General features: G+C 34.1%; 11 protein-coding genes across 14 annotated transcripts in view; 7 read left to right on the top strand and 4 right to left on the bottom strand.

Annotated features, from left to right (window-relative positions):
• LOC107189735 (uridine phosphorylase 1) overlaps positions 1 to 12426 on the top strand; it is a 17407-nt gene extending 4981 nt beyond the window's left edge. For both annotated transcript variants that reach the window (XM_015578342.1, XM_015578343.1), the window contains exons 2-6: positions 5203 to 5326; positions 8196 to 8357; positions 10099 to 10284; positions 11397 to 11729; positions 12054 to 12426. In XM_015578342.1, coding sequence (XP_015433828.1) covers positions 5249 to 5326; positions 8196 to 8357; positions 10099 to 10284; positions 11397 to 11729; positions 12054 to 12236 — 942 coding nt within the window. In that variant the 5' untranslated portion in view covers positions 5203 to 5248 and the 3' untranslated portion in view covers positions 12237 to 12426. The remainder of the gene's footprint in view (positions 1 to 5202; positions 5327 to 8195; positions 8358 to 10098; positions 10285 to 11396; positions 11730 to 12053) is intronic.
• Positions 12427 to 24101: 11675 nt separating this feature from the next.
• On the bottom strand, positions 24102 to 42757 carry LOC107189731. 2 transcript variants are annotated; one of them, XM_015578336.1, is made up of 6 exons: positions 41876 to 42757; positions 28055 to 28257; positions 26776 to 27024; positions 25622 to 25835; positions 25216 to 25350; positions 24102 to 24565 (listed from the first exon to the last, which is right to left on the bottom strand). In XM_015578336.1, exons 1-6 carry the CDS (start codon positions 41935 to 41937, stop codon positions 24367 to 24369), a joined length of 1062 nt encoding a protein of 353 aa, XP_015433822.1. In that variant the 5' UTR covers positions 41938 to 42757; the 3' UTR covers positions 24102 to 24366. The 2 variants fall into 2 exon arrangements, with proteins under 2 accessions (XP_015433822.1, XP_015433823.1); XM_015578337.1 differs by having other exon boundaries at positions 25216 to 25347.
• Positions 42758 to 44545: 1788 nt separating this feature from the next.
• Positions 44546 to 46493, top strand: LOC107189763 (mediator of RNA polymerase II transcription subunit 8). The gene is made up of 6 exons (XM_015578377.1): positions 44546 to 44624; positions 44710 to 44881; positions 44954 to 45199; positions 45948 to 46118; positions 46201 to 46318; positions 46417 to 46493. The coding sequence occupies exons 2-6, from the start codon at positions 44717 to 44719 to the stop codon at positions 46491 to 46493; spliced, it is 777 nt and encodes a 258-aa protein (XP_015433863.1). The 5' UTR covers positions 44546 to 44624; positions 44710 to 44716.
• Positions 46494 to 47581: 1088 nt separating this feature from the next.
• Positions 47582 to 49349, bottom strand: LOC107189652 (methyltransferase-like protein 25). The gene is made up of 5 exons (XM_015578236.1): positions 49143 to 49349; positions 48852 to 49070; positions 48184 to 48766; positions 47967 to 48101; positions 47582 to 47830 (listed from the first exon to the last, which is right to left on the bottom strand). Exons 1-5 carry the CDS (start codon positions 49347 to 49349, stop codon positions 47583 to 47585), a joined length of 1392 nt encoding a protein of 463 aa, XP_015433722.1. The 3' UTR covers position 47582.
• A 437-nt stretch (positions 49350 to 49786) lies between these two features.
• On the bottom strand, positions 49787 to 54486 carry LOC107189740 (presequence protease, mitochondrial). 2 transcript variants are annotated; one of them, XM_015578352.1, is made up of 2 exons: positions 54472 to 54486; positions 49787 to 52915 (listed from the first exon to the last, which is right to left on the bottom strand). In XM_015578352.1, the coding sequence occupies exon 2, from the start codon at positions 52895 to 52897 to the stop codon at positions 49787 to 49789; it is 3111 nt and encodes a 1036-aa protein (XP_015433838.1). In that variant the 5' UTR covers positions 52898 to 52915; positions 54472 to 54486. The 2 variants fall into 2 exon arrangements, with proteins under 2 accessions (XP_015433838.1, XP_015433837.1); XM_015578351.1 differs by lacking the exon at positions 54472 to 54486 and adding an exon at positions 53032 to 53056.
• Positions 54487 to 55689: 1203 nt separating this feature from the next.
• Positions 55690 to 63648, top strand: LOC107189719 (DNA-binding protein RFX7). The gene is made up of 6 exons (XM_015578317.1): positions 55690 to 56264; positions 59282 to 59536; positions 59648 to 59840; positions 60082 to 60295; positions 60367 to 60509; positions 61081 to 63648. Exons 1-6 carry the CDS (start codon positions 55924 to 55926, stop codon positions 63646 to 63648), a joined length of 3714 nt encoding a protein of 1237 aa, XP_015433803.1. The 5' UTR covers positions 55690 to 55923.
• Positions 63649 to 69599: 5951 nt separating this feature from the next.
• Positions 69600 to 71560, top strand: LOC107189651 (probable queuine tRNA-ribosyltransferase). The gene is made up of 7 exons (XM_015578235.1): positions 69600 to 69758; positions 69818 to 69907; positions 70057 to 70210; positions 70521 to 70653; positions 70733 to 70894; positions 70954 to 71122; positions 71216 to 71560. Exons 1-7 carry the CDS (start codon positions 69600 to 69602, stop codon positions 71558 to 71560), a joined length of 1212 nt encoding a protein of 403 aa, XP_015433721.1.
• A 77-nt stretch (positions 71561 to 71637) lies between these two features.
• On the bottom strand, positions 71638 to 72856 carry LOC107189758 (coiled-coil domain-containing protein 25). The gene is made up of 5 exons (XM_015578370.1): positions 72768 to 72856; positions 72596 to 72643; positions 72428 to 72519; positions 71869 to 72251; positions 71638 to 71786 (listed from the first exon to the last, which is right to left on the bottom strand). The coding sequence occupies exons 1-5, from the start codon at positions 72790 to 72792 to the stop codon at positions 71705 to 71707; spliced, it is 630 nt and encodes a 209-aa protein (XP_015433856.1). The 5' UTR covers positions 72793 to 72856; the 3' UTR covers positions 71638 to 71704.
• Positions 72857 to 76618: 3762 nt separating this feature from the next.
• On the top strand, positions 76619 to 78785 carry LOC107189650. Its single transcript, XM_015578234.1, has 3 exons — positions 76619 to 76630; positions 77066 to 77437; positions 78429 to 78785. Exons 1-3 carry the CDS (start codon positions 76619 to 76621, stop codon positions 78783 to 78785), a joined length of 741 nt encoding a protein of 246 aa, XP_015433720.1.
• Positions 78786 to 84827: 6042 nt separating this feature from the next.
• Positions 84828 to 91937, top strand: LOC107189711 (endocuticle structural glycoprotein SgAbd-1-like). The gene is made up of 3 exons (XM_015578306.1): positions 84828 to 84836; positions 89033 to 89169; positions 91670 to 91937. The coding sequence occupies exons 1-3, from the start codon at positions 84828 to 84830 to the stop codon at positions 91935 to 91937; spliced, it is 414 nt and encodes a 137-aa protein (XP_015433792.1).
• A 2253-nt stretch (positions 91938 to 94190) lies between these two features.
• Positions 94191 to 102447, top strand: LOC107189649 (endocuticle structural glycoprotein SgAbd-2-like). Its single transcript, XM_015578233.1, has 4 exons — positions 94191 to 94307; positions 100770 to 100909; positions 101173 to 101317; positions 102229 to 102447. Exons 1-4 carry the CDS (start codon positions 94191 to 94193, stop codon positions 102445 to 102447), a joined length of 621 nt encoding a protein of 206 aa, XP_015433719.1.
• Positions 102448 to 113681: the final 11234 nt, after the last annotated feature.

Below are 113681 nucleotides of genomic sequence, written 5' to 3'. Positions count from 1 at the left end.
GAAGTTATTAATCATATGAAAAAAGTATCACTGTACGTACATCTCTGATTTATTTTTGTACGAAGTGTTCTTGTCTGTTATTAAATGTTAGATAATGCCTAATATTACGCAACGGAAAAATATAGTAGTATCGTAATTTTAAGCGAACTCGGAGTTAGTTTTAAAAGAACGTAGCTGTACGAACAGGAAGAGGGTAATAATACAAAAACGGGGGTTGTCGAAGACGAAAGGTGACGCAAAGTTGTAGTAGGTATAAAGGAGAGCGACGCAGGGATTTTTCCTTAAAATAGGAATCGTTGGGGGATAGATCGTTGTTGCCATACTAGTCATTTATTGGTAGTTATAGTTGTTGAGAATAGAAGTCCCTATGTAAAGTCAAAGCACACTATTCTTCTTTGTCTTTTATATTGTATGTGCGTTCTGCGGTTTTTCCGGTGTGTCGTTGTAGCAATTGGCACTGTTCTGTCTCTCCAAGTGCACCAGCCCGCTCGTTTGTAAAGTATATTTGAAAATATATGTTTAACCATTCGAAGGAAATGTGGACTATTTCATTAGGCAAACCCTGAGTAAGACATACAAAGTAATCAAAGAACAATAGTCATAGTTGTATCTAATTTAATTGCCATTGTTTCAGTATAATTAAACAGGGTGATTCTGTCGCTGCACAAATCAAAGACTGTGCCGTTCTAAAAAAACGCCACGTCAGTATGTCTGATCTGTCGATCGGTCCTCATTGTTGTTGTTGACGCTCCGGGGTCACACACACCAGCGCTGACACGGCTGATCTTTAGAGTGGCACGTCCTTTGATTTGCGCAGCGAGAGATTCACTCTGCAGTTCTACCGGGTGAATCGCTCGCTGCTAGGGTTCAGAGGCAAGCCGCCTGCTTTGTCGTTTAACGATCATAAACGTGTAACGGTAGCTTATTAAGGAGTTATGCCTACCTGTGATCTCGGAAAAAGGCATGTTTTTTCGGAATTTATTTTTAAAAAACTTGAAGACTTTTTTTAAACATACGTCATTGTATTCGAAAGTGTACATTTTAAAGCGCTTATAGTAATGTCTTCAATGTAAAATATGAATAAATAGGGGAAATATCAACGATCTCCCGGCAGCGTTTTTATTTTAGGCGTTTTGCAGTGATCACTGTAACTTCGAGTTCATTTATCTGAAATAAAAAATCCGAGCTTTAGTTAATATATTAAATTATCTAGTGCCCGATCGTTCATTATCCTGAAAAATTAATTTTCCATAAAATGGCGGCTGTTCAAAATCGAAGTATCGATTTCCGCCAAAAAAATCGTTCATTTTTGATCTATAAAATAAAAACTACGCAATGAAATACAGTCCATCAAAGCTGAATCAGTTTCGGTGCAGCGGTTCTCGTGATATTTTGGTCACCGATTTTGAAAATGTGGTTCGGAAAAAAATACTTTTAAAATTTCAAGTCAGGTTTATAAACGAATCAGTGCAAATTTTTTATACATGGTTATTCTTAGTATTACGGCTTCATATAGCTTTGTGTATTTACTAACACAATCATAAATTGCATTGGGGCACAGTATTCATGACCCACGCGCCCCTAGAAAGGGATTCTACCATTTTATATCTACTCCGAAACTTCCAAAGCCGTATACTTTAAACGGGCGTAACTCCGCCAATTTTGGTCGGATCAACTTCAAACCTTCATACAATGTTTCTAAACTAATGTACTGTAAGAAAATATTAAAACCCAAAAATCGATTTTTTCAAAATTTATAGGCAGGCATAACCCCTTAAGTTTATCCCTGATGAGCAGCCTATGTGTGTGACAGAGACAGAGCGAGAACCGACACTCTCTCTGTCTCCGTCACACACATAGACTGCTCAGCAGGAGTAGCTAGCAATTCTTAAATGACAAAGCAGGCGGCTTGCCTCTCGACCCTAGAAGCGGGTGATTCACCCTGTGTATCACCTAGTCTTAAATAATTTTTATTAAGTCTAATTTCACGTAGAGCAGTCCTTTTTGAGCCTTTCCATTCTCGGTTTCATTGATTTTTCATTATTTTGGCAAAATGAATTTGGGCATCTTCGTAAGGGGTATCGATATTTGGAACATTCTTGAAAAGTGCTTTTAATTTTTGAGGATGTTTAGACGGGTGTTTTTTAAGTAAGCATAGTTCTATTTCCAGTTGGCTGTGTTCTATTACCTTAATTTTATTCTGAATAGCAATTATTATGGTGTTTTTAGTATGGGGGTTCTTCATTTCTCCTACGATTGGATTAAACCTTGGCTTGCCTTTCGACCCTAGCAGCGAACGATTCACCCTATATATCACTTGTTACAATAAATATATTATTTAAATCTAATCCCACATTATTATTACCAAATTCCTTTTGCATAGGAGCATATCGTCAGTATCACATATATTGTATAACATTTCAGAAAGAATCGATAACATATCATAATACTTTATCTTATATCTCGGCCCAATGGAAAATCCTTAACCCGAGCAATAATTTACGTCACACCGTAAACTATGCATTTTTAATCCAGATAAGAGATACAGACCTGTATCAATGTCCACACTGATCCCATTTACTTGGCGATATGATTGTTTTTAATACATAGCAGCTTTTTAAGTGGGAGAGTCTTCGCATTTTTACAAAAAAATATGTGTTTGAAGATGCCGTTGGATTATCTTTTAAATATTGTGTATCTTATCAGGAATTAAAAGATAGAACACCGTTTCTTATTGTTTTTGAACGAGAACACATAGCACATCTGTCTAATGTTGTATTTTTATTCGCTAGCTACATATAGGATGGTCAATATGGAGGTATCTGGTGACCATCCTTATTACATCTGGACCAACTCAATTTTTTTATGCTTTTTTCTAATGTTGTTAGGGTATGGACCGTTTGGAAGTATTCGAAAATAATTTTTTTAATAGTAGGACTAAAGATGTGGAAGAATTAAAGTCATTTTAGCTGCTGAATCACATTTAAAAATATATGAAAATTTTCTTTTGTATTTAATATTTTTTGTACTTAGTTATATTAAGAAAAAATTCAGTCCTCCAGTGTTTATATTTACTTTGCAGATAAGCACTTGCAACGCAGTACGTTTTCAAACGATAACTTCCTTTCAGAAAACATGGATTGTTCAAAGAAGCTTCTGATTGCATTCGAAGAATGTGACATCAATCGATTACTAATCGTTTATGTTTGGAATTGTTTGTTTCTCGTTTCACTGTGGCATACTTCGCTATCGGAATATTAACACAAACGGAATTTTCTGTTGGATAATCAGGCCTCTTCAAGCTCACCTTAAATTCAAAGTTTAATATCGTGAAAAGTATGAATTAGTCACTGCTGGAATCCTCTTCTCCTCATCAAATAACCACCACGTGGATTATTATCTAAATCCCTATCATAAATCCTTCGATAGCTAAATAACGCTAGGCAAACCGCCTTTAATTCCATTCTAGATACGTTGACTTTAACACAAATGTAAGAGGAGAGCTCAGAGAAGAACAGAATTGGAAACAGCCAGAGAATATATTCCTTGCCAAGACGTTGCCGTCACACTGGTCGATTTGTATCTGTTCCTTAAAACCTTCCGCATCGCGCGCCTAGAACAGTCCTCGGTCCCCGGGACTGTTTATGAAATGGTGTATGGAAGGGGTGGGGGTGTAAATGCCAGATGCCGCCACCAAAGTAGCCTTCGGCTCGAACCTCGGTCTTCCCTTGATGGGACCGTTTTCCGACGAATAAAAACTTAATAATAATAAAAACTTCAGTACCAGCAATTACAGCTTCCTGCAAATGCATTACACAAAAATGAATTATTCGATTCTTCGATACTAATTGTAACTGTTTTTCAAGCGATTAAGCTATAAATGAAATTTATCTTTTTTATCGACTTCTTTAATCGTTAGAGATCGATTATAAGTATCGATAAATAACAATAACAACATTTTTGTTCACGATAAAGATATATTTTATTATTATATGACAAACATAGACCATATTACGCGGTATGTTCAAAAAGTTCCAAGAATGGTGTAATAAAAAATTGAATTCTGTTGATTAAGGAATTGTTATTGTTCAGTTTTCTACATACATACCTTATGTAGCTACACACCCAGTACAACGTTTATAGAGTGTTTTGAAAGCCTTGGAGAATTCCTCTAGTGTTACTCTGTTTAATTGCTCGATTACTGCCTGTTTTATTGCATTCACCTCTTCATAATAGGTCCCTAACATTGGCAATTTGATTTTCGGGAATAAGAAAAAGTCGGCAGGTGACAAATCTGGCGAATACGGTGGATAGTTAATAACAGTTACGCTTTTTTTTGCCAGAAATTCTGTGACGATGATTGACGAATCTGCGGGTGTGTTGTCGTGGAGCAGAAACCATTCACCCGATCGGTAAAGCTCGGGCCTCACACGACGAATTCTAATATTTAATTCTTCAGTTATTATTTTTATCGTTAAACAACGGTCTCTCGACAACAGAAGACGAACACATTCAACATTCGCCTCGGTGCAACTTGTCGAAGGTAGTCGTTCTCTTTTGTCATCTTCAAGTGACTGAACCACTGAAAAACTAAGCATGACTCAGACAATCATGTCCGTATGCTTTTTGCATCATTCTGTAAGTTTCAATCGCAGTTATTTACTACACTTTTAAAGCAAAATTTAATTGCGGCCCGTTGCTCCATTGTTGTAATCGTGGCAACGTATAAAATCAAGTAACTTTTAACAGTGTAGTACTAATGAACAAATGAACATTAGGAAACGCGAAAATTATAGGGCACTAAGAAAGGTCTAAATTATTTAGTATTATCTCGATTTCAGAGATGGGGCTAATAGTATATCTGTAAAAAAATCAGTCTGGGAACTTTTTGAACGTACCGTGTACAGTGGACTCTAACTATATTGCCATGGTTGGGGCTGTAGGTGAGTAAAACGGCAATGAGTTCAGAGCGCCCTCTATGTTAAGTTCAGTCGTCGTAGCCTCGGCCTCAGCGCCTGCGCAAAAGCTGGATCGTGCTGGTGCGCCGATGTATGCAACGTGGTGGGAGAGCGAATTTGTGTGCGCGAAAGTACGAAAAGGAAGTGCCTCACGTGGCAATATAGTTAGAGTCCACTGTAAATATGTAACGAGTGCAATTCTGTTTATTTTTATTACATCGATCCGTGTTTCATATTTTTCTAGATACAGAGATGGGTCCGTGCGACTTCGAAATCCAAACATCGAACTCATGGATCAGGATATACTATATCATCTCGCCCTCGGCAGTGGTTCCCATGATCTCATCGAAATGTTCGGTGATATCAAGGTAAATGAAATATAGTCGAACTGTGCTTTGCTTTTTCCAGAAAATTTAACTTTGTGCAGTTTTTACAAATGAGGTTTTATTTTTTGGATAGGTTTATAAAAATGTATAAACTCCTCAAACCATTTTTTTACGTACATTCCCAACAGTTTTATGTCTTAATTTATTTGTTTTTATTCGACAATTGTTTTCTTACTAATTTAACATTAATCATAAATTGTTAAATCTACATTTTTTATGCAGTCTTTTTAATGTTTCTTCATTTAAGAAGAATTTATTTAAATGAAGAACTAAACTGTCATTTTTGTATCGAACCTCCCAGAATTAAATAAATGGTCTGTTACTTCAGAAATGTTTTTAAATAGAAATTGAGAGTCTGAAACTGTCCTTAATAAACAATGTCCGCGTTTAATTAAATTTTTCTAAATTTCACATTCAGTAAAGTATAAAACGATTATGTTACAATAATACTTTATTAAGAGAACTTGATGTTTACTTTAACTTTAATACGCATATGGCTACCAACTTAACCTAGAGGACAAATATGTGCGACAAGGCGCACAACGATTGCAGCGCCCCACAAGACCCATAATGTGAGTGCAATATGAAAAACTAAACGTGTGAGAACCCTTATAAATGTTGACAGCTTATCCCAACAGATTAATTATTGACTTTAATTCCGGGATTATAAATACAATTAACTATTAATTTCTGCAACCACTCACGATTCCTGTTTGTACTTAATATTTTTTAATTGTTAAATGTTCATTTTACTCGTTGACACCTTTAATCAGCGTTTGTTGTGATATCTACAGATCTTCTGATAAATATATTAAAATTTATAAGATTAATTGTTGTTGTTTTATATGTTCTTCGCTGTGGAGTGTCATTACCTTAAAATCATGATTGCTGTTTTATAGTACAAATACGTGTCTGTTGCTCGCCTGAATACTTTCTTATACCTAAGTGTGTCCATAAAAATGTATAAAATACAGTATGTTGTAAAGTATGACATACTATCTAACAGCATAAAGCTCATAGCTTTATTGATAGCAGGGCCGTTCCTGGGTTGTTGGCCGCCCACGTGCAAGAATAAAATGGCCGCCCTTATTAATTTAATATTTTTTAATTGAGAATTTGATATGCAGAGTTTATTTTTATATGGATATATACATAGTTTTAACAAGTTATCATGCAAAAAAAATATTCTTTAATGTTTATTTTCATAAGATCAAATAATAGTCCTTAAAAAATAAATAGATTTAAATAAGATGAATATTTTATTTTACATATAAGTACAGGGTGTCGTGGGGTTGCATGCCGCGGCTGGATTCTGCACCTTTGGATTGGTGGAGACTGGGGTGGGCGGGGTGCCACAGGATTGACCTTGGCCGTGAGTTTCAAGGTCCAATTTTTTGTTCATTGCATCGTATTCTGCTCATCGTGGGGATAGAGGGTCTCAAGGGAATCATGGATCGGGGTTCGACCGTTCTATTGAAAAATGATGTTGAGTTTCATTAGTGTTTAAATTGATTTTATTTACATTTATCTATTACTATCTTCTCCATATTTCCTGGTGAAAGCATAATATCCCTGTTGTGTATATAGGTAATAATACACTGGATTAAGGTACACTATAACTACATTTATTCTAAATACATACAAGGGTGGAGCACGTAACTGGAATCACTCCGATTACTGCCTAAGTAATGATTTAGGGACAAGTATTTGAAATAAAAGTTGAATGGTTTCGAGGGGGACATAATTTAATGTCATTAGCTTTATGTTAAATGGATGCGTAGAGCAGATATGAAGGTCAAGAATGTTTTTTTAAATGGAATCATATATTTTTTCTCGCCTTATTCAATTTAGCTCATAATTCGATATAAAAAAGCGTTAACCTGTTCGTATAAAAAAACTATTAATATAGACAATATTTTAACTTTAATTATTCATACTTGCGTATGTGGAACCACTGCGATAAATCCTGAAGTAATAACTTCGGCAAAAATGTCTACAGATGCAATCTGTATGATTCGAATGGGACCAGATTGTGCATTATTCGATTTCTTTTTATCACTAGTATTTTTCGAAATTTCAAGGTCATCTTAAATTTTTTAAACGGAGGACAAATTATTTCTCATAACAAAAGTTATGGAAAATATCAAAACAAATTCAGTGACGTGTATTACGGTGGACATTAAATAATTTTTAAAGAAATTCTACCAATTAATATACCAAAAACTTGTTTTTAGATAATTGATTCTTGGGAAATCTCAACAGTAACATAAACAAAAAATTATTATTATGCAAATGTCTTTTATTCTACATGATGATTTTACATTATATTTATGTTGACACCATAATATGTCAGGGTCAAGGTCATCGGTCATTTTACTCATCAATACTACTAAAGATGTATTGATTGTATAATATACGAATAAAATTCATTGGTTTGATAATCATTTTATTCCTAGTTTATCTTTCCCACACAATACAACGTTACCGCTCGAGTTGTATCTAAATTTATAGAACGTGTTACGAGACTTAACTAACATTTCCTGTGGCTCCCTGATTTCGCATCAGGTTTGTCCTCAATTCGTCCGCGTACCTCACTAACAAACTGATAAACTATATTCCTTGGAAAATGGTAACAAGTAAAAGAAAATTTTCATTTTATCAATGAAAAGTATTTATTACTTATTGCTTTTAATTTTTCTACTATTAGTTATTTTTTCCACTAATTACTACTTCTAATAGCTTTTAACTTTTTGCTTGAATATTATTTCTATCTTTTATTATGTTAGTTTTTACTTATTGATATTTCAAGTACGAATACAATATAATAAAAATATTGTATAATTTCTTACAGTTCGTCTGCATGGGTGGAACACCGAAACGAATGGAAAAATTCGCCCATTACATAATGAAGGAAATAGGCCACAAACTTCCAGCTGGAACGACACTTCTTGATATTAGTCAGTATTCGTACCGATACTCTATGTACAAAGTTGGACCGGTGCTTTCTATCAGTGTAAGTATTATTAAAGAGCAAGATTACTTCTTAAATAGGAAAAAGTAACTTCACTGAAGTTTTTGTTCATGAGCAAAAAAAAAAGGGTGTAGCAGAATAAGGGCGTCAAAAGTGCCCTTCGATCTACAGTGGACTGTAACTATATTGCCACGCGTGACACTTCCCCTTCACGCATACTTTCGAGCACACAAATTCGCTCCCCCACCACGTTGCGTACGCCGGCACACCAGCACGATCTACCTTTTGCGCAGGCGCTGACGTCGAGGCTACGACGATAGAAGTTAGCATGGAAGGGGCTCTGAACTTATTGCCATTTTACTGTCCTACAGCCCCGACCCTGGCAAAGTAGTTAGAGTCCACTGTATTTAACACTAGAACTACCGACAATAAACGCATATTTGCTTTGATCGGTGGATAAACGTGAAAATCTTTTGAAAATTTAGAAATTGACTAATTTCTTCATTTTCATATTGTAATAAAAGGTGCAAAAGACTGAGAAAATGTATTATCCTAACATTTTAATTGTCATTGTAAGAGTGTATTGACAAGTCATTTTGACTTGCTTGGTAGGTCTAGTGTTAAACGAGCGTTGTACTATTTAATATCTCATCCATATCTCGACCAGGAAGGTAGTAATAGAGAAAATTCGGATTACCGATTCTTCCTCAATTTTCCCTATTTAATATGTTACGTCCGTAACAAATTGTTGCGACCATCTTCTGTTCTTGGGGGAAAAAACTAGTTAAGCGGGTTTTTACATCGACAACCCTATGGACAGAGGGTGGAAACAGGTATTTTCAAAAGACTCTCATTAGAGAGCTAGGGACTAGTTTGTGACAATTAGTTATTGAATTACTTTGTTGTATTACCAGTACCTCGCATTGTTTAAACATGTGTTATTAAACGCTAAGTAAAGTTCAGTAAAGGTTTTTGTTTCAAAGAGACAACACAACATGTATTTCTTCCTATATCATCGAAGTCTCTATCCCAAGATAAATTCCTTAAATGGATTGATCAAAACACAAGACAAGTCAATATTTCATTGTCGGAATCCAAAATGAATGAGATTCAAAAATTCTTTAAAAAATCTAATAGACAGTATTTACCGGGGCACGCGTTAAAGAACTTTTTCCGATTTTTTTTATTGAATATCCTAGTTGTGAAAAATCATAAACCCTAAAAAGTGCTGAAGAAAGTGAATTTCTTATTGAAGTTATAGACACACCGTATTTATCTTATCACAGTGACGACATGCTATCATAAGTATTTGTCCTCAGTTTCTTGGAAATGTTTGGGTAGGGTGCGCCGTAGTTTTAAAAATGAAAAACCGATGTTTTGACGTTTTTTCCATGAAAGAGTAACTTTGTAATTTGAATTTTTGTGTTTCCTTTATTATGTATGTTATACGATCTTAAATAAGTCTATATTCTGCAAAACCACATACAAATTAGAGAAAATATAAATAAACTTATTGTTAGTTAACACTGCTCCATCTGTTATATTTGAAAATATTCACGTTATTAAAAAAAAAAACAGTCGTCACCTGGTCAGAAATGTGTTTAATCTTTACTACTCTTAATTGACACGAATAGAATTTTTGGAGATATTCAAAAAATCCGGTACATCTATATTAAAAATGAAAATGAAATATTGCAAAGCTATATCGCGGGTTCGATCTTCGAAACTAATATAATACGTTTTTCGGGAAGAAATGTACGGAATATCGATGTTTTCTGTTCAGCACGGAATGGGCATCCCATCGGTCGGAATTCTTCTCCACGAAGTGATCAAGCTGATGTACCACGCAAAGGTGAAGGATCCCATATTCTTCAGAATCGGTACTTGCGGTGGAATCGGCCTTGAAGGCGGTACTGTTGTAATTTCCGAAGAAGCGGTCGATGGAATGTTGAAGCCTTACTTAGAACTGGTAGGAGATTCTTACTGAACTAATGAAACTTCAAGTTTCTAGCATCTAGGATTGTTATGCAAAATAACATTTTCTAATTATAAGAAATTTATAAAGAGAGGTGAAAATGTAGAAATTTATTTTTTCTCTTAAGTATCTTATTGGGTTCAGACTAAAATGGAAAACTCATTGAATCCGATGAAAGTTTTGTCTTTTGTTGTATTTAATAGAGCCCTATGGACTATAAATGCATAAAATCCGCAGTCTAATAATCACTCATCACTATAAATTTGACTTGCGTTGTAACAGATATAACCCGCGCATACTATTGAAAAAAGTACTAAAATAAGATTAACATTATGGTGAACATTTGCAAAACATTAGACAAAATATTGAAATTCCTTATTCATGAAGAATAATTGGTAATTACAGTACTTTGTACGGAACTATGGGGGAATATTTTTGAAATAATACGGTACCTCCACTAGTAGCCCTTAACATTTAAAAACAAAAGGAATTATTAGGAGAGTCTGTTTTGAAATATGAACACAAAAGTAGAATGCACAAAAATATTGGAGGATCCGGAAATGGGACACTCGTGAAGCGATTTGAAACAAATTTTTCCTTAGAATAAATGTTATCCGAGGCTTTGTTAGCGAGATATTAACAAAAAACTGCAACCGGTCAGAGCGAGTTCTCGCGGTAACGTTGGCTACGAGCTGCGATTGGTAGCCAACGCTACCACGCCGGGAGTTCAGCCGGCGGATTCGCGCTCTGATTGGTCTGGATTTTTCGTTAATATCTCCTTAACGAAGCCTCGGATAACATTTTTGCTAAGGAAAAACTTGTTTCAAATCACCTCACAGGCCTCCCATTTCCGGGTCCTGCAACATTTTTGTTACACCCCGTATAATTTAAACTTTACTCTAGTCTATAGTTTATTTTGTATGATCGTTAATAAATAGATTTCATTAATTTTGTTAGTTGATCATTTTAAGTGATTACTATTTTGAAAAAATGTATTTTCTTTACTCGTGGAGGAAGTTTCTTATGATTCAAGCCAATGTTAGGTATTTTAAATTTAGCTAAAAATATTGAAATAAAACTGCCAGTGAAATAAGTTTATTTTACAGCCTGTAATAGGTAAATTAGTACGAAGGCCTGCCAAGCTGGATCGGCAGTTGGCTCGCGAGCTAAAAGCCCTTGCACATCGTGACGATCCCTACGAGACTGTACTCGGTAAAACGATGTGCACTTACGACTTCTACGAAGGACAGGGCCGGTTGGACGGAGCATTCTGCGAGTTTACAGAAAACGACAAAATGGAATATTTGAACAAGCTCCACAAAGCCGGTGTAGTAAATATAGAGATGGAAAGTCTCTCGTTCGCAGCTCTCACCTATTATGCTGGTATCCAGTCTGCTGTTGTTTGTGTGACGCTAATAGACCGATTTAAGGGCGATCAGGTATGTATTGTACAAATTTTTATCGGTACACTTAGAGTTCGACAATAATTTCAGAAATCTTTCGAATAATCAAATTTTTTAAATCGTATTTATTGATCTCTAGAATGAGGATAGAATTAACTTGTCTCGTCATACTTTTCAGAATTTTTATGAGGATGATCTTCCTTCTGAATCTTTCATTTACTCTGACATTTGCTCGATTTTTTCGAAATTAAGGAATCTTAATTTAAAAACATTTTTAAAAAACATAATAAACATAATTAATTGAAAACAAGCGGTGAAATAAATATTGAAATATCTTGTCCTCTACTTTTTTTTATCTAGGTATTGGCACCGAAGGAAGTTTTGGACGAGTGGCAGATGCGACCACAACAGTTGATCTCGCGTTATATTACTAGATACTTACAACGAAAAGGTCGCCTTTCCCTTGAAGGCCATGGATCGATGTGTGTCAAGAGTCCACGTCGGTTCAAGTTGGTGCAACAGGAATCGGAAAACTACGATTAAGCATCGAACACATTACAGGATCGAAAGGAAAAGCGATTTACCAACACGGATAACAAATATGCACAAGGTTACAGTAAGAGGAAACTGTATGGATTCGTCGGTTTCTACCAACTATTAACCAAGACGGGTATGGTGGTTGCTACAAGGAAACCCAAACGAAAAGTATACAATTTTTTCAGTTTTTCTTCTTCTAAAGGTGCATCTACACTATATAACATAACATGTTATATAGCAAAGTTATAAAACCTGTTTGAAAAACAGAAAGAAAAATGTTATGTAACGTGATGTTATATAACATTTTGCGTATTGTACAGCAAGTTATATATTATCCATGTAGTGTGACGCCATTATTACTTGTTACAGAGTTGTCTGGAAGGTATAGTCTTGTAACAAGTTATAAAAACATGTTGTATAGGAAGGTTATACAACAATTTGTTGTATATCACTGTTTTGCTACATAGTGTAGATGCAGCTTAGAGAACATTTTATTTTTTCGATATTTTACTCTGCAAAAGTATTTCCTACGAAATAATTATTTCTTCCTCAAAAATGAGTTTAATTTATTGTGTGACTTGTAAGCGAGTTAAACAAGTTGCGTACGCAACAATTATCCAAAAGCATTTATGATTAAAATTCAATACCAAGATTATGCTTTACGTAATTGTATGTAAACTTTTAATAATACGTACTTATATGTCGTGATAATATGTGTTAAAGTTCTTTTTAAGTTTCGCGGTAACTGCAAAATGATGCTTTTAGAATCGTTAACCCCATTAGTTTTACCGTGATGATACAGTAAATCAAGTACAAAGCAGGCAGTCTATTATTTTGATTAATAAGTTCATTTAGCGTACAAAAATTTCTACATGTTAAGAAATGTTTAACTTAGTTAATTTAACTGATGTCCCGCGAATGGCTTTTCGTTTATTGATGCGCTACATGTTGGTAATACTTTGACTCTGAAAAGCTTTAAAATACATTGTACGAACTTGGGTCGTTAGTAACTTGAAACTGTTTGTTTCAGTTTGCTTTATACAATATTTTCTCTACTGAAAAGCAAAATGTCGTAAATGTTCGTTATGAAAGGTCTTATAGCATACTGACTATCACGGATAATTTTGTGGTATCGAGAAAAATAATATCATGAAATATGTTATAAAATGCAACATGTTTACTGCTACTTGGGTCACCGGTACCTTACGATACATATCAGAGGCATCAGTTTGATTAATTGAACAATTGCATTCCCCAACTCAGTGTTAAGAACTATAAAAAAATCACATTGTTATTAATAGACGTGGATCATTTGAAAAGTTCTCGGACTGGATGACAACATATAGGGCTACCGATAGATAGTCCATTATTTTACTGTAAAATCTATCACACAAATTACAATCACCAGTAGACAAATTTCCAAACCAAAATTGATACTTGTTAACCTTCAGTACATTCCCATAAATATTACAAATTTGCTTTATTACCAGTGCTGCATTAAATCTCGCAAAAAGATGAAAAGCATGATATAGGATATATGTGATCTTAGGAAGCTACAAAGTCCGGTATTTTATTGCAAAACAATAAAAGTATCTGACAGTTCTGAAAATAATTAACTTACTATGTTGTTTACTAAAAACTGTAAGGACACGCATATTTACTATTGTACGCTTGCCTTAGAACTAACATACAATTACGTATCTAAAAATAATTGATAATTCTTAGATACCCCTAACATATTGCTTTTAAAATATTTCTATTTTTCAATATAATCCTCTTTAATGCCAATCCACTTAGAGCTACTTCCAATATTTCAATATTATAGATCACAGATCTAAACACTTTTCAGAAACTTGTATTCGAATTCGCTTCTGATCAATTGAGCTGATGAAATCATTAATGGTGTATGTAAATTCTTAATAAATTTTATGTTAGTATTATAGGGACATGACCTAATTTAATTCTAGTCTATACATGAATGCTGCATGTCTAACTTCACCAATAATCTCAGTATGAGTTGATATTGAACTGTAATCTAGATGAATGTAATTATCGGGATACATTCACAACTCAATATACTCATACTCAAGTATAATGTCATTCCATTATGGAGTACCTACAGAGTGTAACAAAAATGTTGAAGGACCCGGAAATGGGAGGCCCGTGAGGTGAGTTGAAACAAGATTTTCGTTTGCAAAAATGTTATCCAAGGTTTTGTTAACGAGATATTAACCAAAAACCCCGACGAATCAGAGCGTGAGTCCACCGGCCGAGCTCCCGTGGTAGCGTTGGCTACCAATCGCAGCGCGTAGCCAACGTTACCACGGGAACCCGGTCTGATTGGTCGGGGTTTTTCGTTAATATCTCGTTAACAAAGCCTCGGATAACATTTTTGCTAAGGAAAAATTTGTTTCAAATCACCTCACGAGTCTCTCATTTCCCAGTCCTCCAACGTTTTTGTTACACCCTGTATATCTATTCGGAAAAAAGGAAGGTGCAAGATATTTTTTAATGTTCTAAATAACTCAAAAGCTTATATACTACTTTAGGATACGTTCATGTTGAAGCTGCGATAAACGATCAGAACGGTGATAAGATGAAACCATAGAAATACAATCTACCCAGATAGCACACATACGGCTTAATGACGCCTTAAAGACGCCTCAGACCTAAAATAACCGTAAAATGGGCGTCTTCAAGGCGTCATGTACTATCTGGGTATTGTTTTACAATGGAAGTGTTCATATTGGAGCAGCTAGCAGAGCAACGCTTATTATATGTACATTCACGAGCAAACTCGGCTTCCACTAAGGGAAAAAATAATGTTGGCAAAGGGCCTCCTACCATGCTCGTACCACTTGATATTGGGAATTACTAAAATTTATGCCAAATTAACATCCGATTTAACATTTATTTCAGTACCCGAAATCAATTTACCAAGTGGTGGTAGGTCCTTCTCTTACCCCACTTTTTCGCCTAGTTTAGGCGTTTTTTTAGCCCTTTTTCACCTAGCAGAAGACGAGGAAGAAATATTTCTTTTTGTTCGACGTTATCGCAGCTCCAACATGAACATACCCTTACACCATTAATGCTTTAAAGGGTTCAATTGTTGGGAGACGCGTCACACACGACGTAGAAGTAGTTTTGTTCAAGTAACTGTATATAAAATACTATGTAGTACAGTGAGTTAATGCGTTTAAATAATTCATATAATAAATGAAAATCTTCGATGAACTGAAAATTTCAGAATTACTTGATGTCATCTATATTTCGTTCCGAAAACTTTTCGAATGACCTACGTAATAAAGAACTCATCCCCATTTCTAGTTTCCTATAATTAAGTATTATGATTTAAGTTTGTGATAGTATTTAAAATATAATATGAAAATCGTAAACATCGTCTGCGGCATGGGACATGTTAAGAAATGTTTAGTGTAATATATTTCAGTATTGAGTGCCACTTGAAAAATATAAAGAGTTGTTTAAGCATAAAGGATTTGTAAGATGCGAATGAATTTATTACTCAATGGAATATTCAAGAATGCGACTACCAAAATACATGTTGTAGATCTTTAATGACCAAACGTGGCCACATATCTACTTTCATTATACTTCCGGAAAATGTTATTTCAGATATTGATAACAATTTTATGCAAAAAGCGTTCGTACATTCGTCGACCAAAAAACCTGTAATTTAAAAAGATAGAACTGTCGTGTAAATTTTCAAAATACTTCGTATATTTGGAGCGTTGAAGTTTTAACGATGGATCCATAAATGATTTATTGGTGCTTCGGGGCGCTCACAACGCTATTAATTTTGTAAATCTATTGTCCCATTGAACTGTGTTTCATGGACATATTAAGCACTTATTCTATAACGTTAACTTAATCCATAAGTACCAGTGATTGAGTAGCTATTTAAGAGCACATTCCAAATAAATTAGATAATTGCGTATAATTTCTCTTCAACCTTTATTTGTGTTGTGATTGGGACTTGTGTATGTGTACATTATATCTGTTATAAAACGTATAATCACTTTATATTTATAATTTATCGAAGGTTGGTTTGGGAATTATCAAAAAACCATTATAATATACCTAGATAGAATTTGGTATTTTTTGTTTTTGAATATTCCGCAATATCAGAACACTGTTTCAGTGTGGAGGATGAATTTGGAAAAATAACATAGCGCAATAAGATTAACGAATGTTCTTAGTCCTATCTCAGGATTACAGTTGTTGAAATTTTGCGACTAATATATACATTAATCAGATGAACCGGTTACAATTTCGTCTTCACAAACGAAGCAAAACTGGACTTGATACTCTGTAAGAAACATAAGTAGAGAAGTTAGAGTTGATAATGTTATTAAGCGGTTCTGGGCTTTATTCGTAAGAATTCAATGTTACATAAATATATTTTTAAATCGTATGTTTTTATATATAAAAACAGTTTCTTGGTGAAATGATGTAACTACTCTTGTTGTCGAATGAAAGTAAGATCAGTGTACGATTAACCTGGCGGTCATCGAATAATATAGAAGGCAAATTACCAATGAATGACGCTTAATATTTTTAACAACAAAACAACATCTTACTTTCTTCAAACAAGAGTTTAACATAATGTTCGAATGGTATTGTACAACTTTCAACGATTGCATAAATACATATGTTTACTGTAAACTTTGGTGATATAATTGATTAAAAAACGCGAATATAAAACATTAACATGTTACCAATCTGACGTACTTTATGAAATATTTTAAGTGCGTTCTTAAAACATCGTATTCTGTAAATGTGTTCAATGATACACGTTCATTTAACAGACAAGCCTTAAGTATGACAGAAAATGTTTGAGCAGATGTTCGTTTCATGCTATTGCTATTAACGTTTTAAAAATTATATAAAGTTTCTGTGAAAAAATGGAGTGTTACATGTATTAATCGTGGTATCTAATATCACTTCTAACTATTAATAAATATTGTATTCATACTACTTATTTTTAGACAAACTAATTTATTGTCGCTATTATAAATGACCGTTGGTGAGCAGGACTAGTAGTTTTTGGAAACAGCAAGATTAAAAAGTAGACACCGATTAATTAAGCAAATTTATAAACGATTGTAACTATGAAGAAGATTATACAAATCCAGCAATATTATCTGTTAATAAGTAATTATCGCAATAAAAAATTGCATTATATATTTATATTCCTTTACCTTTGATAGAACAAAAGTCTTGTTAATTATTATATATTATGGTACATAAGTTATGAATGCTTTACTTCTGCCATAAACACTGTGGTTCGGAATTTGTTGAATAAGGATTTTTTTATTATCTAAATAAATTTAAAAAGGAGACTGTATTACACAGTTTAAGGAAGACAATTTTTATTACGGAAAAAGAAAGATGCGAAAATTATTAACAAAGTCATATTATACGTATATTTATTATATTTCGGCAGCAGTCATTTTTATAAGAAAAAATGTGGATGACATGTCGAAAGTCAAAGGAATTAAATAGACTATTTTGTTTTTCGTCTATCATTGAAAATTAATATAAATTTTTTATTAGGTACAACGTGATTGCCTGCCCAGTTTATCATTAACATGAAAGAAATTAAATACAGAAATTCACCCTTACTTTTATTTTCATGAGACTAAATAGGATCTCAATTTCTCGGAATTCGGAAACAACTTCAAGCGGATATCTTTCCGATACCGCAGGTTCGTATAATTGCCGAATCAGACGGCGTAATTGCGTTTTTCGGCCGGCGCGTCGTGTTTTCAGCATTGACCGATTGAAAATACGTTTTAATCATTGAAATTCTTTCCTAGCACCTTCGATAACGGGTGTCCTTTATGCAACGAGCGGAACGTCCTCTCTGAAGCGCAAGATCAGACAGAGACCATGAGCGGAACGTCCTCTCTATGGTCTTTGGTGAGTACCAAGTCGCTTCATATATTATAAGGGAAGTATTCCCAACGTTGTAAAGAGATTGGTTTAATACGTTATTCCCAATAAATACCCAAAAATTCGTATATTTTCAGCTGTTTACACCAGGTTCCCCCCTTAATTAATATCGTCTATAGTACGCAGGACTTCGGGATTTCCAATAGTACCGAAGGGAAGCGGTTAACCGGGAGTATTTTGTTCTTTGCTGCCGTTCAGTCTCATCGAATGATTTTTCGTATTTCATTCGGCCGTCTGACGAATCATAAAAACTGAACAGTTTTATTGTACACATGTTAGGAGGTATGGGAAAACAAGATCCTTAAGGGCCGTGACTAAAAATCGATAGTTTTTCCGTTCGGCACGTAGGGACGAAAACAAGAAGAGAAAGTTGTTCTAGCCTGCACTCCTGAAGTGCTCACAAAAATACATATGTAACCTACGTACTTTTTAGGAAAATATTCGTTGGAGTATCCAAAGCGTATTAGAAAAACTTGTTAGGAATATTGGAAAACTAATTAAATTTTTTTAAAGCATTTCGCGTTTGTCAACTATTGAAATAATTTTAAAGAAATAGTTTTATATAAGAACATAGTTATTGGTTTGCATCTTTCCCCTTGACCATTTTGGATAATCGAAACTCCACTGGGTTTTCATGCTGTCACTTAAAATTGAAATTGTTTCTTCCATTAAAAGAAATTAAAGACTAATTATAGGATTTTGGATCTGTTATTCGTTCTTACACACGTACGAATGGTGTTTGTACATTAATGCAAAATTTTTGTTCTTAAATAATTTCTCGTATTTAATTTTTTATTTATCCTCTTTTATTTTGGAGGTACGAAACGACGATTTTATTTAACAGGAGTAAAAATTCAATTCACATAGCACTTTCTATAAGGAATTCCTAGAATAACTAATACATACATAAATATAAATGTTACATTCAGAAACAATGAAGCAAAACACATTACAAGTCAACTTATTCAAATATCTCTAAAAGTATTTTTTTTCAAATATGGTACATAATCAATTTGCAATCCATTCTTATAGATACGTCGACAATAGAAACATTTTAAAAAGCAATATACAAAGTTTTGTAATAACTTTAAAACTTTTTGTTACTGTAATTGTATAAAGTGTCGAATTGCTTACCTATTATATATTTAAAGAAAAAATTTAAATATATGGTACGTACAATGATCTGACAGATGGAAAAAATGACACTTAAATGTATTTATTGCGACTTACTATATCTAATAATGTAGGATCTGTACTCGGCTTTCCCCTATGAGGCCGTTGGAATATCATTAAAATAATTTTTTAATGTTCGATGAAATAATCAAAATAAATGAAAGAATTGTTTTCTTAGTTCACGACAGTATTGGGCATTAGTTAATTATTATTCAATTAAATTTATACGCAAGTTAAAATGAAATTGCGAAATTTGTTGGATTTTAATGAATTCGTTACTCTGTATTTTGTATGATCAAAAAATTATTATGAAGTGGCGTAAATCTAACCCAACACCCAACACTGTGAAGTAATCATAATTCAAATTAAAAATAACAAACGTTTTAGGTCCTAAACACAATCTTTTTTTCGTTGGACATTTTATCTAGCTACGTATTTACAGGACTAGAGGGTTGTTTATAATCTCGTGTGCCTGCTCGAGTAATTTCGAAAATTCGTTACGATAGTCGAGGTCAATTAAAGTTCGAAGCTTAACAAGATAATTATAATAATTTAAAAATTCCTGTCAAACGCAGAGTCGTAATTATTTACTATGAAGATGTGTACGTATACATGTAATGGATTTAGGAGCACAGAAGAATTTTTATTTAGTCGACTTGAGAACTGTTATTGGTCGACTAAAAGAAATTCAAATTATGGAACATGGCGATACCTTGCTTTTATATAATAAAGAATTCAATAAACAATTTAACTTAATCGATTAAACAGTTGGAATAAGCCATGTGTATGATGTACTATTTATCTTTTGTGAATAATATATTTTTGGCCAGTTTAGAGTCGCATCAACAACAAGGGTGATTGTTTGCCTCTGCTTAATACAACAAATACAGTGACTTCTAGAAGCTCGAAGATTGTAAAATTTCGAACTCGTGAGTACCGAATGTTCACGGTAAATGTATGCAAACCAAGCTGACATTATTTTCACTAACAAATACCGTTGGATTTCTATATGGTTTTATATGAATATTCGTTTTATGGAGATATTTTTAATCATAAGGGTTGTATCACATGAAATTACCGTTTCTGTAGATCGAAACAACAGCAGTTATCCTTGGCAAAATCCAATTTTTTTCTTGTAGAGTGGGGCAAAAGCACTATTTTCCGTCCCCCCTGCCCACCCTTGGCTACGCCTATGTATGTAACTTCTGACTAACACAGGAAACAATGTACAGTAAGTCCTCGATGAGTGGTCGCAGGCTCCTCAGCACTGATAAGGCGAGGCCGCCATTTTGTAATGCTGACTTTTTAATAAGACTTAGCACAGTGACAAAACTTGGAATTTTGAAACCAATAATATTTGTTACAGGCGTATATGGCCATTAATTTATGGAATATTTAATGTTCAGTGCTGAGGAGCCTTCTGACACTCATCGATGATGTACTGTAGATCATATTTAATTTACTAATCGTGATAATTAAATATTCGAATATCGGCCATTTCATGCAGTACAACCTACTACATGTGTGTGCATTTTTAATTGAAGAATTTTTTATGATACCATGATTTTTTTATGTTCAGTGAGTCACAGATAAGTTACACGAACTAGTGTGATGTTTCGTTAATTATGCGTGGATGGTCACCGGTATATCACACTGCCTATTGTGGTATTCTATTGGGTTGAATGGAAAGTTTCTGCGTCTTCTGCGAGATGTCACTATAACAAATAATTACATTATTCGATAACAATAATTTCTTTATTTTCGTCATCTCGTCTTCTGTTTTGTCACGTGCTTCCTTTACAATTCAATTCCCAGATAACACATCGTCGTGTGCTATCTGGGTTGTGAGCTTGCCGCTCCTCTTCTTTGTTGCAAAAAGCATCTGAAAACGTCAACTAATTGCTTTATTTTTTTAAACAGTAAAAAGTATTTATGAAATGTATGAAGGAGCTAGTCGGTAGGTTTGAATGTGTCTAATATGGTTTCAGAGATTGTGGAAAAAACAATGGATGCCGATGATTTAAGTCGACAATAATTGTCGGAACTCATCGCATAATTACCAAAGTATTTACTACTGAAATACTCCATCGTAACTAATGACAAAAAAATGCGAAAACTTTACATTCAATCCAATACGAGTTATGTCTGGATGGCTATGGGCAGATCATGCTGTCTACAAGGCCCTTCGATAATTCTTGCACGATAGAATGGCACACACTATTTATTATGATACAGTAACTCATTAGTAGGTTACAACGATACCTGGAACTATTATACGCATCGACGATGCGTTCTTTTATGAGGTTTAAAAAATGTCACTATATTTGTGCAGTCAACGATACAAACTCACAAAATGAATTGAGACGACTCGTAAGGTTCAATAAACATTTCAATTCACTTCTGAGGCCGTTACCGAGCAGGCATTCATTTCTGAGCATAATACATACTATTACCTTAAGTCTATAATCTTAAAGACAATGTGTAATTAACATCCACGATCCAGATAGCACATGACGTCTAATAATACCTTGAAGACGGCTTGAAGGCGCCTTAGACCTAAAGTAGCCGTAAAATTGGTGTCTTTAAGGCGTCATGTGCTATCTGAGGATAATCCACGTGGATAATTTAGAGTTCCATTTCCATATATTGATCGAGTAATATCTCTTAGAGTCTTAGAGCGTCGACTTAAAACGAATCCTGAGAGTCTTATTTTCCTCTCCCACTCCGTTTCAACCGATTTTACTTAACTATCAGGGCAAAGATTATAGCTAGCTATTATCAGGCAGTTAAATACATTAAATCCTCTAAAATCTCGAATAACGAACAAAACGAAGTAACAAGTAATAAGTAAGTCTGTAATCGACACGAAGACAATTTAAGTTTCATAAACCGATGAACGTAAATTGTTGTTCGTATAGGAAATCATTTTATCATGATAAACACGTGTGAACCATGTTTTCACTATTGGCATCGAATAATCTCTGCATTTACCGTCTATCAATCTAAGAAAAGTCTGGATAAGGAAGAATCATGTTCGTTTGAAAATTCGTATCTTTTTCGTGTCGTACTGTCAATCATAATACCATTTATTAACATTCGTTTCAGCTATATATCTATCTAAAGAAATGAAAGATGTTCCACAATGATAATGATGATTTATTTAACAGTTATTTTTTCCCGTCAGTCTAAGACATATGTATTTTTACATTCTTGAGCGGTTATATACATCACTCACACAATTAAAGACTGTTGTTAATGATGTTTAAAAATGTTCATGATTTATAAGCCGGAGTACATTGGCAAGAAATCGACAGAGTTTATTTTTATATTGCTTCCGGTGACGTGGAAGTGAAATTTTAAATACAACCGTTTAAAGTTAGAAATTCCAAATTTTGTCCGTGACATGTAAAACGTGATGATTAAAATATTATAAAAATGTGAAATACAACATCAAAATTTGCATTTTTATAGAGTCATTCTTTTTCCGTCGGTAGAATACACCTAAATGCAATCTTTTCGCCCATATGAACACTCAATTTCAAAATCTGTTATCGAATAGTCTCAGAAAAAAATATCTGTTGTAAGTATACTCTCGCGGTGCATAAATTTGAGTATGTTGCCCGATGTCAAAAACTCCTTGGACAACAAAAACACCGACGTCTTCAGCAGATCACAAAACGGTATTTTTAAAAGAATATATTTTCCTGATACATGTCTCAAACAAGATTTTTAGCATAAACCTTGCGATGTACTGCTTTTTTTGTCTCTATTTTCTACTCTCTGTGACAAGAAATAAATCATTGTTCTCGAATCAAAAGAAACTATAGTTTCGCAAGAAAACACGGATCAGCCGAGAATCTAAGGCATGGTCGCATACACAGGTCCGGAAACTCCCGTGGTGGGGGTAATCCCGTAAAGAAGAACGAAAGTTTCGTGAATCTTTCGCTAACCACACAGCGCTACAATCGTATTGTACGTACGTCATGTTTTCATAGACATATACAAATAGACTGCGCGATCTTATGGTAGGGATGAGGTTGGCAGTAGAGTGAGAAGATAATACATGGAGTCACAGACTTCTCTTTCTAATGGGGCTGTTGGTGGGGAATTCTTCTACGGCTGTGTGGAGGCATTACATGCGCGCATTATTCCTTCTCCTCATCGCCCTCCAGTCGCTTTCTCCCCTCCTTCTGCGATATGTGAACGAAAGAGGAATGACTCCATCGCTACTTCTGTCCTTCGGTCTCGCTTCATCCCTACCATAAGACCGCGCAGTCTATTATATATGTCTATGCATTTTTTAAACGCAAGAATAGGCGCATGCGTTCTGATACGCCACAGGGAATGTATACGACCGCGACAGAACCCATGGACCTAGGAATTAGAACACGGAGAGCAAGGTCCAATTCCTAGGTCCATGACTGAACCATAAGACAGTAGTGCCCTCGCTTCGTGGCAAAGTTCAAAAGTACACTTGGCGTCTTTAAGGAATCACCCTTATCACGGGAGTTTCCGGACGAGTGTGTACGACCGTGGTCTAAGGTAATTACTTGACAACTTGTCCCTGTCATTAATTACCCTCTTATTTCGATGTTGAGAAGCGGAGTTGGTAAATGAATCTCTGCCAATAATGAATTAACAGATCGTTAGCCCATCTACTCCGTCCAATCCAGATCCTGCAGTTACTGCCGACGATATTACCTAGGCTTATTGTTAGATCCAGCTGCCAACATCGTATGCAAGCATCGTTCACTGAAACTAGAATCAGACCGTCTGGGTTTCTTAAGAGTTACTTGTGGCTGAAAAGTACGCCATAACCGACTCCCTTAAAAACTGGACAATCAATTGCCCGACAAAAATTATTCGATTTTTGTCTTTTCGTTGAGCAATCGATCCCACTTCGTTTCCCTCGTCGTCTCGGTTCTTGTCGATTCTAAATTGATGGGTGTTCCTTATCGCAACGATGCACAAAGCCGTGTTGCTGTAGGGGTCATCCACTCGAGTGCTCGGGAAGCAGTATGCTAACCGATTTGCGATTCGCTGATCCATTAGTGACGACGTTCGTCATCACAAGAGTTGATTGAGGTCGGTGCGATGGCGCCACTACACGTACTTTCGGTCTGGGTAACGCTTCTCTGACTGGGCTGCTTACGTTTCCTAGATGCTCTGTGTTCGTCAGCATGGAGGGCCTGAAATTGAAAATAATCGATTACAATATCTCATATTCAAGACTAGTAGAAATTGATACGAATTTTTATTGTTTATTTGAGAGTGTTAAATCAGTGATTAAAACACATAGTTTTTGTTTTCACCCGGAAGTGTGCTAGAATATGATTTGTTTTCGTTTCCGTCTCATCTCCGTTTTGCATTCGTAATAAGAGGGTCCTACACGTGCTATGAGGCGTGTTGAGAATCTATACAGAGTGTCCCAAAATAGCTTCGACTCCCGGTAATGAAGGGTTCCTGGAATGATTTGAAACAACTTTTTCCTTAGCACAAATGTTATCCGAGGCTTTGTTAACGAGATATTAACGAAAAACCCCGACCAATTAGAGCGCGAGTCTACCGGCCGAATTCCCGCGGTAACGTTGGGTACGCGCTGCGATTGGTAGCCAACGTTACCGCGGAAGCTCGGCCGGCAGACTCGCGCTCTGATTGGTCGGGGTTTTTCGTTAATATCTCGTTAACGAAGTCTCGGATAACATTTGTGCTAAGGAAAAAGTTGTTTCAAATCGCCTCACGAGTCTCCCATTTCCGGGTCCTCCAGCATTTTTGTTACACCCTGTATTATATGTTCCACGCAACTGCAGAACGCCACAAATGAAAGAAAATTACCCACCTGTGTTCCCTAGGTGGCGTAGGTGTCCTTGATAGAGGAAAGCTGGCAACTTCTCTAGTCACCGATAGCGAACGAATCGATCCGAATGTTTGGTCTGGCGATAAATTAGCACCAACGATTTGCACCATCCCGCTACTGAAACAGAACGTTGCATTCACATCAATTTGAATCACAAGATTGCAAAATACACATAAATATGGTGCACGTTCTATATTCACTCCTGCGACTAATTCAAGTTTAACTTTTTTAAGTCTACATTACACCAGGTTTATAAAGTGGACTTTGGGGTTAGGTATCTGGTAGTAGGTGATCACCTAGTAGTATGATCGGACAATAAAATGTTCAAATAATATTATAGGTCCATTTGTAATTTGGAAAAACAATGTAAAAGAGACTATAATTTTACCTGACTGAACCCGAAGTAACCAAAAATGGCATGGGTGTTGGACACGGACTCAGAGGCGAACTGCTCACCGAACTTCGCGTGCTACTTAAGACGGAGTGTGGACATTGTGGTGGGCTAGCATGTGCACCGCCAGATGCACTTTCATTTTTACATGAGGAACGTCCCTTCAGGCAGGGAATTTTTGACCATCCGCTAACATCTTTACCTGACATACCTGCGGACATTAGATTAGATTAAATATTAGTACTGTAAGAGGCATTTGCTTAAGCTTTTGCGCCAATTTGTGGGATATTTGTAATCATAGTGACAACTTCTTTATTATCGATTAATGTTCAGGAGGTAGGTGTATAGTAAGTAAATTGACTTTTTAATGACCTTGATGTATTTCATTGGAAACTATTAAGATACGATTTTCCATTTATTATATCTCATGCGATGGATATTGGGGGTGTACAAGACGCCGTGAATTTGGACCTGTCAGGAAAATATTTGGTATATAAGGTCACTGACTATGCTCGTTTCTGGACACTAGGACGCGACGGTAGTACAGTAAATCATAAACGAGTGTTTGAAGGCTCCCCGACACTGACAAGGGGCGGGGGGGATATTTAAGGGTTCGTTAACGACTACTGAGACATGAAGACACGAAAACGGCAGTCCAAAACAGAGAGTTGCTCGAGCACCATCGAGGACCACGAGAGTTGCACGAGCAACGATAACGTGACTCTAATCATTTTACTCCCCTGTCACTCACAGGCACATTTCAATTCTCAAAATTGAAATACAATTTTTACAATTCTTTCCAAGCATTTTGTTATTGTTTCTTCGAAACTCGTTTGACGTCCGATAACAAGGACAAGAAGATCAAAGATGCTCCTTCTCTAGATCTGAAACTTTTATGTGACATATTTTTTTATATAAATAATAACTTAGAGGTGAAACGAATAAATTAACTTTGCGTGCCTTTAAGTAATTATGTAAATGTTTAAGGGCTCGGAGGCACCATTTCCCCTTATCCAATCGAGCTCAAATTTCACACAGATTATTTTTTTTACTAACTGGAACTACTTTGAATGGTACCGTGAAAAAAGTCTTTAAAAAAACATTTATCGACAGTTAATAAGAGACACCCTGGTAGAAATGTTTTAACTTACCCAGCATCTTGACACCCTGGACAGGACTTAAGGGGTAAAAATCCCCATGAAGAGGGCAATGGAAGCCGACCCTACGTTCTGTTTTCCTCGCCCTCCTGGTGAGCATGCATAGTAACACTCCTAGAGTAAGCATGAGTGCACCCACCACGATACAAATCGGGCCGAGGATACGCGAGTTCCCTGTGAACGCGATCCTAGCTGCATACGAATCCTTGTCCTCGTCTTCACCAGGTCCTCGATAGGAAGCAGCTGGAACAAAATATAAAAATACTAATCACGTTCTCGCGGCAATATTCTCGCTGCCGACAGAAACAATTTAGCGGTAATTGCTATCTTTTCGTAGCAGCAAGTCCCTCGTTTCTACAAAATGCACGAAGTGGACATAAATTACGTGTGAATGATCCCCTTTTCCCGATATTAAACGAGACCTCATTTATGTGACAATGTAGAATGGCTGGGGATCGCTACTACCTGATCAGATCATCATTTTATAAAACTCGGGATACCATTATTATCGTATCGTTTTACTCGAATTCACGCATGGCGTTCATGCGAAGTACAATACAGAGTGTACCAAAAATGTTGTAGGACCCGGAAATGGGAGACTCGTGAGGTGATTTAAAACAAGTTTTTCCTTAGCAAAAATGTTATCCAAGGCTTTCTTAACGAGATATTAACGAAAAACCACGACCAATCAGAGCGGAAGTCTACCGGCCGAGCTCCCGCTGTAGCGTTGGCTACCAATCGCAGCGCATAGCCAACGTTACTGGGGGAACTCGGCCTGCAGACTCGCGCTCTGATTGGTCACGATTTTTCGTTAATATCTCATTAACAAAGCCTCTGATAACATTTCTGATAAGGAAAAACTTGTTTCAAATCACCTAACGAGTCTCCCATTTCCGGGTTCTCCAACATTTTTGTTATACCTATGCTTTCATTTAAATCAAATAAACATTTTCACTTAAGTAAAATTTAACAAGAACGTCTATCAGGAATTCTCATGTGAACTCCTGCTTGTGCTTCTTAAATTACCTTTTACGGAATGCTAAATAAAACAATTCTGATAGGTCTTCGACAGAAAGAGTTCCACTTCCATTTTTATCATATCCGACTCGTCTCTACTCGACACGAAAACGTTTTCATGAAAACATTACGAACAGCCATGGCGTTTCAATTCCCTAGCTCGTTAAAATATTAGCAGACAATTGTGGGGGATAAAATGACGTAAATATATGTGGAATATGCAGTAGGCAAAGACAATATGAAGGAAGGTACAAACCAGTGAGCACAGCGCCGACAAGCATAAAGAGAAACCCGAATGCTGGAAGAGCAATTTGGCAGTTCGCAGCTATTACGACTCCAGCTACCATCAGGCCACCCTCGATCTTTTCCACCCTTAATCGCGATATAGGAGTCGGACATTTTAATTTCGCACCAAGTCCACCGCTGAGCGTACCCTCCTCATCCGCCATCGCGCTGGGCCTGCAACAATTCACCGAAAAATAACTTTTTTAGTCAATTGTTTTTAGTCAATTTATTATTGAGTACTAAATTATGCGTAAGTCACGATATTTCTTCGAAAGTCATAAAAAATGGCGATAGCACCAGTCAAAAATTTCAAGGGATAGAACTGTTTCTATCTGTTTACATAACAATTTTCATTGATAGCTTAGAAATACCATTTAACAGGAATAAAAATGGAGACACATTCATGACGAGTAACACATCTTTCTAGCAAAACGATGATTGGGCCAGTTTTCGACATTCCCAACATACGAGTATCTCAGATACGGAGGCTATAGGGCTACAAGAAGCATTCCACGTCAAATCGATCACTTTTTGCACTCGATGTCAGGGATTTTGTTCAGAATTAAATATAATGTAGTCCACGTGAAATTGGGGTGGGGGAGAGGGTTAAGTCATCATTTTGTTGGTATCACATTTATATAAAAAATACAGGTCATCAAAGTTTGCAACTTTTACCTTTTCTGCGTGAACCCAGGGTATCCTTATAAATTTTTATCTCGGACACTACACCTAGCAAAAAAATAAAGGGATCACCTCTGCGAACCCGAAAAATAGGGCCAAGTTTAAATAGTCATAACTCCGACAAAAATAATGGTATCGATATCTTTAAAAATTTATTCGAAAGTGTGAAATCTCTACTTTCAGATTGTTTTTTAAGATTATAGCTTGCGTTGCTTTTTGTCAAATTTATAGCTATATAAATAACACTCGGAAAATTTTGAACAATTTTGTTCTACTTTCCAATGCAACTTTGAAGCAAAAATCATCCCTTTGAATTTCATTGCTTCTAGGAAACGAAGGAATTATCCCAGAACATTCAACAAAAAAGGAATAGAGAGATCAGTCTTAGTGACCTGATGGTAGCTGGAGTCGAATAGCTGCGAATTGTCAAATTGCTCTTCTAGCATTCGGGTTTCTCTTCATGCTTTTCGGCGCTGTGCTCGCTGGTTTGTACCTTCCTTCATATTATTGTCTTTGTCTACTGTATATTCTACATATATTCACGTCATTGTGTCCCCGTACAATTGTCTGCTAATATTTGAACGAAATACGGAATTGAAACGTCGTGGCTTTGTCAATGCTTTCATGAAAACGTTTTCGTATCGAACAAATGACGAGGCTATACGTATATGATAACAATGGAAGCGGATCTCTTTCTGTCGAGAACCGATCAGACATTCCTCTTGCTGATGTATCTTCTGCTTTTTCGATTTGATTAATATTTTGGTGTACCAGGTCTTTTCGAAAATGGGTTAAAAATTTCAAATATTCCATTTATTTTAACTCGCTGAATCTCGAAAGGGGATGACCACTATATCATGATCTTAAGGTCTCTATTCCTTTTATATTGAGTATTCTAGAATGATTCCTTCGCTTCCTAGAGGCAAATATGTTCAAAAAGATGATTTTGCTTCAAAGTTGAAGAACTCGGCCAACAAAAATCGCAAAACAATCGACGATCACTCATTTTACACAGGAAGATCGCTTTTGACTAGTATAAATGTAACTTGTATATAAAATTTTATTCAGCCCATGTAACACTGTAAAGTAGAACTAAATTAAAAAAAAAATTCGGAGTGCTATTTATGTAGCTATAACTTTGACAAAAAGAAACGCAGTTGAAATCTTCGAACAGCATCTAAAAGTAGAGATTCCACACTTTCGAATACATTTTGCTTCGTTACCGAGATATTAACGAAAAACCCCGACCAATCAGAGCGCGAGTTTGTCAGCCGAGTTCCCGCGCTAGCGGTAGCTACGCGCTGCGATTTGTAGCGAACGCTACCGCGGGAACTCGGCTGGCAAACACGCGCTCTGATTGGTCGGGGTTTTTCGTTAATATCTCGGTAACGAAGCCTCAGATTACATTGTTGCTAATGAAAAACTTGTTCCAATTCACCCCCCAAGTACGTCATTTCCGGGTCGGACAACATTTTTGTTACACCCTGTATGCATAGGCGTATAAGTTAAAATTGCTAGGTAGTATAAGCCAGTATATTGTAAGACAAGCGTAGCGAATAGACCGGCAGAGCCACGTTGCATATATCAAGGAAAAAGGATTCCATATTGTTCGTCATACTGTCGCGCGGCGACGAGCGTAAATTCAAAGACGCATGAATGAGCACATGCGAGCGAAGAAGCTATCGCTAGCCTCAGCGTTATCACTATGTGACGTAACGATTCTTCCGCGAAGGTAGTGACCACCGCTCGAGGGGAAGATCCGCCGCCACGAGATGCAGATACTCCTCGACACCGAGGGTTAGGTATAAATACGACAGCGCGAGCACTCGTCGACGACTTTTGTCCGGGAATCGCTAACATGCGAATTTATAGTATTCTATTTTCCGGTGTAGTTACTTTCAATAGCGTAATTGTATTCTAAAAGTTAAGGTAAAATTAAATCTTTTTGTATCCTTTGCCATCCATCCTAATTTCATAGAGTATATCTATTAGTGGTCGATATAAATTAGCGTCCACTCATTTTATATAGTACCGTTCCCCTCAACGGCACACGAGCAACAAGTAAAATCACGCATGAATATATGAAGCGACTTGGTACTCTCCAAACACCATAGAGAGGACCTTCCACTCATGGTCTCTGATCTTGCGCTTCAGAGAGGACGTTCCGCTCGTTGCGCAAAGACATTCCACCATAAATAACGTTACTCGTTATTGAAGGCGCGAATAACGAGTCACAGTATAGATAATAATAGGTAAAATTACGCATGAGTATATGAAGAGACACGGTACTCACCATAGACCATAGAGAGGCTGTCCCGCTCATGGTCTCCGATGTTGCGCTTCAGAGAGGACGTTCCGCTCGTTGTATAAAGGACACCCAGCCGGAAATAACGACACTCGTTATCGAAGGTGCGAGTAACGAATCTCAATAATTAAAACGTATCTTCAATCGCTCAATGCCGAAAACACGACGCGCCGGCCGAGAAACGGAATTACGCCGTCTGATTCGGCAATTATACGAACCTGCGGTATCAAGAATATATCCGCCTGAAGTTGTTTCCGAATTCCGGGAAATTGATATCCAGAGCCAGCCACAGGCCATCTCTAGGGAGGAATCTCCTGTTAAATCATCATCCGCCTTCAGTCCTCCAGTCCCGTTGGATCATTTCAAGTGGAAGGTGAGGAAAGTAACAATGCTACCCGATCTCCCAGACTTGGAGAACATTTGTATCGAGGATCCCTGGTACAAGCTGTATTCCAAGCGCCGCGCCGATCTCCTACGCAAATATTATTAACGACAACCCATAAGCCCTACTAGCCTGTAAGACCGCGATATACTCGACTCCCGTGGTGCCCGATCAGACGACGGACATAAGTGCCACGTGGATCGAAAGATGGCATATGTGGTATCACATATAATTAAAAAAAACAAACATATATTTATTTTAAAAGAAAATAAAACTAGCGTTACAAATATTAAATAGTATGTTAAATATAGACTAAGACGACTAAAGGTAAACTACAATACTGATTCCATGAGCCACAACTTTTCACTACCAACTTCCACACTCAACTGTCCTCCCCGAAAGACTAACCTACCCCACATTACCCCACGCTTGCCCTCTCGATACCTTTTCTTATGCCCAAATAAGGGCATAAACATCCTTGACTCCAGCAAACCTTTGCCGACGAGCCAAACCCCGTCATCGCTCGCAACCCAACGCAGGTCAAGCTCGCTTTCATTTTTATGGCCTTTATCCGGTCCTCGCCTCGCAAAACGCCCTGGTCTAACGGCTAAAAATGTCTCTTGAAGCTACGTACACAAATATGTACCGAGTACCCCAAACATTCCCGATACCACACATATAGTGGTCGTCCCTGCGCTGTGATAGCAGCGATCCCTTCTTTATCGTAGGAGTCAGCCGGTACGTGACACGTGGGCTTCTAAAGCCCCCGAAGCAGGCGCCGCATGCGGCCCGCGACATGTACTTTCGTGGCCCGCAACGACTTATATTCTATACGAAGTGAAAATATTGTCAAAATGTAAGCAATTTTAAATTCTTTGTATACAAGGTGGAACAATAACTATTACCACCTCAGATTAGTGTTGTTAAAATGAGCCTCGAGTCTTGAGCTTTAACAGCTCGAGTCGCGGTTCAAACCCTAAAGGCTCGAACCCTCAAGGTTCGAAGCTTGAGTCGTGAAAGCTCGAGTCTTTAACGCTCGAGCCTTTAAGCTTGAAGGCTCGAGTCGTATAAATTGTATGTAGTGAAGTAATGTACAGACCTTGAATTTTCGAAGCCTTAAAACTTAACCTAAAAATTTTTAGTTTTTAACTCTGATATTACACGAATCTCAAGCTTTTAAAGATTCAAGGGGGAATAATCCAAAAACGTCCAGAAAAGCGTGGTTTTTATAAATTAGTTCTGCAACACCCAAACCTCATTAAACTATTATTAATAGGGTGATCAAATATATATTTTGGACAATACGTTAAATTTTCTTTTATTACAAAATACCTATGTATACTTGAGCAAGATATACGAGTCATAGGATGTTACGCGTCGAACAAAATAATTTCTCAATTTGTTCACGGTTCATTGATCAAAGTTGGGACATTTTTTTCGTTATTCACGTGATATTCGACTTAATATTCTGGTAGAATATTTTCGAAAAATTATACTTTGAAAGTATATATATAAAAAACTTAATTTTTGCCAATCGTCACTGTGTTATTCCACATTAAGTCTGAAGCTTTAAGGTTCAACCCTCTAGAACCCTTAAGTGTTAAATAATGGAATTTACACTAAATCTATAATATTATACTTTATACAGTTTTTAAAAAATACAGCGATGACTGCAAACACATGAGAGATTGATACCAAGAAAGGGAAATGAAAAATGAAACAAAATAACCATTGAATAGTAGACGAAATGAAACATTGCTCAAAATTTGTCTGTAATGTTCAAAATATAGTATTATCTGATCGACTGGAAACATACTCTTACGCCGTGGGAGTCATAGATGACCGGCAGCAAGATTAATCTACTACGCATGATAAGTTTGCACAATACATATAATCATATTGTGTAATATATTATTATATGATTCTAATGGGCAATCACTCTTTGACGCTGAAGACAAAACCAGCAGAAACACGCTCAGCAGTGAACGTGTTAAACATAAAAGCCTCGAGCTTCGAGGCTCGAGCCTCGACTACTCAAAGCCTTGAAACTCGAGCCTCGAGCCTCGACGACTCGAGCCTTGGAGCTCGAGCCTTGAGCCTCGAGCTTCATATGATTGTAGCCTTAAAGACTCAGTCTTTAAGGCTAAGCTTTGTAGCTTCAAAGACTCGAGCTTTATACAACACTACCTCAGATATCTTCGAAACTATAAGTTTCACAGAAATATTTGTTGAACCAAAATTGCACAGTACGAAGAGAGCCACCGGATGGCGTTAATAGTTTTTCTGCAGGTGGAGATACTTTGGATATTTCAAGATCACTTAAATGGGAGGGATAGGAAATCACTCGCGTCCTTGATAACAACAAAGATATATTCTAACTAATACAATGAAAGATACAAATAAATCTTAACATACCAACGATGATGGAGATGAATGATGAATTCATTCACGCTTTCAGTCGGGATTTCGTGTGTCGGAAGGGCGGAAGACTCGCTAGCGCTCGGAGCCGTTGCTAAACAGGCTCGCTGCACTCGCGGGATTCGTTATCACCGTTTCGGACGATCACTTCGTGGTCCGGTGGCTTACGTAACTTGCCTGTTAGGCCGCGCGTAATCGCAAAGTCGCGTCGCACAAGGTAGGGGTTATCGCAGAATCCCGAAACCGTACAGCTGAATGACCACTGTCACTCAGCCCACTGCCGTTCGTTCTTCCACGCACGAAAGTGAGAAAGTGCTACGGAAAGAGGTTCTGAAACTACAGGCTGTAACACCTCCCATCTTAGACACGAAATAGTCTCTGGAGGCTGTTTCGAGATTACCCCTCTGTTCGTTGCATATTTTTCTGGATGAGTGTGACTTAAATCTAAATGAATCGCGATGATGAATAGAAGACATGAAATATCGTAACGCGTTCAGGTGTAGATATGAATTATTAAATGAATATTTCAGTGTGGCCGTTCCTTGTAACTATAATCGAACAAGGAGATGTCAACTTAACGTAAGCAAGTTCCAGCTTATCGAGACGCTTCGTGAATTTTTTACTATTTCCTACAAGTTATCGATAATGACGGTTATTATATAATCGATTAAAAAATAAAAATGTTATTTAAATAAAAAATTTTGTCTATGAATGCAAAATAATTGATTACTTATGGGTACCCCTAATATTATATGAATATGTCGTAAAGGGTATATAAAGATCCCAGTCCTCATATTGCTCTAGGTAATGTTTTAAATATTCTGTTAGAACGACATGACTTCTTTCAAGAGAACCGTTTGTCTACAGACGATAATCCGAGTATCCGCTGGTCGTTAGCAACGTCGCCTTTCTGAAGAGACCTCAGGACCTGACGATTTCTTCGCCAATATTTCCGGGTCCCCTGGAATAATGCCACAAGGACGGCTTTCGGTCGCCTGGACGCGCTTATGATCTTTTATTCAAGATGTCTCCCGCTGCTACCTCCGTTGGTAGTCTTGTACGGAGGGAGGCATCGGGTTACTGCCTCTCGTGGTTCTATTTTGTGGTACTCAGCAGTCGGCCGAGCTGCCTCGCGATGTACGCTCCTTCACCGTGGTTCTGCAGTGTGGTCCCCTCGTAGAGCGGGAGGCCCTTTTCCAAATGATCGGATACTCCGATTCCCAACATCTTATAGCGGCTCTCAGTCAAGGTGGGGGAAAGCGGTTCCAGATTCGGGTATCGCCCAACGCTCGTTACGGCCCTGTAATTATGCACAGATGCTCGGCGCGGAAAAAGATGCGATTAGGCCCTATTTAACCCTCCGAGTACGGTCCCTGGGTCACGCGTTCACGAAAGCGATACGCACACAGTGACAGAGTCAGGAGTGGGGACACGCGGTGTCGAAAGCGACACGCACACAGTGACAGAGTCAGGAGTGGGGACACACGGTCTCGAGAGCGACACGCACGCAGTGACGGAGCTGTCGCATAAATCGCATAACGACTAGTGATGGGCACCATCGACTAAAAACTATCGACTAAGTCGATTAGTAACCAACGACTACTTTCAGTCGACTAATTTTTTCAATCGCCGACTACTCTAGTCGCTTGAAGCGATTACTTTCAGGCGACTCATATTAGTCGCTTGAAGCGATTACTTTCAGGCGAGTAATATTAGTCGCTTGAAGCGACTACTTTAGTCGATTAAATTTAGTCGCTTCAAGCGACACACTCGAACTATCGAGCTATTGATCGCTATTGACTGGATCTTGATTATTTTCTTCGCGATGCAAACGAATTGTAATTTTTCCATATATTTTTTTATGCAATACCAAGAACTGTGCAAATTATTGCTTATAACCTAATTGATTTTCATAAAAAATTTAGAGCAGTTAATTTTTTAAGTGCCAATATTAAATAGTTTACAAATAATCGAATATTGGTAATGGTTTAAAAAAACTTGTTTACCACTTATATTTTTGAAATTCTATCTATGAACTAATACATTTCCAAAGGTAAATACACCAATGGTGCTGAAAAGTTGATGACATAATCTTACATAACCTATAAAGCAAAATTTCAGTCGACTAAAAACTATCGACTAAATAGTCGATAGTACGTTGCGACTAAATAATCATTAGTCGATAGTTTAATTTAGTCGATGGTGCCCATCACTAATAACGACCGATGTTTGTTTACATGCGAACGACCGGGCCGAGACGCTGCAGAAGTATTGACTAATAAATATAATTTGTTTTATAATTCACGAGATGTTTATTCTAGTTAGTGTAATGAGAACCACGAAAATCCAAATGTAATGTGGAACCAGCTAATCATTACATTGTATACATGGTGACGGTGGCTCGAGCTCGAGCTCGAGCAACCGTCACTGCGTAGTAATATCGGTGAGGGACTCGAGCTCGAGCCTCGCCGTCGCTGTGTAGTAGTAGAATATCGGTGTGGGTTCAGAAATGACATAGGGACCGGTGACCATATTTTCGTGCTCGGAGGGTTAAATATTTGACATTTCTCAGGATTCCTCCAAGAGCGCTTATGTACCGACTGTATGCGGTGAGCGGCGTTCTGCAGGGAAGAGGGTGGTCCGGTTAACTGGTAAAAATGCAGCGTAACAACTCCCCCCCCCCCTTGTGGGACACAGGACACGCCTCTACCAGCACGTCTCACTCCACCACGGGTAATCTGATTTTACTAGCGCTTTGGCAATTCCTCGAGGATTCCCACAACACATAATCAGTACCGAATCACACTTACATGTTTCTTGCTATGTTGTTCCTTGACCTGTTACAGACACAACCATCACCAATACACCAAAGAGACATGATTTATAAAGCCCTTTCTAGACGTTAGGACCGGGGAAAAAAAAGGAAGTACGAGGGAAGAATGAATTACAATGCCTGGTATCAAAAAGAATAAAACTAAAAGAATTTATTTTTCCGGGCAACGCGGATGGTTTTTGCGCTAGTATGCGACATGCACAATATAGAGTCAAATACACTTTTCGGGGGAAACTGACACCAACCCTTTCATGTCGGGTTTCTACTCGCTACGGTAGACGGTGGGTAGAGTGATGGCAAAAAGACGACTTCTTATTCTTCTTCTTCTATGCTTTTCTTTTTGTTTTATTATATTTTTTTTTCTTCTTCCGCCCCCTTGCCCCATGTATTCGGGGCTTTCTCGGGGTCCACGTTGACCCACATTTGGGGCAGTGTTTGACAGAGATACCGCTTTTTCCGCAGTGGTAATAAAACAGCTGCAGCACCCCGGTCTGCTCTGACTAATGGATGAAATGGTGTAGACATTGTTCTCAGCGGTCCATGTCTTCTTGTTCTTTCTGGCATATCTGGTGGATTTAAAATCTGTTGATATTGTCCAACGGTTTGAAGCGTTTGAGTCTACGATTGTCTGTGGGTTCTTCAAGCAGTTGTTTTGCTAGATTATTTGGATGGTGCGTCAAGTTGTAGGAGTGTCTGCTTGTTTGGTTTTTAATTCCTTTTTTTATTGTCAGTATTGGGAGGTCCTTCATATGCCACGGTGCATTTGTTATTATGCGTAATGTTTTCGATTGAAATCTTTCTAGTATTTCAATATTAGAGGCCGACGCTGATCCCCAGAGTTGGATACCATATGACCATATTGGTTTCAAGATACATTTATATAGTGTTATTTTGCTGTTCAGAGTTAGTTTCGAGTAAAGGCCTAGCAACCAGTACATTTTGGATAGTTGAAGTCCAAGTTGTTTCACTTTTCGCCAAATATGGTGTCTCCATGTGAGCCTCCTATCTAGGTGCATTCCCAGATATTTAATAGTATCAGCTTGTGGTGTTGTTTAATGTTACTGGAGGACATGAGGTTTTCCTCAACGTAAAGGCTACATGGACTGATTTATTCACATTGATTTTGATTCTCCACAGTTTTAGCCATCTTCTGATAGCAGTGAGGTTGTTTTGCAGTAACTTAGAGATTACTTGAGGACTTTCATGCGTAGTCAGAATCGCAATATCGTCGGAAAATGTTGCAATAAATGCATTTTCTGTTATTGGAATATCTTCTGTGTATACATACTTATATTGGTATAGTATGGGCTCAGAATAGGGTCATTTCGCCTCCTTTCTCGTACGAATTTATTTTCTTGGCAAGACTGAAGAACGTTTAATAAACTCTGCAATATCCTTGTTTATGTTAGGCCAATTATACCGTCCTCTAATTCTTTGAAAGGTCCTGTAAATATTTCAGGTATTTCGCTAATGGCTGGTTTCATTACAGTATCCAGAAATATATTAATAGTAATATTTGTTCGTTTGAAAATTTAGGGAAACAGCGTTCTACCTTCTCCCATTCAAAATGTTCCAATCGGGTACCTAAACGGAGCAAACTAAAGCTGCGTCTACACTATACATATAACAAAACATTGTTATATAACATGTTTCTATAATTTGTTACAATAACCAACTTAAACTACGTCTTTACTACATAACAAAACATGTTATATGGCAAAGTTATATAACTTGTTAGAAACGCAAGAAACAAAATGTTATATAACATAATCCGATATAACGTTTTTCGCGTTATATAGTAAGTTATATGTTACCCATCAGTTGTCGGTAAAGATCAAAGAAAGTCAGGAAACATTGTAACATTAGTATGATATCGATCAGTCCAACAGTCGGACGGTCAATAAAACATTTTATTGTCGACACCTCAGTTTAGCTGAAAACTTCCAATAAAAAGCATTTCCTATTACTACCTATTAGCATAGAATGCACTGTCTTATAATTATTGTTACTATTTTTGTTTATCGTTTACTACTGTGTTGTTTATTGTTGTTTATATATTGTTGTCTGTTTTTTGTTTAAATTATTTTATGCAAAACTTTTTAATAACACCAATCCATTAGGAGATCCTTATAGAGTTTCCCGTCCAGATCACGAAGCCGGAAGCAGAATTTCTCCATCTCCCTCAATTTTTGAAAAACATGACCTTTTGTAAAAACACCCGATTTTGGCGAAAAATGACATATTATGTAAAAACTGAAAACGCTAGAAAGTACAATTTACCCTTGAAAGATAGAGGAGAGTTTTCTGAATGCAACAGTGTATATAGTTATAAAATTGTATAATTTTTAATGGTTGTAAATTGCCGTGAATGTTTAAAAAAAAGAGTTCTTTGCCTAGCACGAATTTGCTACATAGTACCGGCTTCTGTAGACATTTCTGAATTATTTTTGACTTAAAATAATTAACAAAATAGGCATACTTAAATTATCGGAAAACCTGGATCACTACAAAAAATTCCCTCGAATGCCCTAAAAAGGAGGACTAATTCGACTTTACGCTCTGCATTGGAGTTAATTTTCCCTGGTTTATACTCTATTTTATATTGATATTCTTCTAATATCAGTTTCCAACGAATTAAACGAGATCCCGGACCCTTTAAGTTAAACAACCACGTTAAAGGTCGGTGATCGGTCATTATTTGAAAGGTCCGGCCAGAAATGTAAGTACGAAAATGTTTGACTGCCCATACAATAGCTAATAATTCACGTTCTGTAATAGAATAATTCGATTCAGCGCGATTTAAAGCAGGGACTTTTACCGAAACGTAAAAAGTATTATACCGGTATTTTCCATTGTATATTCGCCCTACAACCTTATGTAAGCCTTACCCTTATAGAAACCGAAAGAATACCGGTATTTATTTCGGTTTTGGGTAATATATCGGTTTCGGTATAGCTTTGATGGCATAATACCGGTATCAAAATCATACCGGTTTAAGTTCCTGATTTAAAGTACTACTCGCGTAAGCAATTGGTAGATCTTGTGAGCCATGTTTTTGAGACACGACAGCTCCTATTGCGAAACTACTTGCATTAGCGGTAAGAATGAACTCTTTCGTGAAGTCTGGATAATAAAGTATGGGTTCTGAGATAAGTTTAATTTTAAAAGATTCATGTTGTTGGTTACTAGTACATAAGAATGGAACTTTTTGTTTTAATGAGACTGTTAATGATTTCAATATTTGACTAAAGTTTTCAATAAATCTTCTATTGGACAGTCCCATAAGTCCTTGACATTTCCAACCAGTTTTATTTTTATTTTGTATTTATGAAAACTTAATTTCTATTCTACGGTGTAATCACCGTCGTTATTAATAACATTCAGCTATCTGCTTGGCAAATTTTGAATACAAGCGGTATTTATGTATCCAGGAACAGAGACCTTCTTATATGCAGGTGAGAAAGGACATCAATAATTATGCATACGTGGGATCGTATGACGTTCTGGTTTCCCTAACCAAATTAGTCGGACACATGCGCACGTGATCGCAAGAATACATTTAACTGACGTCAGAGATCTTTAACTTCTAATTGCTTCCCGCATCGCTTTGTGATTTACAAATCAGAAAATTATAATCGTATAGACAATTGTTTCATATTTTTCACAATGAACAAAATGTGGAATAAAATTATCCTCGTGCTGTAAAACCATGAAATAAAAAGAAACAGCAAACAAACTTTAAGTAAACGTTTTTTTTCTTCGATATTTGATTATATCATTTGCTTTTATAATCATTTATATCATTCACGTGTTAATCATTCGCATTTCTTCAAGCGCCTGTGTATCGAGAAAATATATTATGTTTGTCCAAAAAATCATTTTTAAAAGAGCCATTTCAAGTTGTAACACTTTACACAAACAATTAGTAGCACAAGTTATGCTCTTGCTTTATATAATAAAATAACTATTCATTATATAAAAATAAATATTAGTTATGTAGTTTATGTAGCATAAACACATTGGATTACTTTGAGCAAAAAAGATATAAGAAGTAATCAGTAGTTTCGTAAATAAAAAAGATAAAAAGTATTTGTTTAAAATTATGTATGCACGCCATTTTCTGTATACTATCCTTAATTTGCCTAACATTGATTAAGTAATATAAAAAATACGTAATTTAATTCAGAACCTATCTATTATATCTACTTCTATTATAATAATTGTTTACTGCTATGCAATGTAAAGAAAATACAAGTTCATTCCAAAAAAATTATTAATAAGATCACTTTAAACAAATTAGGAATAAACTATTTATAAACATTCCTATACAAAACATTGACAAATAGTACAAAAATAATATAAAAATATAATGATGAAAGAAAAGCTACAGATACTTATAAACACTATTTGTTTACAATTGTAAACTATGAAAATAGTATACTTCCATTATCAGTAGTATACTTATAATTAATAAAAATATTTATACCTTTGTTATTAATGTATAAACTTCACTACTCAATTAACAGAAAACTATCAACAATGAGACTCAACGGTAGTCACACTATCATAATTAATAAAAATGTATGTTGTAACATTAAAAAGTATTTTTAACAGCAGAATAAAGATTATGATCCACCGATAACTATTCTATTACAATTAACGAGAGGTTTTGTTACGCCCCTTAACTTACGGTAGCTGTTCTGCCGTATCGTAACTGATAAAAGTCTTATAAGCAGCACGGTCTACTGCTGGCTGTAGCGCGATAAGTAACTTTGTTTCATACACATAAAAAAGATGCAACCAAACAAACAGGTGAATAGATAAACGTTTTATTACAAGAAGAAATATACTTCTTTAATTGATATTACAATAAATCGGAAAACAATAATAAACTTAAAGATCTAAATTGTGTAGTATGTATCCTTAATAAAGTGTTCTCTAGGACATCATGGAACGGCAATGTGCATCACCATAATTAACACCTTTGCAGATAGCACGATCGACCTGTGACAACCCCACGGCAATTAATAAAAAAAACCTCAGATATATCATGACTCGCCGATGGATCATTGTATTATTATATTAGTTTCCGTTAAAAAGAAACATTACGGCCAGGTGGTGATCGAAACCGGTTTAACACACCCAATAAGAAACAAATAAAAGGGAAACATACCGGGCAAAGTTACCGCTGGTAAACTGCGACTTCTCAGTGTGAAACGGCGTACCGAACGTCATAACCGAGCAGGTAGATAATCGTTCCTGCCGCTGCTGAGAATCCTTGTTCGTTCTCTGCCGATTCTCGTTACCGGCGGAGTATTCACGGCCGCCGAATATTTCAGCTAGTCAGCTGATCGCACGATGTTTCATCGCTTCGCTCACTGTACGCATAATCGCTGGAATTTTCGTGCGAACTGCTTCTACTGTGACCCCAACTGCGGCTGTCAGGCCGTACGATGCGTCGATAGGGCTACAGACGAGTCGAAATACAGTACCACCTTCAACTGACGTCCTTTATACACTTTCTTCACTAGAACTTGTACAGACGTGTTTTTCAGTCAATTCACTTAAGACATAAATAGGTCGGCTTAAATGCCCCGCGTTCACACTTAACACCGTTTCACGATGGATATCACAGATATTTCTTGCACTTTAAAATCGTGGTTTGTTCACAGGAATCGTTTGGAAGTTTGTAAAAAATCACAGCACAAAACGAGTAATCATCAACATTAAACGTGGAAGGAATGTAATGAGACGTCGTACTGTCAAGGGTAACGGTATCGAGGCGCGGTCGATAAACACAAATCACACGCTGAAATTTAATAAAGCGACGCTCGATACCGTAGCAAGTGCAACGACCTGTCTCTCCTTCCTTTTTTGCCACACGTTCTGTCCAACACTAGATTATCTGTCGATTCGTCGTTGAATTATATGCAAGCACCTGGGGACGGAAACGCGTATGCAACGATTGTGTCAGTGTACGTAAAAAAAAAAAACAGAAATATCCGACGAAAACCGATAACGGCCGAAACGGAGCGAAAGCGGAGAACCAGCTCCCGTCGCGTTTAGCATCCGACTGGCTCCGAGGAAAGCCGGCGTACCGAACGTCACCCTTTCCACTCGAATCGTGACCCCACGCCAAGCACCCCAGACGCGCCATCGCACTGCCACAGACTGTGTGACTATTCTCAACCCTATGCAATATTATCTTGCTATCTATCTACAGTGACGGAGAAAAGTGATCATATATAGCTAGAATTGTACTGTCTGTATTAGTAATTAGTAACTATATTTATTGTTAAATAGATTTAAAATAATTGCTATATGCAATAACTTCAAACTTTACTACATAATATGGTACATGTAACTGAAAAAGAATAACAATAATAGCTATTAAGCCAATGTGCATAGTTCATATGTGATACAATACGTTCGAAAACTACATGGATAGAGCATGTCCCATAAATTTCTTCGCTTTAAGAAATCGAGTTTACGCTTGCTTGAACGATTCCACAGATAGTATAGGTCCTGAAACTGTTATAGTGAAGTCATAAAATCTCGAGCTTGGTTCAAGGCCAGACACTGCGTAACTGGCTTAGGTGGCTTCCTCGCGAGGTGTATACGTGTCTCGCATTGAGGCTGCCTCGCTTCGTTTGAACGCATATTGTTACACGATGCTCATAAGAACCACAGCACCAGTACAAAACGGACGATGTTCGAACGTCCCGCTGACGTATAAGTTAAAACATTAATTTTAATTGTATACCTTCTACACTGTTCAACAAACTCGATTTTTAGAAATAAGGTTTCCTAATTCTACATTCTCTATAGTTAATACCCAAATAGCACACGACATCTTCAAGATGTCTGTTTTATAGCTGTTTTAGGTCTGAATGTCCTAGGACCTAATAAAGATGTTTTAAAGCTGTATGAAATAGGAGATCCTAATGACGTATGAAATTCACGTCCTGGAGACATCTGCAAAATGTACCAGAAGACACGTCGTAGCGACGTCTGAAATTTGTATCCTCAGGATGTCCTCAGAACATGTGAGAGAGACGTCTTTGCGATGTCTGAAATTCATGTCCTCAGGATGTCCTCAGAACATGTGAGAGAGACGTCTTTGCGATGTCTACAGTCTCCGAGTGAACGCTTACAGTCGACCGCGTTTGCGAACAGGTGCGCGAAAATTGAGCGTACCGGTAAATCAAGCGTGCCAAAAATGATTTCTCGATTAATTTATTATTTCTAACAAAGTAAATGTTATAACAATTACCTTTCTGAGGTATATTGTTAAACATTTTACCAGCTGTCTTATAATGCAAATTGTTATTGCTTATAACAAATACAAATGGAGATATACAGAAACTTGTAAGATATGAATCGTTTTATGAACTTTCACGTGGAATAAATTTTATTTCATTGCAAATTATTAAACAATGACTGTGTTTTAATGTTTATGGCGGTTGTTAACTAAATACCATTTAATTTGAAAAATTTTCATTTCATCACAAATGATTAAACAATAATCCCGTCTTACTATTTACAAGAAATATTAAGTATTTGTTATGCTATTTAAACTTTAAACCATGTGTACCTATTGACAAATGGCCGCTGTGCCTCACTTTCGTATGCAACGACTATTGTTATGTATGTCGTCCGTCGTAGCAGTGCAGTCTAGTGTATTACATATATATACATATGTATATATATATGTAGAAGTGTTCGTTAATACAAACCAATACAAAACTGAACAATCTATTTATTTATATTCATGAGAAATATTGTAATGAAAATACCGCAGTATCTTCTATCACATACTGTAAATAGCTGTAGGGCTAGTCTAAAATTATGGATATGTATGTCTGGATTGGCAGTACAATCTAATATTAATTTTTATTACAACACTTAGAATACGTGAACTAGTGAGTATTATATCTTCAATAAACTAAAATATTTTAACTAAAATAAAATTTAATTAGATTATATATATTACCATTCATATTTAAGCTTTAAAATGCAGAGAGAGGAAAAGCAATTGGATTCTGCTTTGGAGGCTATTATTATCAGAATAAATGACTTAAAAACATCCATAGCTGCAATGATATTTAAATTGGAGCATGAATATGAAACATTAAATTGGCCTAACTTTCTTGATAATTTTGCACTTATTTCAGGACATGTAAGTTCACACAAATAATTAAAATTGCAGTTGAAATATTAATGAGTAACTTTATTTAAACAAAAATTACAGTTAACTAGTCTTTCAAAAATTTTGGGACATGATAAGGCGCCAAATTTACGAAATTTAACAGTTTTACCATTACGTTTATGTCCTGAAAAGGATGAAGAATTACTTCGATTGACAGAAGGTAGAATTTCTACATTTGCTCATGATCTGGTACCAGATTACCTGCGGACTAAAGTGGAGCCTCAAGCTGAACAAAAAATGTTACAGCTTGAAGCAAAAGCTGCAAATTTAAATTATGAGACATCACATGTAAGATGCATTTATTATTTATTTCCTATGTATATACAAAAATCATGTACAAAGTAGTTTTTACAAATTTCTTTCCCTTTCGATAATAATATAATTAGACATAAAAATTTAATTAAATATCTTAAAATGTAGACTTAAAACACAGATACAATTATATATCTGTATTATCTTATTGTAAAAGCTTAAGGATAACTTAAGATGTTTTATTTCTCTGTTAATGTGCTAACTATACAACAACTAGGACTGCAATGTAAGCTACTATCAGCTAGCTTTCAGCTTTTATTAGTTCCATTCGCTTTGGACTGAAATTGAAATAAATAATTTGACATTTCATATAGGATAGTTTTGATATTTTAAGGATATTTCATAAATATGTGTTCTATAAGTTAGAGTTGTACATTTAGAAAATGTACATTTTGTTGTAAAACAGCATTTTTAATAAATAAGAATATAATTTTTCATACTATTATAAGTTAAAAAATGTATTTCTAATTACATAAATAGTTTTAAATTAATTGAAAATTGTTAGAGGAAATGACTGTTAAATGTTGTATGTATATTTGATACTTATTTTAAAGAAATAAAAAACTAAAACCATAAGCAATTACACATATTCATACTATGAATAATTTCTTCTAATAGTTTAAAGCATTTCATGGGTAAAACTCTATAATCGGTCCATTTAGCGAGTGGAACACATAATACGTTCTGTATTGCCTATAGTACAAATGAATTGTATACTTTTCAGAAACAAGTGGCACAGTACACAAAAGTTATTAGTCATATATGGGATATAGCAAACAAAGCACGTGAAGAATGGGAAAGTGAAGCTGGATCTAGAGCAACTCAAGCTCAGACTAGTAGCACAGCAGATACCCATGCTCTTGTAACAGCTGTAGGTATGGGTAAAGGTTTGAAGGTAAATCTCTTGTGTATATTTGTTTGTGTACTTATTGATTACCCTTTGAATCTTTCATAATATATCTGTTTTTTTATTATAGTCTGATTCTGTCCAAATGGTTCAGTCTGGTGTTAATTCTGTTCCTAGTGGAATGATGGTAGGTAGACCAGGAAATCAACAACAAACTTCAGGACAAGGAGCTCTAGGAAATCCACCTAGTAAGTTATAGATAATCCTATTTACTTTATGCATATAATATCCTGTAATTAATTGGAATTTACATTTATTGCACTAATTAAAAATGAATTATTTACAGTGGGACAAATGAGTAAAGCTCCAAGTGCAATTAAAACTAACATTAAAGCAGCATCACAAATTCATCCATATAGATAAGGTATACAATTGCATCTGTTCAAAAAAATATTTATTTTACTAGAGTATTCTTAAGTTCATAAAAAGTTCTGTGATTTAACTTGTTATGCCTATAAGATATTGGAAGGTTTTACACAAAATTTTAATGAATATTTACAGCTAAATTACAAGTTTTATTTTAAATTGTATCCAAGAATGTCTAAATATGGACCATTTTTCATAAAGAAGAAAATGTTTCAAATTGGAAGTAACAGAGTCTGTCATACACAATAATATAATGTGTACAGCTGAGAATACACTTTATATACTCTGTGGAAGAAGTTAGGAAAAGTGCTATGTACCAACCAAGAATTTCACTTTAGAGAGATTGGATGAACAGTGTTATTATTTGTATAAATTACGTAAAGCAACAGATATTAAGTCATCAGTAAGTGGCTGATGGAGGTGTAATGGTGCGAGTTCAAAATGGGTACTGTAGGTAGACTGAAATCAAGTTTGTAAAAGCAAAAATGAACAATAAAAATTATATTAAAGTAATGAAAAAAGCAAGTAATAAAATGTATAACGAAAATAGCGAGTGAGAACTTTATTTTTCAGTAGAACAGTGCAGGTACCCGTACAACAAGTGTGAAAGTACTTTCAATGGCAAAATATAAATATTTTAAAATAGAAGAATCACTTTATTTGAATATAATAAAAAATTCTTGCATAGAAATGACAAGATCTGTATATGCGAAAAAGAAGACAGTTTTATATAATTGGAATATTAAAAAGGTGCATTTTATCAAACATTTAATAAAACCCATACAAGGGGTTTAATGAACGGCGGTACAAGCTAAAATGTGATGATTTGAAAAGAAAAAATAAGTTGGAAATGTAGAACATCTTTTTATAATTCAGATTGTGGCCGAGTACCAGTGCATGGCATGTAAATATTTCAAACTAAATTAATTAAAGTCGAATATTATTAAATAAACTGTCCTACTATTATAATAATTATATCAAAAGTATTTACTGCTCTTATTAAATAGTATACACATTGAAGGTCTAGTAAAAGAAGAAGTAATTATTCTTATCACTGCATGTAAATGCATTATTTTACAATATTTATTATCTTTTGCAACATACAATTGCATGTGATCGAGGAGACAATTGTTTGTTCGTAACTGGGATAATCGTTGCTTCGAAACCCTCTTCATGCATCCAACATAATCTATCTTGAAGTACAAGGGATTCTGCCGACGCTTGTAATATTAATTGTAGGGCAGTATAAAGTTCTACTACCTTTAGTTTATCACAGTATATTTTCCATAGCTTTATTATATTTTTCTCATGCTCGTCAACATTGACTTGTATACCTACAAAGTTTCACTTTAATATTATGTATTTACAATTGCATATAGTAAATGTTTAATATCATAAATACTAAAAAAATGTGCATAATATCTGGGATATACATAGAATTACATTATGATCTGGTTGTGCATACATTACCTTGTTCTTTGATATTTTTCTCTTCTTGTGGTTGCAAAATGTATCTATTTAATGAGTCTTTAATATAAGTTTCAAAGTTTAAACACTGCGATTTTCTTGTTCCTTTCTGAGTACGTTTTGTAAGAGAAAAACCATCTTAAAAGATTTTTTATTTCGTAAATAAATATTAAATAATTATAGAATTAAATAATTTACAAGTAACGATGCAGATACATACTTTGAGTTGCATATAATTGAAGAAGTGCTCTTGCAAGGACATAGAAAGAATGTTTATTGTGACTTTCAATGGACATATTATTCCATCGTTCTGCTGGTTCTTGGCATGCTAGTCGTAAAAACGGCTGTCTTAAAAAAGAACCAACATCAAAATTATTGTGCACAATTACACTGTTGAAACAGTTAGATAAGGGAAAATTATTAAAATATTGCTTTTCAGTCGATGCATTTATTTTTATGCTTTTTGATATTGAAAGTTTATGATAGCAGCAAGAAATCATAACAAAAATCCGAGCTGCTTGCATATCACGAAATATTTTTGATGCATGTATACTAAGATCTCCACAAGCATGTAAACCAATTAAACAAACATCTGAATTTTCTTGAAATTCGTCGCGTAAAATTGTTTCTATCGTCTCAACAGAATTATATGTTAAATCGCAACAATTGTATTTTACATGTGTTAATGAATCAGGATACAATTTTGATTGTCTGGTTCTGGCATTATTTACATTCGCATGATTTTTTTCTAATCCAAGAACTCGATAGCCATACAAATGATATAGTAATTGACAAACATATCCCTGCAATAAATAGATGTTGTACAAAAGGTAAGAAAACATGATTATTTCACACCTAATTTATTTTATATGTATACATGTATCTTACCAAACCAGCGCCAAAATCGACAATAATTTTAATGTTACGTGGTGCACATTGCATGTGCACCAAGTTTGCTAATTGTGATATTTCGTGTTGCTTTTTGTCATTAAGTCCTATTTGAAATTTTTTTGGTAGTTTTGTTAGTAATATGGTATTTAAGTTTGGTAATCGATCAGTATGTCTGCATTTTTCAAGAAATGCCTTCAAGCTCTTTGGCCATTGTGACTAAAAAATGAAATGCCTTGCACATTGCTAAAAGAAGTTATTGTTACAAGCAAGTTTTACTTATCTACCAACATTCGTCTTTTTTGTCACAACAAAGTCATTGAGTTCTTGATTTTCTAACGTCTGTAACACGTTTAACCACTCCTTCGGAAATAAATCAAGTAATCCTTTTGTTAATAAATCCGTAACCGGTGTATTATATAGCCATTGAGTTTCAAAAAATAAATTCAACACATCCAAGAAATATTTGTGTTCTGTACATTCACCTACATGCGCCATCTAATATTTAAAAAAGATTTTGCAATTAATGGTAGGCGGAATTTTGATGCATATATCTATGTACATGAAGTGTATATGTACAATTTGAAACATTTTAACTTCTGTTTATAAATTTTATTGTATGAAAATTACATATATATTGTAGCAGATAAAGAAGTCAGGTAATAAGGGTGTTGAACCAAGAATCGAACCTATAAGATCTATTGCTTACTGGATGACTGCTTTGACCTCTAAGTTATTCGAGCCCTCGATTATTCTTTTCCTCATTCATATAATGTAAACATAGAATGACCGGCGCATTTTACTGCTTACAATAATATTTACACACGTTTCTTAATTTTTATAATAACATTAACTTACAACATAGTTATATATATATATATAATAATTTAACTGTACTAAATAATTTCATCAAATTTTGCACTTCGACAGACAGTTCATTCGACCGCTCTTGCTTGAGCATCTTCTTCTTGATTTTGAATTACCCAGTTTTCCGAGTGCCTACTTAATAAATCCCGATTAACTGGTCCAATCAATGCACGTCCCACTCTAATGTCTTTTTGACCAGGTTCTAAATATTTTTTGGCAACATACACAAGTTGATCTTTAGTTACAGCTTTCAATTGTTGTCTGTATTCTTGAATATCATTGTCCGTGATACCATGCGTAAATTTAATCATACCACGATTACTTGGAGGTGTTGGAGCATCGATACGTTGGAATACTCCTAATTTTGCTTCGTCAATATCACTTTGAGAGAACGAATAATTTAACAAAAAGTCATACGCTTTATCAAATAAATCTAAAGTACGAGTGGAATTAGGATCTCTATAAGAGTAAAATGTAAAGACTCCATCTGACGATAATTTTGCACCACCGCCATAAGCTCCACCTTTTTCACGAATTTCAGGGTGTAAATAAACTGATGTGATCAGTTTAGAAAGTATTTGTAAAGGTGCAAAATTAGTATGGGTATATGGTACAGTAAAAACTGCTTTTGCTACATAATTTACTGTATATGGTAATACATAGTGGATAGCACTGTTTTCCATTTCAATATCTTCATTATTTGTATAGATATATACGTTCTCAGGTGTACCCTTCAATGCTTTATAGAAATCGGCAATACTATTTAATGTGTTATCTTTACTATTTTCAGATAAATTGATTGCTGATCGTAGGTATTGTTTACTCAAAACATGTTCAGATATTACTTGCATTTTATGAAATATGGAGCTTAAATCTTGCATTTGCGCGATTTTTTTCATTCTATTGACAAACTGCAGTCCTGATAAAGTTTCCTTAAACTTGGTAACTGGTGAGACTAAACTGGCTGCACTACTCATTGCATATATGTGTCCTGAGTCTGCAATTCCATTAATTAAATCTGCTGCATTTGTTTTGACCAGTGTTTCAAATCTTTGAATATCAGATAATTTTACATTATTGAACACTTCTAACCACAATTTCCACATATCGTTTACATTGCGATCTAAACAATACGATTCTATCAGTATTCCTTCTTCATATTGCAATAAATTATTTTTATGTTCTACAACATGAGACATAAAACTTAAACCTCCAGTTTTTAACCTTATCATTTGATCAAAATTTCTGTAGTCGTAATTTTTTGTACCCATTTTTGTAATAATATTATTAAAGAGTGGTAACAAATTTTTTAATTCATCATTTAGCCCTTGCGTATTGAGAATTCCTCTGTAATAACAAACATTATTTGTTGGTTCAACAGCTACCTGTAGCGGAATATCAGCTACCTTTGTTTCTATACAGTTACACCGGTCAACATCTGTTTTTATATCTTCAATTTTTAATGTAGGTAGAACATTCACATCTTCTTTTTTCTGTTGCTCTTGCAATAATATATGTCCATCAACATAAATTTGTTCCAACTCATCCTTGGAAAGTTGTGTCAATTTTGATTCTAACAATTTACGTTCAGCAATCATTGTGTTATAATCGTATTGTTCAGATGGCGACATTGTTACGGTTAATTTGTGAGTATTTTCCATTAAGTATGTTTTAACTAATTTTTGTAGGTATTTGGGATTTTTTCTCATTTCTTCTCTAAACTTTCTAATTGCTTCATTGATTCTCATTGCTTGTATTAGATTTCCATCGTGATTCCATAGTGGTGTTAAATTGAAAAGTAATTGCAAACCAAAATTAGATGTCTGATGTTTTATGTGAAGTTCAATGCTATGTAAAACCGCTTCAATTTGATCTGTTTTAAAACCATTTTCAATAATTGATTGCACAGTTTCATCAAAGATACGTTCTATCTTTTCAAAATGTTCTTCCTTAACACCAAGTAAACTTAAAACAAACATTGTATCTTTACAGTGAGCATCGTAACCTGTCATTGGACCAAAAGCAACTCCTAAATCTGATTCCACTAAAGATTTATAAAATGCTGAGTTTGGTCCTCTTAAAAGAAGTTGAGCTAAGACTTGCATTTCAAATGTTTTTTGTATCTCATTTATATCATTACACAAATATCCTATAGCTATTGTACCTTGTCGATTAGAATTTGCAACCATAGGATCTGGTCTGCACAAAATGTGTTCTTTCCTTGGTTTATTCCAACGTGTTTCTGAAGGAACTACTGACATAGATGTATCAATTTTATCTACTAAAAATAAATAACGATCATTAATGAATTTTATGTGATCTTTTAAAGGGAAATTGCCATAAGAATAGAATCGACTATTTGAAGGATGATAATATGTTCGATGAAAATTGACCAAATCAATGTGTTTCAGATTAGGAATAACAAGAGGGTCTCCTCCAGAAATTACTGAATACGTATGACTGGGTAAAATGCTATTCAGTAAGCGCTCAGCTAATATAGCCTGATTTTCATTGAAAACACCTTTCATCTCATTAAAAACTACTCCTTTGAAAATTATTGGTGAATTTTTATTATTAACATCTTCATGTTCCAATCTCCAACCTTCTTGTTTAAAATCAAGTTCTCGTAGATTTGGTTTAAACACTGAATCCAAATATACTGATTGCAAATTTTGATAATCTTTTAAGTTTTGTGTAGAAAATGGATATATAGTATAATCAGGTCCTGTCATTGCATTCATAAAGGTAGCTAGTGACCTTCTCAGCATTCTAAAGAATGGATCTCTGCATGGATATCTCTCACTACCACAAAGAGTAATGTGCTCCAAGATATGAGGTAAACCCGTAGAATCTTTTGGAGTTGTACGAAATCCAACAGAAAATACATTGTTATTATCATCTCTAGCTAAATGCAAATACTGAGCTCCACAGCCCAAATGAGTTAATCGCACTGCTGTCAATTGTATTTCATCTACTTTTCCAACTTCATCCACTATGAAGCCATTAATAACTTGTCCCTTTTGAAATTGATCAAATTCATGAGATATGGAATTTATTTTATAATTTCCAAATCCAACTGTTATATTTCTTTGAGAACTGAGATTGTACGGTTTCAAAAAACGCTGTAGTCCAAGTGGGTGCGAATAAAATTTCTGAGATAAATTTGATATCCTCAACATAGTGTAGTGTTGGAGTATCTGCAAAAGACCAAAAATAAATAACTTAATTGCACTATACCACAGATTTAATGTCAATGAATCTAAGATTTTTAAAAACAGTGTATTATCTTATGCTAATCCAATGTATCACTTACCAAAGCAAAATGTTGAATGTGTAGGTAATAGTTTATTTTATATATATCACAGACTAAACACTTGTAAATTATTCACTTTTTTACATTCAAAACAAGATTCTAGTTTATATCTTCAATACAATAAACATAGTAACACATTCATTAATATCTGTTACTTAATAATATGTTTACCGAAGTCCACTAAGCTATTGATTCATTTGTTTAATGAATGCATTAATGCATGAAAATTTGTGACAAGAAGTGTAATATTTGCTAAAGATTTTTAGTTTATACTCCTTTGTAAGTAAAGATATTGAAAAAATATGAGGATCAACTTCGTTGTAATGAAAGAAACGATGTTTTTTTTTGAAGGTCATTCAAAATTATTGAAAGTTTACTATAAAGGAAAATATTAGAGTAACATGTATAATGTTGTTGCAAATGTTTTAAATATTAACTTTGCACATTGCTGTCTTTGTATCTTGATCTCTAAAGAAAATGCACACTTGTAAAAGGAACTTTATCAGCTATTGCTGCATTTACTTCAATTTAAATTATCTTATATTAAGAATTACATATGCATTGTTAGTTGCTTAATTGGGTTCCCATTAATTACATTAATTTACAAAATCACACTTTATTTACTGTTCAAAAACGTGAATAATTAAAGCAAATTTTGAAACTATCTTTAGATTCTATAATATATACATATAGTGATTACAAGTGTAGAATTTTAAAACAATGTACCAATGTTCATAGAAAAAACACAAAAATATTTAATTTATTCATATGATCCCTTGTATTTGAATTTAATTATTAATAATGCAAAACATTTGAGACTATTTAAAATAATATTTACATAATCTAAATGTGTATGTTATAATTTGCTTCTCTCTGGATGCTTGAATTTTAAAATAATTACATAAATAAATACCTGTTACAGTACTGTTTGAGAGTATCAAAACGTTTGGACGGTGTGATCCTAATTGAAGGGGTTATCAATCTTGAATCGAATACATTTTAAACTAATTTATTAAAAGAATAAAAATAATATGGCTTCACTTAACAAACGAAGCTAATTTATTCAGACATTTTCTATACCTTTACTAATAAAACGAAACTTCAGATATATTATATTTAAAAAATACCCTACATACTATACAAGACAAAATTGAAAGTTTTAATAAAATAATAGTTGATTCTCAATATTACACCCTTATTCATATATTAAAAGAATGATAAATCAAGTAAAGTAATATAAAATAATTTGAAAGTATGTATTTATTCATATGGGTACCGATTAAAATAATTAACCTCCAATCTTTATTTCAATTTACTAAACCTTTCTTTTCCTAAGTTTTATTCAGTACGTAAATTTTTAGTTATTAAATGAGAATAACAATATATTCTTTAGATACTTTAGAATTAACTTTAAAAAATATTTGTGTACTATATACATACCTATAAATGTTTATTTGTTATACTTCAGTCACGTTATAAAATAACAACACGAATAGAAATTATTTAAAGAATGCTATTATCAATATGAAACATTGATAGATCAGTGTCACAGATACTATAGTTCATGAACAATTCTGAACGTTATTATTTCAAACAGAAAACTTTAAATTACAGTAATAATGAAATTTGTACATATGCTTTGTATTTAACATGCACCAATATTGACAGAAAATTTTTTGCAATTATAATAAGATGTTCTTTTTTCTTGGTCGATACAACGTAGACATCAAGTAATCATGCTACTTTACAAATTTTCAAAATTGCATTCACTATTTGAATTAATAATTGTGGAGATTCATCGTATATATTGGATATCATCACCGCATAGACATATATAATAGACTGCGCGGTCTTATGGTAGGGATGAAGTCGGCACCGGAAGGAGAGGATAATAACTGGAGTAACTTTCCTCTTTTTAATGGGGCTGGATGGGGGATTCTCCTACGGGTAGTGGAGGCATTACATGCGTGGATGCGTGCAGCATTCCTTCTCCTCAACCCCCTTCTGCGATGTGCGAGCAAGAGAGAACTTACTCCAGCGCACTTCTGTCTCGCTTCATCCCTACTATAAGACCGCGCAGTCTATTATATATGCTATGTTTCGTACCCACCATTGGTCTCCTATTATTTGATCTCGGGAGTTACTGAATTTATGTCGAATTAACATTCGATTTAACATTTATTTCAGTACTTGAAATAAATTTACTAAGTGGTAGGAGACTTTTCCTGTACTCCACTTTTCCCCCTAGCGGAAGCCAAGTTTACTCGAGAGAGTATAATAAAAAACATTGTAGGGACTTTAATATATTTAACAGCAAAATTAAACAGTGGCGTAAAGTTCAGTATTTAATTGTGTTTACACAGGTCTTTAATTGCAAATTCTACTTGTGGTTAAGATAGATAGAAGTATATAGCCAATGATCGTTGATTTTTTTTAGGAAACGCGGTTTTGATGAAAACGCGTCCACGACACGTCAGAGAAAGTGATACGAACTACGAAGCGATGCATCCATAAGACGAAGCGCAAGATCTATGACGATCGAAGAACGCGCACTTCTGAGATTTTTGTGACCAGTAGACCGTTCACTGATCCAGAGATTTAAATTAGTCATGAACCGCGCATAAGTGCATTCCGCTAAAATAAAGAAGAGGTAAAGCGTTGCGCGCGAAATCGGTATGACGGATTTGCGGTTATTCTTCTATTGTATGCGGTTCGGCAACTCGTCGGTTCGCGCGAGTGGAGGGTCTCGAATGGCGGTCACGTATAATCGCCGGGAGTGCAATGCTAACAAGTAGTCCAGCTGACTGTGACAAAATGATAGGGTACTCGCGTCCTACGGGAGGTAATACATTTTTATACACATAAATTAAACGCCTCCGGTAACGGAGTACGATGAGTACTGATAACCATGACCAAACGGAGCCCTGCGTCAGCAAACCATCCGTGAGAATCGAATTTAATGCCGACGAGAAAGCATTTGACGGCAGGCGAATCAAAAAGGAACGAAATGACGTTACTGTTGAGAATGGTGATGGCAGCATCAACATTTGCATTAGCGATAACAACAAGCAAGTGCAGTCGAGCCAGCGCCCGGCTGCCGGTAGACTTTCGAACGGCTTCCACGACGGTGACCCACTTCAAAACATCATCGCGGCCAAGTTCACGGCCCTGACAAACCATGCCACGACTGCCAAACACGAAAAAATTCGGTTTATGCTTGAAGACAGTATCGGGTAAGCTTAAAGCCCTGTCTTTCTCTCTCCCTCTCTCTCGCTATTTTTCCTCTCCCCTTCTTTTCCTGCGCTCGCGTGCGCACTAGTTTTGAAAACAAAATGCAACTCTTGATTGGCTACTATAATAAGAATTTAGAATGATTTACGCTTTTTTGAGTTACACATTTTTCAAACATACTCATGAAATAATAAGGTGAAATACGAAGTAGTATTTTTACTAAGAGACTAATTGTAACTGACTTACAATTGAAATGCTTTCTGTACTCTTGACTGAGCTCCTTTTTGACTACTCTTGTCGAGTTCTTTTCAATTTTCAAATTTCTATCACAAAGTTTGTTCTGCGCCATAGAACATGCTTTCATTAACTTCCAATGGATTTAACGATTTTAGTATAATGCTTCCACCAAAAGTACCTATGCTTTCAATACTTTTGGTTAGAATCAATTTTTGCTAACTTGTTCATATAATTACTCTGGAATTATCACTTAAACGGACTTGAAATTGTTAGAGTATATTTGGAATGTACTTTTCTATTTTTTTATTTTAAAAATTTCCTATCTTATAATGTTCTTTGAAAAAGTATCCTTTAAAATTTGGCAATTGTTTGCCAACGTTTTATTTTTCTTTTTAAAGATTATTATATGTAAAAAATGTTTATGTGCAAAGCCACATTTCTTGTATATTTTCTGAAAATTTCAGTTTTATTTATTTTTGACCATCAGAACTTAAGAAACTTTGTACGTAGCATCAGATTATAACATTAATAACTTCTATGTAGATATATAGTTTTCATTTCATTTACTTAGAGAAGACTCTTCAAAACATATATGTTTAATATGTCAGTAACAATGCATCACCAAAAAATTCCTAAATACAGTTACTTTTTAATAAGAACATAGTACAATGTATTGCACGTCTTGTTTTTCCTATAAAAGAATTTATTTCTTTCTGAAAACACAAGTTAAAATGAATGCAAATGCAATACAAGTACTGTTTTAATAAGTAATAAATAAACTTATAGCATTTTAGTAAATATAGAATCATACAAATGTAACGCTGTTATTTCTGTTTTTAACTTGTTTTTAATTTTAATTTTCATGTCTGACATAGCATTTAATGATACTTCATACATACAGTTGGTAACAGAAGTTTATGGATAATAATGTATTTAAAAATTCAGTATGCAAAAATGATTTAATTCATTATAATAAACTGAAAAAATTTGTTAGTTTTACTAGACATTTACTTTGGGAACACATGAAAATTTAAAAGGTAAAATGAGATATATTAAATATATGGAGAATTTATTAAAACAACTACAGTTTAAACACATGTATTACACATTATAGAAGTTACCAAAAAATATAGAAGGTGTTCCTTTATGAACTGTATTTGTTCCTTCATTAAATAATATATTTATAAGTGTTCTATGACTTACAGACATTATGGTTTTTTTTACTTTAAGATCCACATACCTATAAATCTATGAAATCTCATAAAAATCAACATTGTATGCTTTGTAAATTTTACTTAAAAATTTCTTATTTTGTAAAACATTTTCCCTTTAAGAGTCCCACAAAAATATGATTTCATAACACGTCAATAAAAAACGAATTCTTTAAAGTTATGAAATTTAAATTGTTAAAGACATTAAAAATGTTATAGTTTAATTTGTTATACTGAAAGGTTTTCATAGGGGGTCATCATTATGGGTTAACAAATTTATACTTTTGGAAAAAGTTAATGTAATTTTAGTTATAAATAGGCGTCTTAAGTATCTTATTGGGTTCAGAATAAAATAAAGAACTTGTTGCATATGATGACATTTTTGTACTTTATTATATTTCACAGAGCCCTATAGGCTATAAATGCATAGAAATTCCCAGTATATCTATCATCACATTAATTGATTTCCAAGTTGTAACCCTAATAACCTGTGGTATAGAAGATCATTCTAATCCTCCTTTCTAACAATGAATTTCTAAAACAGGAAGGTTGAAATTAAAGTAATAATAAAGATTTAACAGTTCTTCATTTGTTTATTTATATCAAAATTTATTATTTCAGTCTGTAATTGAAATTACTTTAAAATAATTTTAAATATTAATAGCATATTTGCAATAACCTTCTGCAACGTAGATGTTTAAATTTTGTTTGATTTTCCAACAATCAAACTAAAGAAATACTAAGGATAATGGAAAAAGACAATGAAAATAGCATTACGTTAAAAAAATTCATACATTCTATGTATATAAATGCTTGATAACAAAAAATGTCACAGTAAGTATTCAAACTATATTTTTACTAAATCGAAAGAAGGTTTTGAAGGTATTGACAATATTGTTATTCTTAAACTGAACAAATGTGTTTCAAAAATATAAATGCAACTATATAATTTTTTAATACTTTCCAACATGTAAAAGAAAATAAATTTTAATAACCATTTACAGAATTTTTTAAAATGAAAGTAGTGTGTGGTAGTGTACATTAAAATTAAATGAAATCCAAAGGAATAGGAAGTCTAATAAGATTTTTTAGGTAGACTCATTAAGGTTATTTAAAGATATCTTAAATTTTTTAAATAGCGTCATGCTTGTAAACCTGTAATTACTATTTGTAATTTATTTTTTACAAATGCAGGAAGTATAAGTATTTAGGATGATAATTGGAAGCATAATGCTGTTAAAAGAAAATCAAGGTAATCTTCATTTGATCTTGATTTTCTCGCATAAAACCAATATATTTGAACCAAATAATCTTCATCGAATAGAATTTTATACCTTATTTAGTTTTAGACATATTTTGCTGTAACAAATTTAGCTTTACATCCTGCGTACGTTCAAAGTTTTTTGGAAGTATAAATTATTGAGTTTCCTTAAATTATAAAAACAACACAATTTGTGAAGATTATTGTATTTAATTAACGTTTTACAAAGTATTGTATATAAGAATAAGCATATTGTTAACCATGTTTGAAATATCATTTATATTAACTTTGTATTTCGTTTTCTATATAGCGAAGAATCGAAAACTCGCATTCAGAATATCTTTTCACAAATTGAACAACTCAAAGTAGAAGAAAAATTATTACTGTACCTGAAACTTCCATTATCATTGACCAATACTGGGGGAACTATTGATCCTTTGAGACAACCGTTAAATCCATTAGGAAATCGCTATGAAATTCACCAAACAATCATGTGGATTAAGACACATTTAGAGGAAGATCCCGATGTCTCTTTACCAAAGCAAGAAGTTTATGATGAATACAAGTATGTGTTTTAAATCTTATACATTTGGACATACATATAATTCCATAAGAAACTAATTTTTCACTACAATACAATATTTTATTTTTTTTTGTTCTCTGAATTTATTCACAGTATGTACTGCATGCGAAATTCTATGAAGCCCTTATCGACTGCTGATTTTGGAAAAGTAATGAAGCAAGTGTATCCTCGAGTTCGACCACGTAGACTAGGCACACGAGGCAATTCGCGTTACTGTTATGCTGGAATGCGCAAAAGAGTTAAACTGGATTCTCCAACATTGCCTAATATAACTGGAACTCAAACTGTAAGGCTTAAAATTATATTTAAAATATTATAAATATTTTCTGTAATTTGAGATTAAAAAGTTAACAAACTAAATTAAAAATTTCATAAACTTTATAAATATGAAAAATACTGTTATAATACATATTTATGCATGTTAAGAAAAATTTATTCAGAATCAAATACAGATAGATATTTTATACTTTAAATTTAGTTCTTTTAGGTGTATAAAATATTTTGAAGGTAAACATTCAAACTTTTAGGGCGATGATTTAGATGAGAACATTACAGAAGAAATGTTGGGAGCTACATCTACATTAATCAGAGAATGGGCAGAAAATTTGTTGGGCTTGAAATTTCCATCTCTGAGTGCCTTAGCACGTCATCTTGTTGATAATCTTTGCGTTGACACACGATCTTTGGCTGCTGTATGTATATTATGTGCTTCAGGAGATTCTAATACATCAACAAATAAAGGTTGCTAATAATTTGGTACTCTTTCGGAATCGTTATAGTAAACTAGTCTAAAAGTTAAATTGTTTGTTTAGAATCCTCTATGGATTTACATGAAACTCCTTTGACTACAAAACCTGGAAAACTTCGAGAAGCACAGTTACAGTTGCAACGGAAATTACAGCAGCGAGAGCAAATAAGACATCAAAAACATGATCATTTCGATGCTGTTATCCAGGTACAAAATATTTTAAGAAAATAGCAAATTGTAAGTAAAAGATAACGTGCATGAAAAGATTTTGTGAAATGTTTTTTAAGTGATTATTCCTTTATACAGTATGTCGGTTTAAATCAAGACGAATTCAACGACATATTTGAAAGTTCTGTTTGAATAATAATAATTTCCTAAATAATTGTATAAATATTGATGGCAGTTTCACTGTTTCTTGACTCGCAGATCACACGTGATGGGTACGAGACACCAACCGAACTTGACATTTTGCCACCAATTCATACAGTTATCTGAGAAATTATTATTCAAATAGGGCATGAACATGGACATACTATATACGACACAATGACAAATGAAATGTAATTAAACGTGATACTGCGACAGTTATCTTAATGATATTTCCCAAAGTCATTTACAATTTATGTAGTAAAAGAACATAGAAAACTAATAAAAGAAATCAGTAAATTGGAAAAATATTATGTTTCTAAAATTTTCTATAAATTTTTACACTATAGAAATTATTTAAGGAGCGTTTTGTGTTAATTTGAAACTATACAATATTTTACAAATATTTCAGAATCAGAACAAAGAGAAGACTGTTGATAATAAATGTGGCGGAAATAAAGGTAATAAGAAAATCAAGTCCACCCAGTCATCTCAAGGTACAAATATATCGGGTGGACATAACACATCAACCAAGTTCAATTTATCTGCCGTAGTAACTAATCGGCAGAGAAGGGTTCTTAAAACTAATAGTCAGCCATGTAACATCTCCCTGGAATCCAACTGTGATAATGTAGTGGTACAATCAATTGAAGACATACAGAATAATAGCAACTCTAGTGTAGTGATGACCAACTGCGTAAATACACAGCGAGATGTCAAACCCAAAAATTCCAGAAAGCGTGCCAATCCAATTATACTGAGTCAACCGTCAGATACCAGCCCTGAGAAACAAACGAAACTTACAGAACAGCAAACGCAGCAGAATGTAGAGCATTCCAATATGTTGTTGCCTAAGCTTACATCTATACGACATCAGGATGAAAAAATATCGGTGATACTTGCTGGTAATCTAAAGCCTACCAAGTGTAATGTCAGTGAGGTTGTTAGTAACCAGCCTATTAAAAACTGTGATATTGAACTGTCAGCATGTTCGAAAAGTGGTGTTAAAGTGAATGGTCGCCCTAACAGTTTCGATCCTAGTTCAAACACAATCGAGGAATCTACAGGTTTAACTAAAGATCAGATTCGATTATTGCAAGAAAATTCCAATCTCCTAAGTAAAACTGAAAAACTTCGTTCTGTTAACTCAGACACTTTGGATGATTATTTAAACGGAGGTAACAATTCACAAGAGCAAGAGGAGGAATTACTACAGTATTTTCAACAAAGTAGCTCGTCGAGTTCAGATGTGGAAGCTAATACTTTAACTACTGATGAACAAATATCAAGATCTGATAAAGTTTCACAACTCAGACTAATATTACAACAGAATTTGAAATCTGGAATTGTGCATGCACCTCTGGATGCACTGCCTTCTGCTATTATCAGGCAAAACGTTGAAAAACGTGAAAATACGCAGAAACACAATTTAATACTACCAACATTGCTAAATCATTCGAATCAAAGTAATACTAGGCGGAGAGTGAGTTTTGAAACAAACGTTGTGGAACATGTACAAGATTCAAATGTCATTATGAACACAGTTCCGCAAAGTCCAAATACACGTCGTAGAATATTCAATTTTACACCAATATCACCAGGTCCACATTCACCCATTAATGGTCGAACATCCAAATCGAATTCCGCAAACGCTAGTCCATTTGTTTCGCCGCGAAATACGCCCGTACCACGTTCGAGAAGTAATTTACAAGCAAGTAGTTCCAGGGCACGCGCTCATAAATCTTTATCACGTTCAGTATCTTGCAGCATGCCTTATACTAGTAAAAATGACACTTTCGTCGTTCCTACGAGTGGTCCAGAATTAGTTAGACAAACATCTACGCCGCAAATGCCATTAATTTCTACAAAATCGTCAGAAGTACAGGTTGGCGGCAGCACAACGCAAATTTCTGTTACATCCAAGAGAGAAGGACAAGGATCGCAATGTGCCGCATTCTTATCTTCTGATCTAGCACCACAAAAACAATTGCTTATAAACTATCCGAGTCAAGAAAATTTGCAAGAAATTAAAAATGTGTACCAAAAATGTCAACCCGATCAGGAAATTAGTGAACTATTTCATGCCAATAAACAATTTACTAATGAACTTTACAGATCACAATCAGTTCCGTTACATAGAATGGTTAATCCTACATTAATGTCACCAATTTCAACGCAACATTGCTTATCAACGTTTCAGAGTCAGAGTTTCAATCCATCTACAAATAGCTCTATAGCGCCTACACCAGTACCTAGTGAATTTAATGACTTTGGGTCAATCGGTCCATCAGAAGGAACTTCAACATATTTGCTTGACGACGTGGATCCAAATTTCATGTCGGATGACCAACATTTCTTGATGAGTGATAAAGAAATAACACCTGAAAACATAACCAACATATTAAATATTTTGGACGAGGAAGGAGCACAGAGCTTACAAATTCTACCAGAGCAATCTGCCGAAGAAAGCTTAATAGAAAATAACGGAATCGTGCTGGATAGTTTACCGAATTCAAACTTAAATTTGTCGGAAGAAGATGTATTGGATCCATCGAATGTACATGATATTCCAGTAGATGGAGCCTTGCAGAAAATAATACAATCACGCTCGTATCCTAATACACCCTTACCTGTGCCAGTATCAACATATACACCATCTTACACAGAGGATAGTAATGGATCAAGATCATATCCCTCAACGCCGCTGCATATAGTCCCATCGCAAGAAATTTACCAAGAGGCCAACGAACCCATGCTTTCCAGTCCTACCTTAAACTCTTTAAACTTACATAACGAAACAGTGAACGAATCTGCTTCCGGCAGTTTGTGTAGAAATGTTGTGGATCTGCTCGAAGCGAATTTTCTTGGAGAAACAGATACAGAAACAAATGATTTGGATCCGCTTGGTAATTTCGATGGATTACAAGATGTTGATTCATTAACACCTTTGTTTAATGAAGTGACAGAGCCTAATCGTTGAAAGCATACACAGAAGTAATTCATGGATTTTGAGAATTTTGTATAGTGATCTACCAAAGGTTGGAAAAATAATTCTTAAGTTGTGTGTTTGTAGGACTTCATTAAAGAAATGATAGTACTTTGCATAAACATTCTCTCTAGTTTAATATGCAAAGCATTATTAGAATAGTATATAGGGGGTCCTAATAAAAATTATCGTTTTTGAGATCTTCGATTCTATGGGAGGAAAATGTTTTTAACAAAAGTTAAATGATAGAAAGGGGTCATCATATTATTACAAGTGATATTCTATTGGAGATCTGACAGTCACTTCAGTTTTTTTTTTTTAAACGAAATATATTTTTTTAATGTTTTTGATAGTGGTTGTTACGATTAACACAATGACCTGTAATATAAATTGTATAAATAACGGTTAAAGAACTCAATATTACGGAAGGCATTCAAAGTGATCAGTATCTGTGCAACACTGTAGAGTATTCTAATATTAAACATTATTGTATGTTAATAATCAGCCTTCAGAATGTAATAATGTTGTTATATTCAAATCCTCAGTTATAAAATTATGGTACTGCAAATAGGTTATCACTTTGAACATATTCTATAAAGGGTAATGCTCTTTGTTTTATAAGTTGTTGCTTGCTCACCGCTACTCGGCTCGTGTACAAGTGTACAGGATAGACTGGAATTATTTGTTACGAGCTTGACTGTCGTTGCATATCATGTATTATATTTGTATCTGTGTATTAATAATAAAATTCACTTAACTAAAACAGTTTCGATATGTAATATAGAGAATATAAAAAATCGTTAATTACGTTCATTAATGTAACGTTGATTAATTCATAGAAAAATGTATAATTTTCCGGTTGATCTTTTTTTTGTTAAATATATTTCCTACAATGCATTTAAAATGCTTTAAATAAAATAACATCTGTTAGAGAATTATTATTATAATATAGTTAGTTACACATAGCTCATATTTGATGCGTTTCTGATTGAAACAATCTATTATCCGTTGCCTAAGTTGTCACGCATAGGTATCAAGCGAGCTCGTAACGAATTAATGGATTTTGAGAAAAGAGAGAAGGAGAAGGAAAAAAGTAGTGGTGTTAGCGACGGACTGTTAACGAATAGGATAAATTCAACTGATATCGAAAGGATAGGATAGCTTTTTTTTTTTTCGAAACTGACCTTCAACGACCATGCATAACTTTGTATTGCAGATCCTTGTGTTTGTTTTAACGGTTGCCATAAAAAAATAGTTAAAGAAATACAACATTCAATTTGAAAAAAGCAGAGGCAACTGTCTTAAATCCGACGTTCCATTTATAAGAAAATTTTAATATCACCGTAACAATGACCCGTCTCTATTGCATAAGTTTTGTTGAAACTACTTTCTTTTTATCAAATCTTTTTATCATAGTGTCGAGGATATTAAAGACGTCAATTCGTTTTGATACACCTTGTATAACGATTACAGACAGGTCTTACTTTCTTGTGCTTATATAAAGTAATTAATGTTACACTGATCAAATAATCGTATATCAATTTGACCTTACTTACGAAAAATATTTATTTTATATTCAATAGAACTGTAATAGTTAAACTTCTTTCCGTCAATAGTTTCGATCGTGATTTACGTGGTTTTGTACCTTGGAATGTTAAATTAACAAAAATGTTAAACGTTTTACTGTATTTGTACATAGAAAAGAAAACTCGTGACTTTCAATTAATTTTATCAATTTGTCTTCTTAATTGCAGTACCATAAAAAAAAGATGAGAGCAGCTTGTGATGGAAAAATCAGATACAAATGAAAATATTACAAAATTTCACCCATAGATAAAAAATAATTTTGAAGCAGATATAAGTGTACAATTCAATTTAATCTATAAAGAGCAGAAAACAAAGTGAGTAACTGCCAATTTTATTCACTTTAGATGTGTGTCGCTTATTTTTTTAAGTAAGTAAAGGAAAAAACACTGTGATGTAAATGTAAATCTCTGAAATATATTTCTTGAATTTGCCATTAGCGAAACTAAAAGTGTAAATGTCTCCAGTGGAGCTATAAGCGTCTTTGGTGGTATATTGAGTTTGCAAGTGTGAAAAATAACGAAAGTTGCTCAAATGGAGCGATCGTTGCTATGAAACATTTGAGATTCGAATAAGTGGACGTTGATTTTATATAAATACTTTATATTCATCGTTTTGAAACGTTTGTTTCTAAGTCATTTGAGAACGCGTTATTGCGACTTTGTTATTCTAAGAAATATTTAGATCACCTGCTGGCCATGGGTGAACTTCTTTTTACATAACATTCGGCATTGAACCCAATATATAATACTCTTTTAAACCAAGAAAAGTCAAACTGCGAGTATGTGTACATGTAAATGTTTTATTTTATTTTATATTTTTACAAATTGTATAGCTTGCGTTTGATCAACAGAATGTTACGCATTAAATCAGAAGTACTCAAACTGCATAAATTCACTGTTACGTTCCTAAACATTATCTTAACTTTTCTCTCCTTTACTCTAATATTTTTAGCTTAGTTCCATGCAGTTGTCACAGTTGAGATTGCTATACATTTTTTTAACTAATGGTCAGAAGTCCCATCTATGATCTGGTTTTAAATTTAATTACATACCGCGAACATTATCAAAGTTTAGTCTACAGAATTTAAAGTTTGATAACTTCTGCTTTAAATGAAAACAAATATGCTCTTAAAGACGTAAAGTCGTATACTTAAATTTTGTACTGAATGCTACATCGATAATAGTGCTATATAATTATTACTATGGCAAATCCCTTTCGCATATTATTTTGTTCGTCAATGAAATCCAAATTAACATAAGACCGCCGCCACTTTATATTTTGCTATGGCGCTATTGTTTGGGAATTTTACGAATTGGATAGTTGTTTAATTGATTTTCAATTCTACGCATTACGATTAATTAACTTTCAAAGTTGGAATGGTAGATATTTCATAGGAGACGTACGTAACGATTCATCGTTCGCAACTAATGAATTCTTTCATTTAAAATTATTTTTTAGATCGAAGTCTTAATGATGCGTTTGACATTGTAAAGTATTAAATTTTTATAAAATATAGAATAGTAAACATAATTTACTCACAAATGATTATAAAAAATGTAATATGTTACGTAATATGATTTTTGTCAAATCTTGTCTTTTAACAGTTAGAGTGACATATAGATGGCATAAACCAAATTTCTGTTCTTATATGAATCAATTGTTAATCATTGAACAATTACTGCGACAATAAGAACTAATTTACTTGATATTTACACTTTTGCGAAATTAATTCTTATAAATTTATTTATATTTGATGTACAGTATTACCGTTAAATAATATATATTTCGCAGAAATTTGGTTCATGCCATTACTATACATATACATATATGGCATTACATTACTGATAACACTTTTTTATCGCCATTTTACATATTATAATTGAATCGACAACTTATGGGAACCCAATGAACTTAAAAAGTCCCGTGAATCTAGATAACGCTAAGCATGTATAATGCTTTTAAATTTCTAAGCATGTCTATATTAATCTTTTAATGCATACTTTGAATAGACATACTAATCCAAATCTTCAGAGAACATTCTTTAAATTTAGGAAGCAATTCTTTTTTAATAAAGTGGTAGACCGGTATGTTATTACAAAGTTTTAAGAGAAGTAAGAAAATGAACTGAAGAATAGTTGATCCATTAGGGAGGTTTTTAAGTATAACAGAAAATGCCAAGAAAAGTGTGCATGTGCGTGTGCGTGTACCAGTAGTTGCGTATGACACAGGGTGTCGAGTGTCTCCGATATACATTGAGGTATTCATAAAGATATTTACCATAAGAATTGAAGAAAAGCCGACATTCTCTGGAAAAATCAATATCCATTGAGTATTTATTAAAAAATGTTGCTCAAAGTTTACATAAAATATCATTAGATACCTTCAAAGACAATGCGTTTTCTGTTTCTCATCCTACGTACTATCAGTATTACATTTTACCTTAACAAGTCTATCCACTCATCCTTAGTAAGTATATGTTGTGCGTACACTGACTTTTTGTTATATGTTGAAATATTTATACGAGCGGCAAAAAACAACTCAAATGGAATAAAAAATGTTCTATGACACTATGTTTGATCTATCTCCGTTTTAAAGTGACAATTCCAGTAAAATTAAAATCTGTTTCTACTTATAGTAGTAAATAGTTAAGGGTATACGACTTTGGGGGTACATTGTAAATTAGTATATAATGAAGTAAAAAGTGTAAATCGTTTCGCTGTGACGCACACGCACACATGCACATGGAAGGACGCATAAACTGTTAGGTCAACAACCTATTTGAATGTTTTTTTTTTGTCTCGCGGTTATACATACATAAGTAATACACCGTCTTAAAGTTATACTATAAGACGCAGGGGTAGATCACACATGGTATCGTAGAACTTTTTTTCTTTAATTTAACTCCCATTATACTACCCTTAAAAATATTTCAACGTATATCGAAAACATTCTATTTATATATTCATATATGTAAGTCCAGTCAACCAAACCTGCAAAGCCCAATTTTGTTCAATGCCTGTTATAAAGTTATGGCTACAAGTTTAATGCAAGATTTTCTATAAACAACTTGCGCGCACATTGGCAGCAACATATGCATCAAATTGGCTTGCGCAGACTCTGTTCCGTTTTTGCTCTTAATTTGACACAGGTTATATTGCAAGACTTGCTGCCAATTTGTTTTAGCATTGCTTGCAAAACCCAAGTCAAATGCGGAAACAGGTGGCTATGGTTTTTTAGACAAATTTTGTCATTATTTGCTGGCAATTTGCTTGAAAATTGCATACAACTGGTTATCAGGGTGTATTTATATTTTTATGTGGCCCTCTGAATTTAACGCAATCGACGTGCAAATAAGTTTTTATATATTTTTATTTAACCTTTTCGGTGCTTTTCGGTGCGAACGACGAGTATACAAGTGCAAAGTGGTCCACAGAATGCTCACTTTCTATGTTGATAGTGTAACGTGCCTTAACAAATAATTATCTTTTTTTTTGGAAATAATTCATTATTTATAATTATAGTTTATATACTTATGAGGATTTTGAGTCTGGATTAGAAATTGAATCATTCCGAAAAATAAATTTATCTACAAATCATAACATGTATGAAGATTCGGATGATGATGTATAATTGTTAGGCCCATTATGCCGAATAAGTGTAGAAAAAGGAGTATTCTAAGCACATCGCAGTCAAAAGTTGGTAATGAAGTGGAAAATAGGTTTCTGGAATACCCGTGGTCACGGCGAAATTTGAATCCTATAATACATTTTTTCAACGAAAATAATTCTGGTGTTAGGTGGAATTTTCTTAATCATCTACATATTTTGATTATTTTCAATTATTTTTCTTCGCAGCCGGCAAACTCGCGCTCACATTGGTTGGAGTTTTTCGTTAATATCTGGTTAACAAAGCCTCGGATAACATTTTTGCTAAGAAAAAAGTTGTTTCAAATCATACCAGGAACCCCTTATTTCCGGGTGTCGAAGCTAATTTGGGACATCCTGTGTATGCTATGGTCTAGAGTGTCCAGACTCTGCCAATCTTTCCATTACCAGCCGTTACATTTGGTTACACTGCATTACACCGGCATTGACGCCATTGACCGGCAGGTAGAAGCATCCATTTACCCAACAGTGTATGTTTTCTGCATGTAATGAATTAGTACATGAAGTTACTTAGGAAATAGGTAGATATGATTTTTTAAACGTGAACCTGTGGCCTTAAATGTAATCTACAAAATATGTGTTATTTGTAGTAATATTTTGTTATGTATACAAACATACATAACCGCTTATAAAAGTTCTTTAATGGTATTATATACATAAGTTAAAAACTAGATATTACTATCAAAATTTACTATGGAAAAACTAAACTTACAAAAAGCGACAACTGTTGCAAAATCACCGTTACTTTTTGAAATATTTCATGAATGTCAAACAACAAAAGCTAGAACTGGAAGAATGAGTCTTGTTCATTATGATGTAGATACACCAGTGTTCATGCCAGTGGGAACACAAGTAAGTGAAGCTGTGAAGTAGTTACAACTTATGCATATATTCGAACTTTAATATTTTAGGGTACTTTAAAAGGTTTATTGCCTCAACAATTAGAAAAATTAAATTGTCAAATTATTCTTGGAAATACATATCATCTTGGCACACGACCCGTAAGTAGAGGATATTACAGCACTTTTTAAACTTAACTCTCTGTGATCCCCAATATTTGTACTACTTCCATTGTCCCCTGGGTCTCCTTTTAGGGGATGAAAAGTTTAAGAAATAGAATTTTTTGTCAATGAAATTGTTTATTTTTTAGGGTATTGATATTTTGAAAAAAGCAGGTGGATTACATAACTTTATGAATTGGAAAAGAGCTTTATTAACAGATTCTGGAGGTTTTCAGATGGTATCATTATTACAACTTGCATGCATTCAAGAAGATGGCGTTGAATTTCGATCACCATATACTGGTAGTTAATGTTTAAGAATACAGAATCAGTTTACATTTAACAATAGAACTACCAACGATAAACGCATATCTTTTTCAATCGATCGATAAATGTGGCAAACTTTTAAAAATTTACAAATTTATAAATTAACTAATTTCTTTAATGTCGTATCGTAGTAAAAGTTACAAAAGATCTGAGAAAACGTATTGTTATAACATTTTAATCATCGTTGTAAAAGTGTATTGGCAAATCATTTTGACTTGTTTGGTAGTTCTAGTATTAATTACACATAAAGAGCTCTAGATTTCAATAAATTTCTAGTATTTCGTAGGATCCACATGCATATTGTCACCTGAATATTCCATAGAAATACAAAACATAATAGGTGCAGATATAGCTATGCAGCTTGACGATGTAGTTCATAGTACATTAAAAGGACAAAGAGTAGAAGAAGCAATGAACAGGTGCGATTGTGTTTCTTATAAATATAGTTATCATTGACATTTATTGAAACATGTTTTAGTATTGAATACTTAATTTTAGAACATGTAGATGGTTAGACAGGTGTTTAAAAGTTCATGGCAAATCGAATGAACAGAGTATATTTGCAATTGTACAAGGTGGTCTTAATGCTAAGCTCAGATCCGAATGTGCAAAAGAACTTGTTCAGCGCAAAGTCAATGGTTTTGCTGTTGGTGGATTGAGGTATTAATTTATACAGTATTATGTAAAAAGTTATTTAAATTTGCATTATTGTTTCTTAGTGGTGGAGAAAGTAAAGACGATTTTTGGAGAATGGTACATCTTTCTACAGACATACTTCCAAGAAATAAACCACGTTATTTAATGGGTGTTGGATTTGCTGTTGATTTAATTATTTGTTCTGCACTGGGAATAGATATGTTTGACTGTGTCTTTCCTACAAGAACAGCGGTAATAATAGACTACATTTTCAAAGAATCAGTAACAGTTTATATAAACTATTATTAATCAACAATCTTCATTAATTATATATATCTCTTTCAGAGATTTGGCTGTGCATTAATACGTACAGGTCAAATAAACTTAAAGCAACTTCAGTATCGTAAAGACATGAGACCAATAGATGAAACATGTGAATGTAGTACATGTAAAACGTATACACGCGCGTATCTACATCATATCGTGACGATAGAAACAGTTGCATGTCATTTATTATCTGTTCACAATATTGCATTTCAAATGAAATTAATGCAGGACATTAGACGAAGTATTGAAGAACAAAAGTTTCCAGAATTCATACAGCAATTCATGTTAGATTTATATCCTAACAAGGAATATCCATCATGGATAATTAATGCTTTAAAAGCTGTTAATATTAAATTGTTATAGAAAGATACTATTTTTCTAATAATATTTATTCAAATAATATCAATGTAGAAATTTCAAATTTTATTCTTTGTGTTAGACATACATTTCTATTATCCAAGACTATAGTAAATTAGGCACAAAATATAAATGTTGTAAATAACTTTATCACATAAAATCATCTGAATCATACCCACTGTTTTCAGTATTTGATATCATATTGGACGCATTGAATAAAGAATTGTAGCTCCTGAAAGAAAGTAAAAATTATGATATTTTAAAATGTTTTATGAAATTAAAATTTTTCAGTAATAACAAAGTTTGTAACTTACCTGATTTCTGCTTCTTCCTGTTTTTGCTTCTCTTCTGCTTTCTCCCTTTCTTTTTGCTCTCTTTGAAGTTTTTTCTTATCTTCTCTTTCATTTCTATCTCGCTGTTCCCTTTCTGCTTGAAAATTCACTTGCTCTAAACGTTTTGTTTTATTCAATCGATTGATAATAGTATTTATTCGTTTAGCAACATGAATTTTACGAAGATCTTTATATATATGAAAAGCAACTTGTCCTACTTCCATGCCCTGAGTTTTTTTTAAATTAGACCACATTGTATATACAACATCGACATTATTTAACTTGTTGCCCTCTACACTATTTGCTTTTACTAATTGTGCAACGTCTTCTAAAACTGTGCTTGGTATATCATCGATTGTCTGGCCCTATAAATCATATATAAATATATAACAAATTAACAACATTCGTACGATGTCTTTGAAATATACTGAAGTATTTATAATTTATAGGGATGATATGGGAACTTCATTGTAACAGAAATTGTGCTATGCTACTAAACTGTATATTCTACAATTTTTTTTTAATGAGAAAGAGTACTAACAGGACGAAGACGGAGGTATACATGTGCGGAAGAATATGTATGAATATGAAACCAAACATCTTCTGGCCAACCCCACTTTATAAGATCATCATCTATGAAATCAAACATGAATTAATTAATATGTATGGCGCTTTGAACGTTAAGAAAATTTTAATATATATCACTTACTTTCATATTTATCAACTCCCATAAATAATGTTACGGGTGGTTGTACAACTGCAATTTGAAATTAACTGTTATTCTAACCTTATTGTTTGTTTTTCTCACATTATTAGAATAGCAAACAAGTTTGATATAAATACAATAACTATGGAACCTACAACATGATAAAGAATAGTACCTTCGCTTGTAAAATAATATACCATTGTTATTTTAAGACTTTCAACTAAACACGCGTTATGATGTTATCTGTCAAATTTTAAAATGAGGAAATTCAATAGACATAGTTATAAGCATGATAAGTAGAGATGGCGTGAACTGCTACTTGTGAATCACTCGTGATTCGATCACGTTCGTTCCCAATCACGGTGATTTTTCACAGTGATTCGTAATTTCTCGTGATCGTTTTTGATTGGTGGAGAAACCTAACAGTTCTTTACACGCGACACATAATCTGTATATTTTATATTAACGACATCGAAACAAAAATTCGAGTTATATCGTATAAAGTGAAGGAATAATTAGAAACAATGAAGAATAATGAATAAATTAATGATTATAAAATATAATCTACATGTTACCTAGCAAATCATTCTTTTAGAATTTCTTGCTTTTTCTAGTGATTGTTACAAACACGAATAGTAATGTAATTCATCGTAAAAACATATTGAATACGTTTTTCTGTTTAATGATCAAGGACTTACGATCGCAGTGAGCGAATTCACTCTAGATAAAAAAATTGCATTCACGGTCGTGAATGAGGTTAAATCACGACCGTGATCGTGATTCGGCGATCACTCTGATAAATCACCGTTAGTGATTTTGCACGTCATCTCTAATGATAAGCATTAGTAGGATATTTTGTATCATCATATGTTTCCTTAGAGGTCGCTGGAATACAATTGAGTTGTGAAGTCTACTCATTAGATAGCCCTGCTTACACCACCGACTAGGTATAGGATAGACCTATCATCTTATGGGACTTCGTGTCTCATGTTCTGAAATACCGATAGTGTAAAATGTCAGGGATTTTCTGCTGCCCTCTACGTTAGGAGAACGGTGAATTTGTGAACTACGTTAAATCTAAGAAGGGACCATGGTCGTGACCGGATTCTCTTCTGTCCGTTCGCTATAAAGTAGACGTATTAGAAAGGAGTCTTGGGTTCTAATCCCGACGGACCTATATTAGTTTTTCTTCGCGTACAAAAAAATTATTGCGTTTAATATTGTTTTTATGGATATGTATATGTATTATTATGTACATTTGAGTAAATTATTTTATTATTCCATTGTTATTACAACAGTTTAACAGTGACAACGAACGCATGCATATTTTCAAATGTCGGACTAATAGTATATTTTTATTCTATATTATTACATATAAGTGAGTAATACGTATCAAAAACGTAATCGAAACACAGATTTTTATTACACCATAAACATCGCATAAAAGATATTTCGTTATATTGACATTTGTAATAATTATGGATGTTGCAAGAAAATCAATATTATTGACATTATGGAACATATAACGAAATATCACTGTAACACTTAAAAAAGTTTTAAAGTTCCATTTATATCATTGTCCTGTGAAAATGTTCATACTTCCAGCAACATTCATATTCCAATCAAAGAATTTACAGAATAAGGAAAAGGAATCTAAAGTAATTTTCAGTAGTTCCATACATCTTTATCTCGAATACTTTTCTAAAACATTCAAAGTACTAGACATTTTTACACTTTGAATCTCATATCGATTTCTAAAATAATCCTAGTTCGATGTAATATAGAACGTGGTTTTATGAGATAGATTCGAAGTTCGCAGCCATTAGCTCGATATTGTCATCAGTTTAAAGTACTTTACCGATGATAATACCGATTGCCCAGGCCTCACCACGAGGAGGTTGCTGCGAGTGGAGGCCCAAGGCAGGTAAATCTTAACTATGTAATACTATCTGTACTAAAATCCCTCGGCGGATTACTTCTTTCATGAGCCTAAACCTATAAAAAACTAAGTTCCCTCGTCGGTTGTCTTCGTTCTTCAGCTTAGAACTAATATTATCTTAATATTCTAATTAATACGAATTAATGCTATTAATACAAAATAACTTCAACTAAACGCAACGTAGTCGCTAATACTCAAACGAAAGAGATAGACTAATTATATATTTTTCAAATATTTAACAATTAATATTTAATAACTTTTTAATATTTACAAATTATACAATGTCTGAACTCTTTGATAGTTACTAAGGGAATGTTATAAACAAGAATATTTTATGGAAAAATGGAACATTTTAAATTGTCCGCGGAAATATATATACATACAATAGGCCCTTTGTTTATGCAATAGCAAAGGTTATTATATTTGACTATAAAATTAAGTTAATAGTTGGTCGCTTTGCCTTCTTTTTTAAATAATTTCCACACATCTTCGTGGTATAGATTCTGTCATAGACATGTGTAATAGACTGCGCGGTCTTATGGTAGGGATGATGTCGGCACAAGAAAGAGAGAACAATAACTGAAGTATCCATTCTCTCTTTCTAATGGGGTTGTTGGGGCTCGTTATTAATGGCTGGTGGGCTGTATGCCGTACTATTATTTAATGCTTTATACTATTTATTAATTTTGCTAAATACATATATCTATACAAACTACATGACATACGCAAGTTTTAACGTATAATAAGTATATTCTTTTCATCTCTCATAGCATACATGTATGTAACGTGATGGCATACCCGAATAGCACCGAAATGGAACGAAGTTACCCGATTTATAACTAACCACCCCCTTACCGCGAATCTTACTCCCCCGCTCAGTTCATGCTCCGTCTATATATGTCTATGGTTATTCCATGTTTTGTGGATGACATCGAATAAATCAATTAAATTTTCATTAAAAAAAAAATTCAGCTTTTTAGCTGAAACTACCTTTTTCACACCATTCCATGACATTTTGATTGGATTTAAATGCAGTAATTGACCCGGTCACTTCATAACATTAACGTTATTATCGTGAACAAAATTGTGTTGCTTTGCGAGATTTGTTTTTCGTGAATACTTAATTACTTTTCTAATGCTAACTGTGAAACACTTGAGCGGCATACAGAGGTTGCAACATGCGGCGATTCATAGGCATCGACTCCTAGGTTTCATGAAACAGCATCAGCTCTTAAAACTCCCCACCTGTATGTATTTTATACCATGTAGGTGGGATGCACAAAATAAAGTCACACATTTTTAATAATTATTTACATATTTAGTTAACACTAAAACTAACAATAGAAAGATATAAACATAATTCTTAAAAATAAATAAAAATACAGAAAGAAAAAAATTTGGAGACTGATTAAAAGCAAGAGTACATTATGTACAGATACCTGTAGTAAAAATCTATATAAACTTTCGCAGCAATTTATAATGCTATTCTTATTTTTTGCTTCAATTAATAATAGCAATTCTATTTGCTGTTATTTTCTGTAAAGATATTTTTCATTTGATGTTTCAGGATTATTAGTTGCAGTAGAATGTTAAAACTAAACAGCTTAATACTAATACAATTTCATTTAATGCTTTAACGTGTAATGAGGATAGTATTGTATTTTTTGTACTGAGTTACGTTGCGTATTGCATTTCGGTCCAAGTATTTATTTCTTATAACATAAGATTTTACTATCAGACGAATGTTTTTTTTACATATCTTTTACGTATTCTGAGAAGACCATCAGGCCATCCCTGGCCCCTATCTATTTAGTTACAGCAATGGTGTTATTGTCAATAATAAGGAGTATACTGATTATAAATAAGAAAAAGTTAAAGACCATTAGGAAATTGGCAAAAAGACAGTTACTTGAGAGTAACAAATTTTCTAATTCTGCATCTTTAAAAGGACTGAAAGCAAACGAATTATAATTAATTATTTACGTATAAACGAGTATAATGCTTACCGACATTTATTGGAAAAAATTCGTCCAAACACTAAAAAGCAAAATACATACAGTAATAACGAATGGAGTTATTGCAGAAGAATGACTATGGGCGTAAAATGTATATTACCTATGTTAAACTTTATGACATAAATAATATAATATAATTTAATATAATGTAATATAATATAATGTAATGCAATACAATATAATACAGTACCATATAAAACGAATAAGAAATTAGAGGTCAACATAAATTGCGAGAAAAACATCTGCGTCAGAGTCGAGCCCGTCGAGCCTTGCTCACCAATAGGACGGGACGGGAATCTGATAATCTGATCCTGTATCGACGCAAGACGCAAGACGCAAGCCGTTGCTGACTCCGATGCGTCGATTCCAACCTACACACGTTGCGACTTGCGTCCTGAAACCTAGGAGTCGATTCTGTAGGCCGCTTTGAAGCACAATAAGTTAGTGTTTTGTACAATATTAAATTTTTATTACATATTTTGTGTATTAAAAATGGACTTGAATAAAAACTTTTTGAAGGAGTTTATTAATATTTATAGAATGAACCAGTGTTTATGGAATAACAGAAGTAAAGAGTATACCGATAAAAAATTGCGAAATAAAGCGTACGAAGAACTTCTACAAAAATGTAAAGAATCATATCCAGCTGCCAATAAAGAGTTTGTGATTAAAAAGATTCATACTTTGCGATGCAGTTTTCGAAGAGAACTAAGGAAAATTCGAAGATCAAAGGCAAGTGGTTGTTCAACCGAAGATCTGTATGTACCAAGTTTATGGTATTATGACTTAATGAAGTTCATCACAGGCTGTGAAGTACGACATAGAGGAGTATCAAAGTTTGATGATGAAAAAGAGGAAAATGAATCAGTGAAAAATGATATTCAAAACGAAGTAAGTCATTTTTTTATTTAAAGACAGAATATTATTAAAATATTGAAAATTATATGTCTAATGGAATTCTATTATTGAATGTCATTTTGTCCTGGAATAGTACACTACTTTCATTATTAAAATAAATTTTATATTGATCTTTAATTTCTTTAGCCCTTGTAGTTGTTCCTTTTGCAGTACTAAGGAACAAATCCAAACAGATTCCATTTTGATGTTAGTTCCCAGGTATAATTGTTGCACTTTCAAATTTTTCTACATCATTATAGTGACTTGGTAAATAGGTTGTAGATAATATGCCACTCATATTATGGAGAACACAACTCGCCAATACCATTCTGTCAACATTTTCAATATCAACACATATGTCTGTTTGAAATACTCAAAATCAAGGAGCCATAATGCCAAATGCATTGTCTATAATTTTTCTTGCACAACTTAGCCTATAATTAAAAATATTTTCTTCATTCGTAAGGCTCTTTTGAGCATAAGGTTCTAATAAATTTTGGAGGACTAGAAATGCTTTATCGGCCACAAGAATGAAAAGTAGAGAATATTGAGTACCATCAGGTATTTCTAGTAACAGTAAATTAAAAGCAGTGTTTATTAGTTTTTTATAAAATTTTGTTATTTGTAAAACTTCTTCATCTCATATACGTTCATTACTACCAATATGAATAAATATAAATTCATAATTAGCCTTAACAACTGTTAGTAATATTACACTGAATTTTACTTTGTAATTATAATAGAAAAATCAACTATTTGAGGATTTTATGATATTAATGTGCTTGCCATCTATACCTCCACAGTATGTATACAAATTGCATTGTTTTTTAAACTCTTTGGCAAGTGCTTTCCATTCTTCTCCATTTTTTGGAAATCGAAAGATAATTCGATAATGAGAACAAGACAAAATTGCAGTTGTTTGGCTATATCAGCAAATTTGGTTATTTGTTTTTATTTTGTCTAATTTCAAATTTTTGTGTTTTAGGATAGCGAAGATAGCAACACTGTGTCAGAAACTCCTTCCACTAACTGTAAACAAAAAAGTAATGTTGAACAAGATTTGTCGTCAATAGCCACTATACCCTTACAGCAACATAATGTAGCTGAAGCAATAAAAAATCAAATTGATGATAAATTTGATGTTATGGGGAAAAAAATTGCATTTGATTTGAGATGTATTGATCAACATCAACTAATTATTGCTGAAAAATTAATTAGTGACACAATTTATTATGCAAAACTAGGCAGACTGAACGAAAATGCAACTATAACTGTTCCACAAAAACATCAAATGCCTTATTCAACAAATCTTCGACAGAATGTTTCCTCTTATAAAGGGTGATCCAATAAGAGGTGTAAGATTTGTTTTGTACTTGAAAATACAAAGTTACCTGAAATATTAAACTTTTATTGTACTGATATATTCAGTAGGGATATAAATTATCTATGGGAAATAGATAAACAATATCATGCAAATGGCCATCTTTACTCTTTTTGCCGACCACAGCTTCTTTGACTAATCTTTGCGTAACATTTTCCAACATAATGGATTGTATTTCACCAATAGCTCGTCGCATATTATCCTTCGGATGTTTCATAGTTTAGCATTGTCAACGCGAGTCTGGTCCTTCACATGACTCCAAAGAAAGAAGTCCAGTGGTCAAAGAAAATGATTTTGTTGCAAAAGTCAGCATCAACATCTTTATTCTCCAGCCTTTAACTGACGAATATGTGGCGCTGCAAATGGTCTGCTGGGTACAGTTCTTGAGTTAATGTAATTTTGGAAGCATGCAATGCTGATCTTTAGTTAAAATTCATTGCATTAAACCGTACGAAAGATTAATTTCCTGTGAACTACGGTGAAATGACATTTTTGAAACGTTCTTGACACTTTCACTCAGAGTAGCAATGTTTTCGTTCGAACGAGCATTGCGGCTTCGCACCGGTACAGGACTACAGGTGTGTCAAATACTGCGTAGCAGAAGCGTTGACCGCGCGCAGGCAAGGCGACCGTCGTCATTGAGTACCACTGAAGCAGTCGCGTGTTTGCTGAACTGTTTCACTTCTCTATTGAAAAAAAAATAGATTTTGTAATTTTCCTTGACACCTTCCTTAGCAGAAAGGTTTGCTCTATTGTATGCTATGATTAGATTGTTTTCTAGAACCTTAGTTTTTGAAATAAATCAAAGAGTATCAGCAAAAATTGGTGCGTTTTCGGTGTCCTTTCCACTTTGATCATTTTTTAAATATATTTAGATGTCTATAATATAACAACAATTTACATCATTTTGTTCGGGAGAGTCCAGAGAATTATTTGATGTCAAAAGAAACTGAATAACTATTACTGTAAAAGCACACCTCCAAATTTGAAACTGCATTTTTTTTTAAATTTATTTTTCCAAAAACTGGACATTCTGGGAAGAAACGGGTTGCAGATTCATATTTATTAGTACATACAGATCTATCAGAAACAACTATCAACGGTTACGGGATATTTTTCATATTTTACAACATATTGACTATGTTGCTGCCAATCTGTGCAGAAGTTGTTTATAGTAAAAGTTGCATCAAATCTGTAGCCATGCTGAGTACATAACCCAGTGGTGGGCAAAGTTGGCTCTCGGGAGCTAAAACTTGTCTGCACCATCGTTCACCGTTACCATGGAGTGACAGAGACAAGAGTCTGGGCTTCTTTGTTTCTACGAAGGCACACGGTGCGAAAGGAAGGTTGGAAGGGGAAACAGGCGCGTGAGGTGCCCTTACGCTGCCCAGCGGTGGCATATGGCACAACCTTATAACAGGTACAGTAGGCGCTCGTTTATTGCACTTCTGGGGCTCGTAGAGGGTTAAATTTTCAGAAGTATGCATTAAACGAGCTCTAATTTTCAACTACCCGCGCGCTTTCCCCGTTAATTATCCGTTGACTTGTTCGACGTAGCTGTATATGTATAGGGTGGGCTAGATGTACACAGTTTTTAATCACTTTAACTATATCTGTTATTTTTAGAGATATCAAAAAAGTTTGTTCACAAAAGTTAGTGGTGACACATTTTATTAAAACAATATTATGTATACCGGACATTCTGGGATGAAAAATATGCAAGTTAAACGCGACACCGTATGTATTGCGTTCCTTGCTTGTTTACGGTCATAGTCATCGATGTTTTTCGAATTTACAGCATTTGTTGATAACCACGAAAAAATGAACCATGTCAAATTTTAGCTTCCTATCTTGAACCGTTTCCGAGATATGTAATGTCAAACTTTTTAAAAGTTGGACGAAATCACCGGCACAACATAATTACTTCAACTGCAACATTTTGATTATTTTTAAACATAGAGCATTGATCTTTCTCTCATTTTAAAGCCAAAGTAACGCTTTGTGTTGTTAATAAATACAACAATAATTAAAGTTACCTGTTTAAATACCGATTTGATACTGTTCCCACTCTTGGATCAATTTGGCGAAAATACCACTGGATTTCTCGAACCTTCAGCTTTAAAATACTCTTCCCAAAAAGATGCAGCGATTTCGGGAATATTTAAAAAAAAATAAAGATTACCATGATGTAATTCCTGTGTAAATGACACAGGAGTGTAGAACGCGCTCATTTGTATAGAGATATCCATGCAAGGACGTACACACCGCTCTCGTTAGGGGAAAAAGTGATGTAAGTGAGGGGCCTCCTACCATTTAGTTTTGGAAGTTACTGAAATCTATGCCAAATTAACATTCGGTTTAACATTTATTTCAGTACTTGAAATAAATTTACTAAGTGGTAGAAGATTTTTCTTCTACGCCTTTTTCCCTTAGCGGAAACTGAGTTTGCTCGCAAGGACGTACGAACAGACAGCGGGTTCGGGCTGATCTTCGTCGACTGCAGGGTTGTGTTGATTCACGATCTAGCACAGACTTGTGAAATTGCATCTCGGAAACTCTTTATCGTATTGAGTTAATCTAGAAGATTTGCACTATTTGAATAATATTTTTTTAAATTGAAATATCATTATATGATATGGAAAATTAGAAACAAATGTTTGTAATAAACGAGCTTCTACTTCCCGATAGCACATAACGCCTTGAAGACGTCCATTTTACGGCTATTTTAGGTCTAAGGCGTCTTTAAGCCGTCTTCAAGGCGTTATTAGGCGTCATGTGCTATCTGGGCTGTATGTGACTTCCCAAAACAAATGCATAATTTATATTAAAATTATAGAATTTTATTATCTTAGAAAAATGGAATATATTAATTTAAAGTTTAGCAAATAATAATATAGGAAAAATATCACTGTGTTTATCCAAGTTTCAGAAACTGTGGATATCCTTAATGTACGAAGTGTTCATTACAATATTATCAGTTTTTGTTCATTTTCATCCACATTAGTACAAATTGTAAAAAACTTCCGAATTAATCGTGATTAATGATATCGAAATACTTATATTGGAAAACGAAAATACACCGATGTTCTACGTTAAGGATGACGCAAGGATCTCTGTAAAAAACTGTAAAAAACTTCCGAATTAATCGTGATTAATGATATCGAAATACTTATATTGGAAAACGAAAATACACCGATGTTCTACGTTAAGGATGACGCAAGGATCTCTGACTCGGCGCACTGAACCGTTACATCGTGCATCCTCCTCGAAACAGACGGCTAGTGAAAGGAATACGCCCTGTGATGATCCGTAGCAAATCCAGCGATCTGAATCCTCTGACGAGGTCGCCGCGCTCCGTGTCTTACGGGACATTGTAAAGCGTATGACCTAATGGTGTCTGTTTGATGGTGTGTATGTACATATACACTTATTAATACATACCTTCGTATTAGGCGTGGCGCGTACGAGCGAATTTCTGACCGCAAGGCGAGTTATAGCTTCTTCAAAGATATAGGGTTAGCCATAAAGCTGACCGACCCTAAAGTTTATGCCCAGATAGCACACATACGACTTAAGGCGCCTTAATGACGGCTTAAAGGCGCCTCAGACCTAAAATAATCGTAAAATGGGCGCCTTCGAGGCATTATGTGCAATCTAGGTGTGTTTCGGTGGCCTCATCCTGTCATTCGATACCTTTGAGTTTTAAAAACTGTGCTCGACCGTCATTCAGGGGCCAGCGACGTCAATTTGGGATTGGTTTTTTCGTTTTTATCTAATTAAACTAGTTCTTATAGTGTACTAATTTCAGATCCAAAATACTTCTGGCCATTCTATTCCCAATGGAAGCTTACGAAAACGTAAATTTCTTTCAAATATTCCAGTCTTTTTTGTTACTAATGGTTTAAGGGCCGGCCTCGTTTATAGCTAACGCTATATCTTTGAAGCAAATAATAACAATGTATGGTTTAACTTAAAATTCTTATCACAGTATTCTGGAATTTTCAAATTATATGAAGCTATGGTTTACTTTCATCCTTCATTATTTAGTCTTTGATGACACAAACATCTGTATTTACTATAATGAAATTACAAATAGGGGAGAATTGCCTTTATCGTATCCCTTAAGATATTTTATGTCATATTTCCTGTTTGGCGCTAATTTATACACAAGTTAATATTGAATGTTATAGTTTGATGTGTAAAACACATACTATTGAATGTGGAACCTTTCCTGAAGAACAAATTTATTTTTATAAATTTTGTTATGACAAAATGTAAAAGGTGCGATTTAAGCAACATGTCTCCTAAATCGTACCTATTTTAAAAATAGTAAATTTGTAAATATAAATAATGAATAAATTATGAGTGAGACAAGGAATCATTTATTAATATATATTTATACATATTAAGAATGAACAAAGGAACATCCAATATACAATAATTGAAAAATAAAATATTTATATTAATATTAATTCATGTCACATATTAAATCTCATATTTCATCAGTAACAAATAAATTTCAATGCAATAAAAAAAATGTTTTTAATTTTCCTATTATAATTAATCTATTTAAAATTACCGGTACAATTTAGAAAATATGCTGAATTTATTTATAAATATCGATGTAACTTTTATAATAAATGTAACCCAGATAGCACATGACGTCTAATGACGTCTTGAAGACTGCTTAAAGGTCCCTTGGACCTAAAATAGACGTAAAATGGACGTCTTCAAAGCGACCAATCGCAATGCATAGCCAACGACGCCAACGTTACCGCGGGAACTCGGTTGGTAGACTCGTGCTCTGATTGGTCGGGATTTTTCGTGAATATCTCGTTAACAAAGTCTCGGATCACATTTTTGCTAAGGAAGAATTTGTTTCAAATCACCTCACGAGTCTCTCACGTCCGGGACCTCCAACATTTTTGTTACACCCTGCATATTGGAAAATGAGCGTCCAAAAAATCGCTTTCAGTGCGGAAACATTTAATTACATTTATTTAATTCGGCTTCGCAGCAACTGCATCGTAAAGGGAAACAGAGGAAGTTGTGTTTGTTTGATTACTGTGATAAAGTAATTACTCGGGCTTCAATAATTATTTCAATTAGCCTCGTGTATTCAGAATGACAAAAAACCACATCAGCTTAGCGACCAAAAACCTCTTTTGTATGCTAAGCTTGACGATTTTTCACTTTTATACTGATTCCTTTTAATTTCGACTTATTGTTAGTACGTAAGAAAACTATAAGCGTTTACATGAATAAGATACATTGGTTAACATAAATGCATAAATCAAAAGTACTCTGTCCGATATTTATGAATGTTTTACATGTGATATTACACAGTTAACATTGTTAGAAGATTTTTAAAAGTCTTTGTACACACGTTTCATATATATGTCTGTACGTGAAAAATATTAATCATTTATTTATCATTATTCTATGAAAATTTGCATTCAGAAGAGAAATATTTATTACCGAATGTGTGCAGCGGAGAAGAACTCATTCTTTGTACTGATATTTACCAGTCATTCAGATGTTTTTATGTGAAACTATTACGCTCTGAAAGGAAGCAGCTTATTAATCCGGGTTTCTAATTAATATTGTTTTGAATCGAAGAAGTGTATTCATGTATACTATGTGTGGATTGTGGGTACATTGAAATATACAAATTGATCTTTATAGACATTAGATGTAAGATGTATGTACTCCTACAATTACTGGGATTCATCAGAGGATCATAGATGTAATCGTTACCCCGTTCATGAATTACGCGAATACATAAGGCATATCCTCCCCTTCAACTTGTATAAAACAGTGGCGGGGCACAAAGGAAGCAGAAGCAAGGTACGGTGCCGAGTATATAGTCTCATCGTGAGTCGTTTGATCGTGTAGAAATGCACATCAGTGGATGGAACAAGCTCATGTCACGTGTCTTTCTACAAAATTCAGTGGACTAAAAATTCAGGGCTATTGAATTTGTTATATTACACCGCTATCATGATGATTCTTGTGAGTATATTCCCTTACATTCCATTTTTTACACATTTCTGTTGCGTATCTCGATATTGTTATAAATAAAGTCGTTTTCAAATCCTTAAAAGATTTATGTTATCCTATTAAAAAATTTTGCAACTGCAGAACTGTATCCACAATATTGCAGTACGTTGTTTTCTTTTTTTGTCTCTTTTGTTTATTGAAATTGTCTGTTCCTTTTGAGTTTGAACATGATTTCTAGCTGCGTATTGGAAACTGCTTATGGAGAAAAAATTACTATGAACGTTTCAGCGATTAACAAACAATTGTAGTTCGAAATACTTTTCGATGTCAAGCTCTAACAAGACTTTCTTTGACGAAAATTGGAAAAATTTTTGGTGTCAGACATTATTTTCAATGTTATATACGTATTGGATTGTTTGGAATTTCAATTTATAACATATTCTTATTTACTATTTTTTATACAATGTCTATTTTTCAATTAATTAAAAATTCTTCAATCTGTTTGTAGATGGATAACAAAAAATCCAATTGAGTGGTGTAATTTTTTTAAAACAGACTTTGTGCTTGTTTATATGTTTCGTCGGTATTTCGCCCAGAAAACAAAACAAAAACGACGAATAACTTATACAGCAAATACATTAAATTCACTCCTAGAATATAGTACCTATTTATCAGATCAAGATCTTTCGAACAAATCAGAATTTTCGGACGACCCAATACAACAAAATGTACAATTCGTATAGAAAAAAATTTTACATGTAAAAAATCTCATCAGGCTTGTACAGTAATTTTTTGAGGTATCAATACACAGTGACGAAAAATGTATGTACACTTATAAGGTGTATGTTATTGCCTATAATTGTTTGTTCAGGAAATTTGATTTTCCAACGTATGAAGAGCTGTAGAAACACACTACATAAATATGTATGTGCTCCCCCCTCTCACACTTTATTAGACAATGAATTACGTTGTGAATTAATTGTAATCTTAATTATAACGAAGTAATCAGCAACAGAGAAATCAGTTGAAGTAGAGACTACAATGTGTTAATGCCAAATAATTATTCATGAAACTTACATACCTGCACACCCACGTGGCGGCTCTTCTTCGTGATTAGACTGCGGATCTCTATGCAAATATAGATTTTCATTGTCTATTTTACAAAAACTGGCATTAAACGGAAATTCCTTTACCTTATTCAGGATACTATCAGGCTCCAAATAAAACAAATACCTCATCAAAGTTCATTAAATATTGTATCAAGTTCATTAATATGTACAATAAAGCTCTGTTAAACGTTCAAACGTCGAGTCCGCTTTGGAATTGTTATTGATCCAAGTCAATTTCGACTACAAGTGAAAAACAAAGAGGGATTGTGCGTAAAGACAGTCGACAAAGATTTAAATGCCCGCGTATGAGCGGGACGACCAAAATGCAACGATGAAACATTTTCATTTTGAGTTGTTTATTAATAAACAGTTTATTGGTATATTAGTGAGATCTTCCTGATTGAAATGAGATCAAACATGATATAATTTGGACAATTTCTAATTTATCATTATTGTGTTCTCTACACAAAATTATTAACGGACAAGCAAATAATGCAAAGATCACGGCACTAATAAACTTCAATTAGAGCTCCCCCACTTTTTAGGCCTTCACCATGCACATCCACACTTAACAATACTGACCCAATTAATAGAATCTGGACGCAAGCGAACAATTACAGCAACCAAATTGATTTTTTTACTCCGGACGCAAATACATTCAAGACTAAAATCTACAGGAAAATAGAACGCAGCAAACTTTAAGCTAAATATTCAGATATACTCGTTAAATATGTATCTCTGTAGACCTATTACCTATATAATGTAATATTTTTGTAAATTAATGGGCCTTGCCCCGTGGAAATAAATATTAATAATAATAATATTATCGCTTCTTGTTTCAAGCTCTTAGAATATTGTCGCTAATTCAAATAAGTAAAAACGCTCTAGGATTAACACAAAAAATAACATTTAATAGAAGCTGATATTTGTACAAAAGTTGGTAGTTACAAAATTTTGTGTTCCATGTTCAAGTCTTATGAGTAGACTGCGGATTTTTAAGCAAAATGAAATTTTCTACAACAATTTATACCGAGAAGAGCAAATCTAGGGATTACATTTTTTTCTTAAGTATCATATTGGGCTCAGAATAAATTAGAAAACTCATTAGATGTGATGAAACTTCTGTCTTTTACTGTATTTTACAGACCCCTGTAGGTTATAAATGAATAAAATCCGCAGTCTACTTATGAGTTATTCTCATTACAAAAGCTTGAAAGTTGGATTCGGCTTGCTAGTTGTGGTTCGTTCGTTACAGGAGTCCTGAAGGTTTGATTACTTCTAATTCTTTAGTTGGAAAATATTCTAATTGTACCTTACATAATCTCCCCTCATCTGGGACGTTGAAGGGGTGAATTCAGTGGTGGTTGCATGGAAACGACGAATCCTAATTGAGGGGGGTTTCCGAATTGTGTAACGCCAACTGACCCCCTGACTTCGTTTTCTCACGTAGGCCACGCAGGACGTTGCACAAACGTTCCCTGCACAAGGAAACCGGCTGATAACTTAGGATCGTTTTTCCGCTGCGTGCGGGTTTACGATACGTTGAGAAAAGGTAGTTATAGCTGCTTCAAAGATATAGCGTTAGCCACAAATCTGACCGATCCTAAAGTTTATGTGTTTCGGTAGTCTAATCCTGTCATTCGGTACCCTTGAGTTGTAAAAACTCTGCTCGAACGTCGTTCAGGGTCGTGCGACGTCAATTTGGGATCGGTTTTTTCGTTTTAATGTAGTTAAACAAGTTCTAATTGTGTACTAATTTCAGATTTATAATACCTGTGGCCCTTTTATTCTTGATGAATGCTTACAAAAACTTAAATTTCTGTCAAATATTTCAGTCTATTTTGTTTTATTTTTTGGACCCCCATAGCTGAAAGTTGCGCACGACCCTGAGTGCGGTGGGACACAATGGGCCCCCGATGATCGAGTACTAATGGTTTAAGAGTCGGCCACGTTTCTGACTGTCGCTATATCTTTGAAGCAGCTATATGACTCATTTGTTTTCTGTTTCAAAACAGAACAGGTATTCTTCATCTGTATCGAAATCGTTAACGAAAAATTCCAAATACTTTGAAGTCAGCTAATCAATATATTGAATGGGGCAGTTCCTATCGATTGTAGCGTAAATATAAACAAATGTCCAGATGTTCTGAAACAATCCTACATATTTATGATAAACTAGAAACGATTCAAATTATAACGTGTTTGGTCTCATTTTAATTAGAAATACCTCACCAATAAATTAATAGATTCTTCATTAACAAAGAACCAAAGATAGAAATACGTTCATCGCAACATTAACCTTGTCTCGCAATCTTTTTTTGGCGTCCAAACTTTAGGCTGTCGATTCGTGAATGAGCCATTCCACGTTAAAACTCACAGATAATTGCGGTTAAAGTCCCCAATTGTTCTTATATTTGTAACATTTATTGATGACCACGAAAAAATGAACTGCATAAAATTGTAGCTTCATACTGTAAATTAATGTAATTTCCTTACTTCGGTTGTCGATGATGATTTGCACCTTCGGTTGTAGTATGATGTGCATCTGTACGAGGACCCGGAAATAGGAGACTCTTGAGGTGATTTGAAACAAGTTTTTCCTTAGCAAAAATGTTATTCGAGGCTTTCTTAATGAGATATTAACGAAAAACCTCGACCAATCAGAGCGCGAGTCTGCCGGTCGAGTTCTCACACTCTGATTGGTCGGTGTTTTTCGTTAATATTTCGTTAACAAAGCCTCGGATAACATTTTTGCTAAGGAAAAACTTGTTTCAAATCACCGCACGAATCTCCCATTTCCGGGAGTATGCGGAAAAAATCTGATATTTTTCAAATCATCCCAGGAACCCTCGTTTCCGGTAGTCGAAGCTATTTTGGGACACCCTGTATATCGTTGTGTGGATATAATTCTCATATTTTATAAGGAACACGTGAAATCTTATTGTAACTTTTCTCAGAAATTTATTGGTATATGTGCAGAATGAACAGTTAAAAGTTTTGCTGAATTTTAATCGATCTATTACCTTTCCACCCACTTTCTTTCTTTCTTACCGTAATTATATTACTACTGGTAATAGTCATTTATTTTTTTTTTTCTAGATCGTTTTGTTAGGACTCTCGACAGTGGTGTCTGCGCAATTCAATAGATACTTGTACAATCCTGACTACTATGGGCGACGTTTCGCTATATTGCGACAATCCCAAGACTCTTCTCCGGATGGATCGTATTCCTACAGGTGAGATCGTCCTTCTACAGCGGACCGTACGTCGACGAAACAATAAGCGACGTCGAAGTATGTTTCCACAAACGCGATCTCGACACGCTCGAAGAATCCCATTTATTCTCGGTCTCTAAAAACGCATTAGCGTGCATATCCGTCTATCCTATTATAATCTTATTTATGAAATAATAATATAAAAACACTTCTTATAATGTCCTTCATACATTTAAGGAATGGTATTCAGGGAAATGCAAAGACGACTACCTTTAGTATTATTGTTTGACATCAATATTAGGTAGTATTGTCATATTTGTATAATAAACGTTTATAGGTGCGAGATCATGTACGTAGGACGAGCATAGACAAAGTATTACAGTGACTGATAATTACATAAAGTACTGGTAACAATAAAAGGGTATAATGTGTTTAATCTTATAAAACAGATACAAAAATTTTGACAGAATAAACGTCCCAGATACCACATGATGCCTAATGACGTCTTGAAGACGGCTTAAAGGCGCCTTAGACCTAAAATAGCCGTAAAATCGACGTCTTCAAGGCGACATGTACTATTTGGGGTATAGTGAGTTTGGATATAAAACAGGCTGTGATAACCAGTCCTTCGAGATGGTACATAAAAATTTAGGAGAACCCCATTCATGAAAACAATATCTATCAATTTCGTCTGTTTGATAAGATTTTAACAAGCTGACCGCCGCCACTGGCTACCACTGTCGCCGTCGTGTGTTTTGCTGAATGATTTCGATTCTCTATTGAAAACAAAATATATTTTGTAACTTTCCTTGACATCGTCATCATTATTAGGTGAATATTTCAACACATTTAAAAAATCCATCCATCCAAGATTTTAAAGAATCCATTTGTTTAATTTTATACACAAATTTGTATACATTTACATAATTTTAGTTGATATCAGAATATAAAATTGTTAAGTATATTGTTAAGATTGGAATGCACACTTACACTGACAATTAGTCTACTCGTTCGTACTCAGAAAGAAACACTAGTCCAAAGGAGTGTGAGTACGGAAACGAGGAAGATAGAAATGAAGACGTGAGAGGGGGCAAAAAAGAAGAGGAGGAGGTTACACAGGATATTCAGCTGTGAAAAGATATCTAATTAGCTTTGATGTTAATCATTTGTGTTAGACGATTGCGCAGTTAGCAATAACACATTACACAATAGAATAATTACAATCGACCTACCTATCCACCTACATACATACATACATACCTGTCGACTATACTTTGAGGTTCACGCCTAGAGGAGCCCCTCCTTTGACATTTGTCGTTCAGTAAATCGAACAAGCTCCACCTCATATCTTGGAGGAACATACCTGTCAAATCGTACCGTAGGTCGTCAATTTATGCATTATAAGAGAATTTTTATATTCTGAGCAATGTGATATCATGCACACATATAATATAATAAGACTTTATACCGAATGTGCTCATAGATCGAGTGAACCATAGTGATGTTATGAATATAAAATACTTTATAGTTGCATAATGGTTTATTGAATTTAAAACTGCAAACAATTTTAAATTTTAACTTCAGTAATAAAGAAATTCAGTATTTACTTAAATATATTGGCACAATAGTAGTTTAGAAGAACAGAAATTATGAAGATTTGTAGCGTATTTTTTGCATTTTCAGAATAATTATGGCTTGTATATACAAATTGTAACGTAAGCCAAATCCTATATAATGAAATGTTTAACGTGTTCATTTGTTTGTTAGAAAATTTTTCCAGAGACTTTTTTTCTACTTCCCGATTTATACAAAAATATATTTAATATATATAAATATATATTTTATACAAAAATTGAACTCCACTGAAAAATCTTCAGAAATTGATAATGAAATTCAACTTTTAATTAGATTATCACAAATCTATTCTATTGCACTAAAAAATATGAAATATTTTAAGTTACTAAATATTAATAAATACTTACAAGTTACTAACTTATAGCATAGCGAAACAAAAATTATGCCCACCCTGAAATTTCTGAAGAGACCTTCATCCACAGCAAAATGCTAAAAAACGTTTTAGAATAAAAGACAAGAATCTATTTATTACATAGAATTTGCAAAAGAGCAACAGAAAAGTTTATGTGAACTAATCGCGTAGGTAATCGAGTCGCGTAAGTGAATTCGAAGATCACCCTACGTATGTATACAGGATGTCCCAAAATAGCTTCGACCCCAGAAATGAGGGGTACCTGGGATGATTTGAAATAACTTTTTCCTTAGCAAAAATGTTATCCGAGGCTTTGTTAACGTGATATTAAAGAAAAACCCCGACCAATCAGAGCGCGAGTCTGTCGGCCGAGTTCCCGCGGTAGCGTTGGCTACCAATCGCAGCGTGTAGTTATTACTTTTATTTTGTTATTTACTATTATTACTGTATTATATCGTTAATTACTATTATTATTGTTATTATTATTATGGTCATCAATGTTATTATTATTGTGTATTTTTTCCTCTGTTTTAGTTATGACACAGAAAATGGTATATCTGTAGCAGAACAAGGTGTACCGAAGTTTGTCGGACCAAATCAAATAGAGTCCGTGAGGGGACAATTTAGTTATACTGCACCAGACGGTACACCAATTTTGGTAACCTATACAGCCGATGAAAATGGTTTTCAAGCCAACGGTGCACATTTACCAACGCCACCACCAATACCAGTAGCAATACAACGTGCTTTAGCCCATAATGCCGCTCATCCTGAAGAGGAAGAGCCATACAGGCGATACTAAAAGACTTTGGTACTTGTGTCTTGGTTTTAGGATGCTGTTTCTGAAGCAATGTATACACTAACAAATACAGCTTCAGAAGTAACTCGTGGGCATCTCCGGTATACAGTATAGCATAGGTAGATAATAAAATTTTAATATTTCTTTCATGCCAAGTCACTGTTGTTTATGGTTATGGTAAACTACAAAGTATATTAAAAATTCATATTTTAAATTACATTGAAATATATTAGAACTCGGACATATTCAAAAAAAATTGAATTATACCTACTAACATAGATTTTTCTACAGTGGACTCTAATTATTTTGCCACTCAACATATTGCCATGCGAGGTACTTCCCCTTCATACGTATTTTCGAGCACACATTCGTTCTTCCACCACGTTGCATACACCGGCGCACCAGAACGATCCAGCTTTTGCGCAGGCGCCGAGACCAAGGCTATGACAATAGAACTTAGCATAGAGGGGGCTCTGAACTCATTGCCATTTTACTCCCCTATAGCCCCGACCATGGCAATATAGTTAGAGTCCACTGTACCTATTGAACACGACCGGCTCTAGCTCGGTTTCTGATTTTTTAGTTAGACCGAAAAATGAATCGCGTGCGGCCTCCAGTTGTGAATATTATTGATTTAGTAGGTAGATGATTTATTCGTTACAACAGCACTGTACAACTCTACGCTTTTCGGGTACGAGAGTCCGATGTCGCCCGTGGGTACAGCCTGCGGCAAAATGACAAACGACCAGTGCTGTCACAGACCGGTGTTTTATATAAGGAAAAATTGTATTATAGTATCGGGGCCTCGCTGTACGTGGCAAATAATTCTTGGAGGTGCAGAGACTCACGCTCGTAAATACTTAATTACGCGGACACCCTGAACACTTGCACGAACGGGCAAAGAGTTGAGCAGCTCAGCATTGCCAAAACGTAAAGCAGAAGTAAAATTTCATCAACTATGTATTCATGGAAAAATTTGAACAGCCATGGAACATTGTATTCAGCTATTGATACTATGCATGTTAAACAGTCTAATTAAAGAGAATATTGGAAATTGATGCAAATTGTTCAATTACTCTTCTCTATGTTGTACTGGAAGTTATTTATTAAGCAATCGTTTGATCACATTGTGAAATCCAGCGACACAGACTAATGTTTCCTTTTAATTAGTTTTTCAATTCCCTTTAATTCCTTTTTTACAATTACGAAAAGTAAAGATAGCTTCCTTGTCTGAAGATAAATGTATGGAAATAAAGTAACGGAAGTGTATGAGAGAGGAACAACTTGAATAAAATATGAAAGTGTTTATTTATAACATAACATACAATATTATGCTTTTTATTATGATATGTAAAATATGAACGTATAAATATATTTTATAAATATACATTAAAATATCTATAGCGTTTGTGTATTATTTGTTTCTCACTAACGAATTCAAAGGCAACATAGGAATGAAGAAATCATAAACTTATGTTTACAGCTAATGGTGAGTAATACAATCGATAGGATAACGATTTAAACTACGTATACACTTAATTCTGCTTTTAAAAACGGCGAGTGGAGAGGTAAGGGAGAGGGAGAGATGGTGGGGGGAGAGGAAGAAGGAGAGTTTCGGTAGAAGACGAATTGGTGAACACAGGAAAATGTGAAGAAAGCAGAACAAAACGGGAAAGTTTTGAGGTTAAGACAAAGAGGAAAAGAAGAACAGAAGAAGGAGAGAACGACATCTGCAGCGGATAAAGAAGGATACGAAAAGAGAAGGTCTGTCGGTAAAATAGAGAGTAGAGGGAAACGGAGAAAGAGGTCAAAGAAAAATGTATGCAGTAGATGAAGGGAAGAATAAAGGAAGTGTAATGAATAGAGATAGGATTGTTAGGCAAAGGAGTACAATCGAGGGAACGATAGAATCATAAAGGAAATGCTAAAGGGGATGAGTGAAAAGATAAGAGAAGTGTGGAAGGGAGAAGAGAACAGGCAAAAGACATAAGAGAAGAAATAGAGGAGATAACGGAAGAACTTAAAAGAGGGAAGAAAAATAGGAAGCAGAAAAGGAAGAGATATGGAAAGGTATAGAAGCGATAGGGTAGAATTTGCAAAAGGTAAAGAAGGAATAAATGGAAGGGGACAAAATTAAAATCATGGTAGAAAGGCTTAAGAAATTTGAGAAGGAAAGGAAAGAAGGAGAAAATAAAGGAAGACATCGGTGAACAAAAGTTAGAGTTAAGCGGAAAGGTAAGACAGATAGAAAGTAGAATGGAAATGAAAGGAAGGGAGGAAAGAAGAGAAAATACAATAATAAAAGGTCTAAAGAAGGGTAAAACTGGCGTGGAAGAAAGAGTGAAGGAACTGATGAGGGAGATAAAGGCTAAGGTGGGAGTAAAAAGTGTGAGGTAGGAGAAAGGATGGAGAAGAGAGAATGGCAATAGTGAAACTGGGGAGTAGAGAGCAGAAAAGAATGGTTATGGAGAGAAAAATGTATTAAAAGGAAGATCTGAAATAATGGAAAAGGATTGGACATGTAAAGAGGGAGAAATGCACTGGATACTAGGGGAAATGGCAGAAGAAGGAAGAAGCAGAGGATGAGCTATGGGAAAATATAAAATATGGATAGAAGGATGATGTAGATGGATTATGGAGATGGGGAGAGAAAAAGGAGAAGCTAAAGAATGAGAAAGGAAGGGTGTGGAAGAGAAAAGAGAAAAATGGGGAGAAAGAAAGGATGGGTTGGAAGGTTGCGTTCTGGAACGTGGCGTGAATAGCGACCAAAGGTAAGGAATTCTGGCAAATGTGCAATTTATTAAAAAATATTGTATTAGAATTTTCAAAATGTACCATTTTCTCCTAAGATTTGAGCTCTGTTACGTACACTTTCGTCTGAATTAATACATACGTCATTACGAATGACAGAAACTTCCTCGCTCAATATCTCCAAGGCTCTGTTTTTTTCGATGTTAGAAGACGGTGTCTTAACCGAGGGTCCAAAAATTCATATTAACGGCACCGCGAACAAAACTGTTACCACACAATGTGGAAGAGCCAATAAAGCTAATAAATAGCTAATATACTTACATGTCAATTTAAAATAAAAAGTGGCAGCTCCGATGACCTTGACCTTGACATATATTGCCAAGTCGCTCCTTATTTCTTAAAAAGTTATTAACTAAGCCGAACCATCAAAGCCAAATTTTGTCTAATGCCTGTTATAACGTTATGGCTACAAGTTTGATGCAAGATTTGCTATAAACAACTTGCGCGCACATTGATAGCAACATAGGCAGCAAATTGGCAGCAACACATGTAGCAAATTGGCTTGTGCAAACCTTGTCCCGGTTTTGCCCTCAATTTGACATAGGTCATGTTGCAAGACTTTCTGTCAATTTGTTTTACCATTTTGTCAGTTGGCGTTGCCTGCAAAGCTCAAGTCAAATGCGGAAACAGATGGCTATGGTTTTTTAGACAACTTTTGCCATTTATTGCTGGCAATTTGCTCGAAACTTGTACACAACTGGTTATCAGGACAGAGCTCAATGTAATAGAGCATCTATACGAAATGTTAGATTCTAAATTTAGAGAAATAAATATAAATGAATCCCATACTTTCGTAGTGTATACTCACTTTTGACTCTCACTGTATATATCCATAGTGTCTATTACAATGTTACAAATGTTATATACCCCAATTTGTGATTTTATGAGTAAGCAACCGACTATGCAATCGCGACATAATAATGTCGGAATCCAAGACCGATCCCGCTTGACTTCTTCCGACCCGACCCGAAGAGTTGGGCTGTCCGAAAGTGACGGGCCGTCAGAGAGTATAGAGTTGCCTGAAAACATCAGGCTGTCCGAAAGCATCAGGCTACCCGAAAAGGGCAAGCCTGCTCGACTTATTCCGACCCGACCCGATCGCTCGGGTATCCAACATACAGGGTGATTCATATAACGCTGTCACCTAATTTATTTGTAAACTGTTCGTTGTACGAAAAAATGTTTCAAACAAAACCTGTAAGGTATCATGAGAGGCACGCAACGTAATATTGTAATTAGTTTTTTGCTGTTCCCAGATAGCACATGACGCCTAATGACACCTTAAAGACGGCTTAAACGCGCCTTAGATTTAAAATAGCCGTAGAAATGGGCGTCTTTAAGGCGTCTTATGCTATCTGGGTTTTGAAACGAGAACTTGAGTTTTTGTATTGTAGTGTGCCAAATTTGAGCTTGCAATTGGAAAGAGTATTGAACGGTGAATAAAAAATTGTTAGCGTAAATAATTACCGAGATATTCTTTAAATGATTTTAATGTAAGTAATGCCCAAAATGTTGGTCGATACAATTAATGAATCAATACAAGTGCGCAGTTGTTTAATCAGTGCAAATGACACATGTTCAAGTGTTTCTTGAGGTATAGCATTACATGCTCTAATGATACGATTTTTTATATTTTCGGGTGCCATTGGTAGCGCGCGGTTAACTTTGGTTTTTAGATGTCCCCGAAAGAAAGTAGTCAAGTGACATAAAAAGTTCGGAAACTGGTTGTAAGTGTGGATTTTACATTCACGAAAGTTTATCATAGTTCACTGAAGAATATTTCAATAATTATTAGTTTTTGGACCTATATAGTGAACATTTTCTTACTCAGCGCTCAACACACTTTCCAATTGCATGATCAAATTTCTCACATTACGATAAAAAACTAAAGGTAACCTTCATATCTCGATAAGAAAAAAGGAAACTAGCAAAAAAGTAATTATTACATTGTGTGCCCTTTTTGATACCATGCAACCTTAGTTTGAAACATTTTTGCATACAATAAGCAGTTTACAAGCAATTTATGTAGAAGCGTTAAGCTGTGTCTACACTACATAGCATAACAAATTATGTAGCAAACTTATAAAACTTGTTAGAATAACAGAAAGAAAAATGTTATATAACATTTTTTGTATTATAGCAAGTTACATGTTATCCATTAAGTGTGACGCCATTATTAACAATGAGATGCGAAATGTTATACAAACTTGTTACGGACGTGTCCAAAAGGTATAATTTTGCAACAAGTTATAAAAACATGTTGTATAGAAAAGCTGTATAACAATTTGTTATATAACACTCTTTTGTTATACAGCAATTGTTACATATGTTGATACCATCATGATAACTATCACTGATAAGAATCATAGACAGATATCTGTCTCATACATACATAATATTTTAAATGGATTAGTAAATTTATTGTTAAGATAGGAAAATCAAATGGGAGATGGAAAATATAATTTCAAGACGGAAAAAGTTGTTCAGGTTCAAATCAGCAGTTGGAGGATAATATATTCAAGTTTTTGCACCATCATTTTTTCACTTAGTAGAGGTACACAATTTTAAGAACATATAATATAGATCAAAACCAATTGTAACCTACCAAAAGGAAATACCCCTTGAATGAAAGAATTCCAGGTAATAGACTTTTCTATAAAATTCCTGTTATGGAAAGTAAAAACTGTAATGTAATTTACTAAGTTTGAAAAGTGGTTAACACGCAAAATGTTTGAAGAAAGCTTGCCCAACACGATTCTAGATCTCGTTATCTGGCAAGCAGGTTGCAAACGTTACTTGGATCTAGTTTGACCTTTCTCGTTTTATTAACCACGTCAGCTTATGTATGCCCCATCATCTCAGCAACGCTTCGACTCTCATAAAGAAACGGATAGAGCGCATACCTTCGGGATCCTCCCAGATGAGCAACGTACCTAGAAATTATGCATATTGATCGGCTACATACAGTTTTGAATCCGGTTGAGCGATACCTTCCGAATTGTAGCCGTCTCGTACGTAAAGATTCAGCTTAGAAAAGTCAAACGATAATTTAAAATTTCCTGACATACATAAAAGCAAGAAAATCAGTTCATAACATTGACTGAAGAATTGGGAAAGGTCGATTTAGTTAATTAAATCTAAATTGAATTAGACGTTTTCTCTTAATAACGTAAATATACCTACATGTATAAACGGATATAAGTCCATATTTCATTAGATTTTACGTCAATCTAACACGTACTTAAATATTTTGCGAAAATACTTTCTGAGAGATTTCTTTTGTTTAATTTTTAACCAATATAAAAGAAAGACATAAAACTGATAGTGATTTTAACATCACGTGCCTACACATACACGTATTAAATAAAAAATTTCATTTTAAACAAACTGTTCACTTAATAAAAATGTCTATACGTATAAATGAGATAAGATATTTGGAATTAAAAGAAATTACCTCTTATAAAGTTTTATAAATACAATAAAGCTGAAAACCTCTCAAAAGAAAACAAATTCATCCCTACTATATGCTAGAAAATATTATTTTCAAAATTATTATGGCATAGAAATACCACTTAAGTAAAATATTCCATCCATAAATTAAAAGTATAATAAAAAATACAAATAAAATGAGGATATGGATAAGAGGAAGTATTTTTTTTATTATTCAGTATTTTTATTGATATTACGTAAACTATTAGGGGACTATTAATAGTAACTCGCTGTGTTAGATTCTAATGAAGGCCTTAAATAATGTACTACTGTGAAATTATGTATGTATATGCCAGAGTATGTTTTCGAACTATTCATCTAATTACTATCAAGCAAACTTTTATTTTAATTACAACAAAGTTAGTGTACGTTCTTGAATATAATTTGTCTAGATCTAGCAAGTAACAAAATCAAAGAACACATGTCATAATAATAATATCATTATACTACTAAAATGTACAGAAATATTTAAATCCATCATTTATTTAACTCGAATTATTTATTTAGAGTAAGACAGCAGAAATATGACAAGAACGCTTTTTAAAACATTTAGACACATTCATCTCAATTATGTATACATATTGGTACAAGCACATTGAAAAAATGTTTATAATACAAATTATGTAATATTACAATTTTTTTGTACATGTCCAGTACATGAAATAAGTCATCATTATTTTTATGATATTCTGTGTATTGTTTAAAATCACAATAAGTCAAACATGGCACTACTTCTGTAAATAAAATTAAACAAGATTCATCATCTCTACTATAATATACTCATAGTTTTCCATTACATGAGATTCTTTTCGCCATATTCCTGTCACCAAGCTCATGCATCACTTTATCACCAATATTCTCTTCAGGGGTAATGTTTATACATCACTATAGAAATTTTTAAAGATTTAACAGAAAATATACCCACATTCTAGTAGGTCTTCACTAAAGAACAAGTTTAGTCTTTTACAGCATCAAACGACCTTTTACTATTACCTGTTGAACTTGTTTCAGCAACTACTATTTAAAAGATAATTACAAAAATATACTATACCACCTAAATTTACTGGACACGAAACAATTTGTGTTAACAGGACTCTCTCACATTAAGTATTTATACAAGCGAGCAGCGTACAAAAAAGTAGCTTAAACGTGTCTTATTGTTAGACAGTTAATTATTTCGTAGATCTTTGTCATAATAATAAATAAATTTGAACGCGTAATTGGGTCAATGTGTTTTAAATGAACATACATAATGAAAATACAAAATTTTTAGCGTTTCTAAGATTCTATATTTGTAATGTAATTACAATATTAATATAATTACATTGTTCCGTCGATAATTGTATACTTTATAATAAAATTGTATACACTACTATATTTGTACCAATGTTGTTAATATTCGAATCGTATTAAGGATATATTCTCTAGTAATATTTTTAAAGATTAATCTTTACAAATAGTGATTATCCTTGAAGATGTTGCTTATAGCAGAGCTATAGTTACACTATAATATATTCTATCGCGATCTATACTTTTCAGACATGATGATGCAAGTAACCACTTCTCTGCTAAAAAAGGTAACAAATAACCATCACAGTTTGCATAAAAGATTTATTCATAATGCAGGTATCTTAGAGAAACGATAAAACTTAAATAAATAAAGAACCTTACGATCATATTGTATTTTTATACATTTATGTTATAAAGAAGCAATATGCAAGCTGTAATAATAAAAATGTGACCAATCGTCCAAATTTTTATGTATGCTTATGTAAATAAATTTGGTAGCTAAGCAAATTAACTGCTACCAATTGGCACTGATCGGTAAATGATTCTCGTATTAGAACATTAACACTAGAACCTAAATCCTCGCGAGCAGGGTTGAGGTGGGGCACAGATGTGAGGGCGACTAGAAATTGTAAAGAGAGTGGTTAAATGCATGAATAGTCAGAATGGAAAGGGAAGATCTTCTTGCTCGTCTTCATATAAATGCCGGCAGTACTTGCACATGGTATTACAGGTTTGCCCTTGTTCAAAGCAACATCGTAAAACTGGAACGGACATCATGCAATATTTAGTGAGTGTTTCCAATCGATGCTTATCAATGTTCGATTGATACTTCTAATGTACTATGTTTCATTACTTCGACTAATGAATACTTATATCTTTTGAATAATGCTTCATCAATGGTGCAATCTAGTTCATATCACTCCACTTTTAATTTTTTTCCATGGTGCAATAGAAAGTTTGTTCTTTTATTAAGAAATTTTTTAAAGTTTTCTTTTTTCAAGATTTTTTTTTTATTAGTTTGTAACAGTTTTTATAAAAACAATATACATGTTATTTGGGTGTATTTTATGTACAATCAATTATTGTAAAAATGTTTCCTACAGCAAAAGAGAGTCCAAGGAAATCAACGGGATCAAACATTAAATATTTATCTACTCAATTCAGAAAAAAAATACAACACAATAAAACCAGTTGCGTAATTTTTTAAACTTAAACTTTATATTAGAAAACATTGTGTGATTGCAGTTTTTTCTGTTTGCTTTATTCTGCTGCGCTGTAGGACAGTATGGATCGTACCGTGGTTTTCCAAATCAAAATGCATATAGAACAACACCTAGACCAAATTATCAGCAACCAATACAACCTCAGTATACGCCACAATATAAGTAGGTATTTTTATGTAAAATATACGACACTATATGTATTAATACTAGATTTCTAGAATGTCTTACAATAATTAGATAATATTTTTCTTTAATATGCAAGTAAACAATGTTCATAAAAGGAGTGGTTTTATAAGATTGTAATACCTTAAGCCGAGATCATGTGATTTGTTATACAATGATGGTATTATGTATCTTATATTTGTTTTTGAATATAAGTAAATAATTGTGAAAATGTCGAATAAAGAAGTTTCATTTTGTTACAGTTCACCTGGAAGGTTCATAGCTATTCGTAGCCAACAAAAGGACACCTTTCCAGATGGATCTTATACTTTTAGCTACGATACCGATAATGGAATTTCAGTTGCTGAAAGCGGACGCCCTCAAGCTACTTCGCAGGGTCAAAGCGAGGTAATAATAGTCACGTGTTAAAACTTACACACACGCTTTTTAGTTACATACTTTTTCGTATTGCATACTTATAATTACACTGCGGATTTTTATGCAAAATAAAATTTTATAAAATAATTCTTCAAGACAAGATCAAAAGTAGAAATTTCTATCTTCTCTTGAGTATGTTATTGAGTTAAGAATAAAATAAAAAAGTCGATGAAAGTTTTGTTTTTTATTGTATTTCACAGAACTCTAGAGTCTATAAATGCATAAAATCCGCAATCTATTTATAGTAATAGGTAATTGATTTATTCCACCTATTCAAACTGTAGAGCATTTTCATAACAAACTAAACAGACTGAAGGAATGGAAGTGTACGAAATTGTATTTCATAGTTCAATTATCTATGTAACATGTTTAAAAAATTATAACGCGTTACCCTCATGAAAAGGAACTTCCTCTTAAGCCAGGCTCACACTACCCAAATAGCACATGACGCCTTAAAGACGTCCATTTTACGGCTATTTTAGGTCTAAGGCGTCTTTAAGCCGCCTTGAAGGCGTCATTAGACGTCGTGTGCTATCTGGGTAGCGGTCAATGGTACGGTCAAATCATAAGAAGTTTGTAATTAGATTATACCTCTCTCATTTGTTTACGTGCGAGGGATAAAGGCTACTGTCTTATTCGACGTGATTTGACCTACCGTGACCACTAGTGTAAATCTGGCTTGATTTCGTTGTTATTTAAAGAAGTAGACCACTTCATACAGAGGAATACACGAAATCGCAATAAAACCTGTCCATTTTTCCAAGATACACAAACACCAACATAAACCAGAATAAAATCGCCCATTTTGTAAAATAGGTACATTACACACACATGCTTTCAACGTACCAAATTTGTTTAATTCAATATGTATAATTTTCCAGGTTGTACAAGGTAGATTTTCATATTCTGCGCCAGATGGAACCCCTATCACTGTGGAATATACGGCTGATGAAAACGGCTTTCACCCTCAAGGCGCACATCTCCCAACACCACCGCCAATTCCAGAAGCTATCAGACGAGCTCTTGCTGCCAATCCGCCTGGACTCGATGATTCCGATTATAGGCAGCCTTATAACTCAAATCCTTATCGAAGATATTAGGCAAAATTTACCGATCAAATGATTGCAAAATGTTCTTGAGGCTTGAATTGAATGTTATTATCTTGTAACCGGACGCAACGTTTGTACATATTCCAGAAAATAAAGAAGTATCAATTTCCACGTGTGACAGTTGTTATATGATACACGAAGAAATACGCCTACTTGTTTAAACATTCTACGTCTGTCATTTTACATTCTTTTAATAGCGTTTTCTTTGTACCTTACACACTTCCCAGATAGAACACGACGCCTTGAAGACGGCTTAAAGACGCCTTAGACGTAAAATAGCCGTAAAATAGGCGTCATTAAGGCGTCATGTGCTATCTGACAATTCTTACATAGCTTTTTTTTTATAAATTTTAATTAAACCGTTTAAGAAACCCTAGCAATGACCTATTCATCTATAATAAGTATAAAAACTAGAGTTTATTTCATCTGACATTAAAAGATTTCCCAAACATTTGTAAAAGTGTACACAATCTTCTGCATACTGTAAAGATACACCTTAATGATTCGTGACTAATTTCTAAGATTTACTCGTGTCTTCCACCTTCAGTGTCCATTAATAATTTAGTTTAAAAGCCAGTACAGTGATTCCTCGATGAATGCGACACGAGCAACGGCGTTATTCCTACCACTGGGGTAGTCCCCCTGTGGGACCAAGCAAAACAGAGCAAACAGAAGCTAAGCAGGGGCTTCACTTCGTGTAAAAAACAAATTTATGAGGGGCTGAAAACCTTTCCGCCTTACCACGAATGCTTCGAAGTGGACTGGAGTACGTCGCACTCATCGAGACATTACTGTAACTAACTGATCACAAGTTCCCGTCCGATGATGGTTAGAGAAATTATTCGAGTAGGTACATATATAATTCATCTAACTTTAAGTGTCACATAAACTATATGTTGCACCAAAAAAACAATTTTTCAAGCAGACTACCTGGTACCTTTTAATGGGATTCGAAAAAGCATCGAGCGCTTACTGAAAACGTATTAACAATAAGATCCACAGTTGACACTTGTTACGATCCCAGATAGCACACAGACAGCTTAAAACGGCTTAAAGGCTTCCTGTGTTATCTAGGATATCTACAATAAAAATCATAAGAATCGGTGTGGTTTAATTTTACTTTCAATCGATTTACCATTGTCTTTCATAGTACTTTATATGATAAATATCGCAATGAATATCAATATTAAAACTCTCATCAATTGATGATTGACTTTTATTCTCTTTTGATTTTCGACAAACGATGTAGAATATTTTATTTAAAAAACTTGCTGTGTAAAACACATAGAGACAAATAAACCAATAGTTTACGAGTATGTAAACTTCGTTTCAATTATCACATACCTGCGAAACTAATTCTGAACAATTTCTGTTTATTAACACGTTGACTTGATTTTTGTATGTTTCAGCCACAACGCCGACATGAAACCTTCGTTATACAGAGTGTACACGAAAAGAATGTTATAAAAAACTATTGAATTTAGTCATGTCATCATACATCTAATATTTAGTTCGTGGATATAATAAGAGTATCAATATTAATAGTATCGAAAAGTATACAACAGACTCCTCTTGATTATCGTCTGGCTTGATCTACACGATTATTGTCCAGGCGTTATCCCCATCGCTGGGAGGGAGGGAGGCCGTGGAACCTGTCAAGCGCATACTTTGTTGCCGAGGCTCAGGCTTCGGACAAAAAACGAATTTACGAGAGTCTGAAGCATTTCTTCCTATAAGATTATTGTCCCGGCGCGGACCCGAATTCGGGACTATAATCGAGAGTAGTCTGTACCTAGAGTGTTGATCATCGGTAACCCCAGCGGCATTCACCGTGTTAAAATGTATTCATTAAAGAACTATGAGAAAGTATGGAATAAATATTATCAATGAATAAATAATGTGAATACAATACATCTGTTTCCCTTCTATTATTCATATGATTCTTTTAAAAATCATAATACCCAAATATGTAATTTGATTCTTTTTTTTTAAGTAAAAGGGCAATGTAACAAGGACTGTTAATAGCATATGATTATAAAAATAGAAAAGGGCCATGCAAAGACACATATACGGTTTGTATATAGTATGAATGGTATCGAGTATCGTAACTGGCAAATACCTACCTAAATATTACGCAAAAATATGCGGGTTGAACTTTGGATGCACCACGCCTCTGATTGCACGAAAGTATTACGATAAAAGAGTGAGCTTGGGATGAATACAAGTGAAAGTGTTCTGTTCTATCGGATCTTTCATTATCCTAGATTTTTCTGAAGTTCATCTCGGTCAAGGACTGACTGACATGAAGAGTAAAATTTAGGCTGTCTCTACCTATACTTCCTTTGGAAATTTTATTCTATCTGTACGAGTAACTATGGCATAAAATGTACACTATCGGCACGAACATAACGTCACTTTGCCAATCTTAAAATTTCTTATTTTTTTTTGTTTCATTCTTATCATCAGATACTATAATGTTTTTATCCATAAAGTAATTTAACAGTACTAGTTATATTTTCAAATCATTGTCTTAATATTCGCTTTGGTGTTCTTTTATTTTGTTGCATTTTTTTATGAAAATTGGGTATCGATTTGTGTCGAAAGGAATTTGTATTCAACAATATTTTAGGTAAACAGCAATCACATAAAGATATAGTTCGTTCTTGTATTAACCCTCGACGTACGAACGTACATCTTTTCAAACATACTTTCGAACGCGATCATTAAAAAACACCTGCTTTTTTATCTAACAATGGAAATAAATTCAAATATCACATCCGAGTTGTTTTGAATTTCGTTGAATACTATTTTCGTTTACGGAAGTCACGAGTTTTTAATTATATATAATTAAAAATAGTCTGTGAACATCTTTAGCGATATATTTTATCAGTTTATTACGAACGAGAACTAAAGATACTTTTCTCTCCATAAAAAAAATGGTATCACCTATTGATGGTCTGTTATTTGTGAAGATTGTAAGGGCAATAAAGACTACGGAAATGTTCAGAATATGTATATTAAGGTATCTAATATGTACAGAGAATGAGCATAAACAGTTAGGTCACAGGCAGACAAATCCAAGGTCAGTTTAAAAGTGGTGGGTTTCTGGTTGCGGTGGGTGAGCTCTGATATATTCAAGAGCTCTTTGGATCAGAGGGGAAACCGCCGGAATATGTTCACCCTGTGGTTGAAATCCATTGTGATCGGCAACGTATGATACGGCAATCGGAGTACCATCGGGAGCTGTGTACTGATACTGTCCTTGACTGACGACAACAGGTGGATTGCTTGGGTCTACGACTACCGGAGTTCCATTTTCAGCCTGATAAATGCCATTTTCTGTTTGGTAAGAGTAAGAGTAGGATCCATCGGACGATAAGTCGTGAGATTGTTTGATGATAGCCGGAGGCGTTTGAATAAGCACCTCCCCTGCAACAACAGCCGTCAGAACGAAGGAAAGGATCTGAAAACCAAATCTCCGTTATCAGTGCTGAATTTTCAATCGTCGCCTAGAGAAAAATAATAAAATAACGTAATTTCTGTAAATCACTTAGAATACATATTTCTAATATTAATATTTAAACGTATTGATAGCCATGGTATAATAAAGTTAAGTAATACCCAACACCACAATTCGATTGCGCACAAGAAAACACACCCATTTTCACGAGATAACTGGTAGGGGACTTCCGAAACGAATTTATATATAAATACAATCGAGTCGAAGGAAAAATTAATACGATTTGTAAAGGAATTTTAATGATTAACAAAGAACTTCATTTTTTATTTGATTTCTACGGTCCTATATCCACTAAATGTAGATTGAAATTGTTAGAAACTCTTCATTAATCGCCACTCAAAATTATGGACGAACTGTTTCGCGTAATGGAATAGGTAGTAAAAGATATACTAAGTTATTTCTTTCTTCTAATCAACTGTAACAACGCTCTCAATAAACTTTCAAATTCTGGAACATTTAAACGAAGCATTACAATTTTATGTGTATCTCAAATAAAAATATCTTGCTTAGATTGTATTGCATAATATGATATGTTATATCTAATCGTCGTATCAATTTGAAGATGTTTAAACATGTGTGTGTTAAAAAGTTAAAATGTTTGAACTGACACAAAAATTCAGTATAGTATGTATGTGATAGTAGTTATGATTAGATTGCGGATTTTCATGCAAAATGCCATTTTCTGAAGTAATTTGCAAAGAAAAGAGTAAATGTAGAAATGTTGTTTTTTTTTTAAATATCTTATTCTGTTCAGAATAAAATAGAAAACTCGTTGCAGTTCATCAAAGTTTTGTTTATTATTGCATTTCACATAGGCCTATAGGCTATAAATGCATAAAATCCGCAGTCTAGTTATGATACACCTCATTAGAGACATTTAAAATGATATTTGGTTAATAGGTGAATTGTCTCTTAAGTATTAGTTCAATGAAGAACACGGAATTCTTAGTTAACTATTTGATTAAAAAAGGCACTTACGATGAATTTCATTTTAAATAGTAAGCTGTTACTATCGATCAGTTCAATGAAGGAAGCTGTGATTTCGAATACGATTCATATGAGACACGAAGCTCTTTTATATAAAACTCCAGACTCAACTTTCCCCAAATACCAAGTTATGCACAAAAAGACGAAACTACAATTTAACGGGAGGAAGAGAAAGAAAGATAGAGTTAAGCTGTCGAGAATAGTCAAAACGAACCTTCTGCTAAATTTATTCGCTACTTTGACATTTCCACGTTACCTAAATCTCATGAATTACTTGCATAACCATGACCAATCTACGAATATGACGAAGATGTTAATGAAGAATATTTATTCTTATATAGGTTATTTGCATATTAATTTTCGGCTTTAATATTATCCACTATGTACTATGTTGCAAAACTAGATTTTCTTAACGTAGAAACTACTACAAATTCTGAATTTTTAACAAATCTATCCTAAATCTATTAATATACTTAGGTGCAATAAATTTTGCGTATGAAACTGTCAAAAGATAGACAAATCCAAATACACCTTTACAGTGGTATTTAAAGAACAAAAAAATCTTCATAGTACTACGGTAAACAATTATCGTACTACATTCTATATTAATTTTTCACCGTTTAGTGAAATGCATTACCTATTTATGTCTATATAATATTTTAACAACGTCGTAGAAAATGTGCCCTTTAAGCAAAAACAAATATTTCTGTGTAAGTCGTGTTTATCTTTGCATCATTTTTTCCAGTTAAAAATTGAAATCATTGAGCTAGGAACTGCGTTAATGTGAAAGTCGTTACAAAATGTCAGAGAAAAGAGTGTACGAATTTTTAAGTCTCTAGATTGACAAAAGTGAATGTAAACAAACACATGTTGCACTTGTAAATTAAATTAATAATGATTCTAAATATAATTAACTATGTAATAACTAATATACACAATAAAACACGTGATTAACATTTTTTTAATCTACATTTAAACATTTTAAATATATAATTATAGACAGCTTTACGGAGCAATAAGAACATATCACAGTTCAATATTACTGTTACTATTATAAATGACTACTATAAGGCGTAAAATAAAATATTATTTAAAGAAGTACTAATAAAATAATGAAATAACTAAATTCACAAGGAATGGTAATGGAAGGACAATAAAAAGCATAGCGAAAGTCTAGGTATGTATTACACAAATTTGCATTAAACATAATTTAAGGATATGACATCATAAATAAACAACTACATTTAACATATATTTTGACAAATTCAAATTTCATAGAGTTAATATCAACATTTATTTCGTATATTTTCAAGTGTTTGATTTACTGAAAGTTTTTGAAGATCGACAACTTGATAAAATGCAAACGGTGTGTCATTTACATTCCATACGTTTAATAACAACAATTCGTCAAATCCTTGTAATTGTTGATACTTATCCATTGTGACTGGACATAGCAAGGTTAGATAAACTGGAGGGTGCTTTCCATAAAATCGCATTGAACAAATAGGATTAAGATCCAAGTGACGTCTAGAAAGTAACTCGTTTGACGTATATTTTTCATTGCTTATAAATACAAGAATACTATCCGTAGAGTGTGTGGCAGTAAAATACCAAGTGAGATTGAAATATACGTGGGTCCCGTTTAAACAACTCACTTCGGGAAATGGGACATTGTACCATCGACTTTTTCCATATTCGTTCAATTTGTCGAAATTCGGATTATTACCACTAGCAATTTTTCCATCCGGTGGACTTTTCGAGCCATACGGAAATGCTTTGAATCCTTCTATACTTTGGGGTTCGTACATTACTGGTCCACAATTTTTGTTTATCCTTAATTGACACAACTTCGCTCTACTAGGTGGTTCAGAAACAAATCCATGGTAATTGCTTATTTGCATCTCAGGTTTATGGAGAGATATGTCGGAAATTTGATGAAACGTATGATCATTCCCAACTATTCTCAAAGTGGACACAAGAACTCCAAAACCATGAGATCCATACAGTAACCCTTTTATAAAATCATTTTGTATATAACAATCAAATTGAACTTCGTAACTCTGCCTTCTGGTACGTATATTGTAACCAGATCCATACGAACATATCAAATTTAATACAGATCTCTGTATCGGTTGACTATTCGTGTAACTAGAGTCAGACAAAAACACGTCTATAGTATCTATTGTCGCTTCCCCATTAAAAATCCAAATTATTTCCGAGGAAAAATGAGTTTCATTGTACTCTTCTATTTTAAAGTGAGAAGGATACCGACGACTAATTGTGTCCTGATCTAATATGTAATACGATGGATTGTCGCCATTGGCAGTTCTCGTATTCCTTGATCCTTTCTCCGGAAAACCTGACGATTCAATAATAAATCCAACACTATTTTTAACCTTGGATACATCGCAATCGATATTATTTTGTAGAAAACAATTATAATCACGACTGGCTGGTTTTGTCATTACAGCAGCATTTATAGCTGTTGAATGGTCTGTATTCCCTGATGCACCAAACCTCAGATTTGTATCACCATTTCTATTGATGTCAATAGCAGTGCCATGAATACTTCCAATATCAGAGGAAATTGTTACTATTATCAATGTTATTATTATCATTTTGCGTAAATGGCTTCTGGAGGCTTTCTGGAGTAATAAATTTCATAGATTTCTATGAAACAAAATCAGTCCTTATAGTTATATATAAAGTTATAGAAGATTCAGTTAAACCTTAATATAAATTACAAATTAATCACATGTATTCTACAAACAACTGAGTGATACTAACACGATTGATACGACTGACAATATATATGCTGACAATTCAGTGATACATTTTTAAAAGTTTATCTTATCAATCGAGGTAGGATGTTCGCGTTCTGCGAATTAAGAAATTGCTTTGAAGTAATAATAGCACATTTCTTTGATTACCGCCTGATAATTAAAAACTTCAAACCTACATATAAATGCCAAAGAAAGGCACAAAGAAAGTATACGAACGGCAGAATAATCACAAATTTACTACTGCACAATAATTGCACAAACATTAGATTAGATTAATACGTATATACTATCTGGAGGCTCGAACTGATGACCCTCAACTTCAATGCAGTGATTATTTCATAAATATCTCGTTAACTATTAGGTTTAGAACATATGAAGGTAAGACATTTTTACCCAGATTTTGATACCCTATTGATCTATAAAGCAAAAAATAGGTCATTCCATTAAAAAAATCAAGGTAACCTTGAAATCTCTGAAATTCTTCCACCTAGAAAAAAAACACGTACCTTATAAGATGTGGTCCTTGATGCCATTTAAGTTCCACGCCTCAAATTTTTCATAAAGTGCATCGTTAAGTCATTATTCGAGGTGATCAAGTTAACTGTGTCACCCGGAATAATTATATTAGCGATATATTCTCATAAGTACAGTTCTCACTGTTGAGGCTTTCGGGTATAAGCCGTGTAGAATTGTTTTTCAACGTATCGCAAGCATTGCAGCTAGCTTTATCAGGGGGTCGAAGACACACTGATACAGTATCAAAAAATAACGTTTAAACAAAAAAATACATTGATAGATGTAATATTTTTTATTATTTAATACAATGTCTATACAAATTAGCTTACAAGGTAATACAAACTATCTGAATCACACAATATTTTAAAATAATAATTATCTAACGTATAGGATAATTCGCAGTTTTGTTCACACAATGCTATCATGTCATCAATGCAGATTGTGTACCCAGTTTTACTATGCATACTATTTAAATAATACTAAATAATCACTAACACTTAAAAATAAAAACAACAAAAGTGACATGGAACTTCTAGGAATGTTAGTCATACTTCTAAATTCTATTGTAAATTCTGTGTACCATTGTAGTAATTGTTAATTTTATCAAATAAAACCAATATGTAATAATGTAACATATATAGAATTATATACAAAATATTAAAATAAAAGATAAGTTGTGCATAATCTTAATAAAATTTAATGCCACTTACTTCATTTAAAATTTTCGCTATAATTAAATTAATTTGTTCTTATTTTTTATCTTAATGTGAATATGGTTATGATCATTGCAAAGCTGCTTTAATGAATCAACAATAACCATGAAGCTATCACAATATACATGTAAAAAGTAATACAATACAAATAATTAGATGCAGTGTATTTTGGAAATTAATGACAGATATCAGACATGACTTAACATTGTTTTGCTTCAGAACCTTTATAGTCTTATATATTTTAATTGATTTCGAGACATAATTATGTATTATACTTCTTTCGTGTCTTGTAAATTCTATGCTGCAAAATTACTAACAACTTAATACAAATCATACATATAAATGTGATACGCGCATGCATATACAATTTTAATGGCAGTATGCAACTATGCAGGGTGTAACAAAAATGTTGGCGAACCCGGAAATGGGAGACTCGTGAGGTGATTTGAAACATGTTTTTCCTTAGTAAAAATGTGATCCGAGACTTTGTTAACGAGATATTAACGAAAAACCCCGACCAATCAGAGCGCGAGTCTGCCAGCCGAGTTCCTGCGGTAACGTTGGCGTCGTTGGCCACGCGCTGTGATTGGGAGCCAACGCTACCGTGGGAACTCGGCTGGCAGACTCGCGCTCTGATTGGTCGGGGTTTTTCGTTAATATCTCGTTAACAAAGTCTCGGATCACATTTTTGCTAAGGAAAAACTTGTTTCAAATCACCTCACGAGTCTCCCATTTCCGGGTTCTCCAACATTTTTGTTACACCCTGTATATATTTCTACATGTACAACAGTATGTTTTAAAATCTATCAAAAAGTGTGTGTAATGAATCTTTCTTTCATCAAATCCTATTTGCACTATAAAGAAGTTTTGCACCATACTTAAGTAATCACAAAGGTGGATACATTTTGAATATAATTAAATGTTATCTGCTCCTTAGTATTATTGGTATTGTATAAAGGGTGCGTTCCGCTAACTTGCTTGTAAAAGTCGCATGCGAAAAGTGTAGTGGAGGGGTCTTTTCACGCGTAAATTTGATCGGTGGTAATTTTGAAAAAGCGAGCTAATCTCGTGTTTTAATTTCGTGTTCTTAACACATTGTATGCCGGTTAGGTATTAGCTATTGAAAGCATGAGGGCCATTAGTTATATTGCCTACCTACGGGGAATGAATATTTGAAAGAAAATACATTAAAAACTTGTTATATTCTCACGAAAGTGTAGATAATATATATTTTATGTAAATGTACTATATTATTGCTGAATGTTCGTCAGATGCACTTTAAAAAAGAAATCAAATGTCTAGAAACGTTCGAAACATCTATAAGTTTAGTAATAATGGAATTTTACAATATCACGAGGCCGGCGATCACAACGATAATTAGCAACATAGTGACTATGTGGAAACAAAATCACGGAGTTACGGTCGATTTGGGCTTCAGTGAAACGCACCCATAGTGTACCATTAATTAAATAGTTATATAACTAAACATACATCCGTTTTACGTACACACTCCTACGTGATATATACTCTGTTCAATAAAATCGTGTCGACGATTACGCCCAAACGAAGAATGTCCTAGAAAAGATAGGGTGCATGTGGACGTAGCAATGTCGGGTTATCATGGAATTTCCCTAATAAGAGGTTCAATCGCCAGCGTGGGCTTGAATGGCACAGCAATGACGGGGCATGCTCTCCACCAGTGACTGGGCGTATGATTGTGGAACAGAGTATAGCTGCTTCAAAGATACAGCGTTAGCTATAAACGTGACCGACCCTTAAACCATTAGTACTCGATCATCGGAGGCTCATTATGTTCCACCGCATTCAGGGTCATGCGCCACTTTCAGCTATGGGGGTCCAAAAAAAAACAACGAAATAGACTGGAATATTTGACAGAAATTTACGTTTTCGTAAGCATTCATCAAGAATAAAAGAGCCAGAAGTATTTTGAATCTGAAATTAGTACACTATTAGAACTTGTTTGATTACATTAAAACGGAAAAACCAATCCCAAATTGACGTCGTACGACCCTGAACGACGGTCGAGCAGAGTTTTTACAATTCAAAGGTATCGAATGACAGGGATTAGGCTACCGGAACACATAAACTTTAGGGTCCACATAGTTTAAGTATCATCAGAGACCAGCCGTTTTTTATTGGGTCTGTGTCAGAACTTTGCGAGGGTCATGACAAGGTGGAAATGTTCTGATTCATCTTCCACAGGGTGCTGCGCCGAAAACGATACTTCGGATCATTGTCCTCTTGCAGTACCCACGCCGCCGAATCCGGGCAGGTATCAACATTCTGCGGAGAGTAATAGATACCGTCGATAGATTTTGACCAGTCTCTCTGTCGTCAAAATCCCGCTGAAGACGAACAATCTTCCAAAACTACACCATGATATGCATCCCCAAGCATGCAGTTTTAGGGGAGGTTTAATGGTTCGTACGACGACTGGCTCGCCATGTATGGACCAAGCACGCCTTCGGAAATATGCTGCGACGAAGGTGGATTCATCAGTGAAGATTACCGTGTCCCAGACTTGGTCTGCAGGCGTTGTTAAATGTGTACTTCGAAATTGCATTCCCGCAAACGTAGGCGTAATGTATTCAAGGACACTCGTATCCGTTCCTCTGTTAGCTATTGTTCGGCGTGCCGCAGCGTTAGTGAAGGATACCGTTGAAATAGTCGCAGTATCGTTCGGTC

This window comes from Dufourea novaeangliae, unplaced genomic scaffold (genome assembly GCF_001272555.1).
Source record: "Dufourea novaeangliae isolate 0120121106 unplaced genomic scaffold, ASM127255v1 scaffold162, whole genome shotgun sequence".
In the NCBI taxonomy this organism is placed as follows: Eukaryota; Metazoa; Arthropoda; class Insecta; order Hymenoptera; family Halictidae; genus Dufourea; species Dufourea novaeangliae.
Note: the sequence above shows the minus strand (reverse complement) of the source record. Positions and strands in the feature narration are given on the sequence as shown.

What these genes read in the sequence shown, in the direction of transcription:
- LOC107189719 (XM_015578317.1), top strand. Translation starts at nt 55,924, where the DNA reads ATGAGTACTGATAACCATGACCAAACGGAGCCCTGCGTCAGCAAACCA. An exon ending in ATGCTTGAAGACAGTATCGG is followed by an intron (nt 56,265 to 59,281) that starts GTAAGCTTAAAG and finishes TTTTCTATATAG; the next exon opens with CGAAGAATCGAAAACTCGCA. An exon ending in ATATAACTGGAACTCAAACT is followed by an intron (nt 59,841 to 60,081) that starts GTAAGGCTTAAA and finishes TCAAACTTTTAG; the next exon opens with GGCGATGATTTAGATGAGAA.
- LOC107189763 (XM_015578377.1), top strand. Translation starts at nt 44,717, where the DNA reads ATGCAGAGAGAGGAAAAGCAATTGGATTCTGCTTTGGAGGCTATTATT. An exon ending in TTGCACTTATTTCAGGACAT is followed by an intron (nt 44,882 to 44,953) that starts GTAAGTTCACAC and finishes CAAAAATTACAG; the next exon opens with TTAACTAGTCTTTCAAAAAT. An exon ending in AGCTCTAGGAAATCCACCTA is followed by an intron (nt 46,319 to 46,416) that starts GTAAGTTATAGA and finishes AATTATTTACAG; the next exon opens with TGGGACAAATGAGTAAAGCT.
- LOC107189758 (XM_015578370.1), bottom strand. Translation starts at nt 72,792, where the DNA reads ATGGTATATTATTTTACAAGCGAAG. An exon ending in TATACCTCCGTCTTCGTCCT is followed by an intron (nt 72,252 to 72,427) that starts GTTAGTACTCTT and finishes TATGATTTATAG; the next exon opens with GGCCAGACAATCGATGATAT. An exon ending in CAGGAAGAAGCAGAAATCAG is followed by an intron (nt 71,787 to 71,868) that starts GTAAGTTACAAA and finishes ACTTTCTTTCAG; the next exon opens with GAGCTACAATTCTTTATTCA.
- LOC107189711 (XM_015578306.1), top strand. An exon ending in GATGGATCGTATTCCTACAG is followed by an intron (nt 89,170 to 91,669) that starts GTGAGATCGTCC and finishes CCTCTGTTTTAG; the next exon opens with TTATGACACAGAAAATGGTA.
- LOC107189740 (XM_015578352.1), bottom strand. Translation starts at nt 52,897, where the DNA reads ATGTTGAGGATATCAAATTTATCTCAGAAATTTTATTCGCACCCACTT.
- LOC107189649 (XM_015578233.1), top strand. Translation starts at nt 94,191, where the DNA reads ATGGAAATGAAAGGAAGGGAGGAAAGAAGAGAAAATACAATAATAAAA. An exon ending in TGAGGGAGATAAAGGCTAAG is followed by an intron (nt 94,308 to 100,769) that starts GTGGGAGTAAAA and finishes GTGTGATTGCAG; the next exon opens with TTTTTTCTGTTTGCTTTATT. An exon ending in CAGTATACGCCACAATATAA is followed by an intron (nt 100,910 to 101,172) that starts GTAGGTATTTTT and finishes ATTTTGTTACAG; the next exon opens with TTCACCTGGAAGGTTCATAG.
- LOC107189650 (XM_015578234.1), top strand. An exon ending in AAAATGATATTCAAAACGAA is followed by an intron (nt 77,438 to 78,428) that starts GTAAGTCATTTT and finishes TTTGTGTTTTAG; the next exon opens with GATAGCGAAGATAGCAACAC.
- LOC107189731 (XM_015578336.1), bottom strand. Translation starts at nt 41,937, where the DNA reads ATGACGTTCGGTACGCCGTTTCACACTGAGAAGTCGCAGTTTACCAGC. An exon ending in TGTCGGCGCTGTGCTCACTG is followed by an intron (nt 27,025 to 28,054) that starts GTTTGTACCTTC and finishes ATTTTGTTCCAG; the next exon opens with CTGCTTCCTATCGAGGACCT. An exon ending in GTTACTTCGGGTTCAGTCAG is followed by an intron (nt 25,351 to 25,621) that starts GTAAAATTATAG and finishes GTTCTGTTTCAG; the next exon opens with TAGCGGGATGGTGCAAATCG.
- LOC107189652 (XM_015578236.1), bottom strand. Translation starts at nt 49,349, where the DNA reads ATGGCGCATGTAGGTGAATGTACAGAACACAAATATTTCTTGGATGTG. An exon ending in TTGTGACAAAAAAGACGAAT is followed by an intron (nt 49,071 to 49,142) that starts GTTGGTAGATAA and finishes TTCATTTTTTAG; the next exon opens with TCACAATGGCCAAAGAGCTT. An exon ending in TCAATTATATGCAACTCAAA is followed by an intron (nt 48,102 to 48,183) that starts GTATGTATCTGC and finishes AAATCTTTTAAG; the next exon opens with ATGGTTTTTCTCTTACAAAA.
- LOC107189651 (XM_015578235.1), top strand. Translation starts at nt 69,600, where the DNA reads ATGGAAAAACTAAACTTACAAAAAGCGACAACTGTTGCAAAATCACCG. An exon ending in ATCATCTTGGCACACGACCC is followed by an intron (nt 69,908 to 70,056) that starts GTAAGTAGAGGA and finishes TTTATTTTTTAG; the next exon opens with GGTATTGATATTTTGAAAAA. An exon ending in TTTGCTGTTGGTGGATTGAG is followed by an intron (nt 70,895 to 70,953) that starts GTATTAATTTAT and finishes ATTGTTTCTTAG; the next exon opens with TGGTGGAGAAAGTAAAGACG.